This window comes from Oreochromis aureus, linkage group 1 (assembly GCF_013358895.1).
Source record: "Oreochromis aureus strain Israel breed Guangdong linkage group 1, ZZ_aureus, whole genome shotgun sequence".
In the NCBI taxonomy this organism is placed as follows: domain Eukaryota; kingdom Metazoa; phylum Chordata; class Actinopteri; order Cichliformes; family Cichlidae; genus Oreochromis; species Oreochromis aureus.
The window spans coordinates 33,358,652-33,472,285 of NC_052942.1; the positions used below are offsets into that span (position 1 = coordinate 33,358,652).

Here is a 113,634-nt window from a genome sequence, read left to right on the forward strand (position 1 = left end):
TTAACTTAACATCTGTACAGAATTTATATTTCTGTCATCGTACTTATTGAGAACACTAGAAATATCTGTGCAGTTTTGTTAAAACCACCATAAAAAAAAAAAAAAAAAAAAAAAAAAAAAAAAAACTTGTTTCAAGACTAATTTCAAACTTGCACAGAATGTAATGCTGGTTAGCATAGTTGCCTACAATAAAACTTTTTGGTAAGATGCTGCCACCTTGTGGTTTAAGTTTTCAATACATTTTTAGAAGGGTTTGTACATTTTAAAGCTTTAATCACTGAAACAATGTGGAGTATAAGGTGCATACAATATTTGCATGCAAAATAAAAGCTTTTCAGTCAAATACAGGAGTACTTGTACTAGATCAACTTCCACCAATGGTTCATTTCATTCTCTCGATCACCAATTTGGAGACTTTCAGATCAGCTCCCCTCTGGAGATGTCCCCCTCACACCCCAACACAATGCTGCTTTTCATTTTAAGTGACCTTACAATTATTTAATTTAGTCAGCAAAGAGGCAGACAATTCAAAAAAGTCAAGACAATTCAAAATAAAAGTCAAAGGCAGACCAGAAACTTGTCTCAACATATGGTTTAACGATATGGTCTTTATTGCATGGATTGTAATAGCTGCAGAAAAACATTTCAAATGAGTACAGTTGGGGGGTCAAAGCTTTCCTGCAGTGAAGAAACATGGTCAGTGGACATTCAGATGGCACAACTTGATTCACCTTTCTCCTTGTCTGTCGACCACAAGACCAGCGCTGTTATACTGCATTTTTAACCTCAGCTGTAGTACTTGAGGACGAGTGAGGTGTTGGGAGGGTAGTGGAACTGTAGTTTTTTTTTTGTTTTTTTAAATAATTCAACATCAAATAACAGTAAGTTGACTTAAAAGTGTCCTGATCCTGCTCCATCTAAACACATAACGTAGCTCTGTGGCGAGCATAACATTGTGTCGCTACAGTAGTCATTGTGGAGTAGCATTCTATAACATGAGGTGGTGGTTATTGCTGGCTACTTGTTTTACTGTGGGTGATTCTTGTCACATCTGAGAAAGGTAGATGACGAGGGGACTGCACTGTGCTTCGGTGTGAGACTCCCTCCTAGAAAAACTGTTTAAGTTGAAAGTTTGCTATGTGCAGCTGCCTATTCAGACGAGACACCAAGCTTATGTCAATCACAATCACACACAAACCAAAAACACAAAAAAAAGGAAAAAAAATGAAGGAAAAAAAAATCCAAATGCAGTATACAAGCCCAAACTCTGTGGATTAAGACTTGGAGCAGTAACTCCACCTACAGGTTAGTTGCTGTACTGCAATGACAGAAGTGGTCTTGTTGATTTATAAACCGTAAAACAAATAGTCTCTCTTAAACTAGGTAGACCAGCCACATTAATACAAAATTATCACCACATGACTTGTAAAATGGTCTCAAATTGTTCAAAGTAACTTGGTCACTCAACTGTCAGTGGAACAAAAAAAAAAAAAACAAAACAAAAAAAAAAAAAAAAAAAAAAAAGAAAAGAAAAAGTAGTAGTACAACAATAAAAAGGTGGCATCTTCCTGTATCCTAACATGCCCGACCCAACCCACCTCCCGACAACTTATCCCATTTCAAATATAGGACTCAAAGATATGGGCTCTAATGTTAAACACATAGATCCATACTATGTTCATACAATTAATAAAAAAATAAATACATTTAACAAATACAAATGATTTTGTAGTTTGTAAATTATCAGAGAAACAGATTATTATCGCATTGATGACACGTTTTCAAGTGTAGGATTTTGTTGTTTTTTTGTTTTTTTTATTTTTTGTGTCTCTCCCCCCCCCCCCATAAAACCCATTATCGCCCTATACGTTTCAAACCTGTAGTCTTAAAGCCTCTACACTGATGTGAGTGAGCTGGATAAGAGAACTCGAGCTCCCTCTGCTCATCTATAGGGCTGTATTGTGAGCAAAGGCTCACTCAGGGCTAACTGTTAACACTGTAGCACACTCCGAAAGCAAACAGGAGAAAAACTAGATGCTGATGATTTCTGTTGGCAATGGGACCCAAAGCAGCGGGAGCAAAATGTGCATGTTTATACGACTTCAAATTGTCTGTAAAAATGTCATACGAAATAGGTTCCTCTTAGTTGTGATTTTTTTTTAAACAGTTTTTTGCTTATTTTGTGTTTTTTTTGTACAAATCTTTGTATAACCTGTTTAGACATAACAAAACAATTTAAATCAACTAAAAACATATCATGCATAAGTTATTTCCCCACTCTTACTGATTGCATTTGTAAGTGACCATCATTTAAAAAAAAAAAAAAAAAAAAAAAAAAAAATTCTTCATACACATTTTCTGTTCAACATAACTTTTTTTGTACATTTTAAGCCATTTGCATACTTTCATTTTTCTTTAAAACCTTTGATCCTATTTTCCAGCCAGCAGTTCCAGGTATTGCTCCAGAGCTGATTCCACACACCTGGCCTGTCCATTCCTGTACAGCAGGAGGCGCAAGAGGCATATTGTGTAGGTGGTGGCTATGGAAAGAAAAACCCCACTCCTTACAAGAAGCTGTTGGGAAGCTGGAAACTGACTGTTTACCCTTTGTGACTTCAGTTCAAGTCCATGAAATTATGTCCGTTTCCAATTACGATTCTCTTTGTGAGTTTTTCCTCCCTGCTAGAGGTTGTTGCTCGTCACCCTGAAAAGCCAGATTGAAAGAGTTCTAGACGATGTTTCAATACTAGTAGTCTCCCAAGGCTCGAGTCTGGCAGCAGAAGTGAGACATGACAGTCAGTTGCAGAAAAGGAAGGGGGATGTGGGGTGATGCTAGCAAAATTAACCCTATCTGTAAAGATCCTCTTGTGTTGAGTCTCGCACATTTTTCCTCCTCTTGCTGCTGGCCTGCTGGTGGTGGTGGTGGTGGTGGTGGTGTGGCTTGTTGCTCGGATGGCTTTTGCCACCGGAGAAGTTGTTCTGCTGCCCATGATGGCCACTCTTTTGGTGAGAACGAGACATCCTGGCCTTGGAGGCAGAGGACAAAACATTTAGTTATTAATAGTGGTGGAATTTCCGTAGACATGCAGCAGGTAAAATAGGTACTTCAAGTCAATGTATTTCTAAAGGTGCTATTTACATGAAATCACCAGATGTCGGTAACAACCCATCCAATGCACACATGCAAAGAAGTCAAACGACAGATGTCCATAAATTATGTATACTAATGAGAAAAGACACAGGGATAAAGTACTGAACACACTTACTGAAATGTATTTAATACTTTGTACAAAAGCCTTTGTTTGTTCAAGACCCCTCCTGCGGTGGTGATTTTGGCCCAAACAAACAGTCTTCAAAATCTGAAAGTTCCCTTATATGAACTCTGACCTTTAGTTTTTTTGGGAAGTTTTATTGTTTTTATTTTTTTACATTAACTTTCAGTTGGATTCAGGTCAGGTTGGCTGGGGCATTCTAGTGGCTTTATTTTCTTTCTCTGAAACCAACTGAGAGGTCCCTTAGCAGTGTTTGGGATCATCGTCTTGCTAAAACATCCACCCTCGTTTCAGCTTCACCCTCCTGGTAGATGGCAGCAGATTTTTTTTTAATCAAGGATGTGTCGGTATATTTTTCCATTCATCTTTCCTTCAATTCTATGAAGCATTCCAGTCCCATATGCTGAAAAAACAGCCCCATATCGTGATGCTCCCACCTCCAAACTTCACTGTTTGTGCGGTGTTTTTGGGGTAATATGCAGTGCCTTTTGACCTCCAGACATTGTGTGCATTATGGCATTAAAATGGTTCAATTTTTGTCTCATCTGACCTGACTATATACTCCCAGCGTTTTACAGGCTTATCTAAATGTTGCTCAGTAAACTTTAATGCGCTTCAACAAGTTTTTCCTTCATCATTTAAAGGCCGAGTGCGTTACTTATTGTTTTCTTTGAAACAACTGTACCTGCTGATTCCAGGTCATTCTGTAGCTCTGCACGAGTGGTCATTGGCTCTTGGACAACTCTTGTAATAATTCTTTTCACTTCCGCCTGAAATCTTGCAGAGCACCTGGTTCATGGTGAAATTACGTTCTTTCCACTTCGGGATTACGGCCCCAACAGTGCTCACTGGAACCTTCGGTTTAGAAATTCTTCTGTAACTAATGCCATCTGTGTGTTTTGCAATAATAAGGTTGCAAAGGTCTTGCGAGAGCCGAGATTTCAGGTGGAGTCATGACTTGCTATCCCTTTTTGCACTTCACTTTTTTTCATGTGTTCAATACTTTTTCCCCCTCATGTCATTTCTTATGGTTTAATTTCTTTGCATATTGTGGATTAGATGGGCCGTTACCAACATTTTGGTGATTTCATGTCAATAGCACCTTTAGAAATACATTTACTTGGAAAATTGGTGATGTGTTCAATATTTTACCCGCTGTACAGTGTCAATATAACTTGTGAGTGATGGTGCAGAAATGTGACAAAAAGCACACCAGAAAAGCTTCTCCATTTCTTTTGCAATCTTTTCATTATCCAGAAAAAATAATTACAAATAAAAGTTATCCAGCAGTTACCAGCACAGGGCATTCTAACATTAGCAATTGCTCTTAAATATTGCACAAATTTTACACCAAAAACATTAAGTTGCATTCTATTTTGCAATTGAAATGTTAAAATGTTATATTTATGCATCTGTAGTTCCTCTTGCAAGCTATAAACCTACAAACAAATTATAAACATACAAACCTTTATAATTTCTTTTTGTGTTATGTGTTCCTCAATCTTTGCTCTTAAACTGTATCTGTGTGTTCGTCTTAGAAAAATCTCAATAAGATAAATCCTTGATTTAAAGAGGTTAACAACTATCACAATTAGTCAAAAGTTAGATTGATACGTCTGTGGTATCTTCAGATGCATGTGTGAATTTAATGTGAAGCTGTGAGTACCTTTCCTCCCTTGTTGCCTCCAGGTGGAGTGCTGGTAGTGTGGCTCTGTGTTCTGTGATTGCTGACAACAGCAGACTTTTCTCTGTGAGCGCTGGATCCTCGGCTGGGCTGCTGTTTGGCAGTCTTACAAGGTGTACTATCAGAGTCCTGGGTGGGGGACAAAATTTGTTACCAAATATAATTTTCAAAATATTTTGTCATCTATAAATCTTTCTTAGGAAGCTTTAAGTGTTACAGATATTTGCAATAATGTCATATTTGAAATCCGTATGCAGCCACAGGACTGACCCCATCACTTGAGGTGGAAGTAGAGGATGTGGAAGACGGCGACAGTGGGGAGGAGGAGGGAGAGGAGCGGAGTGACGGGGAAGAAGAGTTGGAAGAGGTTTTGCTGAGAGGAGTTGACAGTACGGCCACCACAGGATCATCGTCGTCATCTGGAACGTTGTTGTTGCGCTCATCAAGCTGCTGCGATTCAAACAATGTGACTTCATTTTCTACAGAAGCCGGGAAAAGACAAATGCAGAGTGAACACATTAAGCCTGTAAAGATTACATTTGGTCTAGAGCAGGGGTGCCCAATCCCAGTCCTCGAGAGCTACAATCCTGCAGCTTTTAGATGCATCCCTACTCCAACACAGCTGAATCAAATGGTTTGATTACCTCTTCAGCGTGCCATCAAGTTTGGCAAAGGCCTGATAACAAGCCATTCATTTGATTCAGGTGTGTCGGAACAAGGATGCATCTAAAAGCTGCAGGACGGTAGCTCTCGAGGACTGGGATTGGGCACCCCTGGTCTAGAGTCTTGAGTTATTAGTATATTCAGCAGACAGTGAACTGCTGATCTTTAGTGGGTCAAAGTTACTTTGCAGTTACTTTTTTCAAACACATGAGAAACTTGAACATACTGTTGAGTGGGCTTCCCCATTTTTTTCGGATCCATTCTCTGTAGTCATCCACTTCCTGAGTCACACGGATTATCCGGCCAAGTATGCTGTGATAGGACACAAGAGAGAAATACATGTAAAACAGCAGTCTGAATACAAATGTTATTAGAGTTTGTGTGCATCAAGTGTAGCAAGCAACAAAAATTTTTCTTACAACAACTAATAAGTATAAGAATGTACATATCATTTCACAGACTGAAGATAAACTGTAAGAAGCCCTTGTTTGTGCTGATAACCCTCCGCTCTGAATGTGACAGTATCAAAACATTCACTGATACTACTGTCTCAGTTGTTTAAGTCCAAAGAATGAAAATTTCAGTATTAAGAAATTAAATTAGCATTAGACAAGTCCTCGCAAGTTTCTTGAATTTGTTCCTTACCTCTCACTCTCATTGTTGGGGTAGAATTTGGCGATGGGCGACACGGCATGGCTGAGCACCACATAGGCGTAGTCGAAAGCCTGCTTCACTTGCATGGCACCGTAAGAGCTGCGGCCAACATCATTGTCTGTTGGACACAAGACAGAAGGTAATAAACATTACCAACACGCCAATACGATGAAGAATTCTCAATTCCACGTTACCCGTTTAATGACAACACCACTTTCTACTTTTCAAGTTTTGTGTTTAATCTTTTGACAATGTGTGGCTTTAACGACTTGCATTCTGTTTCATAATTATTCACCTTAATTATATATTACATTTGGTTAAAATAACACTGATGTCCCTACAAGTCTGAAGCAAAAAAATTAATGAGCACTTAATTGCAGTATGTGACATTACAGTCAGACTGAAGCATCAGTTTTTACAGTCATGCTAATATAATACTGACGATCATTCTGGACTTTGTGGAGTTTTTTTTGTTTGTTTGTTTGTTTTATCTACACATTGTTTGTGTAGCAAAGGCACCTCTGAGGAATTAGAACAATTTCTACCTGGCTGCAGTGGGTCCTCAATGTAGAGCATGGAGGGCCTGTAGCCATCCAACATGTTCTTCTGAACCTCATCTTTGGCAACGTAGCACCCGCCGTCTTTTATCCTGATACCCGTTTTCAGGTAGTTGAAGTTGCGCCCATAGAGCTCGAAGAACTCAATGAGCAGAACACCAATGTTGATGTTGAGACCAAACACATCCTCCCTGTAGTGAAGCTGAAAACAAAGTACAGGTGGCTGTTAGAAGTACTGTAAATCAGTAAGTTAGCTGCAATTCTAGTTTCTCAGTTTAAAATGCAAATTTCTGATCATTTTATTCACAGGTAAGGGTTTTTATAATTTGTAGTCTTTGTATTTTGTTTCAGAACAGGGGGCGGGTGGGTTTAAACTACAGAACCAACCTGCAGAAAGCTCACAGCCATGAGAAAGAGACTGTAGGAGCCAATTCCACCAGTAAAAACCTCGTTGAGGTCCCGTTGCAGTAGAAACTGCTTCAGCACCAGGACCAGATAAGGCAGCACAGGATATTTCTACAGGATAAAGACAATAGGGATTATTATATTGTATATTGAAAGTCACACATTTTTATATAAAGTACCCTCACGAGGAAGCAAAAATCTTCAGGATTCAGGAAGACCTCGGGGTGATTATTGTAGTCAGACTAAGTTCTAACTACAACAGTACTCAAACAATGTACACATCTTTAAAAGAAGGGACTCAGCCTTACAGGTGTTAATACAGAAAAATACATGGGGAAAAATGGATCATAATTAAAATACACTGAACAGAAACTGTACTGTAAACTGTACCTCTTTGAATTCCTTGATGAGACGTGCAGCTTTCACTCCACTCATCACATTGAAGCTGATGTCCACTTTAACTTCAGTGTAAGAGTCTGTCAGTTTAATGATGGGAACCTGGGAACATGCGTGACACACAGATACAAATCCCTCACACTTGTTCTAAAAGACCTTTATATTTTAAATCTGCACCTATAAACTGCTTTGTGTCTAAGTGTGTCTGTAAGTGTGAAAACAACATGCTCACATGCAATCATACACAACTGCTAATCCTCAACTAAAATCCACTTGATATTCACTTTCAACTGCTTATCGGCTTTTCAAGAACCCCAATAAGCGACAGTGGCAAAGCAGAAAAGGCTTTTATTAAATCTTCTGAGGTGGTATAAACCCAAATGTTAGGACAAATATATTAATAAAGCACAGAACGTTAATTAAACTTTTGGAATTGGTTGAAAAGACAAAAATGATGTGATATGAATGACAATGTTCGATTCAAGATCATTACATACTGTGCCACTGCTAGAACCACATCACTTTAGTTTGGATGAAATGTACTCTGTCATTTGTAGCAACAAAACACTTGAGGCATACCAAAGTTCTGATGCTGGCATTTCTCTTCATGTGCATGTCTGTACACATGCCTGACTATAATAAGACAACTATGCTTATCAGCGTCATCAGTGATTTTATACAGCTGCTTGCCTGAATTGAAGACACTGAAAACTAAGGCGAATTGCTCTACATGAATCTGATTTATTGCAGATAATTAGTAGCTTGCAATGATTCCATGTTTGCTTTTTCCACAGGTTGTGGCTTTACAAATTTATACCTCTAAACACAGAAGAAAACTTTTGAAATGAAGTAAGTCTTACTGTGGCTTTGTCCAAAACTTTGATGGAGTTTTCATCTGCAACATTTTTCTTTCGGAGCGCCTCTTCTAAAGTCCAGAGGGGGAGTGACTCCCACTTCCCAAAAACTACCAGGTCAATGTCACTGTTGAGAGGGGAAAATGAAGAGGAGAAAAAGAAAAAAGAAAAAGGTATTGTAATCCAACTATTCTATACGAGTGCCTCAAAAAACACCAACAACGCAGAAGCATTTCTGGTTTATCTTCACAGCAAAACATTTACTCTCAAGTTTGTCATGTGACAAAAATATTGACCCTCACTAAACAGACTAAAAACAATGCAGCTTTACATTAGGCGCACAACTAAAATAACTTCAGCTGAAAGTTATTGTCGCACATAAAGACACTGCACATTGTTCCTCTTTACAAGTGAGTATGGCGTGATTTGGCTAAAATTTTCTACTCCAGTCAACAGGTATTATATGATAAACCAGCTGTATTTGAAGTTCACTTGTTCCATAATTTGTAATTAAGTACACAAAAGTTTTATATAATCCTCATCTGTCTTATACTGCCCTGTCTTAGCCCTGCAGTTCAAAAATAATTTTAAGGCTGTGGGTTCTCAAACTGTGGTCCAGTCTCTGCTGAGCATTACAAGCAGGGTGTGGACGTGTGAAGCCCAAATGTGTGACTCAGAAGAATTACTTGTATCGTGACATCATTTCAAAATTTGAGCATGTTGAACATGAGCCTCCATCACTAACTGCATACACAAAACAAATGTGAAGGAAAAGTACAAGTGGTCCACCTTAAACCTATCCTGTGTGTTAGCTAACTGCAGATAGATGGCTTTGGTTCCCTCTTGTGGAAAAGCAATGTGCAGCTCCTGACAGAGCCTTTTAAGAGTCAGCCAATATGTATTAAGTCAGCAGTGCCATGTCACACTCACACACACTCCCACACAACAAAATACTCGACTCTAGCAGCTCAATACAAACAGTCATGTTTGTATTGAGTAACTCTAGAAACGATCCAAAATTGTCAAAGAAATCAGTCACTGAAAAATCAAGCATTAATGAACAGCTGAGCCCATTTAAAGCGCTCAGTATGGTGTTAAGAGTTCACTAATGCAGGTGGCATGCCTGCCTGTGTGTTGAGGGGGGTGGGGTGTTGTTGTCTTCTTGTTGTCTGTCAGCAGCGGGGAGCCACTCTGAGTAAATCCTTTACGAGCTCCAGGATCAGTGGTGCTAAAATTACTAAACTACATGACCCTCAAAGCCTAGCTAGACAGAGTACTTTCTCCATAGGCGAGTTAAGTAACTGTGCTAATAAGCCAGTTCAGTTACAGTTTGGCAAAAATGATGAATGCTGCATAGCTCACCTTGTTGGCAGATAAAGACCAGTGCTGAAACTCCCAAACACTTCAACCTGAAGATAAAGGACAAGCAGTTACACACATGTAGATATTTGTTTTGGATAAGAAATGCAGATAAAGCATCCCACAAAAGTCTTTTTAATCACAATGTTTCTTTAAACCTCTACACACCTTTATAGCTCTGAAAAACCATGACATGGATTACCCTGCTGACAAACTGAAACAAGCACTATGATAGCATTCCTTGATTTTCCCACGCTACAATTGACTACAACAAAAACCTGTTCTACAGCATGCACAAATATATTTTTACAGCTCAACATAGCAGTGAATTAGTGGCAGGCTTACACAAATTGAACAGTTGTTGCATTAACAACAGCCTTTTTAGCTACTAATCTTATGACCTGCACTCTGTTAATGAAAATACATCTTCAACCTTCCCTTTTAACCTCTCAGAGCGCTACACAAATAGAATTAAGCCATGGCCCACGTTTAATTCCCTTAAACCTCCTCTACATATTCCACTATAACCCAGAAGTATAAACTCTGGTTTACAGGGCTGTCACATGCAGAGCATTAAGCTTAGTGTAGAGCCATGACCGAATGAATGAATAGTAGTTCCTGAAGATTTCTGTGAATAGTGAGGTAACTATAGGTGGTTAGGAAGGTGAAAAGAGTTGTTTGATCCCAGTTTGGCAATCTCCAGTAACACTTTTACTTGTGGCCTAAGTGTGGTGAATAACTGCCAAGTTATTGCATACATACCATTAACATTTCTTGGTGCTTTTTGAATGAGACAATCCTACATGTTTATCTGGCAAGATTTCAATTTGGTACAACAACAGCCTGACTGCTGGACTTCTTGGCATCTAAGCTAATTAAACAGGCATCACACTGACCAGATGACAACACTGCTCCTGCTCACTTCATGGTGGAGAAAAAATAAATAAATAAAATAAAATAAAGCTGACCACAATTGGGACAGTGTTGTGCTCCTCATTTAGGAGCTGCTATGCCCAGGGCAGACACACTTTGAAGCACACTGCTCTATCAGCAGGATCAAAGTCAGCAGGTACAATAACGCCTGAGGTGGCAGTAATAAAATGACCCAAACAGAGTACTGTGCAGCTGCGAGATAACAGAAAACAGAATGCTTTATAAAAGCCTGACGCCTGTAGCTATTAGCTACGTCACAAACAGCCTGATTAGTATTGTAAACCAACACTGGTATCTGACAGTTCTAAGTTACAGAGACCACTATGTCAAAGGTAGTGTGGCCATAGAGCTCGGTCTCTGTCAGCATTTATGACTTTAGGGTTTCTTTTAGACAGATCACCTGGGCATTGTTTGAGTGGTGACAACAATCGTACAGAACAATAATGCAGGACGTTAGTTTTGCTTCCACCACAATCACACTTAATGCAGGACGGCTACCTGCAGCTGTTCGGGCATAATGATGTTGTGGCAGTGCCCAAAGCAACCAATGTGGAAGATATAATCCATTCTATGCAAGATAGAGCCAGACCATGCAGTAGGTGAAGAACCACTTCATGTGCTGCTACGTTGAGGCATTAGAGCAAAACAGTCTACAGCAGTCAGCTGTCATCCAAGATGGTGGAGTTGGTCCACAGCATGAGTCACTAGCTGGAGAGCAGCTGATCATACTGATTCATTATCTTCCACGAAGTACTTTGCAATAAAAGCTATTTGCAGAAACTGTCCTTTTAAGCACTTCCTTAAAATTCACTTAAGAAAGCATGTTAATGGTTTTCACTGTGTTACAAATCATGTATTTGTGCAAAAAAATAAAATAAGATACGGTCAAATAGACATTAGATAGCTTTCAGATTAAAGCTAATAATCTGAAGTAGGGCTGGGCCATATCATACCATTCACGGTAATACGGGTATAATGTTGAGCAACGATAGGAAAATGAAATATCGCGATAGAATATGAGTAAAATGCGCATGCGCAGTGCCTTTGTTTTCATACGCACATGGCGGAAAAGCATGGCGGCGAAAGCAGATCGTTGAATGAAACGGATAAACCAGAATTGGTTTGTAAAAATGCTGCAACTTCAGTGGTGTGGAACTGGTTTAGCTTTCGTCCGTCAGATACACAACAAAGCACTATTTTTGTTAGAGCATGCTAGCGGGCCGTCTTTATTACCGTGTTTTTTGGAAAATACGGCACACTTAAAATCAATCCTTTGATTTTTCTGAAAATCGACAGTGCCCCTTATAATCCCGTGTGCCTTATGTATGAATTCTGGTTGTGTTTACTGACCTCGAAACGATTTTATGTGGTACACGGCGCTCGAAAATCTGTCAAATGTTTTAGTACGACTTTGCTAAGCTACGAACCCGCACAGCTTGATGGATTGTCGGAGCATTACGGCTAGGGGTGGGTTTTGATTATCGATTTATCGATTAAAATCGATTCTAGCTTGGATAAGGTAAAATCGATTCATTAAAAACCCTGAATCGATTTTTAAATATAATTTTATTTGCCCGAAATGCCAGAATCTCAGGTTAAACCTCACAAAATTTCAACAACCACAAAACAGCTAAAATAGTAAATGAGAGCAGGTACAGGGATTCTGCACAAAGACGTAAACACAAAGCGTGGACCCGCCAACGATCAGAATCAGTGAGATGTGGCTTTCTCACCCGACGGCATGGACACGGTCGGGGCTGAAAGAAGACAGCTCGCTGATTCTGATCTGCCGGCGGGTCCTCGCTTTGTTTTTACGCCCTTTTTGGGCTAAATTCAGAAACTGCAGGTTTTTATCTCTCTCCAAACAATATTGACTGAACCAGCAGCAAAAGAAGATCCAAACTACGCTTCACATTTCGCTTCACATAAACATCGTCATGAATTCCTTCTTAGTTTTGCTGTTTTGCTTCCACCACAATCACACTTAATGCAGAGCTCGCTGTCTCTCTCTCTCTCTCTCTGTACTTCAAGAACAGTTTCCCATCTAAAAATCAAGTCTTCCGTTGTTTACAGCGCTGTGGGCCGCTGTTTTTTTTCCTTTTACTTACTTCCAAAAAGAAAGCCTCATTTCTGCTGTTCAATAGGCTACTGAACAAACTTAAACTTTTTAAATTCATGCAAAATTGAAAAACGCTTAGCTGTGTCTCTAATCAAATCTGTTACTTTGCTCTGCTTCACTTCAGCAGCATCAGGTAATTTTCATATGTTGATTAATGACTTTCTTTCGTTTTTGATCTACTGCAGAATATTTTTAAGGTTATCTGCTATAAAATCCCAGGCAAGGAAAGTCTCCTTCATGTTTTTCTGTGTTTTATCCTCAGTTACTTTGACACAAAGGCATCTGCTGTGATGCTTACACTTTTTATAAAGTCTCGCAAGTGTCAGCTTTCTTTTTATAGATATAAAAATATGGAAATGTACTGATACATGATCAGAATTATAATATTTCTAACTGAGGCAAAATTTCCCCGATTCGAATCGAATCGAATCGTGGATCGAATCAATTCGGGACCTTGTGAATCTGAATCAAATCGATTCTAGAAATCAGTGACGATACCCAGCCCTAATTACGGCTATCGTAGGCAGGAGCCTCGCGGAGTGATACATACTGTGCTTCAACATAATATTACCGTATTGTGTGTGTATAACCTCTTTTTAAGTTTTGTGGATATTATACATGGTTATGCTGAGGATATGTTGGCCAATTTCCACTGGAAATGCCTTTTGGTTAAACTGTCAGCAAGGAATTTGCACCGTTACATTTTTATATAACTTTAATGCACATAAAAAACAGCTGCTTGTTTAAGTGAAAATACATTGTTTTGTTTTTTTTGCACTAATAAAGTTGTGGAGTTGTAAAGTATTTTGTCTAGCGTCAATTATATCGTCAGTTATATCGTCAGTTATATCGTTATCGCAAATTTTCAAATATATATCGTGATAAATATTTTTGGTCATATCGCCCTGCTCTAATCTGAAGTGGTGCTTACACTGACAAACCCCACAAGTGGATTTTTTTTTCTCCAAATAAATCTCTCTCAATATCCAAACCAACATTCTGCCTAAAAAAAAACTTTTGCAGTCTTTGGGGTTTAAGAACAAAGTATACCTCAGCACTTGGCCACAAGTCATGGATGACTTCCTTGATTCTGTCCACCACCTCCAGTCTCATTTTCTCCTCCTCCGGCCGTGGGGAGATGTAGTTATAGAAGTCTATAATCTCCTCATGTAGCCTGTAGAAAACAAAACAGTGCTGTCAAAATAGTGAAAGAATACCAGACCAAAATAAAACTAAAAATATAAGGTATCATTATAAAAAATAAAAATAAAAATAAAATCTAAAGTTTAGTCATAACTGCATGAAATCTTACTCCATCTGGTTGTTTGTGACAGTACAATAATATATCATTTAGGACATATGCATCCAAATCCATATACCAGTTAAGTAGAGGCAAAGAATGAAAATAAAAATGCAGAAACCACCACAATATAAATTTCTGTGTCAATAAAAAAAATAATAATAATAAAAATACATTAGTAAAAGTCTAATGCCAAAAACAAAAGGTAAAATTTCTCTCATTGGGTTGGACCATTCTGGGATCCTCTGACATTAGCATTGCAAATATGTAATGCCAAGAAAAGGATATAACTAGCAGCAATGCTTCTGCATATAAGCTTTAGTTGCTGAAAATCCAAACGAGAGTATGATCTCCAGGTAAATTATTATAATATTTGAACAGTTTTTGCAAGGACAATTGTTTAGAAGATGCGGGCACTGTATTCATGCACATGTACATTTTACAGTGAGCAGGCCAAAAATTAAAGACAACTCAGCAGGCTGGAACCAAAGACTCGACCTTCCCTTGGCAAATAAATTCATGCTTATCAGTACAATCATTCTAAAAAAAATGTTTTGACTGAATTTCATATTATGACAGAGCATACGAGTTGCCTAATGGTGTTCTGAGACACGTAATATCTGGGTGTTATTCCTCCAAATAGCATGCAAGTTTTAGTCTTCCAAACATAACATAACTAGCAGTGTTTTAAGTTTAAAGCCAACTATTTATATTTGGTAAACTATCAGGCAGCGTAAAAACAACAGGAACCTCTACAGTGCATAAGTCTGTTTAAAAGAAAAAAAGGGGGAAAAAGTAGTAAGGGCTAAGCTTTTGTCCTTGGAACTGGTCACTTTGTCCACGTGTGTTGACATTTTCACTGACCAGTCATGTCTACATACACATATAAGGAGTGACAGGTTTGTGTGCAGACAATTGACACACAAGTTAGGCCAAAATTAACCAATTCATATTAGACAAGTGACACCACTTTTTTTAAAATAAAGTAAAGAAAGCATATGACAGCTGGTAATGCTGACTGTTGTTTAGATTCCACTCCAAAGAGCTTGTGTGTGTCAGCTTACTGGGGCTTTATACATCAAGCTCTCCTCAACTGATAGCTAAGGAAACTGAGCCTCACCTTTATTGTTTCCCGTTTTCAGAAACTTAACTGTACCTACAATGCAGAACTCTCTCCCCCTTTAGGCAAATGCCATCTTGATGTCCTCAAACTAACCCCTGATTTGCTGGACAAAAACATTGTGTGTACAAACTAACAGTTAATCTAAACACAAAAAGGTGGCTAGTTAAAATAATAATAACAATAATCATAATCATAATGAATTATAAAGTAGGCACTCCTATTTTATTAATTAAGACAGTTTTATGAAACACCCAAAACTCAGTGCATCATATGGGACTAATGAAAGGGGCACATCAACTTATTTGAGAAGCTAGATCAAAGTAGCATAGGGCATTTAACTTGAGCAACGATTAGATTAGGAAATTAAGTACACTTTTAAATCAGGAATTCTAGTTTCATTAGCAGAGGGTCAAGTAGGATGATTTCTAAAAATATTACACTACTGTTCTAACTGTGATAAATGAAATGTTCATAAGTCAACAAGTTACTGAAAATGCAAAGGAAAATTGTGGGGAGATGATATTTTTAAGTAATACTAACTGGAAACTTATTACCACTATGGGCAGATAAAGACAATACAAGATCCCCAAAGCAAATTTTTTTTCCCCAGAAAAGCATGCTGATATTACATCTGTCACATAGATGCTTCCATTAGCTGGAAGGATGGTTTCATCTTAAAGAAATCTTTGGACTGCTGACCTCAAATACAGAAATAAAGTGAACAGAATGGCTTCATTTAGTTTCATTCACTTCCTTCTTTCACATCAAACATGTTACTTCTGTTTGCATCTTCCTTCTGAAAAGTTTGATAACCTTAAGTGTAGGTTTTTAATACAGAATACAAGCTGGTACTACATACAATCCATTTCTTTTGGACATCTAAGACTGTAAATGGTTGTTTGCGGTTTTTTGCTCCACCCCTCAAATGACGCTGGAGAAATTTCAGCCTCAATCACACACCAAGTTTCATTTAAGGGTAAACAGAAACTGAAATGCTCCAATCTGCATTACAGAAGAATTACTTTTAATTTCATGGTTTGTAGAACACATGTCACCATGGCTTCATTCAGGATACCTAAAAATAGGTCAAGTTAAATTAACCTCTGTCAAATGCATTCTCAACGTAACATTGATGTCAAGCAGTTTCACTTACCAACAGCACCACTAGGTTTCATTTTACAGCAAACAGTACTACTGCTCCCTTGTTTTCACGTGATGAGAGCACACATTTAAAAATAAATAATGAATTCCTCCTCTGGCCTCACCTTCTAGGATCAAATTACATCCCAGTCCTCTGGCCTGCCTGACTTGAAAGCATCAGGACCCTTGGTACCATTTATCACATAATCCCACTTGCCTATATCACTGTGGTGTTACATAATCTAGTAGAGCAGCTTTCCAGAGAGCTGAGACTTGGAGAGAAGTCTAACATTTTCCTCCAACAAGCTTATTCTAGTGTTTGAAATGTTGCCAGTCATGTTTATTCCCAATTGCTGCCTCTAACATTAGTGCTGCTTCATTTTAAACCAGTTATGTTTTGTACTCTAGTGTAATTTGGTCAATATGTATGAATAAAATATGAATGGAGCAGAGCTGCTTAGGAGCAATGTTGAATTTTCTTCTGACACCACTTTTTGACTCCCCAGAGTACTGGAATTGACTTTGTGCCGGTCTGAGGAATTAAAGCAGTGCTTTTACTCATCATTTCATTTATAAAAATATAAAAAACTATGAAAACATTCTGTGATAGCTGAATGCATAGTCAAAGGTCTAGTATTCACCAATCGCACTCAAAAAGCTAATTATTAATATAAAAGTTCAAACAAATCTTAGCAAACAACATTTAAAAATGTTTTACTTTCTATCAAATGATTGGTTGGTGACTGCAATTCAACGTGTAGGTCCCCAGGTGTCCAGCACCATTAGGCAATGTCACGTATATATGGGGGGTAGGGCGACATATGTGCCCTAATCGGTGAAATTCACGATATTGCTCCACAATAATCAAAATATCTTCCCAGTCAGTTAAATCACATTTGAAATGATTTATCACAGCAGAAGAGTCAGAGCTCTGAGCTCTTAACCGCATAACAAATATGATACAGATAGAAAATGGGAAGCAATGAGTAACCATTTCCCTCAAAGCCTACAGAGATTAAAACATTGATCAGGCAGTGATTCAGTACAGGAGCAGGTCTGACAGGTCAGAGGTAAGGATGAAAAACTTGGCAGCTTAAGTTTCAAATTGCTGACAGTGAGGGTGAGACTTGACACAGCACAGCTGGAGTTGAGTGCCTGAACTTGGTTGGCTTCATTCCCCACTAAACTTGGCACAAATTACAAGGACTCAGGTTATGCATTAAAAGTTATACTTGAAAACAAGACTGTACACTCCAACCAAACGCAATTTTTTTTTTTTTTTTTTTTTATGCAATTCCCCTAAAAGGGGCAGTACTTCATGAGGACACACCCTGTCCAGGAGGCATAATTGGGCTTTCTGGTGGTTGGAAAAATAATTCCAAGTCAAACATGGAGAGCAAAAGGTATAACAAGCAAAGCAAAGCAAATAAATATATATATATATATATATATATATATATATATATATATATATATATATATATATTTTTTATAATATTTTTTAAAGTACATAAAAAAAAAAATAAATAAAGGCCAGACACAGACCAGAGGCAACACAGAAAAACTAGGGTAGAGATGCAGGATTGGGCGTGGTGCTGAAAAGCGTTCATGTGAATGAGAGCCATCTGTTAAGTTGGTGAGAATGAAGGAAAAAGAGGTTACTGTCACATCACACTGAGTAACATTTACTGGATGCTCCAATAAATGTATTTACTGAAGCAAACTTTTAGAATTTAATATTTAATGGCCACTTTAAGACATTCCTGTGCTGAAAAACACCTGCTCAATGCAGTCTAGTTATGCACCAGATTAATCATGCTACAGTTCTCACCATTTTTGTTGGTATATTTAGCCAGAACGAGTTCAAACATTATCCTTTTTTTTTTTAGTCAAATCAAGGCTTGAAATATGTGCTGTGCCAACCTTTGCAACAAAGGGTTCCATGCACATCTACAGCAGTGTTACATGACACTGCTGTGCCTATGAAACGACATCTTCAACAACAGTAGCTTTGGACTGACGGGGATGCCTGGAGGCAAACCAGTCGCATTACACACAGCATTGCTAAATGAGGACGAGAACAAACTGAAGTGGACGTGTCAGTGTCACACAGATGGCATATTCATTAATGTTTCATCAATGAACTGATCCGGGTGGTAAGTGTTGACCACTGGGCCAACACAGCTCCAGTTACACAAAAGCCCACACACTGCTGACTGAGAGTGACAGGTCTGGTTACACCTGAATGATGTACCAGGGTGCTATGGTCTAAAGAGGAATAGCTACACCAGAAACCTGATATAGTCCAGGATACAGATATTGTTTAGTAGCTGGAGCTTGAGAATAATGCTAATCATCATGTTTAAAAAAAAAATAAAATAAAGTTACAATGGTTGATGCTCATATTAAGGATGTGTGCAACTAGTCATCAAATACATCAAATACTGGCTAGTCATCAAATACAATCCAGGAGTACTTCTGCTAGTTGTAAACATGTGCACAAACCAGCACAGTTTTGCAGTACTTTGATGTAAAAGAACAGTATGTAGGCAGTCTCAGTGTAAACTCAACTAAATGATTGTTAACCGTGTGTTTTCTAGCTTTTAGACTAGGTCTTCAGTCCTATGTTAGTTGAAAAAGTCACCAGGAAAATCTCTATATCAATCACTGTGAAAGTTTTAAATAACGAATTCTGTTTATTTACCACTATAACTCAGGGTGCTCTAAGCACTCAGTTTCAGATAGTCAACTCTGTACCAGGCTGTTAGCATAGAAAGTCCATCCATTTGCTGATCAAACCTTCTATTCGCAATGAGCAACCAATCATAAGAAAGTCAGCTTAAAAGAAGAGGAGCTAAAACGCCTCGTTTTAAATAAATAGGGCTCCATTTTTAACTGTCAGTCATGCAAAGCTAACCTACAACAGTGCAATAAGTAGAAAATTGTAATAAAAAGTTTGTGTGGCTGTTTTTCTTGTTTTTTGTTGTTTTTTTTTAAACTGCTAATATACAAGAGTCAAGAACAGTTACGATCTTTTCTTTGGAAAATACTCTGTTTTACAAGTTCACTGCATCGGTCTGGAACACAGGAAGTTTCCACAGGACTGGAAGAGAGAAGAAAAAAGGAAAAGAAAAAAAACCCAACTACATTCCTCACTACACATGGGAAGACCGTATGACCAGCTGCCCACACGTGCTGTTCAGAGGGGGCCCGTTTTACATAGTATTCATAGGACCAGCATGAAGGCTTCTTTCTCGCTACAAGCTTACACACTTTGGCTGACAGCCAGCCAGTAAGCAGAGAAAGAAAAAGGAGAGGGTGACATGGATGTCAAAGCCAGCAGAAACTAGATGAACCACAGCTCCAATAACAGAGTTTTAGTCACTGAAGCACTATCTATGGGTGTCCTGGGGTCATATAAATATCTAAAAAAAAAAAAAATAGATGCAGTAAATGGTAATAAAACAATTTGGTGAGGCATCTCATTAGTGAACTATTAACCACAGATTTAATTAGCTTGTAAGGGATGTACTCTATAACTGGAGCCCTCAGCTGAGGTGAAAACTATGGTCAGGTTAGAGTTGAGGGTTGTTTGTTTTTGTTATACTCTTTCATTTCTGTGTCTTGGGCGTGGGCAGGCACAAACATATCCAAAATATTAAACAAATTCAGTTAACTTCAAATGCAATGAACTTGATACCTTAACTTCTACCTAAATGCCTCTGGACTACTTCCCTTTGCTAGAAGTCTTTGTTACTATGACTTGCTATTTCAGATGTTTTGTCTCCCTAGTTTTGGAAATTTAAGTTCAACTCACAAAAAACAAACATGGACACATGTAGTATAGCAAGCTCAATCTTAAAATCCTCACAACAAAATAATCTGCATTTAAAGACTCCTTTTTGCATTTTTTAAAGCAGGTTTCGTCTTTTTACTTTACAGCAGTGAATTTTTGCCCCAACCTAAAAGCTCAAATCACCATTTTGTTCAGGTAGAGTAATGATGAGAAGAGGGCTTTCAGTAAAGATTACCAATTGACAGGAAGTAAAGCAACATTTCCACAGTTGAATCTGTGGAAGGATCATGAACAGTTACTTTGGTCTCGAGCTCCCTCATAATCTCTCACCCAGTTCACTGTCAGTAGCATGCTACGGTTTGCGATTAGCTATGGCTCTCTATTGCTTTCCGGTTACTACTGTGCAGGTCTCCCAAGGCATGCGAGTTTACTGCCAACTGGGGCCGTCTGCACAAGCAAACTTTTCACAGTTGGGGCAGACGAGCACTTGGCCTTTTGAGAACAGCTATATAATCAAAACACCTATTAGTCTGGGCATAAAACGTCCTACCAGATCACAATGTGTCCTCCACCCTCCTCACCGATTCAATTGCTTCTCCCCCCCCCTTTTGTTTTTTTTTAGTTTTGTTTTAATTTAACAGTCAAGGGCAAAGCCATTTTAGTCAATTTTAGTACAATCACAACAGTACAACAGTACTGACCAAAACAATCATGATTATGAATTTACTAGAGTCATGCAGCCTTGTAATCTAATAAAACTACCTATCACTTTGAATTCTAACAACATCTCCCTGCTGTAAATGACTTGAACCTTGAGACATTATCTAGACAATAAAAACCACAACATGTGTTCTGCAGGACAGAAAAAGGCCACAGTTCTACCAGGCTACACTCATTTCCTGTGACCATATCAAGAATCTAAATAGCTGTTCTACATGACTAGAAAATTAGGTGGAAACACTCCCTTCAACCTCCTAATCTTATTGGACAGACAGAAAGGGCTCAGGTTTCACTCAAGCGGGTTGGCTTTGTTTAATGGAAGCAAGGCCGTGTGGAGCATGTAAACACTGATCCATTGCCATCAAGAGGCAGGCTGCTTGCTTGGACCGTTTAAGTTCCAGAAAACCTGGAGGAGCGTCAAACACAAATAAGCACATGCCTCTGCCTCTCTAGCCAACCCACATGCCCAAATATAGTGTACAGATTGTCCCATGGAAAAATGCACTACCACATTGCTCTGTTTTGCCATTTTCAAATACCAAAAATGCAACAGTGTTTCTCTGGTTTACATACGCCTGCTACCCAAAACATTTACATGACAGATTTGGGAAAAAGAATCTAAAGCATGTCACTGCACAGGGGGGCAAAAATGGCAAAAATTTGGCTGGTGACAGACTAAAACCAGACAGGAATCCCAGTAAAAGCTTCAGCAGAAATTTTTTTTTACGTTTTTTTTTTTTTTTAAGACTTCTTTACCTTCTTCTTAAAAATCAAAAAGGTGCATCACATCCCAGTCCACCTTTCATGATACACCACCATTTCCTAAAATCATAGGTGAGCACTTAATCTCACCCTATGAGGTAGTTTAGCATGACCAGTGGCTTTAGTTATTTTATCAAAAGAAGTGAAATGCTCATTTTCCACTTTTGCTTTATGCCACTTTGTAAAGGAAAATTTGTGTGCCTATCCCTACACTACATTCTGGGTACACAACCAACAGCCCATAACCAAATAACCAAGACACTAGATCTCAGTAGAATCCTGACTGGAGGAGAAGAGGGCTTGAAGAAGAAAAGGAATAACCAAAATGACACCAACAGTAGCCACAGTGGGCAGTTTATGTTGTTTGTCGTCTTTTGTTTTGTTTATTAAAACAAAACAAACAAACAAACAAACAAAAAAAACGCTCAGCTACAATATAGACTATGTCTGCAAATTTCTGTGTAGAATGCACACAATGCTGTTCTCCTAAGACTGCAGATGAAAGGCTTTAGAACAGTTTTTCAAACATGTGTAACCAACACTTGCTCAATATTATTATATGGCTCACTTAAATAGCTCTTACTAATCACAGATGAATCACAGAGAAGAAACTTGGAAGATTTAAAATGAGTAATGCAAGATTTCTTTGGTCATGTTGGCATGATTGTCATAGCAACAGCAACTTATAAAGGTACAACAATAAATCTTGGACTGAGACAAGCTAGCTTGCATGCTAATAAATTTGTTAACAGACAGGGTGATGACTCTCCACAAGGATTCATTTCACCTACAGTTCATCAAACTAGAAGTGCAATCACTTCATTCTCAGTATATTTTAATAACCTGATTTGACTGACCAAAGCCACACCAGATGATTTGAATAAAGCTCATCTGGTTGGCTAACACCTGTAACAGCACTTGACAAGACGAATTCTACTCAACTTTTTGCTGCAAGCTCAGCAAGCAACGCAACAAATCCATAATTCAATTCAGCAAAACTTAACATCATCCCGCTAAAAGTGCAGGTGGAGATGTGGTTAACCAATGAGCATGGCTTGGGTATGATCTTTAGAATTACCCAATTTTTATGAGAATAGACTTAGGGTCAGTCTTACTGTGAACCAAAACTGGTGACTGAGCCTATAAATTCAAATTGTTGAAAAAGTTCAAGACAGAGGGTCATTACCTCATCAACTTCAACTGATGTTTTGCAGACTCATGTCCACAGATCACATGGCAATAACTTCTACACCATTTTGTCATAGTGACAATGTAGGATCACGTGAATAAGGCATGTGGTTGCATGTGGTTGCTAAAGGTTGAGTGCAGTTGCTGGGAAAATTATTACTAAAATCCCCACCCATGCACGCCTAAAGACTAGCCAGCTAGCCCCCTGGCAACCACTTGTTGCTAGGGAAAAGTGTATTTCCCACCCAGTTGGTTAAATAACAGCCTTGTGATTGCTTTGGTGACATATTGCTATAGTTGTACTTTGAATGGGAATAACTGATTGTCTAAGAAACACTGTCCAGCTACTCTCCAAGCTGTAGTGAAACTGTGACGCAAACTGAACATGAAGAGGGTTCACCTTCAAAGTAAAAGCTGTGCCTCAGTGGTGTAACCAACATTTTGAAAAATACAGAGCTTTTGCTGTGAAGGCAAGCATTCTCCATTTCCAGTTTACCATCGTACCCTCTCAAGTTTTACTATTTCTGGACTTAGAGTTAGCTCCAAGCAAAAAAATGAATTTACCAAAGAAAAAAAAAAAAAAAAAAAGAAAGAAAGAAATTGGTGAAACCAATTTCACCTAGCGACACACAGGAACTTGCCAATCAGTTGGGGAATACACATTTTTCCCCTAGCAACCAGTGGTTGTATCACATCCAAAATCCCAGCCAAATCGAGAAATGTGCACATGACATAAATAAAATAGGACGAGGTCTTTGAAATCCCAGGCAACTACATCTTTATCACAGTCAAAAACAGTAGAAAATTTTAGTCTTTTTAAGCAAGAACCAATCAGCCACAAGATACTGATCACATGAACAACATGACCATTAATGCTAGCACCCATGACAGCAGTGCTTTTTAAAGCCACTGATTTAAAGTATATTCCATCTGTCTGACTCAAGGTGTTGCATTAGTGTGCTTCCAGGCTACAACTCCCTAGCAACAAAACATGTATAACAAGGGATATTTAACAATGAACCATTCACATATACAGTAGTTCTGCACATGTTCACTTTGAAATACATTTACTGTACTGCCATACATCACATTGGCCCTGTGATTAACTACAGTATGGTTAAACAGAAAGCCTTCCGTGGTGGTTTAAGTTTGATTCTGACTGAGGTTCAGGTTTTGGTATTAGCCAAGCTAATCACTAAGGAATGTCCTTAAGCAAACACAGGGCTACAATATTACTATAAATGAGAATCAGCCAAAGACTAAACTCCACACTAGGCTGTTCTGCTTGTCTGCACTTGCCTAACAGAAAGGGGTGGGGAAAGAGACAAACTTCTGCCCTTTAAAAAAAAAGAAAAGAATATTAAAACAGAGCCCCACCCACCAAAATATTTCCCCACAGTGATCACATCTAAAAGAAACAAATGACAAGAATGAAAAGAAAAAGCCAAAAAGTTCATATAGGCCCTCTTCTCTCATTGTATCATGTAGTTCAATACTGTAGACTAATACTAGAAGACTAAATGTAGTAGGAGTAACAATATAAGCCCTGCAATTTAAACGTGCATGCCCTCTACGGAATCAAATCTCATTCTCAGTAAATCAAGTGAGAGTCTCTCAAATGAAGTGATCATATAGTTTAGTAGCTGCCAGAATCTGCTTTGTGGAAATTATGAACCAAATAACTGCTGAAGTTAGCATTAAACTCCAGTATTTTTTCCTTTGCATATGAATAATTTTGGCACCCAAAGAGTTTTTGACCCCTCTCCAAAGGAAAAGCATTAGGACTATAATAAATATTTCAAATACAACCAGATTTTATGCAGGGTTTGTTTGTAAGCAGGGAAACAGACTGATTGCCATAACAATGCTATAACCATGTTGACCACCCATAAGTGCTGGTCAAACACCACTGTCAAAAATTCTTTTAACTTGCATTTTCTTTTTCTTTCACAGTGCACTCTCTGTTAAAATACACAGCTGTTATTGGCTAGAAATAACAGGAAAATAATTTAATTCCTTAAAGGGGGCTACAAACATTCCTTAGCTGTCCACAGACTAACAGCACTTATGTTCACACTGCGCAGACTAATAGAAATCCACAGTGACACTGACTAAAAGGCCAATAACAATCGTAGTATAGCATCCATACAGCAGATGTGAGCTACCATCAGCCCAGGTTAGCAAACCTGTTTCGAGCTGATTTGCATTCCTTCACCTTGTATTTGTCAGTGTCATGATGTTATTCTTTACCTTTGCCATTTGTCCTCTGTCATATCTTTCACCCTCTGAGCATTTGTACACCAGCATTGAATGCCATTAACTGTTTGTCCTCTCTTTCTCCTTGTACTGCAGGTGTGTTTGGCTCAAGAGCAGAAGGCTTTTGATCTGCAGTTACTGACCCCCACCAACTTACGTACTTTTTATTGTACTGTTTGTCATTTCTCCATTTTCCTTCTCTTTGCTTCCCTCTCCTTATAATCAGTTGAAGTGGTCTGGTTCTTCCAAAGGTTCATTTCTATTAAAGGAGTTTTTTCCCTCCCCACTTTCGCCTAAAGTTGTTGGTGAACGCAAACATGAACTTTACCCAGCAACAGTAATGAGTACGTATAAGAACAAGACTGGGTACACTCATCACTTAACCCTAAATGATCACTATAACGTTCTAAATACTACAGAGGCTCATATGGTGTTGAATATTTATCCAGAACCACGTAGAATCCAAATAATAATGAGACTGTAACAAGGAACTGATCATCGATATGCAAACCATAGAGCTTAACACCGACTCTCTAAGTCTCTGCAACTTTGGAGGGATAAAAAGCCATTCTTCCACAATATACTTCCTTATTTTGGTGTTTCGTGATATTGGCAGAGAGCACTATCAAACTTTTTTCTTTTAACTCTGGACTGCAAAGGACATACCATATGATTTTGTCCAAGACATGTGAACTCACACCACTCTCACCACACGAATTCTCACTACAGCACCTTTTCATAACCTTATATAATAGTCTTAAATAAGGTGCCTTTCAACCAAAAGTATTTAATGTTATGCTCAAGTGAGCCTTAATGCAATTACACACATTGCACATGGTTGCCCAACACGATAGGTGGAGCTGACAAAGTGGGTGGGGATGGGATCTTACAGCCTCAATCATCTCAGCATGCAAGTGTTCAAGTTAGGCTTTAAATAAATAAATAAAATACTGCAGGTGAACACCTACTTGGGGTTACACATTCACACCCTCATTAAGGGGTCCAATACAGTAAAATAATTTATAAAGGTTCTCTCTTTTCCATCTTCATTAAACTCTTTCTTACCCTATAATTCCCTCTGAGTAGTTCCTTTCTTTCCATGGCGTGCCCGTGTAACCAACATATTCTTTATTGTCACCGTTCAAGATGACACTGAATCCGAAAGTGCTAGCTTTGTTGTCCCTTTTTCTTTTGGGGGGCTGTCCGTCCGTGACTCCGCTCACAGCGACCCCGCTGCCTTGCTGTTGCTGCCCTCCTCTACCGACACCGCCCGTACCAAAGACTCGGCTGTTGTGGTTGCTGTTAGTTTCAAGTGGTATAAAGTCCCCCTGTACTGTCAATTCTCCATCCCCCATCGGGGCCGACATCCCCTGAGTCTTGGCTTCTCCGATGCCGCTGCTTTTTGTATCGGGTGCCTCGTTTCCTTCCGCGACGACGGCTCCCGACACCCCGTTAACGTTAGCTTTTGGGCTCGATACAGTAGTGTAGCTGTTATTCACGTACAAGTAGCTAATTCTCTGTGTCATCTCCCAAATCTGCATCCACAGGTTGTTAGCGGGTCCACGTTGTTCTGGTTGGAACCAGGCGATCCTCGGATCCATCAAATGACACTGTAGGCAAACCGCCCCCCCGCCACCACCGAGCAATGCTCAGCTCGTGTGCAGCTAGCCAGGTCGCTGGCTAACGTTAGCTAGCCTGCTGTAGCCTCGTTATAGCTGCTGCCCGTTACTTCTAGAATCTACTTTAAAAAAAAAAAAAAAAGAAAAAAGAAAGAAAAACAACAGGCTCCCTTGTAGTAACGATGAAGACAGTTTTCGACGCAAAAACATCCACAGCGAATAAATCAAGAGCTTAAATCAAGTATTAAAAACGGTAGCTGAAGCCAAAGTTGTAGCAGAAGACTGGAAAAACGTGCAGGCACCGCTGGTAGAAGTACCTCTCTGACCCTTTCCTCCAGATCGTGGGTCCCTCAATGGCGGCTTGTATATCTGTACTTCGCATGCGCGGAGCGAGTGAAAAGGGGGCGGGCAGTGTTGTTACGCAACAGACGACTATTTTTTTTGTTACATAATAACGTCTGATTCTCCTTATTTGATGATTATAATGGGAGAAAACGTGGGAAACGCGTGATATATAGTGCATAAATAACACGCTCAATTAAGTTAATTTGAAGATAAAACAAATAATTAAACCAACTTTGGGAGGAGAAACTCGGGACATATTTGATGATTTTAATATTTCCGTCGGGAAAAAATTGAAAAGAAACTAATGTTTAATATAGAATTATTTATCTTGTAAAATGTTAAATTGAGAGGGGAAAAATTCTCAAGAAAAAAAAACAGCCTTCCTACTCCTTATTATTAACTTACATCTTAGCATACGTACGAAACAAAACCTTATTGAGAGCCTTGCTTTTTTAAAATAAATTATGCTGAATGTAACAGACACCCTGGATTTTCTTTGATACTGCCTTTTTTTTTACCATTAATTGCACATTTTTAAAATAATGCAAAAGAAAATAACCTCTAATTCATTCATCCATTCTGTAGTAAAAACAGACACTTCGAGCAAAGTAGACTTGTACTAATACCAATACACTGTCTAGCATCCCACTTGCTGTATGAAAGCACTTTATTAATTTGGGGTTGCTGATGTCGAAATTCATACTCAATTTGCTCTACAGTCATGTTATTTCACAAGTGGTAATTGTAAATATGATATGAAAAGATGGGGGGGGTTTCTATTTATATGCTCCACTACATCCAAACATTGACGAAACATCAAAGATTTAATGAAAAAGGCATACTTTGTTCATTTTAGGATGACAGTGGGTGACCAAGATAAGCCATAGGCATCTCATTCAGTTTGCTGGGTGTGTGTCAAGAGCATGGATTAAGGGAAAGAGAAAAGACTTGTGTTTTGGTATTCCAGTCTAATCAAGGGAGCCACAAAAACACTTTGATAACTGCCACTTCAGTTTAATCAATATATTTCTAGATACAGTTCCAAAACAAAATAATTTATTGTTTACCTTAACCAGGCATCAGTAATGAGACCTGTACATCCTTCAGATTAAATACCACATTCCATTTTTATTGGCTCAGGTAATGAGAGGGAAGAGTCTGATGGGGTTTTTTTCCTCCAGAGCCACAACATTCTAATGATTTTGAAGATTCTAGTGGCTTATTTGTCGCCTGGTCATTTTGTACATATATGTACAAGATTTGAATCTGCTGAAGGAAGCAGCTGGGTTACTTTGGTCTAGGATCAGTGATAGGATCACTTAACTGAGAGGTCAAAAGCCAGCTTAAAATGTATCCTGCTGCATAATAGCCATTCTGGTCAATTGGTCATTCTGTGCAATTAAAAGAAGGCTATGCAAATATACAAATTGTGTTGGAGAAGCTGAAATACAATGAGCACAAACAGGCCATAAGTGAAGAAAAATTGATTTGCTTTTTTTGACAAAACTATGAGACTGAATATTTTTATAGGCATTTTTTAACTGAATTGAACAAGGTAATGTTTTTTTCTGGAAATCAGCAGATATTTTATATTTTGAGGCAGGGCAGCAATAATCACCCAGAGTGTTTAAGTACCACTGAACATCCGAAACTTTGAAACAACACTCATGCAGAGTAAATATAGTTCACAACAATACAAACCATGATTTAACAGCTTACAGATGAAGATGCAATATAAACTTCTAACCAGGTAATTAAAAGTCATTATTCACGTTTTTTTCAGCTAATCTAATAAATGATTCTACAAAATCTCAAATCTTATACAAAGTTCCCATACTTAGTTTTCAAATTCCCAAAAGCAACACACTTTTTCAGCATTTTATTGATCAATTCCAATACTTAAAAATATATGATATGCTGGTCTTTGAATATTTTGCAGTTATGGAGAGAGACAAGGTAGCTGTTGCAACATACTATGAATATTGTTTAAGGTCAGTAAATTGCTCAGTCAGCATCCACCATACTTCCCACCCACGTATGCTCCATGTGGAACAAGGGGGTAGGCTGAATGGTTTGTTGAGTCGGAAAATGATGCAAGTCACATGCTGTGGGGGTTTTGTAGTCATTAGATCTCAAGTCATCTGAACACCTATGAGTGATTTAGGACCAACAAGGCTATGCTCTCAACCACCATCATCAAAACACAACATGAGGGAAAATATTTTGAAAGCACGTTTAGTCCCTTCAGTAGATTTCCAGAGATTTGCAGGCAACATGCCAGTATATATTGAAGCAGTCCAACACCTTATGAAGATAAATTAATTGAGATTGAGATAAATTATCTCAGTGGTTCCACCAGTTTGTATTTGGAAGGTCATGGAAAGATTCCTGAAATGGTTCACATAATGCAAAAGAAGAACACTGAGAAAAAAATCAGGGTTTATTTCAAAAAGGCTATTCCTTCACAGCCTGGTGACATCTTCACACATTAATTTCATTTTTTACTGAAATAAACTGCAAGTTTATGGATATTTTGTTGAAAAAGTCTAAGAAACCACTGCAAGAAAAGCTAACAAGCTTTACGTGAATTTTTGCCAGTCACGTATAATGATATCCACATTATGATCAGACAATGCTGGGATTTAGACAGTTCAGATCTGTGTATAATGTTACTGAAAGATTAAAAAAAATCTACAAAATTTACCACCAATCTCCTTCAATTACTGAAAAAACGTGTATGCAGACCAGTGTCTTCATTGGAAAAAAACAACAACTTAGAATTTCAAAGTACAATGCATATCCAGATGGATTCAAAGAAGGATGCCCATAAGAAAAGTTGGTGTCAGATCCCACACCTGATCTTTAAAAAATGTTTCAATCAGACATGAAAACACAAACTCAGTCTCAAAATTGTTTTGAGTTAAATTTAAGTGGGGAAAAAAAACTGCCGACTCCAGCATACAATAACGGTTATTACATTCCCTTCGCTCTGCACACAAACAGTAAACCATCATTTAAAGAATATAAACATAAATACTTGATGGTTTCACAACCATATTCTGTCTCGTTCTATGCTCCTGCTAGCATATTTGTCCAAACCAAACAGGCTTTTATAGTCCTCATTTTTTCAACACCTCCAGATAACCAATAAATCTTCTCAGGTTCACTCTGATGTTATCCAGCACACACAGCTGCTGAGGGCTGTATTTGCCTTTTCCTTCTTTACGAATCTGGTAGTGGAAAAAAACAAAAAACAAAAAACAAAAGAATTGTTATTCAAAGGAGAATTCGCACAATGTAGTGGCGAGATAAGACAAAAATAAATGTGCTAGGTATATTTCCAGGAAAAAAAAGCATAGCTGAAAAAATATTGAAAAATTATCAAGCACACAGATCACTAAAGATGAATTTATCTTTGGTACCTTGGTCTTGAAGACGGGCTGTAGTGCCTTCAGTGCAGGCAGTAAACTGATGTTTTTTGCAGCTGTCTCTGCCTCCTCTCCATCCGCAAACACATCAAACAAAGCATCAAGGGCTTCTCCATTTACAACGAGTTCAGGATCCCTTGTGGCAACTTGAAGCAACGCATTTCCGATCATCTGTGGAAGAAGAGGTTCTTTGAGGAAGAACAACTTTTCCAAAAGAATAAACGAGAGAAAGAGATACCTGGAGGGTTTCTGCAGTGCCCTTCTCTTTGGCTAATGTGCTGCCAGTGATGCCAAGAATGGCGACGGCGTTGACCCTCACACTGACAACATCACAGCGGGTGGCCGTTTCGCTCAAGCTCATCAGCTGCTGGGGGGTCATACACTAGCAAAAACAAAAGCCAAACGCATAGATACTGAGCTGTCAGGAAGAAAAACGGTCAACAGAAGCAAGTGTGAAGTGGCAGTGGATTTTAAAGTTCAGTTCAAGGCGGAAATTTTATATTCAGGTCGGTTTTTATGCAGTTACAAAAGACAGAACTAACATGTGGAGTATTATTCAACCTGTACACTCCTGTCATGTGTTCTGCAGCCATGACAACAAAGACTATGTAATTAGGCACAGGGAAATGTAGAATCAAGCATTTTTATCATTTACCCTCAGCTAGCGGCTAAAAGTCGGGATATCTCGACCTCGGCTGCACGGACTTTGACCTCTTTTTGTAATCACCAAAACTGATTTAGTTGTTTATTTAAATAGTGGCGTCTTATCTACCTGTGGGATATTTTTGGAGGCAATCATCTGTAAAAGAGATCGCATGGCGCTGATGACAGCCTCTAGAAACTCCTCATCTTTGGGAATCTCTGAAAGAAACAAATGTAGTTTCGATTTGTAGTTTCCATTCTCACAAATGTATACTCACTTTTTTTTGTTGCATTCTTTAAAATAGAAAAATAACAAATTGGACTATAATACTGCAGAAGAAGTTTTATTAATGTGAGACCTGGGGCACCAAAGACCAGAGAGGAGAGATGCTGTGCTGCTTCCTGCAGGGCTGTCGCACCACCCAAAGACTCTGCATCCATGGTGGAGAGGATACTGTGGAGGCAAGTCAGTGCCCGGGATTGAACACGCTCCATCCTAAAAAGAAGGTGTGACTTTTTATTTAAAAATTTAAAATTTATAAATGAGAAAGAATAAAGATGGTTATACTCAGACAGTGAAGATTAATGGAAGAAGAGAGGAGGATTACTTTTTTATCAGGCCTCTCCAGGAGGGATTTTGATGGCACAAATCCACAGTTTCCTTTTTAGGGAACTCTGTCTTCTTCAGAACCTTAAAACAGGAAAAAAAAAAAATTATGACAGGCCTTTTACATTTGGGAGTGGCTGCGTAGGTGCATATAAACTGTATGTGAAAGTGCGTTCTCTATGAAACTGCACAAATAACTCAATCCATTCAGCCTCTGGGAGAAGATGGGTGAGGTTCACCACATAATCAATCTAATCTGAAGTTTGTAATTACAGCAATGCAAGCTAAAATGACAGCTTAACAACATTCACAAGCGCGTCAAAGCTTTGGTGATGAACTGGCTAAGGTGTGACTGAAGAAGCAGACTGTCATTTGCCTTTTGTGGTATGCTGTGGTTGATCAAAGCCCCTTGAACTTCAGCTGACAAGCACAATGGAGACATCAGATTGGACACTCCATCACAAAGGCCATCGGGACCCATGTCGCTTTCATCACTGCTTGATTCCTCCTCCCACTCGTCATCAGAAGGGTCTTAACATGTGCACACACAGAGTTAATTAGAGAAATTAACCATGAAGATGTTTTTTCTAGATTCTCAAATGAGACATTTGTGTGCATTTCTCGCTATAATAGCTTATCCGATAGACAAACACATAGTTGGTGACTGTGTCATAGGAAATATATTTGACGAAAAATGCCTGGGGTCAGCATGGCTGTCCGTGGCCACACCACTCACCGTCAGAGCAGCACATGTTGACGATGATCTCCAAGGACGTTTGCTGGGCTGTCAGCAAGGCCGTTGCCTCCCTCAGCTCCTCCTTCCCCCTCTGGACAAAAACAATCAGCCATGTGACTCAACATCCTACTAAAACAATGCCTTTTAGCACTCTTATCACCCAGTCTGGGTTCAGCCGCCTGCCACAAAGAAAAATAATCCTACAGATGCATTCCACTATGTCCAGCTGCACGTTTCTTGCGGTGCAGTGAGCATTAAAACCCAGTTCAAGGGTGTTGCTCCTGAAGGAATAAGTGTAAAACTGTGTTTGTCTGATAAATAAATGGTTTACCACAGATGAATCTTTATACTGGTACACTAGAACAACCCTAACAACCCGCAATATTAGAGGGTATTCTGGTACGTCACCATGAATGTCACCCACAATCCTAGGGCCTCGGCTCTGACTGAGCTTAGAGGGACAGCTCTGTCTCGCCGGAGTCAGGTCTGGGGACTGTCAACTTGGTGGAAGCCACAAGTTGGTCCTCAGCTGAACCTTGTTGGGTGTCCCTAATCCGCTCCCCCCTAAACCCGACAGTTTGTCTGCCCTGTCGCTCTGGCTCACATTTCAGCATGACTCACACACCACCTTTTCACCAGGCATTAATGTGCACCTCAAAAACAAAACAAAGAAACCCCAACAACAAAAAACTCGAAACCAAATTGAGATTAACCCTTTAAAACACCTGAGATATGCCCCTAAACTTTGACTTATGAGTCATTAGAACCCCAACCCGAATCACTTAAAATTGGTCTAAAAAAGCCAAACAAAAGTAAGTCAGTTTTCTTCCAGTTAAAAGTGCATAATAAGAGCCATAAATTCTTCTACCAAATGCCCTCTGTCAAGTACTGAATTAGCCACCAATGGTTTTACTTTAAGGGATCATTACAGCGTCATGTACACCATGTTATTATTAAACCTTAATCAAAATGATACTTTATTTCTGCTGTGGATGCTTACATTGGAATTTTGAGTTTTAAAAAGCTTACAATCTTTGCTTCAGGTAGAATATATTTTTTGTTCAGCATAATTGGAAACATTTGCATTTTTACAGTTGAAAACACTTGTCCACGCTCCCGTGCAAAACAGAGCGTATGCTCTGTGCTGATGAATAAATTAGAAGACAATGTGCATAAAATAAAATAATACTGGTCAATATCTCAGACTAGTTTACATACAAGTGGAAGAACGCAAATGGCAATACATAAGGGTTTACTGATTTCAGCCTCTATGCCCAGAGGCCCACAGGCTGAAAGTACAGAATTTTAATACCAAGCTGAGCATAATTAATTCAATACCCATATAACGGATCAGACAGTTTAGAGGTATGAAACAGCCAATTCCTCAACTGTAACTGTCCTTGCTTTGGTTTTGTTAACTCTAAATGGGCCTAAGAGATTGCAAGAGTTTATACGTACAGGCAAGAGGTCAGAGAAGTCATTATCAACTTTCGCAGCTTTTCCATTCCTCTTCTGTTTAGATGCTTCCTCCTCTTCAATCATCTCCTCCTCAGCGAGCTCTTCTGGAGCTTGGCCCTCTATGTCTGACACAGCTGGGGCGTTTCTGTGGCGAAGCTCCTCTGCTTGCCTAAGTTCAGGTATTAGCATACCTGCATCCAAATCCAGGCATTGTGATAAGGTAGCTACCACAGCGTTGACAGTCTCGGCCTGACGAGCAGCAGGCAGACTACTCTTCATGTTCCACAGCGTACCTGAGCAACACAACAGACAGAGTTCAAGCTCAGGAAGGGGTATTACACATTACAATTTACAGACTCCTGTGCTGGTCAATTTGACTAATTGTGGTTAAGTTTAGAACAACAACAACAACAAAAAAAAGACATGAAAAGGGACAAATTGTACCTGCAGCCAGTGTCCTGAGGAGAGTTTGTGTCACGCCTGGTTGAGATGACAGCAGCACATTCTCCAGGGCTCCGAGCACAGCAGTGTTCATGCTACAAAGCAGCTCTGGGTTATCCTCAGTCACAGTGTGCAAACAGTGAGCTGGGGAACACACAGAGGAGAGTGTGTTTAAAAGCTGAAATTGGGCACAAAAGCTACAAGCTAGCTTTGTTCTTGGAGTTCCTTACTGGTGTTAGTACCATATTAATAGCACAGATGTGTTAAGCATTAATCCTGTCAGTACTTGTTAGAGGTGTGTTCCCTAATAAACGAAGATGGTTAGAGAAAACCTAAAAAATGTACACCTTTATTTAATAAAATCTCAATGTTAAATAGCAAATAAGAATACATGCTTTACACATACCAGCAGATATGGCTAGTTCCAGGTTGTGTGGGTGTTTCTCCAGGCACTGAACAACCACATCCAAGAGTCCAGATTTGTTAAACACAGACAACGCCTGGCTACTGCTTTCACTGAAAGACAAACAAATAATACAAAGCATGCCTTGGTCAATGAGAGTGATTTATCAGAGACGATGTCAGAAAACTAAATTCAAGGAATAAACTCACAAATATATGGGGATTTTTTGTATTTCTTTTACTTTTATGTAGTTACTAGACATAGAATGTTCTCATGAGCTGAACACTAAGCAACAGCAAAGGACAGGTGAATGGATGATGTTTGGCATATCCCCAAAGATTTTATAGTCAGAGCCATAGCAAGACCTGGCTATGTATGTGGCCAAACTGACCTTTCTGAGCCAATAATAATTTTTAAAAAAGCCTTCTATGAAAACAAATAAGGTCAACTCACCATAGATTCCACAGTAAGTGTACAGCTTCATTGGCTACATCCTCCACTCCATTACTTTGGTCTTTCATCGACACAACGGCACTTTCAAAGCCAGCACAGCACTGGAAAGCAAATGTGTTGCAAATGTGAACAGAACAAGTAAAACAGGTCTCAACTTTCCAATCATTCATCTGAACATATTTAGATCATTTCTGACCCCCAAAAATGTGAGAAACTTTTTATGGGTAATTTAAGTTACACAAAGGCCAACACTGAGCTTGGATCTGATGCCAGTGTACATTTATATATAACCACAACTATATTTGCTCTGAGATACAAACTAATTGCTGAGGATATCATAGCTTGATGTTGCTGTAACAGCTGCTGATGAGGAGCAACTGAAGTGATGCGGTGAGCGAAAAGCAGCGGTGGAGTCTCACCTCTCTAAGCAGTGCTGTCAAAGGAGTCATGACGTCGTGCTTCACCATGTCCTCACACACCTCCTGACCTCCACATGCACTCAGATTCCTGTCAAGGGAAGACGCACACAGACGCATAGTCATCAGTCACTCAGAGGAGAGTCGCGGTCAGAGATGCTGTTTGTAATTGTGTGTGTGGGGGAGAGGAAAGAAGAGGGGGGGAGCCGGGAGATCCACTGTGAGCACTGGTTTTATTTTGATTTTGAGGAGACAAAATGCTATTTAGGGTTTACTGAAAGGCCTCAAATCAGACTAGAGGTTATTATTACATAAAAAGAAGAAATAAATGTTACAGTTATGATGATGGTAACTGTTTCAGTGGCTGCAACGGTTGTGACATAACAGGAAGAACACCTAACAGGCAAATCAAATCCATTTTGCCCATCTGCAAATATCAATGAAGGCATCCCTGTTAAGCTCTCAGGATTGTGAAAAATGACAAAAGCCACCAAACCAAAAAAGTCTTAAAACAGCCCAATGGCTTGACTGTAGCATGGCGCCCCCTATAGAATCAATATGACACACAGTACTGCACTCATCATTCACAGCATGGTGTCACGCACAAAGTACAATACTGTGCAAAAGTCTTTTCTTTTTTTGCCAATCAGAGCAAAGCGATTAAAAAAATCTGACAATACTTTTCCGTGTTCGTAATTCCACAGCCAGGACCATGTTTTACAGATGGCTGTAGACACTCACTGCTGTACCTCCCTCTGTACATATTGACAATTTGAACCAAAAACTTTCAAATTTCTATATTCATCTATATCTATTAGACCTGTTGCCACTTATTTTCAGTCCAGTTCTTGTGTAATTTGGCATGCCATAGCCTTTTCTCCCTTAAGAATGTCTTCTTGCCAGCCAAACTTAAGCTCAGAACATTTCTTATGAGACTTTAGTGAACAGGGAATTGATTAACTAAAAGGCCAAATTTAGTTCTCACATCTGTGCTGGATTTGTTTTTATTTCTTAAGGACATGACTTTCTGATACTGTTCATCTGCTGTAAGCCTTACACTTCTTCTGTCATCCTCAAACGTCTCTTTAAATAGCTATTTGGGAGTTAACTTGTTGGTGCAAAAACACTATTTTTTAAAAAGCCTGGAAAACTATTGATCAAGGCCACATAAAAAAATGCAAGCGAGGCTGTCACCTTGTAAGAAAAATATAAAGAAATAAGGGGTGGCTCAAGACTTTTGCACTGGAAAAGTACTAGAAACATTCTGTGAGGTTTAATACAGTCGTCTCACAGAAGAAAGGTCCTGGGTTCTTCTGCCCAACTGTGAACATTTCTGTGTGAAGTTTGGATGTTCTCCTTGAGTCTGTGTGGGTTCTCTCTGGATAATCCAGTTTCCTTCCACAGTCCAAAGACATCCACGGTAGGTCAACTTGTGATTTCTAAACTGGTTGTCCGTCTGTCTGTGTTAGCCATACTAGACTGCTGACATGTTCAGGCTACATCTCAGCTTTCACCCCACGACACTTGGGATAGGCTCCAGTCCACTCATGATTCTGAGGTGGATAAGCAGTTAAGAAAAGGGATGCAAGGATGGGTTTAGGCAAAGCAGCTCACTGGATAGTGTGTAGAAGCCAACAAATGCCACCCACTCAGCAGAGGTAAACGCACTGGACAATGAGCTGTGCTATTTGTATTCTTATATGCACCTCTCTCTGTGAAGTCCTAGAAAAGGTCAGTTCTGTAACACCACACTGACTGAAGTGATTGGAAGAAAAGAGCCATGATTACATTTTCTAAAATGGTAAATGGCCTGTATTTATATAGCGCTTTACTAGTCCCTAAGGACCCCAAAGCGCTTTACATATCCAGTCATCCACCCATTCACACACACATTCACACACTGGTGATGGCAAGCTACATTGTAGCTACAGCCACCCTGGGGCGCACTGACAGAGGCGAGGCTGCCGGACACTGGCGCCACCGGGCCCTCTGACCACCACCAGTAGGCAACGGGTGAAGTGTCTTGCCCAAGGACACAACGACCGAGACTGTCGGAGCCGGGGCTCGAACCAGCAACCTTCCGATTACAAGGCGAACTCCCAACTCTTGAGCCACGATCGCCCCACTAATGTTTTCCGGGGCTTTTGTTTCACTTTCTTTAAGTATAGCAACCTTTTTTAAACACATTTCTTAGCTTTCTGCATTTTCTGTTGCAGTATCAACAGTGCTCACTAAAAACTAGCACACAATACATGTATTATGCATATAAGCAAAAAGCATGTGTAGCAGGTAAACTAAAATATATAAGGCAGCACAATGAAATGGCACAATGTGACTCATTTTTTTTATTATCCAATAACACACTTTTAAAAACTGCAGAAGCATATGACTGACAACTGACTTCCCTCTACCTGCACCTGACTCTCTTCAAAGCAGGAGAAGCACTGACGTTACTAACGTCAATTAGTAATCTGGGTCACACAAATGGGAGAGAAATTAAGCTGAGGCATGTGGTCAAGTAATAAACTTTCTCACTTTCTCTGTAATCGAGAGAATAAATATTAACAGCATTGTCTTGCTAGCATAAACAGCCTCTTCTTGATGATTCTCACTCCATCGCAAAGTATCTACATACAACTAAACTGTTAACCACAGGAGGTTTAAACAGCCAGAATAATAATGTGAGGGTCCCACACCTGCCATTGAAACAACTCTGGCAACAACTCAGGCCAGGAACTGGCTCTTTGAGGTTTTCAGCAAGTTTCATTAGCTCTTCTGTTAGCAACAATTTGCTGCGCATGTGCTTCATGGAGCCTTGGGCACCTACAACTCATCATCTGTTTACCAGTTGTCGGCCCTTTAATTTGTCACATCATCACTGGTCAGATCATCCATTACCATGGGCTGAGCTTCCACTGCTATGCTGATGATACACAGTTATCATCAGCATAGCAGTCACAGGCAAGAGAAGAGTCACTCATTCCTTATCACCTCCTACTTTAACTACGCCAATGATGTTCTGTTTTGGTCGACCATCCCTAATCTTATACCTCCACCAGAGACTGCCACTTCTCTTCGTGCCCTTGTTCATACAAATCACTGCAAACTGACAACACAGAAAAGTTCTAATATGTTTTATGGTGATCCCAGCACTAAAATGGCCCATTCTAGCAACAAAATAGGTCACACGTGTTGATAACTTTTTAAACTTGTGAGATGACCCGAGTGGTCCAGGTCTTCGTCAAGTGACAGGAACCCAGATTATTTGTTACACTCAGACTCACCTGAGAGCTCCAGTGGCAGTCTCTCTGACAGCCAGGCTCCGGTCCAGCAACATGGGACCCAGGCGCCTAACAGCATCCCTCTGGAGGAAACCCGGAATGGTCTGACTCTGCTGCACCACCCGAGAAATACTGGCACATGCAAACTCTCGTACATCAGCGCTGGGGCTCTGCAACTATAGGAAACGTGTTTAGCACGTTAGCACGTGACACCAGCTGTTCAAAATCTGAAGTACTGTGTGTTCATTCAAGTATCACCAGGTGACCTTTTGTAACACTAAATATAAAACAAATGTAAAATCAATAAACTGATCGCTATACGTAAGGCCATTTAAATCACAGAATATAAAGTGGGGCGCAATAATCTTTAAAGAAAATGCCAGAAATGGCAAAAATAGGAGCTTTGAAACGTTCAAAGTTAGAGACATTCATGTAAGAAGAAGCAGTGTATGTCCCTACTTTCTCAAGCAACTCCGCAGCTGGACAGCTATCATCACCATGCTCTTCCTCCTCGCCGTCTCCTTCCTTCACCGCAGTCACCGGCAGCCCGACCGAGTTGAACTGGGGACGTTTAAACTTATTGGTTTTACTTTTACCCATTTCACGTGATTATTAAAGTGCGAGTTGCGCGTATAACGCGGTGTTTACTCCCTCCTCTTTTCTCTGACACTGGGGTTGTTGAGGATCAAACACACGCTCCGGCTTCTGCCTTGTTGGAGGCCATGTGGAAGACTGTTCCCTGCCGTAAAGTGTTGCTAAGAGAAAGCACGACACTGTCGCAAAAGCGCACGGACTACGCATGTAACAAACTCATAGGAAGGATGGGAGAAGGCAACAAGAAATAAAGAGACAGCTCTGATATTCCCACGTCTTATGAATTTATTTATTAGGCAAATAACCTTTAAAATAGAAATATTTTAGATAAAATACATGCTCAACAGAAACAGAAATATACCCTCACTCTGAATGTGTAAAATATATCAAAGGTTACATGAGCAAATCAGCAGCTTCAATGATGACAACACAGCAACACTGTTAAAAAAAAAAAAAAAAGAAAAGAAAAGAAAAGGGCCCTCTCAGTTCATTTCTTTGCTGGAAATGCATTTCCCATCATGCTTCATCTAAGAGCATCCAAAGGAATTAAAGACAAGAAGGCAATTAACAAAGATTAGGCCTGACAGAACCCAGGAGCGTGTGGTCACTGGATGTTTGGTCGTGGTTTCAGAATAAGTTTCCCCGTCTGCAAAAAGACAAGGAAAAATTAAAAAAAAAAACCAAACTTAAATTTTAGTAAAATTGTAAAAAAAAAAAAAAAAATCACCATGTTGACTCACATCATCACAGGACATGTTGTATTCTGCTAAAACTGTGCGGCAGCGAGCAGCAATACTGCAGGGGTAACGGTTAAAGACAATAACCAGGAATGAAAATAGGAATGAATCCACTATGTGATGTTCCTAAACCTGACAAAACTTGGCTTTGGATATCTGCTACTGATACTGTGTACAAGAAAAGAAACTACTGAGAGATCAATAAACTCAATTCTTTACTGTGACAAAGATAATGGGATTTCAGTCAAACAGGCTGTTTAGGAAGGTGAATGAAGTGACCTAGAGGTATCTGCATGGAACCCCAAAAGAGCTGGTCAAATTCTCTAAATACTAAAGAAAGGTGCTTCAGTACCTCCTTCATAACCTCCTAAAACAAAATGTACACCAGACCACCCTTTATAAAACCAAAGTTCATTCACATCAAATAAAGTAATTAACATAGCTGACAAGTGCAGTGCAAATCCTGATTAACAGTGCATTTTCTATTTCATGACATAATCTCCTGATATGGTTTTGAGCCTTCAACAACAGGCTGTTAAACCCACATGTGGACTCTGACCACTACACTGCTTCTTATCAAGCTGTTGTCTTGTTTGAAGTCTGTTTACTTATAATAGGAAAGAAAGCTTTATAAATATAGACTATGGGCAGAACTAAGGCAGGAACTAGACTGAATCATCTCTCCAGTGGGAAGAGAAAATATGAGTTGACAGGATGGCCAATGTGGCAAACATTTCAAGTTATTTCATTTAATAAGATACTTATTTAAAACTAAAAGTAAGATTTTTCCCTCCAGATGTTCTCTTTTTAGATGTCCTGCACAAAACATAAGAAAACATGAGCAAAAGTATCTAAGACAAGCTTTCTTTTGTCCATCTTAGTTTCACCATGGCAGACCCATGTCGACAGCATCCACCATGACACTGTTCAGCTGCCTGATATGAGTATAATCAGACTGTCTGAGGATCCATGATCTTATGACAAAGGTCAAGATGAAGAGATTAGGAAAAACCACAGCCTGGGAATTATTTTATCTGCAAGGCAACATCAGGCTAGATGTAAACTGGAACAAGTCAGTTTAATTTTCTCCACACTAGCCACCAGTACACTACTGCAGATGTGTGTGGAACAGTAAACATAGGACCTTAACTGAATTAAATTGATGGGCAATTGTCACAGATACCTGATCCAGCTACATGAGTCAGTATTATATTACGCTAATTTGTGTTTACTGAAGTAGAAAAAAAACACAAGGATACATTGACGGCGCCACAACTCGTTTGTGTATTCCAGCGAAGAAGAGAGCTATTAGAGTGATGCAGCTGATGGTGAAGAAGGGATGATTCCATAGGGATGAAAAGAAAGATACCTGCATGACAAAAGGAACCAAAGCAACATTAATCTGGGCAAGAAAATATTTACTTTTACAGATGGTTTTCTTAGGATATGATGAGAGCATTTAGCACCAGTGCTTGTTTCTGCTACTTTATGACATAGAAATTAATGATGCATTTTTGCTCTTAAAACTTATGTCCCATGCTATTGATGATCAGTTTTTAGGGGAAAAAGTGACACTTCAGGGTGGATGAAAAATGTATTTCTTCTTAAATGTAACTTTCAATTTTGAAATTTTTATGTTGCCACTGGCTTTACTTATGAAGTTATGGAGGCTCAGAAATGCATGAAAGACAAATGAAGAAAGACAAGATTTCAGCACGCCCATATGTACTTCAAGGACCTTTAACTTCGAGAGTTAGGAAAGAATGAAGGTAAAATTTTGAATGACTTCATTAATCCTAATCCAAAAATCTGGAAACCATCTTCAGATTTGGCTGGTCTTCTAGTGAATGAGGAATGAAAAATTTTCAGAAAGATGGAGACCTCAAACCATGAACACATCTGGGGAGACAAGCTAAAAGTTTGAGATATGCCACAGCTGATGGAGGTATTCAGACAGGCAGAGATAGAAAAGAGGCTTATGGGACAGAAAAACTTCTCATAAGACTAGCCTAAAATTTAACCATGTGGTCAGTTATAGTTAAAAACTGTACACATGTGCAGACACTACACCTTGATTGAAACTCACCTAAACTGTACTAATACGTGAGCAATTATCTATTAATGCATGAGGCTGCTTTTATTGGATCAAAAAGTTACCTATTGATACCACTTATCCCTGTTGGCTATACTGTTCAATACAAGGGATGATATATATATATATATATATATATATATGAAAAGTCTGATTTCTCTTCGAGTCAGACTTTCTCCACAAATACTTACTTTCTGTGTGTCTGGGTCTATTAACCAGTTCCAAGCTCCAGTAGCCGTACAGACGGACACCACTATCAGTATCACTGAAACAAAACATAACAAGAGATTAAATTAACTCACCGTAGAGCTTTAGCTAATAGTTGCATGTTTGAGATCAAGATGAACTTCTTTCAGGTTAATTGCAATATCAAAAAGATGTCAACCATTGTAACTTCTCTGGTGTTGTTACTTACTTCTCCACCTGCCTGTGGCAGGTTGCAAACAGGAGACATACTCTGTCAGTCTTCTCTCAAAGGCCTTCAGGTCTGCAACAAAACAACAGGACCATGAGTAGACGCTGTGTTTGGACCAAGGATTACGCAGGTATCCCCAGGAAAGCTTTTTTTAGTCCCTTCCCCAATAGAATGTCATGAAATTTAATCTTAAAATAAAGTCAGCCTTAGCCCTAAAGCTCAGTTGGTGTCATCACTCCAAGTTGTAAACTAAAGACAGAAACCCACCATTAGTTAAAATGAAGCTCTTAAATGCCCTGTAGGTTTGCTACACTTTCACTTCCAAGCTGATCATGTTCCCTACATTTGTTTAAAAAAAAGTTGCTGGCTATGACTCTACGGTCCCAGTTACAGATGCGAGGGGATTTAACAATTAAACATGTGTTTGCATGTAAATAATGAAGGGTATCAGTGGCTGAATGTTTTGTCAGTTAAGCTAACGAGCATGCTAAGAACACTAGCCGGCTAACGCATCGTTACGCCAAAATTTGACAACGCATCTTAAGACGTTTGCTTAGTAAACATTCCCTGACTTTAGCTGCAACGACCAAACCCGCTGAAACTTTACATTTGATTAATTTGAGTAGCTTTTAGTGTTGATTACCTTCGGCCTGTTCCAAGGAGTTCATGTCTGAACCACTATCTATGGTCTGAGAAGCAGCTACAACACCCTTCCCCTCAGCTGTAGGACAGGCCTGCTGACCAATCCTGATCGAGTGTGTGCGCAGCTAATATGATTGGGTGTGACCCAAATAAAGGGCGGTGCCAACGTTGAAGTCCCGCCTGCTGCAGGCAAACAGCATGGACGGCAGGTTTCGCTGTTTTGAACAGTCAAGAAAACTGTTCCAGAAAGCGCTCTTACAAATGGAGAGTTGTTTGACATGATTACATTAAAAAAAAAAAAAAAAAAATTACATGGGAACAAATGCAAGCATTGTATTAGGATTCAAATATATTTAATAGTTTGAAGTCTTTGAGCAGACGGATCAGACTTTGAGTTCAATGATTGTTTGAAATCCATCCACCCCCACACAGTTCAGGGTCACAGATGGCATGGTCCTGGAACCTGTTCTAGCTACCACAATGGGAGAAGCAGGGGTACACCTTGTACTGGTCACCTTCCTGTCAGAGGGACAATGCAGACTTAAATTGATTTCATTTAGTTAAGACTGGAAATCTTTTGAGTGATATTCAGAAAATGAAAATGTGTTCATCTTGGCCTTGATCTGTTTATACGTTTTACTGTTCTGAAAGCCACACACACATATAAATAAAATAACCCACACACACAACACTATACAATTTCTTGATATTTTTACTTCCAACTCTGAACTTGCAGAAGTGTATGGAGGGGAAGACAGAAGAAACAACTCAGACTGAAATGATGCCTTTACTTTTTATTTATTTACTTTTTTTTTTTTTTTATTTCTATGCAACAGTTTCATTTATAATCATACAAAACACATTCAACAGCACTGATAATCTTTCAAATAACCAGAACGCTTCATTCATGCCATTGTTTCCAAGCAGAATGTATGAGGGGTAATTTACTAAAACTCAAGGAATACTCTTCTGTTTACAGCCTGCATTTTGTTCTGCAGCTTCACGTCAAACTTTTCCATCAGCACAGCCTCTAGCTCATCTTCCGTTATGTTTTTCATGTTATAGAGATCAACACCTTCCTTGGGTTTGAAGGTGACCTCACTGTAGATCAAGCCAACCAAGGCTCTGAATCCTGTGGGCGTCTGCAAAGAGCAGATGGACTTGTTGGTGAACAGTGAGGTAGGGTCTGTCTGGAGGTCATTGTTCACTTGAAAAAAATAATCTGGCTCACGAGGCTCCAAGGTGAAGCAGTGGATCAGTCGCGTCTCCTTCCGGTTTACCAGACTTGATGTAGTAAATTCTGGGTTAGAAACCGCCGTCCTTCTGCCAGTCTTCTCCAGCATCCACAAATTGTCCCTGCATATGAAGCGAAAGACGCCTCCTTCCTGAGGCTGTTCCTTTCCAGAGATGAGCTCGAGGGGCTCTCGTATTTGGCCAGATAATCCAAAACTTACATCTGCTATATAAGCATTCCCATCAATGATGACCTTGTTAATGAGATGTACTTCCTGGGATTCAAACTCATTAATACTCGTGTTAAAAACTCTGGAGCCCAAGGTTGTAGTGTCATAGCCCATTTGTCTCAGCACCCAGCTAAACAGGTAGTTGTTCTCAAAGCACCAACCTCCACGGGTACCCCTCACAACCTTATTGAAGATAACCTCAAGGTCCATGATTATTTTCTCTCCACAGTGGATGCTGAGATTCTCAAATGGAATGGACATGATATGCTGTCTGTGGATCAGCTTCAGTGTTGCAAGATCCAGTTTATCATAGGAGCCATGGAAACCAATTCTTTTGAAGTACTCATCCAAATTCATCTTGCCTGTAAAATGCAGGACATCACATTGATAATCATTTCAGGTCTGCAGCATGTCATTTACAAAGCTTAAAAAACATTTAAAAAAAAAAAAAAAAAAAAAAAAAAAAACAACAACACACCCCAACAACTTTCATTCTGTGTCACATCCTGTCAATCTACAGGATGCAGCCAGATGTCCAACTCTAGGTCTAGCCTGGTAGGCTCTTTGCTTCCTTACAATCTTAGAATCAATCATTCAATTCAAGACACCTAATCTTAATTAACATTTCACGTAAGAGTATCTCATTAAATTTTTAAAAATTAAATTTCATTCCTGTTTTCTGTTCACATAAAGACAATGGAAATCCAAGATGGTGAAAGCATTAGTGTTTTAATAGTAAAGTTATCCTAGCCTCATTTAACCCTTTCAAGAGCTGCTTACCAATACTAGTCTTTGGGCTGTGCCCCCGCCCCCCAGAAATGCTGAATACAACTAAAATGATCTGAAAATGTTGTGCAAACATGTTTAATCTTACCTTATTTGATTGGCGTTTGATCAAGGTTGTGTTTTGAGGGGTCTGGAAGCAAAAACAGGATAAAGGTAAGTGAGCTACTTTATACTACACAAGGAGTGTATATAGGCAGTCTCATTCAATGATATGCATCGATCATGATGGTGATAGGGGTGGTGCATCCCAATTGCTTAGCTGGCAGAAGCAATACACAAAACAAATAAGCTTTCATGAATGTGGCTCAGAGTTTCTGCTCCAATGAGTGATGAAATCCTTTTCCCACAAAACACACCATATCCTCTTTACGCCTTCTAATGAGCTCAAGGGAGAGGTATAGTGAGCATCTGCTCCCACCTGTCAAACCCAGTGGACACATTCATGATTTGGGGCTGCATTTAAATCAATAGTGTTGGGGACCTTGCCAAAACTGGTACCATCAGAGTTTGATCCACCATACAATATCATCTGGAAGCCTGATTGGCAAAGGTTTCCTTTTTTCAGCACAGTAATGATCCCAAACACCCTAGCATTGTAGTCAAGGCATACCTGGATAGAGGGACACACACACGAAAGCTTGCCTAAGAGCTCAAGCTGTGTTAAAGAATAAAGGCAGTCACATCAAATGTTGACTTTCAACGTTGTTAAAGCTGTACAATTTTGGGTTTTGCATATTCCAACAAATGGCTGCACCCATTTCCAATATTCCTAACAAGATAAAAGAAATGTGGCTCAACTTTTTGCACAGTACCGTATAAGTTAAAACGAAGATAACACTCCTAACAAATACCCGTTTGAATAAATAAGAGGACAACTGGTAAAAGCTCCCTATAAAACAAAAGTCCTTAAGGGGTCTGTAAGTTTCTCCTACAATGTTTTGTCTTCGGTTTAAAACAAACAAGGACACTGAAAGCCATCCTCTCCGTTTCTGTCCAGTCTTTTGAGTAAATGCAGACAGCATCAAGGCGCCATGTCTCCGTGTTTGACATGGAGGATGACAGGGTTTTTCTTTTTTTGGTTTTGATTTTTATGGCAGTTGAATTTGAACACTTGGCTGTGTGGTGGACTTCCGGTAGAACACTGCCAACACTGGTGTGTTGGAAACCCAGGGCTCTTTAATAAACGCAGTCACATTAGCGCAAATCTTAAACATTTGCTGTGACATTTTGCGCAGGAGTATTTGGAGGTAAGGTTACTTGGAATAACTCCGCTTCAAAGTAAGACCATTAGGAGTAATTACTTGACCTTGTTTTCCCGCCGTCAAAATGGCGCTGGTCCCTGACTAAAAGGAGCAAAAAGTCTTGTTCACGGTAAAGTTTTTGCTCAAGAACAATCTGAAAAATATCTCCTAGCTTGACTATTTCCATCTACTGCCAAAGTACAGAAACAGTGTAGAAAATTTATTATCAGTGGTCACTATTATTATTTTTATTTTTTTTTTTATTTTAAGCACAATAGCTTCACGTATTGTGTAACCGCTTTAATTGGTCCAACTTACCTGTGGGCTGGACTGTGACCTGCAGCTGCGTGCTTCTAGAGTCGGTAGCTAATGGTCAAACAGTACGTGGCTGTCACCGCTTAGCCGCACTTTTAAAACCCCAGGGATTACCACTAGAGGCGCTACTAACCAACTCTTTACGAAATTCAATTATATTTATATAAATATTTTTCCTCTTACACAGCTCCAGAATAAATAAGAGTTGTCCCAAATCAGGTGCAAAGACTGTAGCCCTACAATCCACCTCATGCATTATTGGTCATGGCAAAAATACACATGTTATTCAAATTTGTATTTCAAACCTAAAACTGGACTTTCGTTTCTTTGCATATAGATTTATTATTATTTTTAAATAGGTTTTGACTGCAGTAACATATATTTCTGTAAATACTGTAAAATGATTGGGAACTCGTTATCATTGACTCAACATTAATTGATATCAGGTGCTGTTAACTGCACAGCTGGTAGAGTTGTAGGATGTGATTAAAAGTAAGCAATGGGAATTTCTTCTGTGTGTGAGAATGAGCTGGAGGTTTTGTGGTTTAAGCCTTTTAATTGTACAAGCCAACCCACGCGACAGGCATGGGAGACAGGGAACATACAAAGATACATAGGCTTTTATAATAATTAATCATCATAATATGGTTTGTAGTATGTTGAATTTTATTATCTGGGGGCAGGAGGGAAATCAGGTGGGTCTCTCGTTGGGAGAATCATAATCGTAAAAGCAAACACCTCTATTGTGTGGGTTTTAAGAATGATTTCACTGTGTGCAGTGTTATTGGCTTACCCTGGTTTGGAGTGTGTGGATCCTTTTGAGGGGGGTATGCATCTTGAGATCATGTAATTGGTATGAACTGTTTTCTCCCAGGCTCCACTACAGGTCTCGATTTTAAAGTGTAAGAGTTGGAAATTAAAATTTGTAATTTCAACGGTATTCGTTGTTACGTTGTTCTGTTTTCGGGTCTCTGGCAGGTCATTTATTGTCGCAAAAAGATAATGACGTCACTTTGGCATCTTTAATGTTTATTTCAGGCGTGAAGCCATGAGTCTCCTGACTTCATTCACGTTTAAGTACCACAGCCAGCTACTTCTTATAAACACACGAGATTCAATTCGACCACATTCATGAAAACAAAGTAAAATATAGGTTTGTGTGTCCATAAGCAGAGGTAATTAGAGCTGCATCTGTTCATCCACGGACGAGACTTGTGGTTTTGGTCACTGATATGAATAAATTAATGTTCTTAGACAAATTTTCACACAGTTAAACACTGCACCATGTCTATTATACCACAAGGTGTCGTTATCGTACCACTTACCTCTTTCCAAGTCGAACAACTGAGGTAGAACTGTTTATTTTAAGTGACAGAACGTGATTTGTTGTATTTGTTTAATTAAATATATACAATTTCATAGTTGTATTTGAGAAATGCAAAGGAAAGGTTAATTTTGGTACTGATCTCCTTATGTAGTCATTAAACTCTTTACAACTCTGGAGCTGCAAAAGTGTGTGGGAATAAAATAAAACAGCACATTAAAAAGTGATTTTACTTCTTTCAGTCATAGAAATGCATCATATGAAATGTGACATTCAATGTTACTTATAATTTTTCAAAAACAGAAATTTCCTTAGTGATTAATAAAGTATTCTGATTGTAATTCTGATTACTGTTTTAAAGCTTTTTCAAAGCAGGACATGTGCTGGTTAATTTTCTAAAGTGTGTAGCATGCTTTTTTGTTTACAGCCTGCAGTTTTTTCTGCAGCTTCACATTGAACTTTTCCCTCAGAATTTCTTCTAGTTCATCATCTGTTACGTTTCTCATGTCATACACATCAACACCTTCCTCGGGTTTGAAGGTGACTTCACTGTAGGTCCAGCCAACCAGTGCTCTGAATCCTGTGGGTGTCTGCAAAGAGCAGATGGACTTATTGATGAACAGTGAGGTAGGGTCGGTCTGGAGGTCATGGTTTACCTGAGAGAAATGATATGGCTCACGAGGCTCCAAGGTGAAGGAGTACATAACCTGTGTTTGCTTCTTGTCTAACAGACTTGATTTAGCAAATTCTGGATTAGGAACCTCTGGTTTTCTGCCAGTTTTCTCCAGCACCCACATGTCCCCTTTGTCTATGAGGCGAAAGACACCAGGTGCCTGAGACTGCTCCTTTCCAGAGATGAGCTCCAGAGGCTCCCAGAGTTGGAATGACACCCCAAAACTTACATCTGCTATATAAGCATTCCCGTCAATGATGACCTTGTTAATGAGGTGTGTTTCCTCAGTGTGATATTCACCACCAGTGCTGCTAAAAACTCTGGAGCCCAAGGTTGTGGTGTCATAGCCCATTTGTCTCAGCACCCAGCCAAACAGGGAGTTGTTCTCTAGGCACCAGCCTCCGCGGCTGCTCCTCACCATCTTGTTAAAGATGACCTCAAGGTCCATGGTAATCTTCTCACCACAGTGGATGCTGAGGTCCTCAAATGGAATGGACATAACGTGCTGCCTGTGGATCAGCTTCAGTGTTGCAAGATCCAGTTTATCATAGGAACCATGGAAACCAATTCTTTTGAAGTACTCATCCAAATTCATCTTGCCTGTAAAGGACATCACATTGATAATCATTTTAGGTCTGCAGCTATCTCATTTACAAAGCTTTAAAAAAAAGAAATACATAGAAAAAACAACACCTTTCATTCTGTGCCACATCCTGTCAATCTACAGGATGCAGCCAGATGTCCAACTCTAGGTCTAGCCTGGTAGGCTCTTTGCTTCCTTACAATCTTAGAATCAATCATTCAATTCAAGACACCTAATCTTAATTAACATTTCATGTAAGAGTATTTCATTAAATTTATAAAAATACAATTTCATTCTTGTTTTCTGTTCACGTAAAGACAATGGAAATGCAAGATGGTGGAAACATCAGTGTTTTAACATCAAGTTATCCTAGCCTCATTTAATCTTTTCACCTGCTTACCAATACAGTTCTAAGTTGTAAATTATAGTAAATGATAAATTCTTATAAATTCTTATTTTTTCATAAAATAATGTGGTTTTTGTGGGTACAGCAATTGTTGACTTTAACTTTGCATTTACTGCAAAAATACAATACATTCTAACACCTTTCTTTTGGTTAATACTATAAATATCATTCTAATGACAAATGTTGAATATAACTAAAATGATCTGAAATTTTCTATCCTTACCTTATGTGATTGGTGTTTGATCGAGGATGTGTTTTGTGGGTCTGGAAGCAAAAACAGATAAAGGTAAGTGAGTTACTTATGATTTTTCTTACCATACTGCAAATCCATCTCATTTCCCTTAAAGCTTAAAAAGCAAATCATGCAGCTTCTTCGAATCAAGTCTGATACAGATGTTACTTGCAGTCATTGCAAATAAGTATATTTAACACTTTTTCTTTGTTTAAAGTAACAGAAAATAACCTGCAACAAGAAATGCAGAACAAAAATGTTTAACCTTACTTTGTTGATAGTGTGATCAAAACGATTTTCTGAGGAATATTTCTGTGAAGGCAAAAAAGAGGGAGAAGTAACTGATCTCTTCTACCTGGTGAACTTCATGCAATAAAGTGGGTGAGCTTAAACAGCCAAAAGAACTTGACGCTATATTACTGATTTACTTGATCATAAGTTAATCAGTGATAGAGCTGGTGCAACTCAGCTGCTTCACTGAAAGAAATAATGAGAAGACAATGCACACATGGAAATAAGTATTTATAGAATTGTATGCATGCAGTTATTAAAGTTCTTTCAGCAGCACATTTAAATGATATTATATACACATTTGGAAAGAAGAAATAACACATCCCTCGCCTCAAAAGAGAAAAGTCCAGTACACAGGCAATAAAACGCACCCACATTAATGCAATAATGTCAATGATTTTGCAGCTACTGCTTTATTGATGTATACTTAAGATAATGACAGATATTATTCATATCATGGCAATTTCTATGATATTACAAAACAAAATAGTTTCTCTTGAATATTATCATATGAAAGAATATATGCTCTGATTCTTTTCTAGTTAGTCCTGCTGTTGGTTTTACAAAAGGTTTGTTATTAAAAGGAGCTTGGTGGACAGACCATTCATGCAGAAAATTTGAAATGGGTGAAATGTGAGGTCGATTTTATCTAACAACTGGATGTGTATGAGCAGTACAGCCTGATTAGAACTCACTTAAACTGTAATATTTGAAGCATAATTATCTATTAATGAACATGGTCAGTTTCATTGTACACTACTAAAACCAGCAAACTGTGGCAGAGCAGCTGCCAGGATAACTGGTGAGTTTCCCAAAGAAAAACAAAAGTTCTTACTGAGAGGAAGACTGTCAAAAGCATATTTTCTGTTGTTAAAAGAGGCTGATTTATTTATTTTTTGTCTGTCAAAGGACCCACCCACTGCAGGGATCATAATGTGTTATGATCTCTGCTCTCTTTTGAAGAGAATAATCAGTATTGACAAGATCATTTTTGTAAACGCAAGAAACTTTGACACGGAACATAGAATAAAACAGCAAAGTATGTTTAATATCTTGAAATCCAAAGAGCCACTGTCCATTCAAGTCTGTTAAAATACAATTTAGGTTATTCTATCTAACATATGTTGATCTATGCTAAGAACTGCCTTTGGATGGCCAAGATGAGGATCTGAGTCTCAGTCATGTAGAGGTAGAGGCGTTGAGGACAAATCACTTGATATACAAACGTCTTTGTATAAACCTGTGACACTATAACAACTTCACAAAACAGGACATTTTAATGCTTCACCATTCTCTGTCATCATGAAGCTCGGTACTTTCCTGCAGCAGTTTTAGAGGTTTAGCTGTGCTTCAGAAAAATACTGTGAATTACTCAGTTATCATATATAAGCATTATGATAATTTTATAATGGTGAACAGATTAACGTGTAATATAGTTTGAAAAATGGAAATATTCACGGAATTTTCTTTCTTCATTTCAAGATCAAAATGTTGCCTTTGTAAGAATGTTTTGAAATTGAATTTATTAAACTGGAGAGAAGCAGTGTGAATATTTTTCTTTACTCTTTCTAGCAATATATGATTTTGTTTTTTGTCAGGATGTCTTCAGATTTACTCAGTTTTCACCTTTTGCTGTTTTACAAGGTTGAGAATAAATACTATGAAATAAGTTAAATTAGTTTAAGCATTATTATATATGGGATTAATAAATATACAAACATAAAACAAAAACAGTGACACAAAAACATTCAAGGTAGTTATAAATATTAAGATCACTACACTCACTATTATATGCAGAGAAATATAAACATGGAATGCTTTCCCTCATACTGTAAATCATTTTATTTAATGCACATATACCCTATCTACTTTTAAAATTAGGGATAAAACTCAGATACGTTTTAAGCCTAATTTACATATTCTGACAGACTTCCCATAATGCACTGAGCATTTCTCCTCTACTCCCTTCTATTCACTTCCCACTAATTCCAAATAAAGCTACTTTCAGCTGCTCCATTATTTACAAGGAGCTGCCACAGCAGGTGGCTCTACCTTCGATTTGTCATTCCTAGTGGAAACCCAAAGGGAAAAGCAAATGTGTAAACTACTACACTAAAATAACACTAGAAATTAAAATATTTATACTGGCATATATACTTGCATAGCTTTACTGTTGTTAGGTATGCTGCATCTATTTATATTTTCCTGCTTAGTGTACTTTGCTGCTGTAACAATGTGAATTTCTCATCTCTGGGACTAATAAAGATCATCTTATCTACATGTATATGTATATGTATATATTCTTTAACAGATTATGGGTTTTTTTGCCTAATTTTTCATAATTATGTAATGATTATGTGGATAATTGATTGTTGTGGTGTTCTCTGTATTATTGTAGGGTCTTTACCTTACAATATAAAGTGCTTTGAGGTGACTGCTTTTGTGATTTGGCGCTATATGAATATAATAAAATTGAATTGAATTATTGGAATTCAAATAGAGTTGTTTTTTTCTCCACATTTCTATCGTTCCATCATTCAGTGCACATTATTTAGAGCTCATTTCTTTCTGTTTTTATGCAACTAAAATTCTGAAGATCTAAATAATTTAATTCATGGAGCTTCAACATAAAATGTTGATATGCGAGGATTGTTTTCAAAGTGTGTACCAGGATTTGTTGCTCATGAGCTTTAGTTTGTTCTGCAGCTTTATGTTGAACTTTTCCATCAGAATTTCTTCTATCTCATCATCTGATATGTCCCTCATGTCTAAGACATCAACACCTTCCTCTGGTTTGAAGGTGACCTCACTGTAGGTCTTTCCAATCAGGGCTCTGAATCCCGTGGGAGTCTGCAAAGAGCAGATGGACTTATTGGTGAACAGTGAGGTGGGGTCGGTCTGCAGCCTGTGACATTTATCTACAAAATGATCTACCCCGCGAGGCTCCAAGGTGAAGCAGTAGATCTGCTTTGTTTCCTTCCTGCTCACCAGACTTGATGTAGCAAATTCTGGATTAGGAACCTCTGGTTTTCTGCCAGTCTTCTCCAGCACCCACATTTCCCCTTTGTCTATGAGGCGAAAAACACCCGCTGCCTGGGGCTGCTCCTTTCCAGAAATAAGTTCCAAAGGCTCTCGCACTTGTGATGACACCCCAAAGCTTACATCTGTTATATAAGCCTTCCCATCAATGTTGACCTTGTTAATGAGATGAGAGTCAAGCGGGCCAAAGTCATTGAGGAAACTATTGAAAACTCTGGAGCTCAGTGTTGTCGTGTTGAAACCCATTTGTCTCAAAACCCAGCCAAACAGGGAGTTGTTCTCAAGGCACCAGCCTCCGCGGCTGCTCCTCACGACCTTATTGAAGATGACCTCAAGGTCCATGGTGATCCTCTCGCCACAGTGGATGCTTAGGTTCTCAAATGGGATGGACATAACGTGCTGTCTGTGGATCAGCTTCAGTGTTGCAAGATCCAGTTTATCACAGGAGGCATAGAAACCAATTCTTTTGAAGTACTCATCCAAATCCATCCTGTTTGTAAAATGCAGGTTATGACACCATACGTAATATTCCTCAGATAAGACACAGGATAGTTTACACCGGATCATATTACACTGAATTTAGTGATCATTCCTATATCAAGTTAAAAGTTGCACTTATATCTGCAAAGTCGACTCCTAAACATGTTGTAAAGTAGTTTAACGTGGACTTATTTTTGTTTTCAACAATTCGGTGTAACTCGACCTAAACATGCTCATGACGCGTATCTTCCCGTTTTATCACATTTCGCACATTTTGGGTGGTGCGTTTTGTACAGATACGGAACGTGCAGGCCTGCTCAACTTTGGGCAAGTTTTTCATGTGAGTAAATTATGTAAAACGAGAAAGGCAATTTCGACAAACGTTCATCCGTGTGCCTGTAAAAGTATACATTTTTGTCACCACGATCAGATCGACAAATACGCATACTTCAGGAAACATAAAGCCCGAGGCCGTGCCTCCCACCGGACTGTTTCCTTTAAGAGTTTAGTGCACTCTTTACTCCACTGATCTCTCTTACATAACACAGCCGCTTACCTTTGGACTTTGAAGTAACCTGCAGCTCTGCGTTGTTGTTCTGGGTGGCAACTGAGAGTAAAATATGACGTCGTCGTCAATTTTCAGTTTGTATCACCACTAGAGGGACTACTATTCAAAGACTTACGTAAATCCTCTTTTTATTTTACTTTTTAAAAAGATTATTCACGTTTTCCCCTCACACAACTACAGATTAAATTAAAATTCTACTAATCCGAGTACAGTGTATATACAGCAATATTTCACTCCTTTATTAGTTCTTACTGAAAACTCCACTCTCTGTAAATTGGTGGGTTAAACTTTTTTATTCTGGAAATGATTATGTTGTTTTTAATTGTGGTTCAGACAAATATTTTTTGATACTTTTATGGGATTTGACTCACAGCAGTATGAGTCACTTTACGGCAACTATCATTTTGATTTCAGGCATGAAGCAAGGAGTCACAGCAGAAAGTTTCTAACAGCAACATCCTGAAAGCAGCCGTAGCCACCTTCAAACACCATTGAAACCGCTTATACACACACCAAAATTTGTACCGTGTTAATAAAAATATTCTGGTTCAAATCGGTGACAAAAAGTCAATATCGGAAGTCTTCGTAGTCTAAAATACAGCTTTCAAAACAAAAGCATGAGACGTGTATCGTTAGTCCAGGTTAAAGTGTGTGCTATGAAAGTCTCTAAATCTGAACCATGAAATTCGACAATATCTACGGATCTGTTGTATAATTTTGGGTTTAGCTACCATTAAAACTATTTTACAATTTGTCAATGCTTTGCTACATGAAGATAATTTCGCCGGATTTCCTGTGTCCCCGTGCTTAACGAATCAGCGTAACTGGTGAGGAGGTACACTGGTGGTGCTATCTGTCGCTGTTTTGGATGTTTCCAGTATTACAGTGGAGTTTTGAATGAGTCATATTGGACACTTATTTGTCTCGTTTTTGTCTGCCTCGTGCTCAGGTTGGTGTGTCCGTTGAATATGTGAGCTTTTAACAGTTTGGCGCACAGGGCATGTGCATAGTTTCAAGCATGCCTCGCACTCACCTTTACTCATACAAGCAACTACGAGTATGGATTAGTTAGATTTTATTAACTGAATTAAACTTGCAGTCACCTCGAGAAAGAAAAATATACACTGACGTAACAGCATGAAAGATTTAATAGCTCAGGTGGAAAACGTCATTGAACCTGCAAGCTGTGATTGACGTTAGGTAACCGGAAGCCGTTTCATTACGATTTTTTTTCAGTTATTAATACTTTTATTCTTTAAGTGCATCAGGCTGATTTATGTGTATTTAAAAAAAACATTAATAATATTGTTTTCTTAATTTTCCTCACAGATTCATCCACTTGGAATGGGAAATGCACGCAAAGAGACGTTTTTAATAACTGGTGGATCTGGGTACTTCGGTAATCGGTAAGAACAATTTTGCCTTTTTTGCGTTATTACTACACATTATAAAAGATGTAAATGCAGGCAAACGCTGCAGCATGAGGGTAGTACCACAAGGTGGCGTTATCACACCAGTTATCTTATTAAGATAAACTTTCTTGACATGAACTGTGGTAGGATTGAAGGTAGAAATATGTGCATCTATTGTACTTTTGTCCTTGGTTTACTGTGCCTGTTATTTTGTTAAAATGGAGGACTCCTTTCCCCCCCCCCCCCTGCAGGCTCGCTCTGTCTCTGCATAAAAAAGGAGCCAAAGTCATCCTGTTTGACATCATCCCCCCAAGTCAAGAACTGCCAGAGGATGTTGTGTTTGTGCAGGGTGATATACGTGAATATCCAGACGTGGAGAAGGCTGTCACAGGGGTGGATTGTGTATTCCACATCGCCTCCTATGGCATGTCTGGCAGGGAGCAGCTAAATCGCCAGCTGATTGAGGCAGTGAACGTACAAGGCACACAGAACATCTTGAAGGCCTGTGTAGAACATGGAGTGTCCAGGCTGATTTACACCAGTACCTTCAATGTGGTGTTCGGGGGTCAGGTAATAGAGAACGGAGATGAAAGCCTGCCTTATCTACCTCTCCATCTTCACCCGGACCACTACTCCAGAACCAAGTCCATGGCTGACATGGCAGTTCTGAAAGCTAATGCCACAGTGCTAAAGGGCCGCTCGGGCCTGCTGAACACCTGCACACTGCGTCCGGCAGGTATCTATGGGCCAGGAGAGCAGAGGCATCTGCCCAGGATAGTTGACTATATAGAGAAGGGGATCTTCAGGTTTGTTTACGGTAAACCCAGCAGCCTGGTGGAGTTTGTCCATGTTGACAACCTGGTGTCAGCACATGTGCTAGCTGCTGAGGCTCTGACCCCAGAGAAGCAGCACCGCGCTGCTGGCCAGGCCTACTTCATCTCAGATGGGAGGCCTGTCAACAATTTTGAATTCTTCAGACCTCTGGTAGAAGGCCTAGGCTATCCTTTCCCCACACTGCGCCTACCTATCTCTCTCATTTACTTTTTTGCCTTCCTCACAGAAATGATTCACCACCTCATCGGCCCCTTCTATAACTTCCAGCCGCTGCTAACACGTACAGAGGTGTATAAAACTGGCGTGACGCATTACTTCAGCATGGCAAAGGCAAAGGCGGAGCTCAGTTACGAGCCCAGGGATTACAACCTGGATGAGGTTGTGCAGTGGTTCAGAAGCAGAGGCCACGGGAAGAAATGTCACCGCTCCTTCCTCAGTCGACTGCTGCTCAACATCCTGTTTGTTTCTGCCTTGGTGGCTGTGTCGCTGTCTTTTCTGCCAGTCGTCGGCAGTTAATGTAAAGTAGTCTTGCCTTTTGACTTTCCCCAAAACATCATCCATACTGTGTGAAGACTGACTCATCAAAAGACAGTTTACATATTTTAATATGTTATCATCCATGTGCACATTTTCTTTTAAAGTCATTAAAACAAGTCCAGCCATCTAAGGACCAAGTCTATAAGAGCAGTTTAAAGCAGTAACATGTTCAATTCTTAAATTAGTTTAATTTTTACATGCTACCTCTTTTTTAACTTGTAAGGGCAAACATCTATGATTACTGGATAAATACATTTTAAAATATTTTTTTGTGCAAAAATGAATAAAACCTGACCTGTCAAATTTGCATTGTGGGTTTTGATTTTTTAAACCCCTCCCTTTATCATCAGGAAGACATGTTTTTAATAGGTGCATTTAAAATATATATATGTATATCTAAATGAATGTTAAAGACCTTAGCGACTATTTTCTATTGCAGAGAGTAATAACATGGTTTTTCCAAGGTTAATCGAGATTGCATATTTTCGTAATTTTTAAACCGTTTTGCTATATTTGAAATCCTCATATCGTGTTTTTGTGCAGCTTATTGTAAAATAAATCATTAAAAGCATGATCTAGGCCTACCCTTTATTTATATGTAGAAAAAGATATCTGAGAATATCTTTACATCTTTGAAAATGGAGTTTTAAACGCATCTGCCCTCCATTAATACCGAATCACTGCAGCTCATTCCTGGTGTAAAAGGAGTCGGACCAGGTGAGGCGTGCTTTGTGTGGTATTTTAGTCTGCCCGGGATGAATGCAGACGTCCCCTTCTCTCTTAAACTATTCTCTTCAGAGCCGGCAGCCCCTTGCTGAGTTGGTCGCAATCATTGTTTCTCTGCAGCATTAACCACATTCCAGAGAGGCGCAGCGCATCCAGTCTCCTTCCCCGCATTCCTTTCACGCGAACGAGTCCCCTCCATTAAACGGCGTTTTGTTGAGATTTTTTGCGCTCTTTGTGGGCTCAGGCTTGCACACAAAGGGTGTTTGCAGCATATACGATTATCCGACCTACTTTGATTTCTTGCACAGTGGCCGTAAGGGAAATCTAGAGGAAAAACCAACAAGGGGAAATTCCTCCGCGCAGCGCGCCGTTGACTGTAAAGACCTTTCAACTTAACAAAAACTGAAGTTGACAAACGTATCGCTGTCGGCTGAAACTGTGAGAAAGAGTTTGTGAAGCGGGGGAAGCAGAAGAAGACGATGCGGCTCTCGGCGGAGGTTTGCGGGCATGTTAGTGGTTTTCTGTGAGTGAGGGACGGCTGTACGGCGGCGTTTTGTTTTGATTTCCATGTGAAACGCAATTAGTGCTCCGCGGTGCTCTATAGTTTGGCTCGCGCAGCGGAGCGCACTCTCAACTTGTTTCTCTCCTCGGGAGCACAACATGGAGCATTACCAGGAAGATTTGGGACTCCGGGCCACCAAACTGATGGAGGACCTTTCTTTGTATGATGCGTACCAGGACGGGATGTACGATGCGAGGAGAGACTTGGTGATTAACCCCGATTTAGACTTTTCGGCTCCGGCACTGGTTGAGCATAAAGCCAAGCCGATGAATGGGACCTCTGTGCTTCACCAGCAGCATCACACAGTGGAGAATTTCTCGTCTGGGAATAAAGTGTATAACGCGGCTCCGGTGCGCCCGGTGAATTGCAACCGGACGGTTCCTGTGGATTTTTGCGCCCCTCAAAGGGACGCGGTTTATAACGAGGATGGTTGTTGCACCAAATCCGAAGTAGCTTTGCCTTGTTATACAGGCACTTCCGAGAGACACAGGAGGTACTCTCTGGAGGTGCAGGGCCATAGGTACAGCACCGGCTCCACCTTTGACGGCGTGCCGCTCAACAAACCGGTGGCTGTGCCCGGCAACAGGTGCAACAGTGTCTGCATCGCCAGCAGCCACGACGGGAGATATAACGCCACCAGTCCTCGCTCCAGCCTGGCATCTTCTCTGTCTTCTCAAGAGCAGAGCAAGCATGCCAGCCCGAGGTCGAGCATCAGCAGCCCGCGTACCAGTCTGGTGGTACCGGGTCAGGAGAGGTACACGAGCCCTAGATCGAGTTTAGTTCACTGCGAAGGAAACAGTGTCCTCAGTCCCCGATCCAGCTATGCAAGCACCGCCAGCGACACGAGTAAACACTCAAGTCCCCGGGCCAGCCTCAACAGCTGTGACTGCTGCAGCAAGCCCAACAGCAACCGTACCAGCGGCATCAGCATGGGCTACGACCAGAGGCACACCAGCCCCAGGTCGAGCACTGCGAGCCAGTACTCCTTCACTACCAGCCCGAGATCCAGTTACTCCGACTCTCGGTACGGGCCCGTGGTCAACCAAGATCTGGAGGGAGTCTTGCACTCAGCACCGCTGGCGAGTCCTCGCTCCAGCATCTGCAGCCAGGACGGGAGCGCAAGACCGGGGACAAGCGCAAACTGCGTGGTCAGCCCCCGGTCCAGCATCTCCAGTCACAGCTCCAGAAGTTCCCGCAGCTCCAGGGGGTCTATGAGCACCTATCCGGATCTGCAGCTTCCTTCCCCTAGGTCATCCATGCTGGGAACCAGTTTACACGAGGATACGCTGCTGCAGGAGTTTGGAGACTCCAACGGAGTTCAGAATCGCATCCATCTCCAGGGGCTTTCGGCAGTGCCTGAACCCCAGCAACAGTCGGGGCAGACGGGAGTGACCGCGGATATACCCTCAGGGTCGCCTTCCTCATATAGTTATGTGATGCCTTCAAAAACGGCTTCCTCGGGCCAGAGGTTTAAACTACCTTACCAGGTGACCCCCAGTCGAGAGAGTGGACCAAGCCAGGCGGAGAAAAGGCTGGAGGCGCTCACCTTGGAGCTGGAGAAGGAGTTAGAGATGCACATGAAAAAGGAATACTTTGGTAGGTTTGTTTTTGAAACACACAAAAATACTGTTAGCGATGGCTGCAAACACAAAATCACTCCAAACATAAATCTGTGTTGCAGAATCACTTTATTGCCATTGTTTATTACACACAGAAGTACAAGTTTTAAACAAATAAGAAGAAACACAGACTATATATCATTTCCTGCATAAAACACCCGTGTCAGTATCTCCACAGCTGGGATTTGTTGCAAGTTGCACTAAAAATTTGTGCTTGTTAAGGTCACAGTGATATCATTTCCAGAGGCATGATGCCTGCACAGAAGTTCGTAATGATATTTCCGAAAACATTTTATGATTGCAAAATTCATGCCATTTAAATATTTCACTTACTCTTAAATATAGAGTATTAATCTTATAAGGCACTGTAAATCTCCTAAACTTGAATGGCATAGCATAGCTACAATGTGACCCAGTACTATATATTTTCCTAGTTTGCAATCCTTCCTGTATCACTATTATATTTTGGTGGTGAATGGGCATAAGAGTTTGACTCTGTCGCTTTCACAAAACCTTTTTCTAGTTTTTTGCACATATTAAGCAATAAGGTCTTGCGTTAACTTATAAGCAATTAAGATAATTTTTTAATTTAACATTTGATTGAGATTCTGCCTTGTTTCATGAACTTTTCATGTCTAATGGTTGTAAAACTTTGTCACAGCAGCTCATACAAACAGTCCGATTTTGACCAAGGGCAAGGCATGATAGCAATGCCAAACATGTTGTGGTATTACTACCACGAAATCTCACTATCTGTGTTAAAAGGGCAGACATCTGCCCACTGAATCTACAATTCAAGGCAACTATTAAAAGAGTATTTTTCTGTGCAGGCAGGTTTATTTATAGGTTTGCCATCTTTTCAAGGTCTGTTTGCAACCTGCTAAAGCTATATCACCACTAACAGCTCCCTCTCTGGCAGATAAGAGTGGGTTTTGCAGGGCAATACTAATTTCTGTCTTGGCAGAGCTAACATTTGCAGAGCGCGGCACGTTGCTGAATGGAACCTTCTGTTCTGCCAGGTCATTCAGAGCAGTGTGGTCCGAGTTTGTTAGAGATTGCGGTCACTGTGAGCGTTGCGATTTAAAGAATGGCCCTCCCCTTGCCGTTTAGACTCTTTAAGATGCCCTATGTTGAAAATTGAACACGTGGTTACTTTATGCTGCAAAATCTTGACACCAAAACAGTTTGGTTGACCAGCAGCAACACAGCCACAGAAAGCCAGCTGAGGAAGTTTCTGTCTACCTTTTGAATTAATAGCCAGACAAATGGCTGCAGACGAAGAGCAGTAGTTTGTTTTATAGCCGGTGCACTTGCTCAGAGTGAGGCTGAGACAGCTGTTGATTTGTTCCAGAGAAACAGGTTAAAGAAGGAGGATGGAAGACAGGAGGGTGAAACGAGGAAGACAGCAGGGAGGGGAGCAAGAGAGATAAAGAAACAAGAGGGTGGAAATAGATAGAGATGGGGAAAGAAAGGAAAGGGAGGGAGAGAGAAGAATGCAGTCAGGCGCTCCTCACATCGGGTCCAATAGAGACAGCTCTGTTTCCGTAGCGACAGTGGAGAAATTGATCGCTGGGCCTTCTTTTCGGGGGGCCCAGCGCTGCTTGCCAGTGTCCCACTCTGCCCACTCTGCACTGCCGGCTGGCTCTTGTGTGGCCTCTGTTTGTTATAGTGGCAGAGGAGCTGTGAATCAACAGCTGGCCCGATACAAGCTTGCAATTGAAGCAGCAAAGTGAGTGAGGCCCACCCCACCCTTTTGCTTTGCTGTCCCTCCCTCTCTACCGCCACCACCTTAAACCACTGCCTCCCCACCCTGCCTCCCCCGCGAAGCCCTTCATTAACCAGCCAGTGGGGAGTCGGGCAACACCAGACACTTGGCACACGATCTTGGCTGGCGGGCCAGACATAGTTGGTGGGGGTCAAGTCTGATCACCTGCCTAGAATTATAATGGCAGTAGTCATGCCCATGCCTGACACACACATGCTGACTTGTGGACAACAGCACACTGTGTGTATGCTGTACCGCACCCTACGCCTGTACTGGGAATGCACACTGCAGCTGACGAGATTAGAGGTATAGATTTTTTTAAAGTCTCACTTTAAGTTTTAAGCCTACATTGTCCGCTGAAGTGTGAAAAGCTACAGGAGCATTCACAGTTCACCAGGGCAGTCGCTCTTGAGGAGTTTAACATGTCCCCCTCCACACATGGTGGGAAGTTAGCTGTGTTATTCATTCCCAGTGTGCACAGGAGTGCATGCGCTTGTTTACAGTGCTGTGAATCACAGCTTTCTCTTGATCCCCTCTCCTGCATCTGTCTTTTGTTATATTGTTTTTTTTTTTAGAGTAGGTGTAAATCAGGATTTGCTATAATGGCCAGGACTGTAAACCTACTCTATGTGCAGTAATGGAATCTCTCCATTGAAGACGTGCAGAGATTTTAAAGCATCGGAAGTGATGCAACGGGCGACACAAACTAAAAAATCCCTCTGCTTGTGCTACAGGTTTGAGCCTCCATTTGTTTGACTGAAAAATTTCATGTAACCGACTCATATCTACAGAGATTGGTTTGATATTGTGCCTTAAGAAGTCCAACTGACTTCACACTGAGCAGTGGTTAAAGTTTCATGAATCAGGCTGTGCAGGCCTTCTTACAACTCACAGCACGTCCGCTGTTGTCTTTAGTGATGGTAGAGAGGTGAAGGACCAGAGTGTTTATAAAATACTCTCTAATTTACCATTTTTAACGTCTTTTAATTATATTAGATCAGAATGGTTGGAGAGATTTTCTTCTATGTGATCTTCCACACTAGAGTTTAGTGATTTTTCTTTTTCAGAATCAGTTGTAATTCTAATGCACTCATTTCACTGTCAGTCTAATCATTGCACTGTTTGCTTACTACACCACTTCCATCCATAGTTCTTATACTGTATATAAAAGATGGATATAGCTGAAATTGAAGCCAGCACAGAAGCACCTTAAATCCACCAGCAGGGGGCGACTCTTGTGATCTATGGAAAGTCTTTATGAAAATTGCTCTTTTGCTCACTTCCTCACTAGTTTATTGCCTCAGTTTGTAGTTTCACTTCTTATTGAATACAAAACATATTCATTTTGCAAAATGTGGTCTTTTTTACAGGCAAAAAGGATGATGGAATATAGTATGGTTTATACTGCTTTTGACAAATCACTAGCTGATGAGATATGGGCCTATGTATCCCCTGCCCCTTACTTATCACGCCTGGTCTCAAAACATCAAGATGGTGATGACAAATGTTCAGTTTGAGGCTTCACGTTCGGCCTTCATGAGCCAGTGGGTGACATAATGGTAGCTATGGCCATCTTTATTTACAGTTTATTCCAAAATCAAACATTACAGCTTGATTTTACTGCATCCTGTGAGTGCCAAATGGATATGTTGTGAAATGGGCACATGAGAGGTTCAGCTCCCTGTTTTAAATGACTAATAAAGAGCACTTCAGAGATTTTCCCAGCTGCTCTGTAAAGGAATAACCACGTCCTCACTCATGAGACCCTTTCGCATTTTTCATATGTGTTCACCAAAACACATTTATGGTTGACATTTATATGTCAGTGTATGAAATCTTGACAGTGCTACTCACACACAGTAACTGCAGTATAGTTGCAGCTAGCGGGATTAAAGCAATAGAGGTAAATCAACGTAGCTGCATGAATAAATCATAGGTTTTCGGTTTAGCCGTTGGGTAGAGAGTTGAAGCCAAAAAGTCATGTTAGTAATTTCTCAGCTATAGATCACTTCTGTGGGAAACCAATGAAAATAACAACGAAGGAAGGAGCTGGAGGGTTATTAAAAAAATGAAACAGCCTAAAACCATTTATGAATCACCTTTCCTTGTTATCGAGAAGCTGGTTAATGTGTGTAAAAATAGGCACACATGATGTGAGATTTGGAAATGGAGGGTATACACGAGTCTTTTAATCCATCAAAAATAGTGTTGTTTCACTAAACATACACAGAACCACCACCACATTTTGAGTAGTACAATGCAGAGAACCAGCGATTTGTCTTATTGATTCACAGTAAGTCACGCAGTGCAGAAATCAATGCACAGGCACCATGTACATCACGCTGTAATATGAGCTGAGTCACAAAAAAGTCAGTAGAAAGGAGAATGTTGAGACTTTCTTACACTCAGCTACACATTTCATGCTGATGCATGTAGTCTTGGTATAACAGGAAGTTGGCTCCGCTCATACAGTTACATTCCTATCTGTGAAGTATTACTGCATCAAAAGACGCTTGTCCAAGTTATTCATAGTTGTCATTCCAAATAATTGGAAAAGGAAGTTCGCTGCTCTGATGCAGAGCAGAAAGGAAACAGAAACTTGGTATGAACATTGGAGTATGATGCTAAAAGACTGTGGTTTATCTCTTTTAAACACCCTGGAGGTCCCCATACCAGAGCCAGGCCTTATCAGTTATTAAACAGTAACCTGGTGCCTTTTCAGCAGGTTGAATTAAAAGAATGCAGCATTACTATGCCTCATTTCTTTTGAATCACAGTTGTTGGAGATGGAGGTGAGATTTTTTTTTAGTAACGGCAGTAGTTACTGACTCATTGGTTAAAGGCTTTCTCTCGTAATTACAGTTTTCATTAGATGGATGTAAAATTTTACTTTTTTACTGGAGTTTTCAGATCTCACTCTGGCCTGGTGATGGTTGTAAGTGAGAGTTTTTTCAAGAAGTGTTTCTTGATTTTAGAGCCTTACAGATGTGAAGCAGTTACTGAATGAACTGGGGATATTTATCGAAGTGGGAGGATTGCTAAGGCTAATGTGGGCTTAGACAGCGTAATACGGACTCCAATCATTGGAGTCAAACACAGCTTCACGGGTCCTTTATAACACCTGAAAAGCGGAGCATGTTATACATACAATATATTTTTTTTTACCTTCTCTCTCGTGTTACAACATTGATTGGGTAAATGGTGTTGAGCAACAGAAGCATGGAGTTCTTTCTTTTTTTTGCACAGGGGTCAGATATACACTATAGGACTGACAGCCCATAACGTCACATACCCAGTTTTTGTGTAGCCTATGAATCATGTCAGTCTTATTTTTCTTTCTTTGTTTTTTAGCCTTTACTGAACACAAAACTGCTAATATCACATACACAGTTTCAGACGTCATTGCCTGTTCACATTCTTGTTCTGGTACACTCAAAGAAAAATGCCTTATTGTATCTGTTGGTTTGTGACTGGGGTGTCAACATTTAACGTACTGCCCTTAACCTTTGAAAAGGGTGAATTTACTTGTAACCTTGTCTCTTGTGACAGTTTTGTACATGAATGTAATCATACAAAAAATGAACTTTAAAAAAGGTGCAAACTTGGACACTTAGTTGATTTTATATACCTGGATATGGACTGTCATTTGTATAGTGCCTTTTCAGTGATACCGACCACTTAATATCACCAAAACTTGATTTATTTTTGTATTTGATTTACTTTATACTGCTTGATTACATATATATACCATTTTAGCTCAGAAAAAAAGTACAAAGTTAATTTGAGGACCCTATAATTAACCACGGGAGGTACATTAGTATAGAATGAACCCGCAGGGACAAAAATGTGCTTCTTCTCTATCCCTAAGAGTGTAGTTTCTCTAACAACTATTTATTCCCAGCTGTAATTGCTTGAGGAACGTCTGACGTGTGGCCTGTTCAAGTCATGACAGGATCTTTTTTTAATCACCGGTTTGTTACCAAAGAAATAGTATAATCAAGTCAGAACCTGGCATAACTGACTCAGTTAACTCCACAAAGAGTTGTGTAAAAGTGTAGGATTTAATGCAGTATGTGAATATAAGAGGGACAGTCTGATCAGCTTGGATATTTTAAAGTTCACTCATTCATTCTTATCCCCCTTTTCTTCCTGTTTTCTTAGCAAGTGCAGTCATGAGTCCCGGTTACATCAGTGTTTGAGTCCAAATAATTAATATGCAGAAACACCTCAGATAACCAGTGAAGACATTTAAGCGGTGGGTGTTTTTGTTCTGTGTCCTCGTCCTTTATCAGTTTTCAGTGTCACAGAGGCCTCCAGAGCTGTTATGAAAGTGAAATAACTCTCTCAGAAAGCCAGGAAATTCCACAAGTGCATCACTGAAAGTGTATACATGGTCTGATTTCAGAGATAATGAACCAAATTAAATTAGGGGTGTTGTTGTGGTGCAGCTCCCCTGTTGGGATCTCTTGAGAGATTGTGTCCTCTAGCCACAGTGACCCTGGACTCACCCCACCCAGACTTTGACCCTGCACTCGCTCAGGAATGTGGCCTAAGTGGAGGTTGTCCTGTGTGAGAGTTTGGAGGTTGTTAGTCTGCTGCTGATGTCTACTAATAATTTTAAGCCACTGTTTTTTTCCCCCCTCCAATTGTGTTTCTTCGCTAAAGGTCACAGCACTTTGTGTTGATGGTTAGTTCAGGCTTAAGTGAAGTGGCATTTGAGTCCATCACTTCCCCTCAAGGGTAAAAGCAGCATTGTAATCTGAAGGATTGTTGTTGGACTTTAGGGACGGATCGAAATGAATTATTTCCACAAACCATGACAAGGTTATTGCAGGATTCAACTGTGCTTTTACACTCACTGACCTCTCTGTTAGTATAACTGTTCAATTGCTTGTTAATGCAAATATCTGATCACATGGTAGGAATTTGATGCATTTAGGCATGGTCAAGATGACCCGCTGAAGTTCAAACCAAGCATCAGAAAAAAGGTGATTAAGTGGCTTTGACCATGGGATGATGCCAGTTGGTGCCAGATTGTCTGAGTGGTTCAAAAACTGGTGATCTTACTGGGAATTTTCAGCATAACCATCTCTAGGATTTACAGATCTGAAAAAGAGAAAATTTCCAGTAAGCGATTGTTCTCTGAGTGAAGATGCCTTGTGATGATAGAGATCTAAGGATTATTGCCCCACTGCTCTGAGCTGATAGGAGGGTTAACAATAACTCAAATAACTACTCGTTACCTTTGAAGCAGGTGGAAAACAGCAGCATAGGACCAGATCAGATGCTACTCACAATTTGCACTGGCTTACCAAAATTAGACATTAGACTACTGGAAAAGTTGTTGCCTGGTCTGATGAGCCTCAGTTTCTGCTGCAACATTCAGATGGTATGAAGTAACATGAAAACACGGATCCATCCTGCCTCATCATGATGGGTCCATGGTCTCATGTGGTGGTGTAATGGTGTCTGCAATATTTTGTTGCTGCACTTAATGTCAACCAAACATCATTTAAATACCACAGCTTACCTGAGTATTGAAGCTGACCATGTGATGGAATGGCAGATTTGCATAATGATTATGTAGCCGTTAGAATTACAGCAGCTGTGGGATATGATCATGTCAGTATAGACCAACATCTCTGAGGAATGTTTTCAGCACCCTGTTGAATCTATCCCACACAAAATTCAGGCACTTTTTTAAGTAAAAAGGACTCCAGCCCGGTACTAGCAATGCGTACCTAATAAAGTGGGCAGGAAGTGTATGTAGAAAGGAAAAAGAAGGGAGCTGCTTATGAAAAATGAGTAAAATCATAGGACATCAAAATGTGTTACTATAACAAGGACTCCACTCCAGCATATATATTCACGCAAGTAATGTCAATAACATTAAAGTAGTCAAAAATGTGTTTTAATTTCAAGTATATTTTACCATTCTTTGAATTATTTAATATCCATGTGCATGAATATAGGTTTATAGCTGCTTATCATGTCATCTTTGTTTACTGGGTTAATGTGGAGAAACTTTATAGGTGACCACTGAGAGTTTGGCTTCATGATCCGAGTAGTAATAAAATGCTGGTTATGGTAATAGCAATAATACTATAATGATGGAGGAAACAGCACCACTATGAGTTGTAAAGTCTTTGGATGTGTCACTTTAGTTACAAAATATCTATGATAACCAATTAAGTAAAATTTGTTCTCCGTCAAACAACATTGGCCCTTTTGAATACAACTTTTCACAGCAGGACAGTCGAAGAGGATTTTTCTGTCTGCCCTGTCCTTTCTAACAATCCCCTCACATCTACTTCATTTCCTGTCAGTGCATTTTAATGTAATCATCAGCTTTCCTGAAGTAGTTGGCTTCAAACAGTATGATGTAATGCATGGAAATGACAGGAGTCAAATGTGCACAACTAAAGTAGAAATCGCTTCATGAAATATGACTTTAGAATTAATATTCAAACACTAAAATTTGCTCTCTGTCTCTAAAAACTGAACATCTGTAATAATCTGTTTAATATTTTAATGCTCCGAATTTCATTGTGATATTGGTCTTCAAAGTGATCAAAAGCTGCTGTGATATTCTTAGCAGATTTATAATTTTCCAGTGTTATTCGTTTGCATAATTAAACGAATGTGCAAACAGATTGACAGGTTTCCTGCTGTGTAACAAGAAATGTGACAGGATCAAGTCCAGTAATTGTTCCTTATGTCAGAGTCACACACAGAACAACACAGACTGTGTCTTCACTGGATCATACAGACCTTTTCAGCATCAGTGGAGTCTCTGTCCTCACAGAATCGGAGATTTGTTCTACTTTTCCATTAAACTGTTGTCCTCATCATCATGTAAGTGACTCACTGTCTCCAACAGGTATTTGTGTCAAATGTGGGAAGGGTGTGTATGGAGCCAGCCAAGCGTGCCAGGCCATGGGGAACCTCTATCACACAAACTGCTTCACCTGCTGCTCTTGTGGTAAGTAAGGCAGTTATTTCATGGGTGTCTATTATGCTTTTTTCTTATTTTCTGTCATACATATACTGTTACAATGGTGGATGCTCATATTCAACATAGTAACAGCTTCAAATAATGAGTTTAGTTTATTACCCTAGAAACCCCTAGAACCCAAAAGTGCTGGGTATAAGCACTCTGTTTCAGATAGCTCTACTTTTTGCAGTGTGAATGTGGGTATCGAGGCACCTAGGAAAATGTGAAAAACTTAAGGAGCAGATGGTGATATTTTACATGACCTTTCCTAAAAAAGTCCTAGAAATATCCGTATTGTGTGTCAGTGTCAAAACATGCTGCCATCTTCATGAGAATTTTCTGCGAAGGTGACGCCCAAGACATCTTATTTCAGCTTGTTGAATTTCAGTCATGCACTAGGGCTTCTGTCTGAAGCATTTTTCTACAAAGCCTTGATATGCGGGGTATGTGTGAAAAAATGTTACACTCATGGTTTGTGTAACACCTATGTGAAAAGAAAAAAAAAACATTTCCAGATCAGCAAGGTAGATTTTCAGAGGTAGATTTTCATGAGCTGTACGTTGGATTTCCCACCCCTAGACACTATAAAACTAGTGTAAAAGGTAAAATTCAGTGAGTAAATCTAATCAGCATCTTCACCTAAATATGTAGAATGTTACATGTTTTCTTACCTTTTATCCTGTTATGTAAGTGAAAGAGCCCAGTCCTAAGTCAAGGTTACATCATGGTACTGCTAATATTTGACTTTGATTCCAAAGAATTCATATGCTCAAATATCTCTGTTAAAATCTCTCCTAAATAAAAAAAAAATCCCCAAGTTTTATTGCTCACTCTGAGCGTCTGCAAATATTGTAGCAAGATGAAAAAGGTTAATATGAATTTTGTCTGTTTTATTGCTAATCAAGAAAACAATAAAAGTAGCTAGTCTGATGTGCCTGTATGTTAGTTTGATGTGTCTTTACTCTAAATATGAAGATTGTGAGGCTGTTTCTAGAGTAGGGCTGTCAAACATAAGGCCCTGGGGCCAGAATCAGGCCCAACCGACTCAAATCTGGTCCACAGGATGGATTTGGAAAATGTGAAGAAGAACAAAGATTTTAGACTTTTAACTGTATTTTCATGTTTTACACTTTTTCCTGACATAAAAATCTCCCTCCAGCTCGTGTAAACTTGCCCACAGCCTTCAGGGGAGACAGTTTTAAAGTATTTGGTCTGCGTGGATGACGATACTACGAGAAGTGAATCACAAAGCGATTCTGCATTAACCTGATTGCTCAAATCTATGATGCATTCGTTGTTTTTCCAGTTGAGGTAAATAGCTGTCATTAACCCCTTTTAATGCACGCCTTTCTATTTAATTTTACACTACCTGAAATCCATCTGTCCTGAACTCAGTGTCCAAGTGTATGCAGATGACACAGTCATTTATGTGTATCTAGCTCTAAAGAGTAAACTGTATCTTTACTCGCTGAGGCAATGGAAAAAACATTAATTGCATAACTTATTTCATATAGAATCTCTCCAAAACCATAAGCATGTTTTTTTCTATTAGAAGAAGCAACTCCCCTCCTCCCGAAATTGTTGCAATAAGGGCAGAAGGTACATGATATTCGGTATTTTAAATGTCAATTCATAATTATTTTCACCCCCGCAAAAATACATTACAAAAATATCTTTTAAAATAAGCATATCCTTGCTCATTTTGAGACATATATATAATTTAAGAATTCAAATTGGTTCACAGCTCTCACCCACCCACTCTCCCCATCATAAACACAGACATTTAGAGTGAGTAAAGATTCAAAAGCTGTGCAAAAATCAGGTGAAAACATTAACATAAACGTGGCAAAATCCTTGTATCTATAAAGGGCCATTGAGCACTGTGTTATATTAATTACTTGAGACACCTGGGTCTGTGCTTGTTTTTTGGTTTGCCCAGCTTTTGTGCTCCCTGGAGAACCGATCATTTCAGGAGTGTGATGTCTCAAATGTGCTAATTCTTACAGGCAGCACCAGCCGTGCTGTAAGCTTCTGCCGCTGCTGTCTCTGCCTAAAAAAATCATCATTAGTATCACCAGCTTGCTGTTAGATCTGGTGTTACAGTCTGGATCAAAACATCTGCTGCTTAAAATAATCCCCTAGGCTGAAGTCCGCTCTGTAGAATAAAAGGGCAGCAGCTCTCTGCAGCGGGAACAGGCTAATAATGAAACAAAGAAATAAAATGCTGACATTATTTGGTTTGTAAGGCTGTAATTAAATCTGTTCTCGAGCTCCAAGGACAGTATAGATTGTGTGTGCGTGTGTGTATGTCTGTGTGTATCTGTGTGCGTGTCTTCTGGACGCCCCTGACACCCGACTCCAGCCCTCCTCTCCCGTTTCCTGGGGAAACAAGAGGAAGATCTTGGGAGAAAGCTTTTTAGGCAGGTTCCATTCATATGTGTAACTATACATGGATACCGATCCTCCACCTCGCCCCCTCCGGCTCTGGAAGAGCTTCCTACAATTTAGATGTAACCAAAGCCACATACTTTCCTATTTATTGTGTGCTGGAAGAAAGAGGGGCCAGAAGCTGAGTGTCCAGTTGCAGAAGTTTGGGTGTTTAATGTGGAAAAGTGGCTTCTGGCTTGGTTAAGAGCTGTTTTAACAGCCTTGATAACTTTTTTTGTGGGTTCATTTAGGAGTCAATGTTCATTGCCAAAACAAAGGAAGACACTGGTTGTTCTCGACATTTGGTCTTTCAAACAGACTTATTTGTAAGACAACCAGATAATTTCCTCTGAGGGCTAAAAATACCCTGAAAACATGCCTGGAGTACTTGTGGGGAGCAGGGTAGCTACATCATAAAACAGCTATGTAGAGCATAATTGCTTTTAGACAAAAAACAGCTCCCTGGAGAATTATTGTTGCGTTTATTGGAGAAATCATGTCCACGATTAGTTAACAAGTTGTCTTTTGTGCTTCATGGGCCATCTCTCCTCTAAAGATGGTTTATTGGTAACATAAACTCTGATGTTTCATTTGACCTCATGTGAATGGGAATGTTTTCTTTTAAGCAGTGTTTTGAAGGCCTCTGAGAAGTTTAGTTTCAAAGTGCCTGGACTTGTCATAACACAATCCAGTGATTTATCGGGAATTGCGTGCTTATGTCCCCTGTTTGTTTTTCGGGTTCTTTTTCTTCTTTCTGGACTCTGAAGCTCCAGAGTGAGGTTGAGTTTGCTGAGACATTGCTCGCTGGTAGCCTTGGGCTTTGTTTAACCATGCATAATTGAGCCCTCCTCTTGGCTTACTCCCATGGTTGCACCCTTTTTTCATAAAATGGCCAAGAATGCAACCCCCACCACCACCACCACCACTTCAGCCAACCTTCCCTGGAGGACCTCAATCAGACAGTCACAAAGTGTACCAGACCTCCTTATCAGAGGGGGCAGGCCTGGCATGGACTCATGTAAAATGGCACACGTACGCCAGAGTGGATGCAAATACATGTTCACAGGAGCACATAGTTTTACAAATCTTGGGTCTAATCGGTTTGAACTTTGACTTTTAAATATGAAATATCTTATTTTTCTTCCTCTAGTGTCCATCATGCTAAGTAGTAAAGTCAGTCAGTCTATGCCAATTCACAAGTTTCTGATGGCTAAAATATAACACACATATAATGTTATCACACTTGGTCTGTAAGTCAAATCAACTCAAAAATAAAATCAGAAAAATAGTAAAACCTAAGGTTATGGTCTACATAATATCAGCACAGTAAAACTGATAAAAGCGTTTAACCATTGTCTTTGAGTAAACTTTAAACATGGGGTCTTGCTCTATCTCTTACTTACTGAGTCTAATATTTAAAAGTAGAAAATGCAAAACAGAAAAACCTGTAATCTTTTGTATTATCATTGCTCTTGCTATTTTTATATATTTTTAGCTACCAGTTGTATATAAACAGGCATTAACAAGGTTTGTTTTAGCAATAATGTCTTGTGTACAATGACATGTTCTCCTGAAATAAGCATCTGCCGAGGTATCTATGGTTATAAATAGTGCCACTGAGCAATGAATTTATTCATATCTGCAGCTGTAATTGTTGGTCAGAGCATTAAACATTACCCTGAACTGACTGGATGAGTAATTGTTGTGCTGTTAGACCTAGCAATGCTAACCTTAGCCACAGTTTGCAAAAAAAAAAAAGTTACATTGTGTCCTTGCAAAATGGCACGAACATTTAAAATTCAAATTTTATTGAAAGATTTGTTTCAAATGACTGCTAAATGCAAATCTAATTATTATACAGTAAACTCTGTTTTTTGAGAGCTTTATTTTTCTTTTTAATTTTAGTTTATGATATTTATTTTCCCATTTATATGTGGCATAGAAAACAGGTGTCAAAACATCCCTAGTGGGTATATTTCTCAACGTAAACACAGTTTAATCGGGGTGAATGTAAAATTTCAGTACGAGCGCGAGACAGGGTGTCGATGAAAAGAAAAGAAGTAAACACTGCACTTCAGACTGGATGAGCAGACTGTCAACCGCAAAAAGCCTGATGACTCATTTGTGTGCTACACTGAACCAAAAGGCGGCAGCTCAGGGGCTTGAATTTCTCTAATCGTTTACCGCCACAAGTTGCACCTGCAAGGCATTGGAAATCAGGGCGCCTTCAATTTTCTTTTTTGTTTTGTTTTGCTCCCGAGGTCATATATATGCAAACTTGTAGTGTTATTAGAAGAAAATAGATGGATGGATAATGAGGATAAGACAACTTCATTCCATACTCATCATGCTGGGTAAATATTTCTTCATAGATGCAGGCAGCGGACAACTGTTCTCATTAGCAGGTGGTCAGCGAGCCGGCAGCTAACGAGCCTGTAGCAGCAGTATTGTGTTTGTGACACCCTCGGTGTAACCCTTTCTGCTTTGTTTGGGCTTGCATTTAAGATCCTTCTTTTATTATAATGAATAACAGGAAGGCTGGATGCTGTGAGACATGTTGAAACAAGGATCTGTATCATAACTTTGCCCTCAATTTGGGCTGCAGCTGCCACTTTCATGTTATTTTTATTCTAGGTAAGTTAGAGGTTGATTCAGAAAAATGTGGAAAATTCTATTTAAATACTTCAGACAGGTGATCTGTTCATTGCCAGTCATGCATGAAAAATGTAACGATTTATTTTTGGATCTTTTTTTCCCAAAATTGTTTTCATTTACACAGCATTATAACGTTTTTGTTGCACAGCAGATATCACTTGTTGCTCACAGTATACCCGTGCTGTATTTTTTATATTTTATTTGCTGTCTTATACCCTAATACAGCAAATAAAATATATGTATGGATCTGTTTTTAAGATATATCACATAAAGATATACATATTACTTTGTCTGCTTTTACGTTATGAAAGCACAGAAAATGCTAAATGAAAAATAATGGTACATCACAGACTAGAGCACCCCCCACCCCTGCCCACCACCTCAAATGAAAACAGGTGCCATTAAAAAAATCATACAACTTATTATTTTTGACAGTAAACAGAACAGATTTCTCTTGTCTGCATCAACTGTCTTATTTTGTGGACAGACTCAGTTGTCCACTTGCTGGAGGTTCTGGTTAAAGTGGCCCTTCACCTTGCACTGGATCTCCAGCTGCAGCTTAAAACAGTGGAGTTGAAGTCTTTTAAGTGTGGGCTAAGAGCTCGAGTAACCAATACTGAGGCGAAAGATGAGAACGGCCTAGTGCTGGTTAAAATGAACTTTCAAAAAAAAGGGAGGGAATTAGGACATGAATGAAAACACTGCGTATCTCTAAAAATGTGCTCTTTGATAAATGTGTTCATTCTTTGACACAATCGTACTAAAGAAAAGGACAAATACTATCTGACCCTACCAACCAAAGCTCTTCTGCATACTTTGGTATTTGAATACTGCTACCTTCCTATCAACTAAAAGCAGTCTATCCATTCTTCTGTGATCCCTGACATCAACATTTAGACTAGCACTCTCTGAAATAGTGAAATAGATTTTGAATAATAGTTGAAAATCATTTAAATCGTCTTTCTTTTCTATTCTGATGCTCAGAACTCATTTGAACTTCAGCAGTGTTGCCTTGACCTTATCTACATACCTAAAGATGTTGACTTGCTGCCATGTGATTAGCTGCTGAGATATGTGCATTAAGCAGTTAAATACCTGACTAAGTGGCCAGTGAATGTACAACATTCGGGTTGATTGTAGGCCAGAGACATGGAAAAGTCAACATTTTTCAATGGAAACCCATTTCCTTTTGGAACAATGAACAACATTGGGTTGTTCATTGTGTGGCCTTCGCTTGCTGTATCTCATTCATTCTTGGCCTGGAACTGGAGGATATTATTAGGACTTTCTTTTTGCAAAAAAAAGCTTTTTTTTTGCACATACTCGTATCTCTCCCATCCACACATCATCTTTTTCTGCACAGCTGAAGACATGCCATCCTTAGTGTTATCCTGCAGTTCTGTTGCCTTTCGTCTGCAGTTATACATTACGAAGGTTAGACCAGCAGTTTGAAGATCTTTCTCTCTCGTTTTCCACTTTTGTTCACACAGAAAGCAATGAAATGTCTGACACTACTGCGATGTTCCAGAATTCTTTTTGTAGGTGAAACCTCTCTCTTTGCCAGATGTTTTGACCTGAACTTTTGTGCATACCCTAGAAGTCGGAGCGTGCATCATTTCCGATTTCTGGATGACTCAAAACTGGGAGTAAATCTGTGAGAACAGTAATCAGAGCATAACATCAAGACAGTGCATGTGTCTGTCCTAGTTTCAGTATTATCTAGTGTGGCTCAAAGGGTGTGGTGGCAATTGGTCAAAACAATGTGATGCAACCCATATTTTTTTCTTTTATGTTTTGTTTTTGTCAATTAAATCCTAATATTTAATTAATCTGTTATTCCGCACTAATTAAGCAAGTATCTGTGCCTATGATGTAGTTAAGGAATGCAGTGACCAAGGTTACTCCCCTTTACTGATAACTTTTGCTTCAAAAAATACATAATAAAGCAAAACACTAAAGTTTCAGTGCATTTTTATCCACAGTCTATATGATGTTAATCTCCAGTGTTCAGAGCTGGATAATATGCTTACAGCAGACTTTGCTGTAGCCTCCGTGACTGGGGTTTCTCTCAGAATACCAAAAACATGAAGGCCTGCAGAGGCTTGTAATTGCATTGTATGAAAAAATCAGTTTGAAGTTCCTTTGTGAGCCAATCACCACATTTATCTTTCCCTGCAGCCAGGCAAACGCTCTCGTGGTTTCTCTGCCAGAGAAAGAACAGAGTGATGCCTTCTGCCAGCACATTCCTCTCTGTTAGGCTGGTTTATTGTCAGTGACAAAGCGCGGAATTAAATTAAAATACAGCTAACAAAATTTTCAGTTGTCTTTTGATGTGAATGTAAAACAATAAGCTTTTGTATGTACTGAAGCTCTCTCCTTGTAACTGCAGGCAGGTCCGTGCTGTCATGTGAATTGTTTATTCTGGCTAACTGACCTGATTGAGGAGCCAAACTCAGCGGTGTGATTGGTTTTCAGATGCTCATCAGTACCACCAAAAATCTCCAACCTGAGGATGTGTGATGTGTTCACTTTACCCCTTTTTGTAAAGCTCAAATTTGTTTGGCTACTGATAAAATTTGACTAACTCATAAAATCGTAGAGGAATAACGCAACTATTAACCTTGGGAAGTCATCGGTTTTCAGATGCTATTTATATTTGATTAATTTGATTAACTGCTAGTAAGAGCAGTGTAAGAGCGAATTTTCTAAGTGCACTTTTAGTAAGCACATTTTGCCACGGGATAAACTTCCTCTCAGAGAGGAACAGTTATCTCATGTTGAAACACACCAGCAGGCGTGTCACCAGTAGGAAGTTGACAAATACTTCTTGTTGGAATGTGACCTGATATGATCCACTTCTGTGTCAGCATTTGCTTTAGGGATGTAGATGTTTCAGCTTTTTTATCTGTTTAAAAGGTCAGCTCAGTAGATCAGCAATTCAAAGGTTAATGGTAAAAGATTATATTGTGCATTGTTTGTTTTATGCTGACAATTTCTTTTACCGTATTAGACCCAATCACCAAGAATGTAAAGAGTTTGACTGATTGACATCTGCTTAATTGTTGTTACTGGCTTATGTTTGACCTCTGACGTCAATGCAAACGCAGATAACAACAGTTTCACAAGTTCAAGGCAGCAGCGGCTTGTGAATGCAGGTGCAACTGTTGCTCCACCAGGTACAAAGCCTAAGTGAATGATGGGAAATGGGATTCTATGTGATATGATATGTGACTGATCATTAAGGAACATGATTGTCTTCTTCATATTATTTTGCTATTGGTTTATATCTAAAGACCTTTAGTTAGAAAGAGACAGGGCCAGTAATCAAGTCTGGGGAGATCGTCATGGAAAATGTTTTAATAATATTTCATCAGTTTGTAGTTTGTAAAGCTGCAAAATCCATGGATCAGTTTCAACTGACAGTCCAAAAAGCTTTATGAATTCATGTTCACTCCCTGCAAAGTTTTGGAGAAGTTCATTTTAGTTCATATGTATTTCTTCATTTAAAGGTTATGGACACTCAAATGGAGAAATTAAAAGGACACACTGGGGTTTTTTTTGCTTAAAGTTTGTGATTATAAGTGTTTGTAACCTCAGTAGTCATGATTCATGATTTCTACCAAAGTTGGAAAGCCCTACTATGAACCATTAAAGAAAATAGAGGCTTGGTTTTCATGTTTTTCTACTAAAGAAATTATTTTATGTCACGCTCTGAAATGTTCCCCTTCCTCTTCGCAGCATGTGGCTGCTATAAGCTCAGCTGATGCAACTGACCTGCTGCAAAGTGAGCAACACCTTTTAGGCTGCAGTTAAAAAGTCTGCTATTGAGGTCTTAATTCAGACTTCCAATGTTAATGGGCGGGACTGGAAAATGTCAGTCAAACTAAAGAAACGTAAAGCATGCTTCATTTCTCTACCCATAGTTTAATTCATCATATTTATGAAAACTTTATGATCTCCTTCCTTTATATCTTCATATTCAGTGCATTAATCCGGGTAAAGCTATCAAGCCCAACAGTTGAAAAAGTCAGTAACTTACCAGTGCTGCAACAGAAAATTAATGTTTGATTGTATGTTTGTGTGTGTGTGTGTGTGTGTGTGTGTGTGTGTGTGTGTGTGTGTGTGTGTGTGTGTGTGTGTGCTAGACATATAACATGACAAGAGAAGTAACACGTTTTCACTCTCTTTAATAAATGACTGTCCTTAAAAAAATCAAAAGAGATAATACAAAGATTTTCAAAGTAAACATATCATGAAAAGTCCTCGATGTTCAGAAAGTACTACCCAAAGAGGGGCTCTCTGTGACTTTGGAAGTCTTGGGTCGAGCTTCATGTGCATACCATGAGCTCAGGTTACACTGAAAGAAATCCTGTCATCTTCACTTCTATTTGAACTCCAGCCATGAACTTAACCTTAAGGGTTGGATTGTTTTGTCAGTTTTCTAGAGTTGCACAGAATAGTCGACACATGTCCTGCATCCAAAAAGTACAAAAGATCACAATTACATCTGTCTCTTATCAGTAGGAGAAAATTATTCAGACCAGAAACAGCATGCAACTTAACAAAGTCACTGCAAAATGTTAAATCGTATATTAAATGTATAATGGTTTTGTATTATGCAAAAATAAGATTCCTACATTCTCATTTTGGTAGCCATAGAAAAGGCCACATCCCCCACATGATCCAAGGATGAATCTCAGACACACTAACTCATTTTAGCTGAAAGCGTCTAAACAACCTGGATGCCCAATGAAATTATTTTTATCCTTTCAGTGAAGACGAGTGACTCCTGCTGGGTTTTTTCTTTCTTTTTTTGACTGAATAGGCTCAACCGCAACTGCCATACCAGAGGAAAATTTAGCCGAATGATACCTTCGCCATGGTGACACATCAGTCTTCATTTCCATGGCAACACCAGCATTCAAAATGCACGCACTAACAGATGAGCTGAGATTTGTAAATGACCAAAAATTGCACGCGGCCGTCATACGTGCAGAGGTCAGGAGCAGAAAGAGGGAGAGGAGAAAATCACTCATCATTATGTGTCATTATAAACATTACCAAACTCATATGCATGTGGTGTGCTGAGGTTCATGGATTTTAAATGCCATTGAAAATTGTGCTGTTAGGCATGTTGCATACCTGTCCCTATAAAATATAAACTATGAAATTAAGTAAATACTATGACTGTGTAAATAACCTGTTAATAACTAAAAAAGGAGAAAAAAGTTATAAATTTCCTAAAAACAAGTAAGAAAAATCATGTTTAAAAAATCCAAAATCAGTTGTAAACCTCTGGTTTCAAATGCCATGATGTCAAAATAAAGCGAGCATGGTTTGAAATTAAAAAGTGCCCTGAGTCAACTTTTGACTTAAAATTGAATTGAAAATTGACTCCAGTTAACTAAATATTTTTCTTTTTTTAAACAGTTATGGAAAAATCTGAAGGCTGTCAGTCTTTTTGATGGATTAGATGGTGGATTCATCAAAATATTAAATCAACACATCAGTTGCTGTCTTCTATATATATAACCTAAAATTAAACATACATGGTTGAATCCTCCAGTGAGGTGTCGGAGCGTGATCACGACTGAGTCATGGGTGCAGCTGGTTGCTCATGCAGAAGGAGCAGATTATGCAGGCAAAGTGAACCTCATGGTGAAGTAAGCGCTTGCAGCATTGGAAAGTTTAATCATTAAAAACTTTTGGTAACTTACGATCACTTTCCTGCTGGAAACGCGATGCTGGTAATTTCAGTTTCGGGTGTAGCAGGAGAGCGAGGTTGGACAGAGTTTGCCCTTCACAATAAAATAAAAATCGGACACAAAAAGCTTTCGCCTCTGCAGCAGCCCTCTTTGATGCATTTGATTACACTCAATCAAGCACCCAGCTCAAGTCACCTTATATTTGGTATTTCAGACATAAGGTTGTTTTAGTGCCTTCGCTTGAACTGTTGAATCTGTTTCTTTTGGTGCTGACATGTGGAGTGACCTTAAAGCAGATTTTTTACATTTTTATTCTTTTCTCTCCATGTCCTCATCAATGCATACTCTTTTTTTGTAGGTAGGTAATGAGAGAATAAGTTAGGAAACTTCACAACCCTGTCCATCAAAATGAAAGACGGTGACAAAGTCTAATGCAACCTCTGGTTGAAACCTCTAAAAGTAACTAAGACAAGCAAGCAGAGTGAGACATGAAAATGAGAAAAGGATTTTAAAGTAAATCCCAAACTGCACATCTAGCTAGTCTATGATGCCAGGATGGGTAAATTATGCTCAAGTTTACATGCAGTCAGGGGCCTAATGGGAGCAATTTGACTGAGCTATAATCATGGATCAGGCTCTGTAAAACCTGCAGGTAGATTGCAAATTATAAATAGAGCTACTGATTCAATGCCTTGCAGGACTGTGAGGACATTCGGCCTCTCTGCAGCAATGTCTGGTCACAAAAGGCCAGAGGAGCGAGAGGGAGGCATGGAGCCCTCCCCCTCTTTTTCTCGGTGATGGAAGTGGGCAGAGAGCGGGTGCTGGAGAGGTGCGGGGGGATGAATGGGACCAGCTAGTGACCTCAGGCAGAAAGAATGTCCCCGTTTGCTCAGTCGGCCTGCTCCCCTAGCAGCGCTCCACACAGTCATCAGCACTGGGGCCTTTGTATTCACCTTCCAGACCCCAAACTCCAGAGCAGAGGCCACAGACCAGCACACAGCAACACCTCGCAGCCCCTGCTGCTGCACTGTTCACTATAATCTCACTGCTCCTGCCAGTTTAGCCCCTTCAAAGTCTCATCTATGAAGAGTTCTTCTTCAATCCTCCTTTTCTTTTTTGCTCCTCGCTACCAAAATGCTAATTGCTCCTCAGTCTCAAAGTCTTAAAAGTCTCACCTATTGTGTGGACAACATTCCTCTGCTGCTCCAGCCATTTATGTGGATGTTAATGTATTGCCATCTCCCAGCATTGTGACAGTGTGTGACAGTGTGTGTGTGTGTGAGTGCGTGTGAATGCATGTGTGTGAAATATAGCAATTGCATAAATTTAAGTTTAAGTTAAAAAAAAAAAGGGAAGGGTGAGCATCTTTTTCATGCTGGGACACCCATAAAATCAGCGGTGGCTCAGGACGACAATTAAATCTGACTAATCCTGCAGATTTATGAGATCCATGGGTTTCGTCTGCCAGGCTCGGGTGAAGTCATCGCGCTGCCACAGAGACACCGCTGCTGTTAAATGAATTTGAATGGGCGAGCAGTGTGAGATGCATGGCAGGGGGCTGTAGAAGCCAGCCCGCAGCAGAATTTCCTTTTCAGTTTGGATTCAAACTTGGATTCTGATGAATGAAGGCTAACCCAGAGGAATTCAGTGTTCTCACTCTGCGCTAGAAGCTCGGTGTCCTGAACCTGGGCTCACTGCAGTGTGGACATGTTTATGTGTCGTGGGCCTGTGACTTTTTTAAGGATTTAAAGTTATTTAGAATAACGAAGCGGTGTTGAAAAGCTGGTTGTCGTTTTCTGTATGTGTCAGAATAAGGGACATCCTCCCTCCAGTCCGCTATTGTTGGTCTGTCTGTGAGCAGTGCACAATAGCAGGGAAGAGTGGAGATTTTGGGGGGAGGTTTGGCAAGCAGCCTGCTGTATTGATTGTGTATGGGTTGTGAATGGATTCTTGTCAGGATCAATGGTTGAGGTAATTAAACGGAGGCAGAAAGTTGCCTGTTTTTGGCGAGCCATCTGCTCCGCACTCTGTGTGTGCTGTGGCCGTGGAAGATAAAAGAAAAGGATACAGTAGGATGTGTTTTTGCATGTAAAAGTTAACAGAAGTGTTATGTCGCATGTTGTGTCTGAAATAATTGGTTCATTTTTTACTTTTTACCAACACTAAGTGTTTCAAAACTCATTTTGGGGGGGCAAAGAAGTGATAACATAACAAATAAAGTCTAAAAGTGCACATTTTCTGTTCCATATATTTATTATTGATGTCTGCGGGAGGATTTGTATTTCAAGATACAATTTATTTTTCTAATGCTGGACCTCGGTGCAGCTACTCAGTTCATTCTCTACCTGAGACATTCAATTTTAACTCCTCTTCACTAGAAGGCCGACATTCCTTCATTCAAGCTACCTTTCTTCTATTCCTAATTCAGTTTCCTTTTCATGTCCTTTACAAACAGTAGGTTTAAACAGTGGGTGGATGGTGCAGCTGTGACAGAAATCTGCAAACCAGCAAGAAAGAAAATCTACTATGTTATTATCAGATTTTAAAATGTGGAAAATTGGATAAGCTCATCTCTTTGCTTTCTCTAGTATTCTGGGATGGTTTTACACTAAACTTTGTCAAATTCTTTCCCACTCAGCTAAGATTTTAAAGTGTGGTTGCACCAAAAAAATGTTACACAGAAAAAATCTGCAGGTCCTTTCAAAAAGTTTTGGAATTTATGCAAAAAGAAAGTCAACCTCTGACCTGACGGTCAGTTTGCAAGCAAAGTGGAAACTGTTACCACAAAGTTGCAATCACTTAAACTGATCAGTCACAGCATTCAAACCAGCTGCCTAATATCGTGTAAATCTTCCTCATGCCATCTCTGACCCTTCAAAGCAAGAACATGGCACCTTTGAGAACGTCATGGCACTTTGGCAGTCAAGCCTTTAGGTCATTTTTGGTTGCAGGGTTCAGTGTTTGTGGGTTGGACTTATTTTGTGTTTGTGATGGTTTCTTCTTTTTACTTCCCAAAACTTTGTGGGTTTCGTGGTGTGTGACAGTTAGCATTGTTCTGCTGAGGTAACATGTTGATATTGTGGGGGTGGGGGGTGGGGGGTAAACTTGGTGTGCAACGATGTTCAGTGCAATGGTTTTCACGATTTTTGTGCACAAAGTGTAAGCCAGAATTTAAAGGGATGACTATATTTATATGTTCAGAAAATAGCCTTTGTATCCTCTGACCTATCATCAGTTCTCCTTTTCATTCGGTTTGTAACATCTGGATGTCATCAGTCCACTGGCAGATACCTTGCCTTCATTGGAAAAGACACTTTTAAATCAGACACTTTTGAACAGTCTACCACTATTTTGATGTTGGCCTATTTCTCTCAGATGGGATGTTTCATTTGCAAAGTGCTTTTTTATTATTACCCAAACTGTACTGACAGATGACAGTGATGATGAGATCATTCAGTCCAGCTGAAGTCAAAAGACACATGGCTCTTGTGATAGCTGTCCTCTTTTCTTTCAGTAGGTTAACCAAGCTGTATCACATATTTGTAATTCCCAATATGTAACAACTACACATAAAGTCTAGGGCTCACGTCAACTTTTTTTAGTTGTTGTTTTTGTTGTTAAAGGAAAGAACTGCTTAAAATGTACCGTTACAAAAAAAATAATTCATATCTTGATGTCCACTTGTAGTATGCTGTAAAGTACAGTGTGCTCTAATAATGTTTGGTTGTCAGAAAATCCCTCGTCACACTGTTTGGTTGTTGGTAGACAACAAAATAGCAAATGAATGCCAGGAGATGAGGAATAATATTCTCACTGCATATAAGCAGTTCTCTTGTTTACTGTAAGGGTCTGTGCCTTAAGATTTCTAGATCCAAAGTACAAAAATATGAGCATCCACATACTTTTGACTATATAGTCTATATACATCTTTGCACGTTGCAGATTTAATTTGCTGTTCATCTTTTCAGGGAGGAGGCTACGAGGGAAAGCGTTCTACAACGTCAATGGAAAGGTCTACTGTGAGGAGGACTTTCTGGTAAGTGCTCTCGTGGTTATTGATTTTGTTCTGTGATGAGTGGATCACTGTGTCTTTGCCTCATGCTGGAGTCAGATGGGGATGCAGGTGGAGCAGAAAGAGCGAAGAATTAGGACCTCAGGCTACATTCTTGAACCCTCTGGAGGAAAAACACTTAACAGCTACAATTAGGGCTTTAGCACCACCCCTTCAATTCACACTAATAATTTCCCCAAGGAGCTCAATTACACTGTGAGCTGCTCCCCGGCACTTACAATTAGGAGGTGGAGAAGGAGGAGGAGGGTTGGACAGCTGCAGCTCTCAGACTCCTGGTCCATCTGCTGCAGGTTAACAGGCCAGACACTGGACCTGATCTCATGCTCCACTGAACACTGAGAATCGTGACCGTCATATTTTGTTTACTCTAGCTGTATGTGATTTGAATAAAATGTGACTAATTTCAAACAAGGAAGGTGGCTGCAAACACTTCCTCTAACACAGATGTTGAAATTGGTTTTGTTGTCCAGATTACACCATAACTGTTGGCCTCATGTGCTGACAGTACTTCCTGTTTATAGGCAGCTTTCCTGTAACCTGCTGGCCTGTTAGGAAACACTCAGATTCCTGTTTTGCAATTTACAATCAGCACCTTTGAGATGTCGGGATGAGACTAATCTCCTTCCGCCTCCCTCCTACGGCTGATGCACGGCTAGTCTGGGCTGTCACCCTGGGGGTGCTTCATAGGTGGGGGGAGGTGCTGGCAGATGGTAGATTCGGAGCAGAGATGTCAGGGCAGGGGGCGGCCTGCCCATCATGACCTACCACCTCCACCTGGTAGCAGTGTCTCCACTAGCAGCCCCCTCTGTGTCAATCAGGTCACGACCCAGAGGGGGTTGTGTGCTGCAGATGGTCGCCTTAATTATTCGCCTGGGCTTCAGGTTTGAAGGGAAGGAGCTACTGATGTGTTGGCGAGTGTTTTATTTCCTGTAGAAGACAGAGGGCACTAAACTCCCTCAACATGAAGGAATCTTTGACGAATTGGTTGTAGCCGTAAAAAAGTAATGGAGGCTAAGAGAGTGATGAGATGATTCTAAGTAAAGCCTGGTCATCTCATTATAAAGTGTATCTATTATGCTTTTACTTATTTCCTTTCATAATTAAACTGTTACATTTAACATGGTCAAAGTTACAAATAATGAGGTCAACACATTAAGGTCGAATAGCTCAACAGCTCAGGCTTCAAAACACTAAACACTTGCAGTTTTTTCAGCTCTTGGTTCTGTACAATGTCAGAGAGATGATATCCTTATATGGTCATTTGACACGTACAGCTCTGACTGTGAGCACAGAAGTCCCACAGAAATTGAATGTGCCACAAGCTCAATGTGGCACATTCAACAAACACAAAAAATAAATAATACAGTCACTGGGAAACAAGTGATTCTGCTTAGTTGCTAGGTGGTTGATATCCTATTTTTGCTCTGGTGTAAGTGAACCATTAGTAGATGCAGCCAGCCAAAGTAAGAGAAAGTGAGAGAAACTGTAACAGCTTTTTTGAGGCTGCATTTACATTCAGTATGAGACAAATAAGAATTGCTTTGAATTGTAATTCATGCAGAGTCCAAAAATAAAGATATAGAGGTGAAAAGGGCATAACAGATCTCGTTTAACAAGCACAGCAATTCCCTCTGTAGATAAATACAATATTGAAACAGGTTGTCATGCAGAAGGTTTGAAGCATTGCTTGTGATTGCAGGGTCAGTCAGTGCAACAGTATCCAAAAAAGCAATACTCGGCGTGATAATCTGTGTGTCTGGTTTCACCCACAGTACTCTGGTTTCCAGCAGACGGCTGAGAAGTGCTTTGTGTGTGGTCACCTCATCATGGAGATGGTAAGAACTTTATGAACCACGTTTTTAATAAGAATCATTAATCTGATTCAGCAGTTAAGCATGCTGCTGTGCTTTCACAACCATTAGAGGAGAAAAGAACATTTTCACTTTACATATTTAGCAAAGAATTTTAAAGAAGATACGGATAAAAAAGATGTAGTGTTGTATAATCCAGTATTTTTCCAAGATATAATTTCCTTCACCCATACATATATCTATAGCTACATCAATTTTTCTCCAAGATAAAGCTATCATCTTTTTGTCCTGCAGGAGTCCAAAGTCAATTATATTTGACACCTTCACTCCAGCAGTCTCACATACTGTCTGAATAACGTTATTCCAATAAAAAATTGGACAGCCCTTTAGAGAGTGTAACCCTTTCTCTGCCTATTATGTCCTACTGCATGTCCATACCTGTTATTTAAGTCCTATATAAGAACTATTATTGTCTTCTATTTTCTTCTCTATTTTTTTCTGTGTGGGAGTTTAGATCCTCCAGGCACTAGGCAAGTCCTACCATCCTGGCTGTTTCCGCTGTGTTGTGTGTAAGGAGGGTCTAGATGGAGTGCCTTTCACTGTGGACGTTGAGAACAACATCTACTGTGTCAAAGACTACCACACGTAAGAAGACGACCGTTCTGATCAAACGGGGTTTTTGTAAACAAACAGCGCAGCACATAAAAGGAAAGTTTGGCACATGGAAGCAGTCTGTCTCAGTCTGTCAGATATCACGGGGGTACGCCACATCCTCCTGTTTGTTTTAATTATTGTCCTGGTATTCACAGCCACAATTCCAAAAACGCTGGGATAAAAACAGAAAGCAACGATTTGCAATTCTCATTAACTCATATTTAATTATCATGTCACATGTTTAAATTGAAATATTTTATTATTTCGTGATAAATATAACATCAATTTGATGGCAAGAGCAATAATTTGTTGCGCCCATTCCATCTGTTGTTGGTACACAGTGGTAAACATGGCCTCGTCCTAACTTTTTTGAGATGTGTTGCTGCCAGCAAATGAAAAATGAGCCAATTTTTTCCCCTTAAAGTGGTAGATTTTCTCAGCTTGAGCGATTGACATGTTTTCTGTTCTACTGTGAGTAAAATATAGGTTCGTGAGATTTGTATTGCATTCTGTTTTTGTTTACATTTTAAACAGCATCCAAAAATTGGGTATGAATGTGTATTATATGTCTAATAACAACTTAGATGATTTAGTTAAGTTAAACACAAGGTTGATGATTTTTTTTTTCCATTACAGGGTTTTTGCCCCCAAGTGTGCCTCATGTAACCAGCCCATCCTTCCAGCCCAGGTAACGAGCAAAACAATATTACATCTTGCCGTTTTTGAATGTTACTGATTACTTTGGTCGAACTTTTGGTTGCAAAATAGACTGGTGTTCTCAACCACAAATATGGCTAAACTCCCTCTATAGTCTATATTCACATGCATTACTTTAACACCTTTTCTCATGTGGAGCTGCAGTTTTACCACGGACCTCAAAATTGTGCTGAGTACTCTGTGATCATTAATGGTAACAAGAGATGCTGCTACGACTCTGATACCAACCGGGAGCGATCAGGCAAAGAGCAGGTGTCCAAGCTCAGATTCACAAACATTTGCAGCGTGATTTCTTTTTCATAGAATTTTTCATGGATTTTCTTTTTAATGGATCTCTTACTAGCACACAATCACCAACAGGGAGATGCTTATAGATGAAATGTACAAAAACCAAAGCAAACAAAAGCTTTTGCTTTGAAGGTGAAAATAATAAAAGCCAATATGTTTTAGATAAAAGTAGAATGAATGAATCAAAAAATAATAATATTAAAAGCTGCAGGGCTCAAACATCAAACTCATCACTTTCTGTGTGTTTGTCTCCACAGGGCTCTGAGGAAACTATTCGCGTGGTTTCTATGGACAAGGACTACCACGTGGAGTGCTACCATTGTGAGGTGAGTCACTTCGACTGCGTACACTGCCTGTAGTCTCTCTTTCTCACACACACTTCACAAGGTATGAGTAAGAGTGATCTGCCATGCCTGGGATTTGATTAGAGTCAATTAAGCATCACTGTGCATGATTCAACTTTTAAGGTGGTTGAAACGATAAAAACACACATACAAGGACATATTTGTACACTGCTTTAGCACACAAAGCCACACACACACTAACACACGTGCACATCCACTTAGTCCCGTAAACACAGTGAACTTTGGTAAGATCTCCAAATCGTGGGATGAGAATAGACTCACTGTTTTCTACCAGCGAGTGTGAATCACTGCTCTTGTGGAATGAATGAGACACAGACAGGGGGAAAAAAAAAAACATACTGATGGATATCAACCAAAGGTTACAGCTCAATATGTGACTCATTGACAAAGCGCATTGCAGCTCAGCTGGGGGCTTGCTGCTTAAACCCAGCTTCTGACATCTCAGTCCTCCTGTTGCTCAACTTGGCTGCTTGATTTTTTTTAGTTCAAGTGTGCCATAAATGTTTAGTGAAACAAATAAACATTTCACACCTCCCTGCAGCGATTCAGCAGGTTTTTTTTCTGAATCGTGAGATCGTTTTTACTATCCCCTGAGCAGGATACAACTTGCATAAGTCTGAATGGCTGAGGTTCCGCTTCATAGAAATGCATCAGATTGTTATGTAAGCAGTGGGTAATCATTCAGCGGAGCTCTGAATGGGGGGTGAGGGGGAGGCTTATGGACAGGAAGGGTAAAGTCTGCAGTTGAATCATTCTGGAGATGGTAAATAATTACATATTGAGGGAAAAAAACATGTTTTTCTGTGATGCTGTAACACGTCAGTTGGATTTTTTAAAATAAAATGTTATGCTGAGCCGAAGATACAGCGAGAATCACATCGATGCACAGTGAAAATTCATTTATAACATGTACATTTTTAAGCTGTTTATCCAGTTTTAAATCACCCGAGTGGTTAGCAGTCAGTTTATGTAATCCCTCCAACATGGTCAGGGTCCACATCAGGGTCTCGTCGTGTCAGTCATGCGCAGAATTCCTCTGCAGACTCAGAGATCAGTGTGCTCATTCATCAAAGCATACAATTTGCACAGCCTCTATCCCCGACTTTGGAGGCAGCTTCTCTCAAACCCACAGTTCCCTCTGGACATCTGAACTCTTCAAGGATAAACCCACACACTGTCTATGATTTGTCTCAGAGTCAGCACCCTGTTTACAATGAGGGTCCAGAAAAACGCCCACACTGAAGACACTGGCACAACTTAGTGTCACTAATTAGTTTTCTCATCCGTTCATTTTCTGCAAACAAGCCTATTTCCCAAAATCTCAAATGATTTCTTTAAGGAAAGAAACTACAGGTAAAGACAGCAAAAATAATAAAAAACTAACTAATAACTTTACACTGAGCCATATTGCAGGTGGCTTAAGTTTTTGAAATCTGTTTTTGCTGATATATGAAAGTTAATAGCTTTTACAGAGGAGACATCTCTTATTATTAATTCATACGTCAGAAAGTACTGTAATCAACAGGAAAGGAATACTTTTTTTGCCAAGTTTTTAAGAGTAAAATCTTCCATAAATGTGACTCTGAATGCGATTAAAACCTTCAGGATATAGACTGCTCCAAAAATTGAAAGTTTGGTAGCTAAAGGTGGAGATTTCGGGCTTAAAATATAAGAAAGAAATCTGACATTAAAGATATATGTTTGAAATTCAGTATTTACTGGTTTAAAAAATTAGCTTATAATTATTACTATAAAACTTCTCCAGTTACTTTGTATTGCAGGTCTACAGTTCACTATTCAAATATGCACAGCAGAAACCTGGATATTTGTTGTCAATCACTGGGACAGACAAGCTTAGAAATGAGTATATCAGAGGAACAGTTCAGATCGAGATGGTTTGGACATGTGCAGAGAAGGGATGGTTGATATATTGGACAAAGGATTGAAGATGAAGTTATCAGGAAAAGAGGAAGATCGCAGAGAAGGTTGTGGATCATAAACATGTACTATTTTACTTAAAAAGAGAAAAAGGTGTTTGCTTACTCGCGCCAAGTAGTGCATGCACCCAAGAGATGCATGTAAGAGTGTAAACGTCGGATGAATTTGACTCTGAAATTTGACAGTCTTTAAGCTGCAAGCTCACTTCTGAAAAGGTCGATGCGTAATTTTGGGTTTTTGTTCTGATCTGCAAAATGTACAGCCAGTAGTCAAAGTAGCATCGTGTGCTGCCTCCGGCGTGCTCTGTCCAGGCAGCTCTCTCATTTGAACCACATTTTCAGCTTCAGTGTTTGAAGCACACTCTTTCCTGCTGTTTCCTCCTTTTGAAATCATCCCAACCCAATTCTGCTGAAAATGTCTGAAGTTCATGTGTAAAATCTCAAAGTGGCAAAAGGTAAATGCCTGACTGTATGATTGTTCCACCAGTCTGAGACATTTTGGAAGCAAAATAACATAAAACCTCAAAATTGACCAGTGCATGTAAAATACATGTTTTTTAGTGTTTTATAGTGTCTTAAATGGATTTTTATTAACATGTGTGAGCGTGATTATTAAATATATGTAATTATATTTATTTCAGGACTGTGGTCTCCAGTTAAATGATGAGGAAAGGCACCGCTGTTATCCACTGGAAGGCCACCTGCTCTGCCACGACTGCCACATCCTTCGGCTCCAGTCGCAGGTTCCTGCCCATGCGCCCCCCAGCTACCCTCTCCATGTCACTGAACTGTGATTGGGAGAACTAAGCTCCACATCCCAGGTGATCTGGGACACCAGCAGTGGGCAAAAAAAGGCCTGCACCCTCTTCAGCAGTTCCAGAGAAGGCTCTCTGTGGCCATCTGAGTTACTGCCCCCGTCCTCAGCTGGAGAGCCAGTCCGTGGACTAACACACACAGCGCAGCTCCCACCACAAGCCCTGCTATTACATGCTAGGGTTGGAAAAAAGGGTCCCCCCCTTACCCTCCATTTGTGGTCCTTTCCATCCCCCTCCCCCTTGGGCGCCTAACCCTGAAAGCCAACACGCCAGCTCACCCAGAGGCCCCTGATGATGTCACACCTCCTGACCCCAGCACATTCATCAGAAAGAGGGTTTCTGGATTGGAGGAGAAAGCGCAAATTCAACTCTCTCCTTGCTTTCCCTCTCATCCTTTCCGTATCTTTCACTCTTATGCTTTGACTCAAGCAACTTACCACGTGAATTCACCAGTGCTGTCACATCTGAGAACGCTGCTGATGTTAGCGTCAGGAAGGCCGGGGAACGAGCCACTGCATTCCAGTGCTGGCTGGACCGGACAGGCCCGACGGTGGGCATGCCGTGCCTTCAGAGTGGGCTCTCCCCGTGTAGCTTCTAACACTGAAATGGAGTCCTGCTAAAGGCTATGCAATGGACACCCAGCATTCATGACACAGGGCTGTGATGAAAAACTGTCACCCTTGCACCACCTCCACATCACCGATGCAGAGTAGCACCACAAGCCCAGAGGACTGACTGACATTCCACTTAGAAGTCACAAGCAGTGTCTTAATTAATGATTATATGATGACAGAAAATTTTAGATGCACATAGATTGTCTTTTATATATGGATATATATTTTGCAGACGTTTTCCACATCAGATCTTAGATGTAGATTCTTGTTTTGTTGTTTTCTTTTTAATGTTGCTGCGCTCATGGTAGAATCAGTCTAAAGCCTCTGAAGCTTTTGGTCTGTTGTATCATTGCTCCTCCAGGACACAGAGCCTCTTCATGCCTGTCAGAGATTCACAGGCTTTGTAGGAGCAGACCGGGATCAAATAGTATTTGCCTTCAGTTGTTTTGTCCCACTTTGTACACCCAGTGAAATGAGTTTCTTTTCGCCCTTACTCACTATAGAAAGCTTACAAATCAAGCATTGCATTAGTTCAGGCAGGCCTTGAAACTAGGCTTGGGTGCAGTCTTCTTCTTCTTCTCAGCTCACAGCCTTCTACAGATCCAATTAGCCAGTCACATACAGGGTGCACTATTTAATAAGCTTTAGCCTGCAAACAGGTACTACGCACCTGCAAGTCACATTGCAACCCATCTCCACCACAGGAGATGGATTTTCACGCTGATGCTCTAATTACAAGGGAGTCCCAGAACAGGGCCAAATAGAAAATACTTCTTTTGGCCATGTGCTTCCTGACTGAACCAATGTTATCTTTCTCTGTCTTTAACAGACTGAACAGATAAGCAGTCCCATCGCACAGATTGTATAGAGGCAGCTATACGTTGTAGCTAATTCCTACAAAATGTAAAAAAAATATTCATCTTTATTTCAGACCCTTTAAACTTTATCTTCATGCCTTCTGTCATCATACCACAAGTCATCAAAGTTATCACTTTAAGATTAAGACTTAGCTTAATCCTAACGTTTTAAGAGATTAGCTGGAGATAAGTCTTTAAATACAGAGGATTAGGGCTTTTGGTGCAACACTAAAGGACACTCAGCAGTCGCACAAGGCAGATGTCCACCGCTCACAGGAAAAATTCCAGCTGTGACTCACTGTTGGAGAAATTTCCAAAAATAAAGCATTCATTAGCTCTTTTTTATCTATAGTTCTCAAAGTGGGGTCTGAGGATCCCCAGGAGTCCGCAACCTATAGCTAAGTGGTCCTCAGAATAAATTCCTGTAAGTTAGAAAACTGAACTTCATTGTTTAAACTCACAGATATAGACTGGAACTATTTGCGCCAGTAAAAGCAGCATATTGGATCCATTATTTCCCTCCCACATTGGGTTGGGAAACATCATATCAGTCTGTCACCAGCTCTTACTTCTCTCAGGGTGCATTATAATGTTCCTGTTACTACATAGCTTGGTGTATTAGACCGCTAGCTTGCTGGTGAGCATGGAGAAATATCAGCCCACATCATCTGGTGACACTAAACACAATTAATCTGTTTAGGGTTTATAATATAGTGGTTGTGGGAAAAAATTCCCCCCAGTAAAATAGTGTGAGAACTCCTTGTTTTAAACTATATAGGGTATATTCTTGGCTAAAGACTGTTTATCCAAACAGTTTTTAAAGCTACTAGACTGGAACAGTGTTGTTTTGATAGGCTGGTGATTGTCATGCAGGTAAGCATATATGATCATTTGTTTCAACCAGGAAGTAGCTGAATTTCCTTAAAAGAGAGACCTAAAAGGCCTCGAGTGAATTGGCCACCACTGACACTCTCTCTGCTACCGTGGGTAAACCAAGCGGGATAAAACAGACTGAACGCTTATCTACAAATACCTTTTGCTCCAGATCTGTTCAGGGCGCTGTTTCCTGATATGTTTTTTGCAGACTTTTTTTTTTTTTAGAATCACATCAGCACATCGTGCATTACTATGAGGAATCTCCGCTTGTCCACATGCCTTAAGACAGAATAGGTTTGTTTGTGTGTCTTTCTCTGGTCTGCCATGAAGCCTGCTGTTGTGTTTCGGGAGGACGTACCTGAGAACACGGAGCTGCTGGTCCCACCCGTGTTCTTTAGGGAGTGCCACCCACACCCCCCTTCTTTGATTGTGTGTTTGTGTATGTGTGTTTGTGTGTGTGTGTGTGCATTGGCAGGCACTTACATGTATGTCTTTTAGTGAGTGATGTGCATATATATCTATACATATATGCAAAGGAAGACCAACACGAGACTTAAATACTTTAAACTTCAAGCTGTGGTAGCGTGGAAAAATTCCCAACCTTTCTCATTGGACTGTTATCAGTGTGTTCAATTGGACTGGCAGTCTATTGATCATTCCCTGATTATATTTAAAGCATTGTTTTTGTGAGGAAAGCTCTTAATTCTGAAAAAAAATCCTGCACTTCTGCAGATGAACCCCAACAATATGAGCTTATTTTAAATAAGCGCAACTTGTTATAATGTCTGATATTTTGTGTGTGTGTGTGTGTGCGCGCACGTGTATGTGTGTGTGTGTGTGTGTGTGTGTGTGTGTGTGTGTGTGTGTGCGCGTGTATTAGTGGCAGGGCCATGGCACATGCACCTCACTGTGTTTGCAGGGCTCAGCAGCATCCAGCACACTGATCCTTGCTCTCTCAAACCTGGTAATGATTGTGATGATGCTGTCTGTTCATTGCTTACCATATTCCAGATGTTTGTCTCTAATTGTTGGTGTTTGTTTGAACTTCTCTCTTGTACCATACTGGATCTCAAACATGTGAAGTTTACACATGTTCCAGCTAATGCTCCAGTAGCTCATACGTCAAACTTTGACCGTAGCACTTAAACTCCACCCGTCAGGTATGCAAACGTGAGTAAAACAATCACCAACTGTTACTTGCAAACACTGGCCGTGCTGTTATTCATACTGTAATACATGCAGGTCTGATTAAATACTACTGAATGTGTCCAAAACAGAGACTGAAGCATAGACTGAAGGCAGGGGTCACCACAGGCCGAAAGGGCTTTTTAATGTAACCTGATGTAATGAGATTCATTTGAATGTAATAATGACTAGTATGTGTAAAAGAAGAAAAGGACTGCATACTGTACGTGAGACATTCCCCCCGTATTTGATGTGTTTAACCTCAACTTTGTACAAGGGTTAAGTCATGTGTGCTATACTTGAAGAATGAGGCATTTTCTGAACTTTTGTGTGCTTTATCAACCCCCATGAACGACTTAACAAGCCCAGTTTATCCCCTTCAAAGATGTCTTAATTCGCTTGTTTAAAAGTACTACTTCAGTTTCTGCTGCATAGCACACTGGTAGTTACCCTGTACATAAAAAGGCTAGTTTATTTTATTTTATAATTCTGTCAAAAATCACTTGGAAAGAGAAGATATCTTCTCCTACTCGTAGTTCCAATAAGCACATCTCGACACCTGTCACACATCTTTTATATCGCTAAGTGTTTTGATTACCTAGATGGTTCATTTTAAAAAAGGAAACTAGATCTATTTATCTAAACATGAAAAAGTCTAAAGTTATTTAATGTATTAAAATTGGGACGTATCATTTAACTGTAGATGACATAATCTGCTTTTTCAATAAAGTGGTTTTGTAGCTAACTGCAAACGATTTCTGATGTTCGTTTTGTTTTTTCTCTGAATGTTATTTTAATCATAATTCAAGAATTGTGTACACTCAGCATCTCTAACTCGATATGTTAGTTACACCTTGATAGCACCAGGGTGGATGCGATTTTGACTTCAAAACTGCCTTACTTCTTAATGATTCAGATTAAACAAGCCGCTGGAAGCATTTTGTCCAAGATTTTGCTCCATAATGACACAATAGCATCACACAATTCCTGCAGAATTGTTGGCTGCACATCCAGGATTCAAATCTCCTGTTCCACCACGCTCCAAAGGTGCTCAAAGGACATGATTTGAGCTTTGTGAGACAGCACTGTATCCTGTTGGAAGTATCCACGAGAAGACGGTATACTGTGGTTATAAAGGTGTGGACAGCGTTAGCAACAATACTCTGGTTGACTGTGGTTGCTTGGTAGTGCAGCGCCCAGTGTGTGTCAAACTCTGTCTCTACTATACAAAGGTTAGATTTGTACTATCCAAATTAAGACCAGCCAGAATTTTTCCAGCATTCAATTATCCGATTTTGGTGAGTCTTTCCAAATTGTATCCTCAGTTTTCTGTTCTTAGCTCACAGCACGGCAACTGGTGTGGTCTTCTGCTGCTGTAGTCCATCTTGTTCGAGGTTCGATGTGTCGTGTGGCCAGAGATACTGTTGTACATTTGTTATCTAAGTCACTGTTGTTTTCTGAGTCAAAGTTTTTAATTTTGCCTCAAGTTCTCTTTTTACCAGGAACAAGACAAGACTGTGGTTAAAATCAGTTAAAATCAGTTTAAAATCAGCTGCGAAGAGTCCCACACTGACACTAATTATTTTCTGTAACATTCACTATGAGCCATGTATATAAATAGAATTACTGAAACAATGACTTGCCACTATTTGAACAAAATAAAATTAAAAAACTGCAGTATTTTATTCTTGCCTGACTTGCCGCATGCGTTGCGTTTTGCTTTTGTGTCATTTATATTTCTGGATGACCTCGCCATCCTAAATGGCAACTTTTGGGTCCATTTGATGGCAATTTACTGCCCATCAACTGACGCTTCTATCCACATCTCATCAAGCCTCGTTGGTGTTTCTGTTTTATTAATTTATCTTCATTTAAGTGAACCTGTTGTATGGACTGCCCTCTTGTCACATACACTGTGAAAGAAAGAAGAGTCAAATGAGAACAGAACCTGAAACAAGGCCTGATTAAAGCTGATAACCACTATTATGATTTCTATTATTCTTGATTAGTTTTTTTGTTTGTTTCTTTATGTTCACCTAGGTAATCTAACAAAAAGCTTGACAATGTTGAAAGTGCTCTGTAGTCTCAGATCTCTCCGTCAATCTCGACAAAGAGGGAGCAATTGTAGTTAAAGTAATAAAATGTGTGAAAATACAGATATATGATGATTTTGTACACAGAAATGAACTTAAAAAAATTTGGTGGACCAGCACGTTGATAAGTGAAAAATGGTTTGGAGTTGACTACAAGCTGTTTCACCACAGCTGGACAATAAACCGGAGATGCAAACTTCTTCCAAAAGAAAGTCTTCACAGGCTGAAAAAAGGAGTGTATCCATCTTCTTGATGCATGCTCAATCATCCAGGTAAGTATATCCCCAAATGTTGATTCTGTTCATCTGGACGTAGCATTTTCAGCGGGATAAACGCTACATCACTCATCCAAGTGACTTCTTCAGTCTCAGCTGAAAGCAGGTTTCCCCAATCTTATAAACAGTACATTTGCATAATGACTGAAATTAGCACCACTGAAGGAACTGGTCATATCATATGACGCTGGTTTTAGCGGGGACTCAAGGAAGCCATTTACGTGAAAAGGGAAAGGAGGAGGAGGCCTAAGGGTACATCTTTCACCATACTACTATGCTGTGATTGCAGCCATTCCCCAACTCTCTGTGAATGGTACTCATGGCCATTGATCTGTGGTCTTTAATCAGTGGTTGTTGATCAATGGTCATGAATTTGCATAATTATGATGAAGGAACTGACCTCCCAGCCCATTGTTCCTTCAGTGGTGCTAGTTCCAGTCATAAGCTGAGACTGAAGAAGTCACTTGGACGAGTGACGAAACGTTTCTTCCACTAAAAACGCTACATCCAGATGAACAGAATCAACTTCTGGGGAGTGCATCCATCGATCCTGAGAACCATCCAATCCATGATTGAAATGAAAGGACTGAAAGTTGTTTGATCAATCTCCCAGTTATCATGCAGAACATGAACATCAGAAATATTTCTCTATTTCAAAGTCATAAGCTATGTTTGCAAGTGTTTAATCACGAAAACACTGGAAAATTGTTTTGGCACAGAAAGAATCTTGGCTGGAAGATGACTCTGGTATCAAAACATAGGTAAAAAAAGAAACCTTTCAGATGCTATAACTTGTTATAAAAAGCCACCTAGTCACACATCTTGAAGAAAAACGATATAATATCCAGGCGACCAATGCTTGGGTCAGTTAAGCTTCATTATAGACAGTAAATTGGTGTAGTTTTGCTATTGAAACTGTGATAAATCACAATACAGTTCATGTGTTTCTCCTGTGACAGGTGAAAATTTGGACCCACCCTATATTTACCTCAAAGACGTGTAACTCTGACAGTTTTCATAGTATGATTATTAGATATACAAACATTACTGTACATAAAAATATCAGTTAATTTGAATTTGGTCAGATCAGAACTTTTTCAGTTTGATTTTACATGAAATCTCTTTTTTTCTTCTGCTTTCCTGATATGACCCTCCAGGATTTACCAGCTCTTAATGTCAGTGTTTTACAAATTCTAGTGCGCTATAGTCAGCGTTTATTTATACAGCCAAAAATAAGACTCACATTATGAAATAATAAATAAATCCTTTAATTAAAAACTGTAATTACAACCTTAGCCCCCCTCCCCCTGACCCCCTTCCCGCCCCCGCTCAAGTGGGAACAACAGAAGGTCCCACACAACATCATTAGTTGCATTAAATATGTGCAAGTGGGCAGTTTTGCCAGCAGTTAGTAAAATACTGTGATATAATCACGTCCTTGCACGCAACCCTGTAGCATGCCATGGACTCTCCCTCCTGGGATACACCCGAGATCGCTTACGGTCAGAAGTCTGAAAAAAAGACCATCAGAAACCATTTATCTAAAATCTAAAAAAGGAAAAGACAAACTAGAAACAACTAACAAACACAAATTTAAACATGATGGCATAAAATGATAGAGATAAGCATAAACTATGTCTGCTGGCTGAAATCCACTGATGAGGCTGATCCCTTGGTACTGACACTTTTAGAAAACCGATCTAGTGCACTAACGTTCCTGTAAACATCACACTGGCAAGATAAACCCATACTGCAGGGACGAACGTGGAATTTCTAAAGCTTTTTAATTACAGACACCGAAAGAAGCCTGAAGTCAAGCATAAAATATTTAATGCATTTAGAAGCACAAATATTTTGCATACTGGAACAAATTGGTTTTATGCTGACAAAACCTCTGGGCATGAAATAAAGCAGTAAAGATTATTTTTTGATTTGTGCAGCTAAGTTATAGAGTTAAAGTTGTCCCTCAATGGTGCTTCCCTTTAGATCTTACAACTGTAATGCAACTGCTGGGTTGCTGGGATGAATGAAGAGACTGCACCCCTGTGGTGCAGCATTATACAACATTTGGGCTAATTGGAGCATAAAGTAGGTTCATTATCTCTGCCTAATGTCAGATATTAAATTCTGAATATTCTCCGAACCCTTAGGCTAAATAGATAAAACCCATCCAGTACAAGAGCGGTTAAAATATTATCGGTTACTAACGGGTGATAGAGAGTTTCCATTAGATGTTCTTCAAGAGAGATGTGTTGTGTTTTTCTTATTTCCTCTGAATGCTCACTTCAAATGAGATCGAGAGTTTCAGAGAGTTTGAGATGCTCAGTTTTTTTCACCCTTGGCTCTGTATGATGCCAAATAGAATGGATGTCCCTAATACTGTGATTTCAGGTACACAATACTAGCTTTGATCGCAGAAAACCTCCTGCTGTCTGAACCCTCTCTTTATGATTGGAAGCCAATCTGAGGAAAGCTGGAGAGGAAGTGAAACAGCTTGTCTGAGGCAGAAGATGAATTGATGAATTGAAGATGACTCATGCAAAGCTAGGTGAGTCCAATGATAAAAATATAGAAGCTGAAAATGAGAATTATAATTCCCCTTTAACTTTGTTTCAGATTTAACATTTTAACAGCCATACCATAAATAACTGTGACCTTTGTGACTGAATCGCTGACTTTAATGCTTCTATAAATAAACTTATAAAAGTGCAGACACAGGCAGATTTGGTAAGATGGTCTTTAATTGAAAGGGAAGGTAATACAGTTTTTTACATGCAAACGTAAAATTAAGTAAATTAGAGCAGGTGCAGAGATTAAAGACAAGCAGTGGGTCAGAAAAAGATGCTTGAACAGAACAGTTGAAAGTTAGACTGGCTTGAGCAAAGTGGAAAATCTGACAAAGAAGATGTGGGAGCATGGGGTAAGAGTGGGTGGGGATGATCAGGTTACGGTGTGATGCCGCAGGTAGGAACGTTTGTGGGCATCTGAAGGAGGAATAGATCATCAAAATGACTGCAAGATGTTATAGAAGTGCAGGAGCACGGGGCAGTGGCTGAACGAGAGGACTAAGAGACAGAAAAAACACCTTAGACACCTTCAGCTGAATCTGATTGTATTTACTTTTATTGTTGCTTTGGAGAAATAAAAAACGGGTAAATGAGGAATGCATCACAAAGCTTTTGGGGTCCTAAAAAAATCACAGCAAGGAAACTAACACAGCAAGGATGAGTAAAAGTGGCTAGTTTGTAAATGCAGGTCAGGAAGGTTTTTTTCTCAGTACACTGGGTCACGATGACAAACTGGTAACAATGAGGGGAAGTGAGCACTGAATAAAAGCTTTTTTTTTAAAATTCCTGCCAGCATTTCCTAGAACTTACTCTTACACAAATTACGGCTCATCATTGGCCTTTATGAAATATTACTCAAAAATATTCTCAACCTTTTCTCAAGGTAAAATGTTCTCCTTTACCAAATTCAGATCTTTGGATGATAAGATTGAACGTTTTCTAGAAAGATCTGATTTCAGACAGAAAGAAACCCAAACACAGACAGAAAATCAGGTGGCACTGCAGACGATAGTAAGAAAAAACAAACCCCTTTAAACAGCATAAATCATACTTGACAAAATCTGAGGACATAACCACAGACTAAATAAGCAAGTAGTTATGGCTGACTTTAATTAGAAAGTAACAAGGGTTGGAAAAGAGCAAAGGAAGGAGCTGAAAACACGGAAAACCGCACGAGGATCTTACCTTCAAAATAAAACAGGAAGTAAACTGAAAGCGGGAGCGGGGTGACACTGACAGAGCCAGAGGGGAACACAAGGGGCATATGAAAAAGGAAACACAAAACAAAACAAGAAGTGAATTTAACAATAACAATCGGAAATGTAATCTGACTACAATGAAGTTTGTGGAGAAATTCTTCCTATATGATCAGGAGCTGAGCAACCATGTTTTTGGAACTATGGTATTATCTTATAAAAGTATCAAATTATTTTAAATTCATGATATATGTTGATGTTTCTATGCATTTTCTCAGCTATCTCTGTTTTCACATTAGCTCTTTAGTTTTGCATTATTTCACTGCACTTTTCCTAAAAAAAAAAAAAGCATGCAAGGGTTTTGCTTGAGGTTTTAGGCAGGTAGAGATTTAACAGATGTTTTTGCTGTAAACACCTGCCCTCTGAGGCTAAAAACAGTGCTGATGACAGCAACGCAAGTGAACTAAAACCAGCTAAAAAATTCTTTGGAACTGAGAGGAAACTGCAGATTTAGGCCATAACCCTCTGTGTGTTCATCAGTATAAGTGTCATCTTATACATACTGTTACCATAAAAAGCCACGCTTCACTGTGTAGTGGTTGTACAAAAGTAAAGGAACATGCCACAAGTAGCAGTCATTTCTCTGAAGATCCTGCAGGTAAATCGATGGGATTTATTAGATGCAGAAGTCCCCTTTTTTTTACTGCTCACTGGCTAAATTACTGCTGTCTGGCTCCTTCCCCCAAGAGGACAAGATATCAAATCATTCTCTTTTTTCATTTTCAGGAAATACTTGTTTGAGAGCAAGGCTAAAAAAAAAAAGAAGCCAGTTATAAAAGACTGAATAACTTTAATATAAAATGAAAATGAAGGAAGGAGACTTCACCTGAACAGAAGTTAAAAGAAAAATGAAAAATTTGCTCATTCTTTGTGGCTTTCAAACCACTTGTCTGAAAATGTAATTACAGTAGGGGCATCTGTATTTATGAGTCTGTGATACACAGTCTGTTTGAGATGTAGATAAAGTTTGTGTGGGTGTACATGAAAGTGCAGCTGCCCACTGACTGAGCTCTCCGGTGTGCTGAACAGTGGTGTTCACTGTGAGGAGCTCTCTGGTGTTGGTTGACAGCTCCATGAGTCAGGGCACAAAGCGCCCTTTATGTGTGTGAGGGTTCCACCCTGAGTGTGTGTGTGTGTGTGTGTGTGTGTGTGTGTGTGTGTGTGTGTGTGTGTGTGTGTGTGTGTGTGTGTGTGTGTGTGTGTGTGTGTGTGTGTGTGTGTGTGTGTGTACAAGCTTGCAGAGGTAGCCGAGCCCCAGGGGATCGGCTGTGAGGTGAGCTCTGTTACACCGCACAAAAGAACCGAAGAACACCTTTCCTCTGGAGCACACGGCTCCCTCCACTGCCAGGAAATGAGTGAAAAAATTCTTGCCACAAGATTACCTCATACATGCTGAATCTTTTCTTACTAATGCATTGTCTCCTTCCTGCTACCAAAAATTCCAGCCTCAAGAAAAAAGGTGATGTGCAGAGCTGTAGTAACTACAGAGGGATTATGTTAATGAGTATTAACATGAATATTTGGGAAAGAGACAGTGAAGATAGGTTAAGCACAGTGGTGATGATCAGTGAGCAAAAGTGTGGCTTCACTGCTGAGAATGAGCACTGCAGATGCAATGTTTGCTTTGAGAGTGTTGATAGAGAAGTACAGAGAAGATGTAACGGAGTTGCACTGTGTCTTTGTGACTCTAGAGAAACCATATTATAGTTATTTTGCCAAGAAAGGAACTTCAAGAGGAAGTCAGGAGTGACAGAAAAGGCTGGTGGAGGATATGAGGATATGAGGACAGCAAGACAGCGGTAAAATGTGTGGATGGAGTGATGGATGGGTTCAAGGTGGGAGTCAGATTTTGTGACGGTGATGGACAGAATGACAGATGAGGTCAGCTAGGATGAACTATGATGTTTGCAAACAATACTAAGATTAGCAGTGAAAGTAGAGAGCAGAGAGAAGAGAAGAGAACCTGGAGAGGTGGAGGTATGCAGTGGAGAGAAGAAGAATGAAAGTCAGTACAAGAAAAGACAGAATACATGTGTGTGGATGAGAGAGAGACAGGTGGAAAGGTGAACAAGCAAGGAGTAGAGGTAGTAAAGATGGATGAGTTTAAATACCTGACGTCAACTATCCAAAGCAATGGAGAGAGCACAAGAGTGATGAAAAAGAGAGTACAGGCAAGGTGGAGTGGATGGAGACGATGCCAGGGGTGATTTGTGACAGAAGGATAGCAGCAAGAGTGAAAGGGAAGATTTATAGAATATGACCTGCTATGATGTGTGGTTGGGAAACAGTAGCACTGATGAAAAGACAGGATGCTGCCCTGCAGATGTTAAGATTTTTATTATAAAGGACTAGAAAGGACAAGATGAGAAATAAGTACATCAGAGGGACAGCTCAGGCTGAGTGGTTTGGACACAAAGTCAGAGGCAAGTTTGAGATGATTCACCGCAACTGTATTAAATTCTGTGTTCCTGTTCTCCCCTGTAGAGTTAAAACACACAAAATAGTGAGTCTTCATCATCTTCTCATGAATATAATTTATTTAAGTTTCTGCATCAGTAGCAGACAATATTCCATACATCATCTCACTCATACAAAATAAAATGTATTATTGTACCTATAAAGGTAAAGGAACAACACCACCCTCCTGCCATGTTAGATTTCATATAGATTTCATATAGCTGAGAGTTTGGAGCAAATTCTAGGAACTTCAGTTACTGGCACTCTGCACTGATTTTATTTTTGTTGTAACTTGGGGCCAAAGATACCACCACTGTACCCTCAACAGAGGGTACCATTGTGGTTTGTAGTCAGTAACTGTAAAAAACAGTCATTGTTTGTAGCTTAAAGGAGACCAGTCTTGAACATGTGGTGACAATTCTTCCCCTCAATGTAACCATACATATGAATACATATAAACAGACTGAAAGTACAAAATTGGTTCATAATGCCCTCCTAGTCTTTCTGAACACTCAGAGCTTTGTTTATCTCACATCTGCACCTTCTGCCAACATGCAAGCATGCATGCATTTGAACTCTGGAAGGAAACCAGAGCCTCCAGAGAGAAATCACCAGGCATATGGGAACAAAAACGTTTAAGATTCCAACGCAGAACCTTGAGGAAGGAAACTGTTAAAAATCTAAGACTAAATTAAAACAATTTTTTTTTTTACCTATTTCCTATTTGATTTCAGCCAAACATAGAATGTGTTTCTTCATATTTTAATCTGCAAAAAACATATATTTTGACCCTCAAAAAGGCACACTGAGTTTCCTCGAAGTGTAATCATTAGCTGTGTGTGCAGTCATATAGCGCGTACCTGTAGGGAAAGGAAATTATTTCTACTGTGAACCTGAAGAGAATCAAATTTCATGCACTGAAAATTGAAGAGAAAAGACATTAAACTGGCAGGAACTACATTGGTTATGAGTCACTTCATAAATCATTTCACTTATTGAGTGTAAGCACTAAAAGGAAAGTTTTGTTTTTCTCTGCCAAAACAATGATGTGTTAATTTATTAAAGTGCGTACTCAGTACAACAGCCATATAAAAGAATACACTTGAAGAAGTCCGCAGCAATGCGACTTTTCAGAAACTATGCCATTTTTTCTGCACACAGATAATACTGACAAACTGTTTGATTAATGGTGACACAGATTTTTACACAGAGTTCACATTCAGTGCAGGCGTAATTTATTTGACAAGCAAATAATTAAAATCCAAGTGCCAGAGTTTCCCAGTAATTTATTAATTTGAATCAGGTGATTTGAAAGAAATTCTTTGACCAAAATCTGAGTTTGAAAATATGTGAATATTATTTAATCCCCCCCCCACCCCCCCCAAGCTTTGTAGCTTCTTCAGAGATGACAAAAGACTTCAAGTCAGGATATTATAACGTTTACATTCTGCCTGCTTGGAGAGTTCAGAATATAACACTATAGCTGGTTAAAGCCAACATATTGTAACTGCTAGTTAAATTAAAATTGTTATAAAAAATATATATACCAGACTAATACACTAACTGGTCAGAGGTCAAAGGAATGTTGTCTTACTGTGTTTGAGGGTGCAGAAAGACAGTTTAGAAAGAGGTCAGGATAAGAAGATCAGACTTTAATCACTGTGTAATTCCTATTTATCCTTTTTACACTCACTTCCAGTATGTTTTGAATATCTTTGAAGATTTTATTGAAAACTTTTAATTGGCCTCACCACCTTGCTCCTAGCTACATCTCTGACTTTTTAGTACCATATGAACCAGTGTGCACTTTGGGATCCTTGGGAAGCGGACTTTTATCCAGGCGCATTGGAAGGGTCTTGCTGAGGAAATTGGCTGAGTCAGTTACTTGAAATACTTAAAACACACTTTCCTGATTTTACAAGAGTTTGAATTTCCATTGAACAGACTTTTATTTCCTAAACAATTTTTTTATAAGTTTTGCAACGTCTTCACACATTTTTTTAATGTCAATTTATTTTGTTGCTCCTGTGAAGTTTGGATTTTGAAAAGTGCTATAAAAATAATATTTATTATTTTATTTCTAAAGAAATTTCAATAGACTCAAATCTCGTTTCACCGGGATTGTATCCAGAAGAAACATAATAAGACTATAAATTAATAAACATCAGTGATATGTTAGTTTGATTAATGTTAGCTTTTTAAGTATTTTATTTAAAGTATTTTTAAATAAAAGAGCTGATAGTGTTAATTTTAGGAAACACATCCATCAAAAAACTGTAATCTGGCCCACCAGACATGTAGAAAAGCTGAGATGTTTTTTTGAAATTGAGCTGCTTTTTCTTATATAGCTATTTATCTCAAGGATTAAATGTATAATTAAAGCTCTTTACATTGACAGAAAGGTGAGTTTCGGTGATCTGGTCCACTTAAGGTTAAAGTGGGCCAGATTTAGCCCACAATGTAAAATGAGTTTGACATCCTTGAACTACAGGGACCGATTTTTGTCTGTTTCCTATTATTATTGGTTGATTTCTGTTTGCTTGTTTATTATTTTTCAATGATTCTCGAAGGATAAAGATGTTAACTATAAACAGTTAACCTCATAACCGTTTACTCCAAAGATCAGCTCGACATCTGCTAGTCAGCCTCTTCTGTGTAGCGTCTTTTGTGGCTCTAAAGGGATTTGAGAAAATAACCCCTCACGATGTCATCATCATTATGCTGGGCAGGGTTTGAAACCTACTTTAAACAGGAAGTCTGACAGACAATTACCAGTAATAGAGTGTCTTGTTTATTTTGACATTGAATGGGAAAAGAGCCAGCTTTTCTGTGCCTATATTAGAGATTCACAAGCACAAACCACAACCCCAAACGTACTCCACATGTTTACGGATGAAGATGGGAATAGTGAAAGATAAGTGAATGTGCCAAATGCTGCAGTTTAGGGAAGGCCTTATCTTCTTGACCTAGTAGAAAACCCCCGTGATGCCTCTAAGAGAAGATGGCAAACAGACAAAGAGGGAAGGAATGGAAACAAACAGGCGTATGGGGTCTGTAGTCCTTTAGACGAGTTTGATGTGTGGTTGCAGTTAATTACTACACTACATCAATTTACATTTCATGAGTTATTGCTTTTTTGAGGTTTAGCTAGCAAACTAACACTAAATCATTAACCAGAAACCAGTAAATGAACTCTGTTATGTCTTTGTCATAAGAAAAAGCACAAAGGTGAGCAATTCACTCATTTACAAGACTTATCATCAGCATGTCATATCGTCATGTCAGCTTGGTTTGAAATATGTCACCACAATCAGAAGTAAAAGCTTTGATGTAAAAAAAAATAAAAATAAATCATCATTCAACACAATCCTTGTGTCTGGCGCTGTGATATTAGGTCTCCAGCAGACTAACAGAGGTGGATATCTACGTGGGAGTATTATGTATCTCTCACTTTGTGATGCTGACTTAGAGCCAGATGTTGGTCAGTTTATCTGCAGAGGCAACAAAAAAATAGGATTCTTACAATGGGTGCTTAGTATGCAAAAACCCACACAGAAAACCAGATAACTGACCTAGGGCCTTCCCAGAGGGAAAAACCAGCCCAGCTGTCTGGTAGCTTGGCAGGGAGGAACCACTAAAAAGCAGCCTCTGATTGACCTGTGAGGTCAAGGGCATCTCAAAGAAATAATTCTGCTATGAAGGATGCAAATGTTTGCATGTGATGCTTTATGCCAGAACTGCCTGTACACTGTCTCTGTACTAATGTTGGCAACCAATGTTTAACTTTCTGCTTTAATAGCTCAACAAAATCTCAAAATGTGCACTGGCATGTAGCTGTAGCGGTGATAGTGAGAATGCAGAGAGCAGTTTTTCCATGTGGTCCTCAAAATGGGGAGCTGTAGAAAGTTGAGGAGAAACATGGAGTCTGAGCAGTGGTTAGCTGAAGCACTCTGAGGCCTCGTGCGACTCCAGCAGGCTTCCTTTGCTGCAGTATGACAAGCTCTGCCCACGTACTTAAGTTAATCTTTATATAACTCCTGTAGTCGTGGGAAAAATGAAGCTGGGCTTGACACGATGGCTTTTTTTTCTTCTTCTTTTTTTTTTTATATCCTCCAGAGTTTTTCAGTGGCTGCTTTCAGTGGCAGCATCAGACTACAGAGTCAGAACTTGGTCATGTGTTTGAAAGGCTAGTGTTTCGCCCAAGAGAATATGTTCCCTGAAGGTTTCTGGCAGGGCAGCAGAGTTAAACTCATGCACATTACAAGCATGCCAGTGAAGTTCAAGTGAGAATGGCAGCTGGCTGAAGACCTGCAGGCACTCTCCTCCTCTGAGGCCTGGATTTCCGAGCTTTTTTACATGCACGGATGCTGACCGTCAAACTGCTTCCACTGTGGCGCACGGTGAATACAAATGTGTTGAGAACATGCTGATGAAGAAAACATGCATCTCAGAGGATCTTTCCATACAACAACAAGCACTTCATGCCATCTGGAAGAATCCCAGTTTTGTGCTCCAAAGCTACACCTGACATTGTCAATAACATTATGGCAAGCAATGTTGAAGGGGGGCAACTCTTAAACACTCCAGGAGGAAAGAAAAATAACCAAGTGGCCAAACCAATAGCGTATGAAGTGGAATGTGAGGGTGTGCAGTGGCATTGTTCAACAAAAATCTCAGGAACGCACACAGATCCTGTTTAATGCTTTCACGCTGCAATTTGATTCCACTCTCCGCTGAACCGAGTCGGCCCTGTTACTTCTTCATGTTGACTTGCTACAGTTTGTTTATTCCTGCCTCGCAAATTAACCTGTTTTGAGTAATAGTGCGCAGAGTAACGCAGACATACTAGAGGCTCTCACTATTTGTGGATGCAGGTGCATATAGGAAGAAGAAGTCTTTATAGGTGTGGCCATGTTCAACTGTTTAGATGTCACAAGGATGAATATTTCAGCTTTTGAAATTTGCTTTTGGCCAAATAGCAGATTTTTCTGGTGAATTGTTCTCCTATTTTTTGCTTATACGGGCTGCTATTCTCAAGTAAAACAGAGTCATATGTATGATAAATTCCATTATGTAAGTCTCAGTTGATACATTTTTGTTTTGCTTTGTTTGATTGATTTGTTGATGAAGCCCATAAACTGGTTGTGCTGTCAAAAGCAAAAATGGTTCATCAAAAACTCTGTCTTTATTTGTCAGAAGTCCTTTGTTTTTTCCCGGTCTGTTATATTTTTTGAAGATTACTCCCACTGTGTTACTGTTTTTGGTCATATGTACACTCGCTTTCAGGTTAGTCTGTGTCTATTCTTTAAATCTTGTCCAGTTTCTCCTGTTACAACCAGGCTCAGCAGTTGTAGCATAAAGTAAAAACTGACATCAGAGTTTATGGAAGCATTGCTTTTAATTTAAACCACTTAGTAACCTCAGTTAAAAATGTCAACTCAGAGAGCATAAAGGCAAGAAGTGGTAGATTTTAAATGTTGGTAACACCAGAAACTCGCACTGTCACTGCGAGGTAAGTAGGGGTTGCAGAGGGATGAAATATTTTCACTCCTGTTCAGGTGGTATAAAGTTTTCTTCTATTTCTTTTGGATTTTTACTGTTTGCTTTTTGTATTTTATTAGTTCACTGGACTTTCTTGTCTCAGTAAACAGAGCTGCAGGTTTGCTCAGCCTCAGCACCATGATGTAGCCAGGGCTCTGCCCCTTCATCCAGGACTCAGCTGAGAGTCATCGAGGGATGAGTTTCAGTGACAAAAATACTCCAAAATTATCTTCTTTTTTTTTTTCTAGCTATGAGTAGAAAATGTGGTCTTGTTGGACTCATTTCACTGATAATTCACAACAAGGCAGAATGTTCTCCTCAGACAAACTCACTTTCTTCTGTATCTTGTTTCAGAGCTAGAGATAAAAAGCACAAGTTAGATTTGAAGTACTGTATTGTTGCCTGGCAACAGGACTGAAAACCCAGCAGTGTCTGGGGGTCTCGGTTTCTTTTTTAACTTTCTGTTTGTCCTCGCACACACTCTGTAATTGTACCCGGCAGTGGGTTTAAAGTGAAGGAAACACCGTGAAATATATTTAAGGCTCAGGCTGCTTTGTGCATCAAACAGTACTTAACACGATCATGATTTATTCAGAAGGAAGCTGCCTCTCATACAAGTATTATATGTGACCTTTCTATTTATCAGGAGAATACAAGGAGATTTTGTTACATGTGTCCAAAACGATCATAAAATTAAATTCTAGTTAAACATAGTGCTCATGAGGACTGACTTGCAGTCCAGATGCTGTTTAGTCCAGTTGTTTGTTTTTCTCTCTAAGCTAAATGGATGCTGTGGAGTCTGGGGATTTGTGGGGAGGAACAGTACAGATGGACTGACCTTTGACCCTTTGTTCCACTGACTAACTGGTTGATTACTGGGTGGCTGATTTGCTCCCAGCAAATAAATCCTGCACTCTGATGCCATCTAGTGGTGTGCTGCTTTTTGTTAGTCGCACGCTCACATCATCATTACATACATGTACATATGTACGAGAAAACCGAACATATCTACATATTCTGTGTGAAGATTTTTATTTCAGGAACAAAATTTTGTGTAACAGTAGAGACAGAGTGGGGGCATGCTTCGCTCTGCCTGTCACAACAGTCTAATACAAAAAGCTTTTTCTCTCACAGTGGTAAACGAACAAACATGGAAACGACAGCATACTAGACAGTCACGATATTCATAATGCGAGAACAAACATACAGAGTGCTTCAGCTCGACTGCGTGGGAGTGACCAGCTGCCACTGCGGGACTCCTGTCCACGCAGCTCCTGAGCTGATAAGATAGATAATGCTGTGGAGTCAAGGGGAAGTTATTGAGGTCACTCAGCTCAGGCAAAATTCTTCTTGAGGAAGTTGATTAGTCCGTTGGTGGAGGAGTCGTGGGAGTGGACCTCAGCAGTGTCCTTGAGCTCAGGCTCAATCTTCTTGGCGAGCTGTTTGCCCAGTTCCACTCTAATAATGCGTATGTGAGGGGAGAAGACATGAATACAAGAGATATGATGGGTTCAGTCATGTGTTAATACATTTTGGAAAATCTGCAAAAATGTATCCACAGTGCCTCAATCTGAAAGCTGCACAGTATAACATTAGGCGTCAGGCTGCTCTTAATGCTTGCTTATTTGAGCACAGCAGCCCCTGGTGTTCAAACCTTTGGGTCGGACAATGAGAAGAAAGTTGGCCTAAAGTGAGGGAGAGGGGGTAAAACTGCTTGTTTCGGAAAGGGGATGAACTGAGTGGCCTACACCAAGGCCTAGTAAATGTTAAATAAGGTTTATTCTGACTGTGAATCATGCAAAATTTCAGCAGAGTCCAGGAATAAACATGTGGAGCTGTGAATTAGCACAAAAGAGAGACTTTTATTAGGAAACTTGTTGTGTGTGCTGAAAGAAACAGACTCACCCCCACTGGTCAAAGCTGTTGATCTCCCACATTAATCCCTGGACAAAGATCTTGTGCTCATACATTGCTGCAAACATGGGAAGAATAATCACAAATTCAACAAATGAAATGAAAACAAAGAAATTGTTTGTTTTTAACTAAATTGAATTTCTGAAGCAGCACAATAGAGCTGTTCAGAATAAATCCTGCTCAGTTAGTTTCCCATCACAGGTACAAACACACTGACTGTTACTATGCAACAGTGTGCAACGTCCTGACTGAAGCTCAGCTGGAAATTGCCGCTCTTTGGCTGTTTCAGGAAATTCCCACTGTGTGATCATTACCACCACTGTCTCGGATATCATTTATTATTGTGCAGTCCAGCGCATTAAAAAAACTGTAGAAATTATTTCGTAATGTCTCATTTTCAAATAAAACTAACTGGGTTACATTAGATAATGGTATATGTAGAATTAAATTGATTAAAACGATGTTTAAAAGGACATTCAAGCTTGAAAATAAATTGTTATTGGTAATGTTACCAATGATAAAACAAGTACAGCGACAAAAGTGGTTTACCTATAAGTACTCCAAGTGTATATGGATTCAGTTTCTTGAAGATGATTGAGTTGGTTGGTCTGTTTCCCTGGAATACCTGCGGTGATCAAATAGAAACATTTTAGAATACAATTCACTATTTTGCAAAAATGTTTTTTTTAACAAAGTATGGATTGCCATGTCCATACATGTCACTGGAGGGCACTGTCCCCCTAACACCAGCTGTTCATGGAAAGTTAACTTTTTTAGCTATAACAATGACTTGACTTTAATTGTCACAAAAATCAAAAGTCCAATTTAGACACAGATGTAAACATGGTACTTAGCTGTCAGGACTAAAATTAAATATTTAAGATGGGTTCAAAAGTGGGTCATTGTCGTTTCAGTTAACCTAAATGTCCACCCACCATGTGACCATCTGAGATTTGCTTTTTTCTATTAGGCAATTCCTATTCCTATTAGAAGCTATAGGATACTGGAAGCTTTTATTTATTTATTTTGGTGAACTGAAATGACACAAGTGAATATTTAGTAGACAACCCCTCATTTCTTTAGGTTGCATATACATGTCTTTGGGGTTTTAGTACAAAGCTAGATCGAAATTTTATTTGAAATCAGTGTGATTGGACAGGCAGATGATACAGGATGACATTTTTAAAAAAATATTAAAACATGAATGAAATTCTGTTTTTTTTAATGCAGTTAACTCTGCTTTTCTGTTGCAAAATAAGCTTACTGGCTTTTGGACAGTCAAAACTGATTTTTTTTCACAAGCTAGGGTGTTATGCTAGTACATTATAGCAAGAAGGTTCAGAGTTTGATTCTTCTGGTTGTCTGAGGAGTTTGAAGATGCACTTAAATGGTTTCTGAAAAAGTCTGCATCCTTGATTCAGACTGTGTTTGTTCGCGGTCCTCTTTAGATGAGATACATGTAAGCTAAATCATCAAAGAAGTCCAAGGCTATTTATTCTTCAGATAAAATCAATAAATGCCTTTATTGTCAGACCATGGTCACATTTAACCTTAAAAAGAACCTCCAGTGCATTTCAGCAAAAAAGCCTTCAGCAAGCCTCCAGGGTTATTTGAAAAAGAGAGTGCTTTGGACTTCTTTGATGTTTTAGAGTTTGCAAATATAACGAGGAGAAAAGGTGTATTTTCATTTTTCAGCCAAATTTAGACATAAAGAGAGATGTATTTTTTTAGATGTCTTTTCACTTTTCAAAGTGACACAGTTGTCTTCAACATCTGTTCACAGAGTTTTTACTGGGTGAGTCTCTCTAACCTGCTGTCAAAACAATTTGCAATCGGGTTTGTAAATGCAACATGAGAGGGAGTTCTCCTCTTAAGTTTAGGTTTAAGTTTGTTGCTGTTACATGCTTTCAGCGGTGCAGCAGGTTCATTATCTTTGATAAGGTAGTTTCTCTTTATTCTACGTACTTTGTGTGGTAGGATTTTCTCCAGAGCCTCCCCACTCAGGCCGCTTGCCTCCAGCTCCCTTTTGGCCTCTTCGGTAGTCTTACCTTTCATCAGAGCCTCTGTCTGAGCCAGGAAGTTGGCCAACAGGATCTACGGTCAAATGAAACGGGCAGTTTTAGATACAGTGTATTTCCTACATGATTAACAAACAGATAAGTAACAAATTAAATAATATATTTAAAATGTCTCAGTATCTGGAACTGAAAGAATTCAGCACCATTCTTCTAAAAGATACTCCCTCATTTCTGGGACACATCAGTCCAAAATCTCCTGTACTTGTTTAGCTGGCGTGAGATCTGGCAACTATACCAATATTTTCTGCTTATAAAATGATTCAATGACCCCTAGTGCCCTTTGAATTGGGGCATAGTGATCCTGAAACTGATTGCTCCCATAATCCCATAATATCCTATAATAATAATAATAATAATAATAATAATAATAATAATAATAATAATAATAATGCATTGGATTTATATAGCGCTTTTCAAGGCACCCAAAGCGCTTTACAATGACATTATTCATTCACGCTCACATTCACACCTATACAATAAAGGTGATCACTCAGAGCAACTTTTCATTGATTTGCGCTGACCCTTTTTTCTAAGGACATGAGTGGAATCAAACCATTTTGCCAAAATGCCCCCACAGCATAAAAGAACCAACACGTCCACTGCAAAGATCAAAAGTTCAATTTGTTGCTGCGTCTTTAAATAGATGTTGGCATAAACTGGTTTGACCACTATGAGAATTTAGAAGGAAGCAGAAAATAAATTGAGGGTCAGTGTCTTTCACCTCAGCTCCAGTGCACAGCTTTTGTTCTGATGGTAATGTCAGAGGTCTGGAGAACACTGATGACTAGTACACAGCATGTTCCTCATCTTTATAACTTGCGTGGTCTGTCACTTCATGGCTGAGTTCCTGTGGTTCCTAAATGCTTCCACCTTATAATAACTGAATGTTACAATTCAATTCAGTTTTATTTATATAGTGCAAAATTACAGCAACAATCACCTCAAGGTGCCAGTGCAATATCATATATGTTGCCAAATAACTTGTCTTGGAGCTTTGAGAAAATGCCCACAAAAGTTATATCAGAACATGCAGCTCTCTTGGGAATAGTTTATTGTTTATTTATTGTTTTAATAATTTCTAATTCCACCCCAAGCTCTACCACTCGGACCCTATCATAAAACCATCATTTGAAGT

At 39.6% G+C, this 113,634-nt stretch overlaps 8 protein-coding genes across 12 annotated transcripts in view; 2 read left to right on the plus strand and 6 right to left on the minus strand.

Annotated features, from left to right (window-relative positions):
• Nucleotides 1–587: 587 nt before the first annotated feature.
• Nucleotides 588–27,167, minus strand: tent4b (terminal nucleotidyltransferase 4B). Its single transcript, XM_031746600.2, has 12 exons — nucleotides 26,247–27,167; nucleotides 13,947–14,070; nucleotides 9,848–9,894; nucleotides 8,492–8,612; nucleotides 7,626–7,733; nucleotides 7,218–7,346; nucleotides 6,819–7,032; nucleotides 6,265–6,391; nucleotides 5,846–5,931; nucleotides 5,227–5,435; nucleotides 4,939–5,085; nucleotides 588–3,027 (listed from the first exon to the last, which is right to left on the minus strand). Exons 1-12 carry the CDS (start codon nucleotides 26,780–26,782, stop codon nucleotides 2,848–2,850), a joined length of 2,028 nt encoding a protein of 675 aa, XP_031602460.2. The 5' UTR covers nucleotides 26,783–27,167; the 3' UTR covers nucleotides 588–2,847.
• Nucleotides 27,168–29,562: 2,395 nt separating this feature from the next.
• On the minus strand, nucleotides 29,563–39,765 carry heatr3 (HEAT repeat containing 3). Its single transcript, XM_031746517.2, has 15 exons — nucleotides 39,470–39,765; nucleotides 39,014–39,186; nucleotides 35,733–35,820; nucleotides 35,314–35,414; nucleotides 34,864–34,973; nucleotides 34,461–34,601; nucleotides 34,017–34,309; nucleotides 32,559–32,649; nucleotides 32,199–32,353; nucleotides 31,824–31,906; nucleotides 31,575–31,711; nucleotides 31,346–31,434; nucleotides 30,812–30,955; nucleotides 30,568–30,744; nucleotides 29,563–30,375 (listed from the first exon to the last, which is right to left on the minus strand). The coding sequence occupies exons 1-15, from the start codon at nucleotides 39,608–39,610 to the stop codon at nucleotides 30,265–30,267; spliced, it is 2,034 nt and encodes a 677-aa protein (XP_031602377.1). The 5' UTR covers nucleotides 39,611–39,765; the 3' UTR covers nucleotides 29,563–30,264.
• A 109-nt stretch (nucleotides 39,766–39,874) lies between these two features.
• Nucleotides 39,875–43,598, minus strand: cnep1r1 (CTD nuclear envelope phosphatase 1 regulatory subunit 1). The gene is made up of 6 exons (XM_031746540.2): nucleotides 43,492–43,598; nucleotides 42,849–42,920; nucleotides 42,625–42,698; nucleotides 41,601–41,710; nucleotides 40,345–40,399; nucleotides 39,875–40,250 (listed from the first exon to the last, which is right to left on the minus strand). Exons 1-6 carry the CDS (start codon nucleotides 43,514–43,516, stop codon nucleotides 40,209–40,211), a joined length of 378 nt encoding a protein of 125 aa, XP_031602400.1. The 5' UTR covers nucleotides 43,517–43,598; the 3' UTR covers nucleotides 39,875–40,208.
• Nucleotides 43,599–44,269: 671 nt separating this feature from the next.
• Nucleotides 44,270–47,420, minus strand: LOC116325620 (arylamine N-acetyltransferase, pineal gland isozyme NAT-10-like). Its single transcript, XM_031746574.2, has 3 exons — nucleotides 47,299–47,420; nucleotides 45,828–45,869; nucleotides 44,270–45,315 (listed from the first exon to the last, which is right to left on the minus strand). The coding sequence occupies exon 3, from the start codon at nucleotides 45,308–45,310 to the stop codon at nucleotides 44,438–44,440; it is 873 nt and encodes a 290-aa protein (XP_031602434.1). The 5' UTR covers nucleotides 45,311–45,315; nucleotides 45,828–45,869; nucleotides 47,299–47,420; the 3' UTR covers nucleotides 44,270–44,437.
• A 1,411-nt stretch (nucleotides 47,421–48,831) lies between these two features.
• On the minus strand, nucleotides 48,832–54,977 carry LOC116325644 (arylamine N-acetyltransferase, pineal gland isozyme NAT-10-like). Of its 3 annotated transcripts, XM_031746602.2 has the most exons (4): nucleotides 54,880–54,977; nucleotides 50,784–50,825; nucleotides 50,505–50,545; nucleotides 48,832–49,892 (listed from the first exon to the last, which is right to left on the minus strand). In XM_031746602.2, the coding sequence occupies exon 4, from the start codon at nucleotides 49,885–49,887 to the stop codon at nucleotides 49,015–49,017; it is 873 nt and encodes a 290-aa protein (XP_031602462.1). In that variant the 5' UTR covers nucleotides 49,888–49,892; nucleotides 50,505–50,545; nucleotides 50,784–50,825; nucleotides 54,880–54,977; the 3' UTR covers nucleotides 48,832–49,014. The 3 variants fall into 3 exon arrangements, with proteins under 3 accessions (XP_031602462.1, XP_039468744.1, XP_039468749.1); XM_039612810.1 differs by lacking the exon at nucleotides 50,784–50,825 and having other exon boundaries at nucleotides 54,880–54,953; XM_039612815.1 differs by lacking the exon at nucleotides 48,832–49,892 and having other exon boundaries at nucleotides 50,500–50,545; nucleotides 50,784–54,333; nucleotides 54,880–54,962.
• A 559-nt stretch (nucleotides 54,978–55,536) lies between these two features.
• sdr42e1 (short chain dehydrogenase/reductase family 42E, member 1) lies at nucleotides 55,537–57,983 on the plus strand. Of its 3 annotated transcripts, none has more exons than XM_031746624.2 (3): nucleotides 55,537–55,718; nucleotides 56,221–56,297; nucleotides 56,555–57,983. In XM_031746624.2, the coding sequence occupies exons 2-3, from the start codon at nucleotides 56,236–56,238 to the stop codon at nucleotides 57,651–57,653; spliced, it is 1,161 nt and encodes a 386-aa protein (XP_031602484.1). In that variant the 5' UTR covers nucleotides 55,537–55,718; nucleotides 56,221–56,235; the 3' UTR covers nucleotides 57,654–57,983. The 3 variants fall into 3 exon arrangements, with proteins under 3 accessions (XP_031602484.1, XP_031602483.1, XP_031602482.1); XM_031746623.2 differs by having other exon boundaries at nucleotides 55,540–55,840; XM_031746622.2 differs by lacking the exon at nucleotides 55,537–55,718 and adding an exon at nucleotides 55,847–56,091.
• Nucleotides 57,984–58,111: 128 nt separating this feature from the next.
• On the plus strand, nucleotides 58,112–95,073 carry LOC116325567 (WT1 interacting protein). The gene is made up of 8 exons (XM_031746499.2): nucleotides 58,112–60,558; nucleotides 69,227–69,328; nucleotides 84,096–84,163; nucleotides 85,972–86,034; nucleotides 86,525–86,655; nucleotides 87,301–87,352; nucleotides 87,927–87,995; nucleotides 90,613–95,073. The coding sequence occupies exons 1-8, from the start codon at nucleotides 59,061–59,063 to the stop codon at nucleotides 90,763–90,765; spliced, it is 2,136 nt and encodes a 711-aa protein (XP_031602359.1). The 5' UTR covers nucleotides 58,112–59,060; the 3' UTR covers nucleotides 90,766–95,073.
• A 14,443-nt stretch (nucleotides 95,074–109,516) lies between these two features.
• gpib (glucose-6-phosphate isomerase b) overlaps nucleotides 109,517–113,634 on the minus strand; it is a 9,136-nt gene continuing 5,018 nt past the window's right edge. The window contains exons 15-18 of the mRNA XM_031746597.2: nucleotides 112,387–112,515; nucleotides 110,971–111,046; nucleotides 110,413–110,479; nucleotides 109,517–109,965 (exon numbers count right to left, since the gene is read on the minus strand). Of these exons, the coding sequence (XP_031602457.2) occupies nucleotides 109,842–109,965; nucleotides 110,413–110,479; nucleotides 110,971–111,046; nucleotides 112,387–112,515 (396 nt within the window). The 3' untranslated portion in view covers nucleotides 109,517–109,841. The remainder of the gene's footprint in view (nucleotides 109,966–110,412; nucleotides 110,480–110,970; nucleotides 111,047–112,386; nucleotides 112,516–113,634) is intronic.

Bases quoted from the DNA above. Each gene is read 5' to 3' on its own strand.
- LOC116325644 (XM_031746602.2), bottom strand. From the start codon at position 49,887: ATGAATTTGGATGAGTACTTCAAAAGAATTGGTTTCCATGGTTCCTAT.
- LOC116325620 (XM_031746574.2), bottom strand. From the start codon at position 45,310: ATGAATTTGGATGAGTACTTCAAAAGAATTGGTTTCCATGGCTCCTAT.
- tent4b (XM_031746600.2), bottom strand. From the start codon at position 26,782: ATGGATCCGAGGATCGCCTGGTTCCAACCAGAACAACGTGGACCCGCT. The intron at 6,392-6,818 runs GTAGAAATTGTT...TGTGTCCAACAG, and splicing joins TGAGGACCCACTGCAGCCAG to ACAATGATGTTGGCCGCAGC. The intron at 5,436-5,845 runs GTATGTTCAAGT...CGGCTTCTGTAG, and splicing joins ATGGGGAAGCCCACTCAACA to AAAATGAAGTCACATTGTTT.
- heatr3 (XM_031746517.2), bottom strand. From the start codon at position 39,610: ATGGGTAAAAGTAAAACCAATAAGTTTAAACGTCCCCAGTTCAACTCG. The intron at 34,602-34,863 runs GTATGTGTAAAG...TGTGTTCCCCAG, and splicing joins GGAACTAGCCATATCTGCTG to CTCACTGTTTGCACACTGTG. The intron at 31,435-31,574 runs GTCTCACATTAA...TGTTTCTTTCAG, and splicing joins TCTGGTCTTTGGTGCCCCAG to AGATTCCCAAAGATGAGGAG.
- LOC116325567 (XM_031746499.2), top strand. From the start codon at position 59,061: ATGGAGCATTACCAGGAAGATTTGGGACTCCGGGCCACCAAACTGATG. The intron at 69,329-84,095 runs GTAAGTAAGGCA...TCATCTTTTCAG, and splicing joins CTTCACCTGCTGCTCTTGTG to GGAGGAGGCTACGAGGGAAA. The intron at 86,035-86,524 runs GTAAGAACTTTA...GTGGGAGTTTAG, and splicing joins GTCACCTCATCATGGAGATG to ATCCTCCAGGCACTAGGCAA.
- sdr42e1 (XM_031746624.2), top strand. From the start codon at position 56,236: ATGGGAAATGCACGCAAAGAGACGTTTTTAATAACTGGTGGATCTGGG. The intron at 56,298-56,554 runs GTAAGAACAATT...CCCCCCCTGCAG, and splicing joins TCTGGGTACTTCGGTAATCG to GCTCGCTCTGTCTCTGCATA.
- cnep1r1 (XM_031746540.2), bottom strand. From the start codon at position 43,516: ATGAACTCCTTGGAACAGGCCGAAG. The intron at 41,711-42,624 runs GTAAGTATTTGT...TTTGTCATGCAG, and splicing joins TAGACCCAGACACACAGAAA to GTATCTTTCTTTTCATCCCT. The intron at 40,251-40,344 runs GTGAGTCAACAT...GTCTTTTTGCAG, and splicing joins ACAACATGTCCTGTGATGAT to ACGGGGAAACTTATTCTGAA.